Consider the following 144,179-nt stretch of genomic DNA (forward strand, 5'->3'; position numbering starts at 1 on the left):
GTTCTTTGGATAAATTTCGAGCAGTGGAATGGACTGCTGGATCATATGGTAGTTCTATTCTTAATTTTTTGAGGGATCTCCATACTGTTTTCCATAGTGGCTGCACAAGTTTACATTCCCACCAGCAGTGTATGAGGGTTCCCTTCTCTCCACAACCTCTTTAATACTTATTGCTTCCTTTCTTGTTAATTATAGCCATGCTGACTGGAGTGAGGTGATATCTCATTGTAATTTTGATTTGCATTTACCCAATAGTTAATGATGTTGAAAATCTTTTCATGTGCCTGTTGGCCAGCTGTATATCTTCTTTGGAGAAAGGTCTGTCCAGATCTTTTGCCCATTATTTAATTGGATTGTTAGTTCTTTTGTTGTTGAGATCTATGAGTTCTTTGTATATTTTGGATATTAATCCTTTATCAGATACACGGTTTGCAAATATCTTCTCCCAAATGTTAGGTTGCCTTTTTGTGTTGTAGTTTCCTTTGTTGTGCAGAAGATTTTTAGTTTTATGTAGTCCCATTTGTTTATTTTTTCTATTGTTTACCTTGCCCAGTCAGTCATGGTACTCGAAAATATGCTCCTAAGACCAATGTTGAAGAGCATACTGCCTGTGTTTTCTTTTGGAAGTTTAATGGTTCCAGGTCTTACATTCAAGTCTTTAATCCATCTTGAGTTAATTTTTGTACATGGTATAAGATAATAGTCTACTTTCATTTTTTTGCATGCGGCTGTCCAGTTTTCCCAGCACCATTTATTGAAGAGACTTTCCTTTTTCCATTGTATGTTCTTGGCTACCTTGTCGAAAATTAGCTGTCCATAAATGTGTGGGTTTAACTCTGGGCTATTGGTTCTGTTCTGCTGATCTGTGTGTCTGTTTTTGTGCTGGTACCATGCTGTTTTGGTTGCTATAACTTTATAGTATATTTTGAAATCAGGGAATGTGATGCCATCAGCTTTGTTCTTTTTTCTCAGGATTCCCTTGTCTATCCAGGGTCTTTTGTTGTTCCATATAAATTTTAGGATTCTTTGTTCTATTTCTGTGAAAATGTGGTTGAAACTTTGATAGTGTTCGCATTGAATCTATAGATTGCTTTAGGAAGTATGGACATTTTAACAATGTTAATTCTTCCAATACAAGTGCATGGAATATCACTCCGTTTCTGGTGTCTTCTCCAATTTCTTTCAATAATGCTTCATAGTTCTCAGTGTACAGATCTTTCACCTCCTTTGTTAAGTTTATTCCTAGATGTTTTATTGTTTTTGCTACAACTGTAAATGGGATTGTATTCTTTTTTTTTTAATTGCAGTAACATTGGGTTATAACATAATATAGTTTTCGGATGTACATCATAATATATTTTGAATTCTGTGTAGATTACATCGTGCTCACCACTCAAAAACTAATTATAGTCCATCCCCTCCCATGTGAGCTTAATCACCCCTTTTGCCCTCTCCCCTTCCCTTATGGTAACCATCAATCCAATCTCCAATGCTATGTGTTTTGGGATTGTATTCTTAATTTCTCCTTCTGTTATTCATTTTTAGTGTATAGAAATGCAATTAAACTTTTTGTACATTGATCTTGTTTCCCACAAATTTACTGCATTCATTTATTGCTTTTAAAAGTTTTTAGGGGAGGGTTTATGGTTTTCTATATATAAATAATATCATCTGTAAATAGTGACAGTTTCTCTTCTACCTTTCCAATTTGGATCCCTTTTATTTCTTTTCATTTCCTAATTTCTGTAGCTAAGACTTCCAAAGCTATGTTAAATAAGAGTGGCGAAAGTGCACATCTTTGTCTTGTTCCTGTTCTTAGAGGGACAGCTATCAGCTTTTCTCCATTGATAATGACATTAGCTGTGAGATTGTCACACATGCATTTATTTTGTTGTGATACTTTCCTTCTATGCCCATTTGATTCAGAGTTTTTTTCCATCATAAATGGATGCTGTATCTTGTCAAATTCTTTCTCTGTGTCTATTGAGATGATCATGTGATTTTTATTCTTCATTTTGTTACTGTGTTGTATCATGTTGTTTGATTTGTGGATGTTAAACCATACCTGCGTTCCTGCAATAAATCCCACTTGTAATGGTGTGTGATCTTTTTAATATATTGCTGTATTTGATTTGCTAGTATTTTGTTGAGGATTTTTGTATAAATAGTTCATCAGTGATAGTGGCCTGTAATTTTTTTCTTTTGTGTTGTCCTTGTTTGGTTTTGGTATCAGGGTAATATTAGCTTTGTAGAATGAGTTAGGAAGCCTTCCCTCCGCTTCAATTTTTTGGAAGCGTTTGAGAAGGAGAGGTATTAAGTCTTCTTTGAATGTGTGGTAGAATTCACCAAGGGAACCATCTGATCCTGGGCTTTTATTTTTTAGGAGATATTTTTACTACTGTTTTGATCTCCTTACCGGTGATTGGTCTATTCAAACTTTCAATTTCTTCTTCATTCAGTTTTGGAAGGTTGTATGATTCTAACAATTTGTGCATTTCTCCTAGATTATCCAATTGTTGGCATATAGTTTTTCATAGTATTCTCTTAGAATCTTTTGTATTTCTGAGGTGTCTGTTGTAATTTCTCCTCTTTCACTTCTGATTTTATTTATTTGAATCTTCTCTCTTTTTTTCCTGGTGAGTCTAGGTAAAAGTTTGTCAATTTTGTTAATGTTTCAAAGAACAAGCTCTTCATTTCCTTGATTTTTTCTTTTGCTTTTTTAGCTTCTGTTTCATTTATTTCTGCTCTAAATTTTATTATTTCCTTCCTTCTGCTTATTTTGGGCTTTGTTTGTTCTTTTTCCAGTTCCTTTAGGTGTACTGTTAGATTGTCATCTGGAATTTTTCTTGTTTGTTGAGGTAGGCCTGAATTGCTATAAAATTTCCCTCTCAGGAACAATTTTGCTGTATCCCATAGATTTTGGCATGTCATATATTCATTTTAATTTCTTTCCATGTACTTTTTATTTCTCCTTTGATTTCTTCATTGACCCAATCATTGTTCAGTAGCAATTTGTTTAATCTCCACATATTGGTGGCTTTTCTGATTTTCTTCCTGTAGTTGACTTCTAGTTGCACACAGTTGTCATCAGAAAAGATGCTTGGTATTATTTTGGTCTTCTTAAATTTATTGAGACTTGCTTTGTTGTTGAACAGGTGATCAATCCTGGAGAATGTTCCATGTTTACTCTGTGGATTTTGGATGGAATGTTCTGTATATATCTACTAAGTCCATCTGGTCTAATGTGTCATTTAAGGACAATATTTCCTTATTGATCTTTTGTCTGGATGATCCATCTATTGGTGTAAGTGGAGTGTTAAAGTCCCCTACTATTATTGTCTTACTGTCTATTTCTTCTTTTACATTTCTTAACAATTGCTTTATATGTTTAGGTGGTCCTATGTTGGGTGCATAGATATTTACAAGTGTTATATCCTCTTATAGGATTATTCTCTTTCTCATTATGTAGTGCCATTCTTTGTCTTTTGTTACAGTTTTTCTTTTAAAGTGTATTTTGCCTGATATAAGTATTGTTACCCCAGCTTTCTTTTCATTGCCATTTGCATGGAGTGTCTTTTTCCAGCCCTTCACTTTCAATTTTTGAGTGTCTTTAGGGCTGAAGTCTGTCTTGTATGCAGCATATATATGGTCTCATTTTTTTATCCAATAGACCAGCCTATCCCTTTTGATAGGATCATTTAGTCCATTGAAATTTAATGTAGCTGTCAATAAGAAACTACTTATTGTCCTTTTGTTACATTTTTTATGGGTGTCTTTATAGTTCTTCTCTGTTCCTTTCTTCTCTTGCTCTCTTCTCTTGATGAGGAAGAGTTTTGGTGGCTTTATTTATAACTTTGGGTTCCTTTCTCTTAATTATTTGTGTATTTATTATAGGTTTCTGGTTTGTGATTACCATGAAGTTCATATATAATAATCTACATATAAAGCAATATATATTGAGTTGATGGTCTGTTTTGTTTGACTTCTTTCTAAAAGCTCTACTCTTTTCCTCCCCTCCTCCCATATTTTACTTTTTTGATATCATATCTAACCTCTCTTTTTGTGCATGAGTATCCATTCCTCCCTCATCATTGAAAAAGTTTATTTTATTACTTTTGTCTTTTAACCTCCATATTATCTTCATAGGTGTTTGATTTGCTACCTTTACTGTATTTTTGTCTTTACCAGTGATTTTATTGACTTTTTGTAAAATAATTTTCTTATTTCCATTTTTGGTCTTTTCTTTTCCGTTTAAATAAGTCTTTTTAACATTTCTTGTAAAACTGGTTTCTTGGCAATAAACGTCTTTACTTTTTGTTTGTTGGAAAATTCTTTATCTCTCCTTCCATTCTGAGTGATAACCTTGCTGGGTAGGGTATTCTTGGGGGTAGGTTTTCTTCTTTCAGCAATTTAAATATATTGTACCACTCCATTCTAGCCTGTAAAGTTTCTGCTGAGAAGCCAGCCAATAGGCTTATGGGGTTTCGTTTTTATGTCACTTGTTGCCTTTGTCTTGTGGCTTTTAAGATTCTCTCTTTATCTTTAATTTTGGACATTTTGCTTATAACACATCTTGGTGTGGGCCTCTTTGGGTTTATCTTGCTTGGTGCTCTCTGGGATTCCTGTACTTGGATGTCTGTTTCCTTCCTCAGGTTAGGAAAGTTTTCAGCTGTTATTTCTTTGAATAGTTTCTCTGCCCCTTTGCCTTTCTCTTCTCCTTCTGGACACGTATAATACAAGTGTTAGTGTGCTTGATATTGCCCTGAGTTGCCTTAGACTGTTCTCATTTAATTCTTTTATCTGTTCACCTTGGATAATTTCCTCTAATCTTTCATCCAGCTCGCTGATCCATTCTTCTGTATCCTGTGTTCTGCTATTGAATCCCTCTAGTGAATTTTTCTTTTCCACTATTGTATTTGTTATTTTGGATTGGTTCTTTTTTTTATATTTTCCAATTCTTTGTGGATGATCTCACTGCATTCATCCATTCTTCTCCCAAGATTAGTGAGCATCATTATGACTTTCTGTTTTATCTCTTTGTCAGGGACATTGTTTATTTCTATTTCATTTAGTTCTTTTTTCTGGGGTTTTGTCCTGTTCCCTTGTTTGGAACACATTCCTTTTTCTCCTCTTTTGCCTCTTTCTTTGTGCTTATGTATATGTATCAGATGGATCAGCTATGTCTCCTGATCTCGGAGAAGTGGCCTTATGTGAGAGACACTTTTTGAGGCCCAACAGTGCCCTTCCCTCTCATAACCAGTTCCAAACACTTCAGGAGTCTCCCCTATGTAGACTACATATGTCCTTGTGTGTGGCAGGTCTGCTTTTACTGCAGGTGCCCAGGGCAACTATGTTGTCTCCCTTGCCCAGCTGGTTGTAATGTTCAGATGTGTGTGGCTGATATGCCCCTTCAGTCAGTTTATTGAGTTTGGGGAGCCCCAGCACAGTTGGTTGCAATGTCTAATAGCACATTCTTGTTGCAGTTTTTTTGTTAAGTAAGTATGCCCCCAGTGTGCCTGGTTGCTAGGCTCAGGGGCTTGCAGTTGCTGTGGACCTTGGGCCTGAAAGGCTCTTGTCAGTTCTTTCAGGATTGTAGCTGAGTGAGGTTGGACCCAGGCACAGGAGTATCGAATTGTTTCAGGCTTTGGAACATGGGCCTGATCGCCTATGTGACTGTTTGCAAAGCACAGGTCTTCTGCCACTGATAAGCCCCATGGCCCACAGGTGCACACACACTGTCAACACAGTCCTGGCCCATGCACATGTCCTTACCCCTTGGAGTGTCCATCCATGGATCTCAAGGTCCATCCATCTTGTCACAAATAGCAAGACTTTATCTTTTTTTATAGCTGAGTAGTAGTCCATTGTGTATATATGTACCACATCTTCTTCATCTCTTCATCCATTGATGGGCACTTAGGTTGTTTCTAAGTCTTAGCTATTGTGAATAATACTAGAATGAACATAGGAGTGCAAATATCTTTTCACATTCATGTTTTCATGTTTTTTGGATAAATACTCAGAAGTAGAATAGTGGAATCATATGGTAGTTCTATTTTTAATTTTTTGAGAAATCTTTATACTGTTTTCCATAGTGGCTGCACAAGTTTACATTCTCGCCAGTAGTGTATGGTATTTACCTTCTCTCTACATCCTCTCCAACACTCGTTTCCTGTTTGTTAATTACAGTCATTCTGGTGGGTGTGAGGTGATATCTTATTGAGGTTCTGATTTGCATTTCTCTAATAATTAATGATGTCTAAAATCTTTTCATGTGTCCATTGACCCTCTGTATATCTTTGGAAAAATGTTGGTTCAGACTTTTTTGTGTGTATGATATACTTTCCATCATATTTTCAGATTTGATTGTATCAATTATTCCTGATTGCCAAGTTTCTTTTGAAAAATATACTTGTAGGCTTATTGATGTTTCTTGGTATGTGTAGAATCACTGTTCTGTTGCTACTTTCAGAATTCTTTCTCCATTTTAAAAGTTTGACAACTGAATTATAAATATTTTTATGTAAACTTCTTTAGCTTTGATGCATGTAGGATCATTTTGTCTTCATAAATTTGATTTCCATTTGTATCCAATTTTGAAAAATATCTATTTTTTAATTAAGCTTCTCTTTTTCTTCCTACTGGGAATCCCATAATGCATATGCTGATTCTTTTGATGATGTCCCATATCATATAGGCTTTCTTTACTTTTTCTTTTTTAATTGTTCTTCTGACTGAATAATTTTCAATTACTGGTCTTCAAGGTTGCTGATTCTTTCTTCTGCTGGAGCAAGTGTGTTGTTAAAGCTCTTTGTTGAATCTTTTGTTTCATTCACTGTATTTTTCAGCTGCAGAATTTGTTTGGTTCTTTATTATGGTTTCAATCTCTTTTTTGAACTTCTCATTTTATTAAAGTTTTATTTTCCTGATTGTTTTTAGATGACTCCTGGTGTTCTCTTATAGCTCTTTGAACTTATTTAAAGTGAACATTTTGAATTATTTGTTGGGCTACTATTAGGCCTCCATTTCTTTACTTTTGGTATGGGATATTTATTTTATTCCTTTGATAGTGTCATGTTTTCATGGTTCTTTATTATCTTTATTGCCTTGTGTTTTTGTCTGTGCTTTTGAAAAAGAAATCACTTATTCCGATGTGTACATAATAGACATGTCAAGTAAAGCTCTTCAACAGTCAACCCAGCAGAGATTCTTGGTCAGTCAGCTGACATTGTTCATGAGTGGAGTGTCTGCAGACCTGCTTCAAGGACTATGGGAGGGGCCACTACCATGGGCTCTGGGTCAGCTATTGAGATCTATATGCAGATTTTTTAGAGCCATGTCTCTTTTCTTTGTTCTTAATGGCCCCCTGGAAATCTAGCCATGCCAATACCCTCAGAGTTTGAGGTGAGACTCAACAGGAGTGAGCCTCTCAGTTAGCTTCTTTAAAGACTGGGGAAATCAGATATTCATTTTGGTCTCTCTTGTCTCCCAGAGAATTTGATGGCCAAAAGGTCTCTCTCAGCACTGAGCTGTGCCACATTGATGGAGGGGTGATGTCAGTAAAGTGATACTGTTCTTCTTACCCTCTGCAATGTGTCTCATCACTGTCATATGAAGTTGGTTGTTGTAACTTCTTACCTGAACTGTGGAGAACTCATGAATTTATTTTCATTTGTAGATGGTAGAAAATAAGCATTTCTGGGGAAAGTGGGGCATGGAACCACCTATTCCACATTCTTGCTGATGTCACTTGCTTTTGAAGACGAATTTTGCTAAGTACAACATTCTAGGTTTGTGTTTCTTTTTTTAACAGTTTTTTGTTTGTTTGCTTTTTATTTTATTAAATTTTTTTGAGGAAGATTAGCCCTGAGCATTAATCTGCTGCCAATCCTCCGCTTTTTGCTGAGGAAGACTAGCCCTGAGCTAACATCTGTGCCCATCTTCCTCTACTTTTTTATATGTGGGAATGCCTGCCACAGCATGGCTTGCCAAGCAGTGCCATGTCCACACCTAGGATCCAAACCAGCAAACCCTGGGCCACTGAAGCAGAACATGTGAACTTAACCACTGTGCCACCAGGCCAGCCCCATTGTGTTTCTTTTTTTAATGATAAGATTTCACTCCATTGCTTCTTGCTTGCATAGTTTCAGAAGAGATGACTGATGTTATTCTAACCACTGCCTCTTTATAAGTAGGGTACTTTTTCCCACTGGCCTATTTCAAGATTCATTCTTTGTGTTTCATTATCTTCAATTTGAATATTTTATGATTAGGTGTTGATTTTTCGTTATATATTTTATTCAATGTTTTCTGAGCCTCTTGGATCTGGGGTTAGGTTTCTATCATTAATATAGGAAAATTCTCAGTCATTATTACTTTGAATAGTTTTTCTGTTTTTTTATTTCTAATTATTGTGTTCTTCTTTTGTATATGATATGTTATTTTCTAATTGTCCCACAGTTCTTAGATATTCTTGTCTGTCTTTTCCATTCTATTTTCTTTGAATATTAGTTTTTTATTTTTTTATTGACATTTCTTCAAACTGTCTGAGTCTTTCTTTGGAACTGTCTGTTCTGTTGATGGGCCTATCAAAGGCATTTTTTTCCTGTTATATTTTTGACTTGTACCTCTTCCTTTAGTACTTTCTTACAGTTCCCATCAATTTGCATAGATTATACATGTGGTCTCTCATGTTGTTCATTTTTCATTAGAGTTCTTAGCATAATAATCATGGTTACTGTGATGGTTAATTTTATGTGTTAACTTGACTGGGTTAAGGGAGGCCCAAATAACCAGTAAAACCTTATTTCTGAGTGGCTTTATAATGATATGCTGGAGGAGATTGACATTTGATTCAGTAGACCTGGTAAAGAACACCCACAATCAACAATGTGGAGAGAAATAGTTGAGGGCCAAATAGAACAAAGACAAAGAAAGGTCATATTCCTTCTCTGTTTTTGAGCTGAAACGTCTATACCTCTCTGGCCATGGACTTCAGAGTTTCTGGTTCTCTGACCTTCAGACTCTGGCTTTTACATCAGTCACATCCAGATTGCAGACCTTCAGACTAAGAGTGAACTATACTACTAAGTTTCCTGGTTTTCTAGCTTGCAGATGGCAGATTACAGTGCCTCTCAGCCTCCATGATCGTATATTTGTCAGTATTAGCTAAATTATTTGTATATAAATATAACTGTTATAATAATATAATATATACATATGTATTAAACATTATAAATGTATACATTTATAGTTACTATTTGTAATTTAAATTATTCATCATTATAAATTACATATGTATATATAAAATATCCTTTTGGTTCTGTTTTTCTGGAAAACCTAACAAACACAGTTATTTTAAATTGTAGATCTGATCATTCCAACAGTTTTACCATATCTGATTCTGATTCTGATGTTCTCTCTATCTCATTTTTTTTTTGTGTGTACCTTACAATTTTTTGTTTTAACTTGAACATAATTTTCAGTATAAACGTAACTGAGGTAAACAGAATGTTAGTATGATGGTTACTGATTTTTCTTGTGAGAGGTCATGCTGCTTTTACTGTTTGCTGAAGTGGTAGGTGTGAGAGATTGAACTTTTCTGTCTACAATATTTTATGTCTCCTCACTTGTCTTTGGGTTTCCTGAGAAAGTTCTTTATATGGTAAATTTTTTTTCTATTGCCTGCAAGCCTTGACAAGACTAATATACCTAAAAATGGCTACTTTATAGCTCTTCGTGCCAAAAGCACAAGAGGATATGGTGAAATCTTCACTGTGAGATGTGAGAAGACTCCTGGAAGTAAAACCCTAAAGTGTGGGGTTCCCCTAACACAGATCCTCACTGGAGATTTACTCTCTCAAACTCGTCTGTGAGCCTCCAGGAATTCATCAGTTTATATTCCTTCTCTACTACTTGTTCCCACAGATTTTTCTGATCTTTGGCTTTTGTTCTTGTAGGTTCATATTCTCTGTATCTACCTTTTTGTCCTTTGAAATTTGGGGCAGCTGTTTGTTTTATGACATTAGTTTTCACAAATGTGTAATAAGAGTTTTTTATTTTCACTTTATTCAACTTTTCTTTCTGTGGTGTGGACAAAAGAGATAAAATCCAAGCTTTTTATTTGCCAGACTGGAAATCAAACTCTCATTTTTTTGGGGGGGGGAAGACTAGCCCTGAGCTAACATCCATGCCCATCTTCCTCTACTTTATAGGTGGGATGCCTACCACAGCATGGCTTACCAAGCGGTGCCATATCCACACCTGGGCTCCAAACTGGTGAACCCCGGGCCACTGAAGCAGACGTGCGAACTTAGCCACTGCACCAGCAGGCCAGCACTTGTTGGAGTCTCCAGGACAATGTTCAATAGAATTGACGACAGAGAAAATCTTTGGGTTTTTCCTAATTTTAGAGGGAAAGCATTCATACTTTTATCATTAAATATGATATTATTTGTAAGATTTTCGTAAAGTCTCTCCAACAGGTTGTAGAATTTTCTTTATATCTCTATTCTATTGACTTTTATTTTAAAAATGGAAATCAGATATTGTCACTTTTTTCTGCACCATGCTGATAATCATATAAATGTTATTATTTATATAATATGTTGAATTACAAAGAATGATTTTGAATGTGAAGCCAAGCATATATTTCTATTCTAATTCCCAAGAAATATAATATTCCATGTATATACTATGTCATTTAATTTTCTAAATATTAAAAATAATTTTTACTTGTTTATTCATGAGCGATAGTAATTTTATAATTTCTTTCATTACAATGACTTTATTTTTGTGCACTCAGAGTGGTAATGGCTTTATATAGTAACATTTGAAGAACTTCATCCTCTTCAAATTTCAGGAAGACTTTCCTTAAATTTGCTATCATTTCTTCATTAAATGTTTTATAAAACATAGGCATCTGGAATTCTCTTTAAGGGTTTTAAGTCTACAAAATAAGTTTATTTTATAGTTTTGAGTAAATTTTTGTATTTGGTGCCTTTCAAAGAATTTTCCATTTTAACTCAGTATCCTTATTTACATAAAGTTATTAATATTTTCATTTATCCTTAAAATATCTTTAGAATATTTACCAAATTATCCTTCTTTATTCCTGATATTGTTAATTTGTGTCATCTCTCATTTTTCTATATTTGTGTAGAAATATAGCAATTTTAAAAATTTCATCGAAAATGTGTTCTTCTTTCCTTTTAACTTTTTGCGTTATTTAAAAACAAAGATTAATGCTATTAAGATGAAAGAAATGTAAGTGCTGAGGGGATCACCTGCTTCATCATCTTGTCAGTGACGTGTAATTCATATTTATTTATTTTTCTTCAACGTAGTCCCCATTTTGAGTACTTCTTCTTTTTAAATTATTTTAGAAATATCAAATGCTTGAGGTAGATGTTATTAAAATATTATAAATAAGGCAACTGAGGTTTAACCTTTTCTGAGGAAGATTAGCCCTGAGCTAACATCTGCCACAATCCTCCTCTTTTTGCTGAGGAAGATTGGCCCTGAGCTAACATCCATGACTGCCTCGCTCTATTTTTATATGTAAGATGGTTGCCACAGTATGGGTTGATAAGCAGTGCATAGTTCCATGCCCAGAATCCTAACTGGTGAACCCAGGGCCATCAAAGCAGAGCGTGAAAATTTAACTGCTACTACACTAGACCACCCCCTGAGGTTTAAACTATTTAAGAGGCTTACCATAGCTATATAGCTATGAAGCAAGTGAATGGCAGTCAGGATGGAAAGCATACCTGCCCCTGCTTCAGCTCTACTGTGCTGCTACATGGAAACTCAATCTAGAACTGAAAATTGATTGGGAGATATAGAACAATAAATTTTCATTATATGTTCAAACTCTCAATAGCTACATGTTCTTCACTGTCATGGCATAGGACCGCTATGTGGCCATCTCCCAGCCCCTCCACTAGACTGTAATCATAAGCCCTTGGCTTTGCATCCACATGACAATGGCCTCCATACTCAGTGGTGTTGTTTATTCAGGATTTGACGCTGACAACAAATTTTGACTGTCCTTCTGTCAGTCCAACGTGGTAAATCAGTTCTTCTGTGACATCCCTTCTCTGCTGAAGCTCTTCTGCTCTGATATCTTAAACAATCAAATTGCAATTTTTGTCTCCATAGTGATGACTGGTGGTAGCTATTTTCCCTTCATCACCATGTCTTACATTTGTGCATTTGTTAGTGTGCTCAGGTTTTCGATCAGAAAAGAGAAAGAAAGAGCTTTTTCCACTTGTATTCCTCACATCCTCATGGTGACAGTCTTTGTCAGCTCAGCCACTGCTGTGTATTTGCAGACCACCTCCAGCTCATCCACCATTCAGGAGATGATCATTTCTACCTTCTACTCTATAATCCCTCCTTTCTTGAATTTTATTATCTACAGTTTTAGAAATAAGAAATAATAACACAGGAAAGAAAATTATGAGAATATTTCATCCAGAAGAAGGATAATATTGTTATTTTTAAAAACTCCCACTTAGGTAAAATAATTTTAAAAATGCTTCAAAATAATTTTCTTGCCTATTTTGAACTTTTAAGCATCTGACATTATTTTGAAGTGAAAATCATATGTCAGCATAAACAAACCATAAACTTAATTTTGAAGGTTTTCCTTCCATGAAATACACATTTTCTGATGTTTGAAGCATAACTGGTAAAGACAAATATTTTACTAAATATATATCTATTATCCTTTAAGTTTAAAGAGTCCTCGAATAAATAAGTTATATACTATCTTTAATCTTTTTGTGCACTTATGAGAGGAAATCATTTTCAGTCATATTTAAAATAACCTAAAATGTGTATAATGACATCTGAAAGTCAATCATGAAAAAAATACTAAAATATTATTTTCTTAGTAAAAAAGATGAATAAATGGAACACAGGAAACTTTTAGGGTGCTAAAGCTATTCTATGTAATAAAGTAATGGTGGCTGTATGGCATAATGCATTTGCCAAAACCCACAAAACTGCACAACACAAAGGTCAAAACTAATGTAAACTATGAAGTTTTTATTAACATTTCAATATTTTTCAATTGTAACAAATGTATCACACTAATGGAAAATTATAGAAAATAATCATAGAGAAAACTGTGTGTGTTTGGCAAGGAGACATAGAATTTTCTGCTTAATTTTCTATAAATTAAAACTGTTATAAAAATGAAGTTTATTATTGTTTTTCCAAATTATCTATGGAAGATATGGCCAGTAAAAGAGATCAATCAGACCTTACCCTTTTTGTCATAATGTAAAAGAATAAATTTTAAATGAGTATCATTTTTACTCAAGCTAAAAAAATTATATTTAAAATGTAAATCATTAGTGAGTTTAACAAGTGATACCCTTATTGTTAGCAGTTACAATCTCCATGCCAAGACCAAATAAGGTATATTTTTATTTTTCATCATATAATGCTTTTGATGAATCATTTTAACATATCAAAAAGGTACAATGAGGGAAATATTTATTGGGAATTTTGTATAGTTTTGCATATATTTGGACCCTTAAAGCCTATGGTAATTCTTGAGGCAGACACTATATTTTCCATTCGATGACAAAAGAGTTTGCCATGTAGGTAATCTAATTTAGAAACCAATTTCTGAATGAAAGAAATTATCTTACCCTTACAATTTATAAAGTTAATTTTGAAATATTCATTCGAATAAAATGGCATAAAATTTTTTACACATATTAATATGTCATCATGATATACAGAGCAAAGAAGAAAATTAAAAGAAAATGTGCTTTCATACTTAAATATTTTAAGATGTAGCTTACAAAAACTTATAGAACATAGCAATAAAAATAAAAAATATGATAGATATAAGATTTATGAACTTGACCACATTGATAATTGTAGGATGGTATGCACTGAAACTGCAGATTAAAATTTTTTCAAATGTGCATTGTGCACACGCCTAAATATATCATATTTTGTGATTAAGAAGGTCTCCACAAAGTTTGAAAGACTGAAACGATAGAGAATACAAACTTTGACCTCAAGAATCAACAAATAGAGGGAGGTATAAAAATCTCTGTCTATAATTTCTTATCTATTTCTCCAGGCAGATCAATCAATTTTGCTTTATTTATTTTGAAGCCCTGCTATTTGGCGCATAAATATTTAGAATTTAATTTCATCTTAGTTATTTGATCCATTTACCACTATAATAAGGCTTTTTTTTGGTCTTATAACAGCCTTTTCTCTAAATTCTATTTTGTATGATACAACATTGCCGCTTTAGCTTTCTCCTTCTTAACATGAGCATGTATATCTTTATCTATCTTTTTGCTTTGAGCCTATTTGTTTCTTTATATTTTAATTTTATTTTCTGAAGGCATCATTGAGTTGGATCTTGCTTTGTAATACTATCAAAGAATCTCTGATTTTTGATTGTGGTGTTTGTATAGATAGAAAAATTGAGATTATTGATATTGTTAACTTTACTTATATCATAGAGCTACATGCTTTCTTTTGGTCTGGTGTGTTATTTGTTCCCTCTATCCTTGTGTCAGCCTTTATTTGGATTAAGTATTTTTTTCTGTTTGTTTGTGAGCTATAATTATGCAATTATTATGCTACTTGTCACTTTAACATTTATAGGACACGTTTGAATTCTCTCTGGCAAACTTCATTTGATAACACTATACATAGTAAAAGGAGCTTATAACAATATACTTCCATTTCTCACTTCCTGACCTTTGCCTATTTTAGTCATACTAATAGATGTATTATAAAGTCTACAATACATTGTTATTATTATTTCTAAATAGTTCATTACATTTTTAAAATCTCTTAAGCATAAAAATTAAATCATATATACTGTCAGATATATATATCATTTTTATTTTGATGATGCTCAGTTTTCCTTTGTGTAAATCCGTAATTTCAAACTGACAGATTTACTTTAACATTCGTTGTAGTATGTGTCCTTTACTTTGAGCTTTTTTTCCTGTGAAAGTCTTTGTTTTACCATCATTTTTTAAAGTAATTTAATTGGATATATAACTCTCTACTGGCATAATATCTTTATTCTTTCAGTAATTTCCTCCCTCTTGTGGATCTCAGGATTTTCTTCTTATCAATGGTTTGAGCATTAAAACTGATGTGCTTTGGTGTAGTTCTTTCCATACTTTTTATTCTTTGGCTTTGTTGAGCTTTTTGTGTCTGTGGCTTTAAAGTTTTTGATCAAACTTTTCAAATCAAAGTGGAAAAATGTTGGCCATTTTCATTTGAATCTTTTTTCTGCTCACACTTTTCTGTTTCAGATACAATTACCTATATAGATTACTGTTCAAATATATTCTCAGTTCACTACTTTTTTTAATTCCTTTTTGTTTCTGAGTTTCATTTTGGATAGTTTCCATTGCTGTGTCTTCAAAGTCAGTAATCTATTCTTCTGAATGTCTAATCCCCTACCATCTAGTCTGCATCTCACAAATTGTATTTTTATCACTCATACTACCGCTAAGGGCAATTTTCTCTTCCACTTCTCTACTTAACTCTTTGAATATATGTCAAACTGTTAGATTTAATTTTCTATTGTAGAAAAATATACATAATATCACATTTATTCATTTTATGATTTGTAAATGTATAATGTCATCTAATAATCACCACTATCTGTACCCAAAATTTTTCATTACCACCCAACTCTGTATCTGTTAAATAATAACTACCACTTTCACTATCCCCAGCCTCTGGTGGATTCTATTCTACTTTCTGTCTCTATGAATTTGCTTAAACTATGTACTTCATATAAGATGAATCATATAATACTTGTCCTTACTTCCTTATGCTCATTTCACTAAGCATAATGTTTTCAATATCTGTTCATGTGGTAACATAATCACAATTTCCTTCCTTCTTATGGCTGAAGAGTATTTTATTGATTACATTTCTTTTATTTACTCATCTGTCGATGGTCACTTGAGTTGCTTCCACATTTTTGCTATTGTGAATAATGCTGCTATAAATTTTGGGATACAGATATTTGTCCATGTTTGTGCTTTCAAATCTTTTAGATATATAGTTGTAGAAGTTATTTATACATCCTATACATTAATCCCTGAACAAACATATGATTTGCAAATATTTTCTTCCATTTAGTAAGCTGTCTTTGTATTCTTGATTGTGTACTTTGATGCACAAAAGTTCTTAAGTTTGATGGAATCCATTTGTTTTGTTTTTTTTTGTTGTTGTTGTTGTTGCTTGTGCTTTTGGGATCATATCCATGAAATGGTTGCCAAATGGAATGTTGAAAGTTTTTCTCCAATATTTTCTTTTAAGAGTTTTATATTTTTAGCTCTTAAATTCAGCACTTTGGCCCATTTGAGATTTTTGTTTTTGGTGTATCCTGTAAGGTAAGAGACCAACTTTATTTTTCGCATGGAGGCATCCAGTTTTCCCAGCCCTATTTATTGAAATGGGTGTGTTTTCACAATTGAGTAATCTTGGGACCCACAATGTGTGTGTTGTTCTCCTTGATGGAGTTCACAGCTTGCTCAGGCTCTGTTCACATTTTTTAAAATATATTTTACTCTCTTCTCCTCAGACTAAATAATTTTAATTATCCCATCTTGAGTTCTCTGTTTTTCTTTTGACTGCACAAATTGCTGTTGAATCCCTCTAGTGAAATTTTCATTTCAGTTATTGTATTTTTAGGCTAGACATTTTTTCTGATGTATTTTTACATTTTATCTTTTCTTGATATTCTAATTCTGTTTATAAATTATTTTTCTTTCTCTGTTTATGTCTTCCTTTAGCTTATTGAGCATCTTTACGAAGTTGTTTTAAAACCTTTATCTAGTAAATCCAACATTGGGTTTTCCTCAGATTTTCTGATTATTTATTTTGTTCCTTTGAATGAGTGATACTTTTCTGTTACTTTTCACATCTTGTATATTTTGTTGGTGATGGTTCTGAAAACTGGACATTTGAATGTTATAATGTGGCAACTATGGAAATCATATTACCTCCTTTCTCCATTGTTTGCCGTTATTATTTGTTCTTGTTGATGTTGGGTATCTCTGTGCTGGAGACCAACCTGAGGGGAAATTTTAAAGAACTTGAGTGCTGGAAAACATGGTAAGTGTATGTTTAGTTTAGAATCAAACTGTTAAAATATATTCCATAGTGGCTGTACCACTTTGCATTCCCACCCACAAAGAATAAGAGTTGCTGTTGCTCCACATCCTTGCAAGAAACTGGTGTTGTCAAAGTTGCATATTTGGGCCATTCTAATTAGGGTGTATTTGTGTCTTATCATTTTAGCTTGCATTTCCCTGATAATATATGATGTAGAACACCTTTTCATATGATTATTTGCAATTTATATATTTCTTTGATGAGGTGCTTATTAAGGTTTTTGGCCCATTTTTAAAATAGGTTGTTTATTTTCTTATTATTGATTTTTAAGACTTCTTTGTATATTTTTAATAACAGTTCTTTTTAAAATGTAACTTTTGCAAATATTATCTCCCAGTCTGTGTTGTCTTACTCTCTTCACATTACTTTTTGCAAAGCAGTTTTGTTTTTTAAATTTTTATTTATGTTTTAATTGCAGTAACATTGGATTATAACATTATATAGCTTTCAGATGAACATCATAATATATTTTGAATTCTGTGTAGATTGCATCATGTTCCCCACCCAAAAACTAATTATATTCCATCCACTCATATGTGAGCCTGATCACCCCTTTTGCCCTCCCCCTCCTCCCTTCCCCTATGGTAACCACCAATCCAATCTCTGTTGCCATGTGTTTGTTTATCATTGTTTTTATCTTCTACATATGAATGAGATCATATGGTATTTGACTTTCTCCCTCTGACTTATTTCACTCAGTATAATATCCTCAAGGTCCATCCATGTTGTCACAAACGGCCAGATTGCATAATTTCTTATGGCTGAGTAGTATTCCATCGTGTATAAATACCACATCTTCTTTATCCATTTGTCCCTTGATGGGCACCTAGGTTGCTTCCAAGTCTTGCCTATTGCGTATAATGCTACAATTAACATAGGGGTGAAAGTATCTTTATGCATCTGTGTTTTCAAGTTCTTTGGATAAATACTCAGCAGTGGAATAGCTGGATCATATGGTAGATCTACTCTTAATTTTTGCAGGAGATTCCATACTGCTTTCCGTAGTAGCTGCACCAGTTTTCACTCCCACCACCAGTGTACGAGGGTTCCCTTTTCACCACATCCAACACTTGTCTTTTCCTGTCTTGTTGATTATAGCCATTCTGATTGGAGTGAGGTGATATCTTATTGTAGTTTTGATTTGCATTTTCCTGATAGCTAACAATGTTGAACAACTTTTCATGTGCCTGTTGGCCATCTGTATATCATCTTTGGAGAAATCTCTGTTCAGATCTTTTACCCATTTTTACTGGGATTGTTGGGTTTTTTTTGTAGTTGAGATGTGTGAGTTCTTTGTATATTTTGGATATTAACCCCTTATCTGATATATGGTTTGAAAATATCTTCTCCCAACTCTTAGGTTGTCTTTTTGTTTTGTTGGTGGTTTGCTTTGCTGTGCAGAAGCTTTTTAGTTTGATGTAGTCCCATTTGTTCATGTTTTCTTTTGTTTCCCTTGCCTGGTCAGACATCGTACTTGAAAATATGCTTCTCAGACCAATGTCAAAGAGCATACTGCCTATGTTTTCTTCTAGAGGTTTCATGGTTTTGGGTCTTACATTCAAGTCTTTAATCCATTTTGAGTTGATTTTTGTGCATGGTGTAAGGGAATGGCCCACTTTCATTCTTTTGCATGTGGCTGTCCAGTTTTCCCACACCCTTTACTGAAGAGACTCTCCTTTCTCCATTATATGCTCTTGGCTCCCTTGTTGAATATTAGCTGTCCATAAATATGTTGGTTCATTTCTGGGCTCTTGATTTTTTTCTTTTGAGGAAGATTAACATCTGCTGCCAAACCTCTTTATGCAGAGGAAGTTTGGCCCAGAGCTAACATTTGTGCCCATCTTCCTCTACTTTATATGTGGGATGCCTAGCACAGCATGGTTTGATTAGCAGTGCCTAGCTCTGCACCAGGACTCCAAATGCGTGAACCCCAGGCCACCAAAGCACAGCAGGCAAACTTAACCACCACACCCCCAGGACAGCCCCTGTTGCATTCTTTATGTAGATAATCATGTCATCTTCAAGAAACTACGGGACTTTTTAAATTTTTCAAATATTGTACACCATATTTATTCTTTTACTGCATTGTTTAGCATCTCATTACAATTTTAGATAAAAATATCCACGTCAAATAAGTGTCTTGATTCTGATTTTAAATTATTTAAAACTTAGAAATGGTATACAATGTTTAGAGTACATATCATGTTTATATTATATATCATTTTTATATTACATGTTATTTTATATTACTATTATTTTTATATCATATATCTTGTATATATTTACATATATATATATACATGAATTTTTTAGTAGTTTAAGGAAGTTTACTTCTCTTACTTTGCTAAGAGTTGTTTTTTAATTTCATAAAGTAGAGTTGAAGTTTGGTGAACACATTTTTCTGCCCTGTATGCTTCTCTCAGATAATCTGGAAATATGATGTATTATATTAAAAGGAATTCTGAGGCTCTTTGAATTCAATGAAAAAATGGAATGGCCATATTAAAAAAATAAACCTTGAATGTCACCATACTCCACATGTGAAAATTATTTCATGATGGATTATATATCTAAATCTAAAAGCTAAAATGATGACTTCTAGAAAATAAATCACAAAATTGAAATAGGAAAATATTCCTTAGATATGACACCAAAAAAACTAATAATAAAAGAAAAAATAATAATAAATGAAATTAATAAAAGTTTAAAGTACTTCATGAAATAAATGAATAGGCCATTAGTAGTCTGAGAAAGTACTCACATATAAGTACATATATGTGACAAAGAACTCTCAATTATCCAAATTATATAAAGAATCCCTGAAAACTGACAATAAAAAGATAATTCAATTTAAAAATGAGCAAAGGTTTGAGCATTACAAAAGAAAACACATATATGGATGGCCAAGAAGTACATGAAGAGATGTTCAAGAGAATTAGCCATTCAAAAGTGAATATTACTCTTCCTCATGCCCTAGAATATCTAAAAGTAAAAATTATGGGAGAATTTAAATATTTACAAGGATATAGAACAAGTGAAACACTCATGTGGTTTATGCAACCCTCCTATTATCCACCAATTCCATTTATAGGTATTTACCCAAGACAAATATAAGCATATGTATACAAAAGGATTTATACAAGAGTGTTCATAAGCAGCCATATTCATAGGAATTCTAATCAAAATGTCCATAACATACATATATATGCACACATACATATACATGTACACCTATATAAATTATGTATATTCTTTATATTATATAAAATAGAAGTAGTAATTTACACAACACATAAATAATATTGCATTATATAGTAATGTAAGTATTATAATATGTAAAACTATATTTATTAATTTATCAGAGGAAAATGGGTGGAGGAATAGGTAGGGATATTAGACAATGTTCTGGGGCAATGGTAATAGTGTGTATTTTCTTATGGTGCTGGTTATACAGGTGTATACAGTTGTGGAAATTCAAGGAAAATCTGAGAAATAAACAGTTTTTAAAAGAATTTCTGACACTGAAATGACTTCTTAAAAACTTTAACTTGTTATGACAGGGATTTTGTTTATTTTATTATTGTATGGCTGAATACTACTTGTTATTTTTTATGGACTTTTGCACATATATTCATAATGATATGTATTTATAATATTCTTATAGTATTATTGGATAATTTTATACTAAGATTATTATAGATCTAATAAATGAATTAAATAGTATTCTTTGCTTCTCTTGCTACCCTTCAAAAAACATAAATTTATCTAGAGAATATTTATTTCATTTTTGTTAAAAACACATTGTAAATCATCTAGCCCTCATGTCTGCTAGAGTGATATAGTTTTAATTATCTCTTAATTTTTTAAAAAAGTGATTAGTTTGCAATGACACTAGAAAAATGGCAGACTAGGAAGTGCCAGGGTCTTGATTCCCCATGATTACATCAAAAACAACCAAAAAATTGGAGGTCTGGAAACTAGCCAAAGGTGTATAAGCAGCAAGCAAATATCCAATCTAGCCACATTCAAAATGGTCAGAAATTCCATGGCATTATTATTTATTCCTGGCCCACACCCTCTTCTAAGTGGCATGGCCTTGGTGTAGAAGAGGCAGCAGCCCCATTCCCAGTTCCCACTCTCAAACCAGAGAAAGCAATAAGACCTCATTCTCCACATTCTAACTTGTGTGGGTACTGCCTGAAGGACTGGTCTCTGTTTCATGTAACTCAGATCTCCGGCAGGAAGAAATAGCTCACCCTCCTTATAAAACTTGATGGTAGACCCATCTGCAAACATTTGGGGCAAAAGATTATGGGAGGAAACTTACAATAGACCAGCTAGGGCAGCAGTCCCGTTTCCAATTCCCTCCTGTGTTCTGGAAGCAGTGAAGACGACATTATTTCAATGTTCTAAACTGTCAGGGGCTACCTGAAGTGCTGGTCTGTTTTACCTAACTGGGATATCAGTTAGGAAAAAGCAGCAGGGACTACTCAAAATGTTGCACAGAGACTGAACCACAGATACCTGAAGCAAGTGATTATGAGAGGAGACATACAGCAGACTACCAAAGGCCTAAAGAAGAAAACTCTTTGGAAAATTAAGGCATTTAAAAGAAGTTGTGGGGGCCAGCCTGGTGGCACAACAGTTAAGTTCACACATTCCACTTCAGCAGCCTTGGGTTTGCTGGTTTAAATCTCGGGTACAGTCCTACACGCTGCTTGTCAAGCCATGCTGTGGCAGGCATCCCACATAAAACAGAGAAACATGGGCATGGATGTCAGCTCAGGCCAGTCTTCCTCAGCAAAAAAAAGGATTGGTGGCAGATGTTAGCTCAGGGCTAATCTTCCTCAAAAAAAAAATAAAAAAGAAGTTGTGCATATGGGAAAATCTAAAGAGCAACACACAAGTCCAGATAAGATGCATGCTGAAAAAAGATTGAGAGGACGTTAAGCTTTCTCTCAGGCTTATTCTAAGGACCAGAACCAAGGCTCAGCTAATTAGTGAAGGACTTCCCTGGCACAGAGCCATTCTTCAAATACTTGGAGGGATGGGTGTATTTTGAAGGCCCGATTTTTTATAAAAATAATCACAAAGCATGCAAAACAACAGAGAAACATGACTCATTCAAAAGAAAAAAATGTCCAAAAACCATCCCTGAAGAAACATAAGTATAAATCTATTAGATAAAGACTTTAAACAACTGTCTTACAAATGCTTAATAAGCTCAGAAAACAAAGAACTAAAGGAAATCAGAAGAACAGCAAATGAACAAAATGATCATATAAGAAAGATAAAAATTATAATAAATAATGAAACAATATCTGGAGCTGAAAAATACAAGGAGCAAATTGAAAAATTGAGTATAAGCTTTCAGTGGCTGACTTGAGCAGAAAGAAGAATCAGAGAACTGAAAGTTAGATTTGTGAAATTATGGAATCTGAGGAACAAAAAGAAAAAAAAGTTACCAGAGGCCAAAGGACTTATGGCAGACCATCAAAAGGACAAAAATATGCATTATGGAAACCTCAGAAGGTTAATAGAGAAAAGGGCAAACAGATTATCTGAACAAGCAATGGACAAAAACTTTCCAAATTTGAGAAAATACATGGATCTACAAATCCAAGAAGCTCAATGAACTTCAAGTAAGATAAACCCAAAGAGATCAACAAGACACATTATAATCAAACTACTGAAAGAAAATGATGACAAAATTTTGACATTAAAAAAAGTCACATACAAAAGATGCCATTAAGATTATGAATCGACTTTTGCACAAGAACTTTGGAGGCCATAAGGTAACAAGATGATATATGTAAATTGCTGAAAGAAAAAGTAAAACAAAAAAGCTGTTAACCATGAATTTTTTTTAAAGATTGGCACCTAAGCTAACAACAGTTGCCAATCATCATTTTTTTCTGCTTTTTCTCCCCAAATCCCCCCAGTATATAGTTATATATTTTAGTTGTGTGTCCTTGTAGTTGTGGCATGTGGGAGAACACCTCAATGTGGCCTGATGAGCGGTGCCAAGTCTGAGCACAGGATCCATAGCAGTGAAGCCCCAGGCTGGAAGTGGAGTGCATGAATTTAACCACTTGTCCACAGGGCTGGCCCTAACCATGAATTTTCTATTCAGCAAAACTGTCCTTTAAAAGTGAGGTGGAAATTAAGATATTTGTATATAATCAAAAGCTGACAGAATTCATTTCCACTAGACCTGTCCCACAAATAATGCTAACAGGAGACCTTCAGGTTGAAATAAGAGGATGCTAGATGGTAACCAGATAATGTACAAAAATATGAACCTCTCTGGTAAAGGTAAATACATGGTCAAATATAAAAAACAATATTATTGTGATTTTGGATTGCATTTCCACTTCAATTTTTTCTACATAATTTAAAAAATAGCTAAAATATAAATAAAATATAAATTTTATATTTAAAATATAGACAAAAATAATTTCAAATTTACAGTAAGTGCACAATAGCTACAGATATAATCAGTGACATTGATAACATAAAATAGTGACATTGATAACATTGATAATATATTATAAAGATATAGTAGTGATACTGATGACATGATCACATAGAGTTGTAAAGGAATAGAGTTTTAATATGCACTTGAACTTAAGTTAATATTAATTTGAAATAGATTGTTATAACTTTATGATTTCATACATAATCCATATGGTAACTTCAAAGGAAATATGTATAAAGTATACAAAAAAGGAAAAAAGAAGGAATCAAAATGGTTCACTACAAAAATATCAACTAAGCACAAAAAAAAAGGAATTGAAGTTGGAAACAGGGACAATAAGATAAAAGAAACAAGAAAATGACAAAAGTAACTCCTCTATAAATAATTATCTTAAATGTAAGTGGATTAAACTCCTGAATCAAATGGCAAAGAATGGGAGAAATAATTTTTTCAAAGCTTTTTTTTTTTTCCTTTTTCTCCCCAAAGCCCCCCAGTACATAGTTGTATATTCTTCCTTGTTGGTCCTGCTAGTTGTGGCATGTGGGACACTGCCTCAGCATGGTTTGATGAGCAGTGCCATGTCTACACCCAGGATTCAAACCAACAAAACACTGGGCAGCCTGCAGCAGAGCGCATGAACTTAACCACTCGGCCACAGGGCCAGCCCCGAGAAATAATTTTTAAAAATTATCCAACTATATGCTGTCTACTTTAGAGCTGAGGACAAAAACAAGTTGAATAAAAAAAGACTGAAAAGGAAAAAGATAGTGCATGCAAATAGAAACCAAAAGTGAGTAATGATGACTATACTATTATCAGTTAAAATAGCCTTTAAACAAAAAAGTTATAAAGATCAAAGAAGGACATTATATACTGATAAAAGAATCAATTCACCAAGAGATATAACAATTACTGCATATGCAGCAAACATCAGAACTCCAAAATATACAAAGCAAACATTGACAGAATTGAATGAAGACATAAGAAAGACTACAATAATGGTAGGAGACTTCTGAACCCCTCTTTTCTTTTTCTTAGGAAGATTAGCCCTGAGCTAACATCCATGCCCATTTTCCTCTACTTTATGTGTGGGACACGTGACACAACATGGCTTGATAAGTGGTGTGTAGGTCTGCACCCAGGATCCAAACCAGCGAACCCTGGACCTTGAAGCAGAGCACACGATCCTAACAACCGCACCACCAGGCCAGCCCCAATACCCCATTTTTAATAATGTTTAGAATAACCAGAAAGAATTTCAATGAGGAATTAGAGGACTTGGAAAACATTCTAAACCTTGTGGACCTACTAGAACACTCCACCCAACAAAAGACAAATACACAATTTTATCAAGTGCACATGAAATATCCTCCAGGATAGACTGCATATTAGGCCACAAAACAAGTCTTAATAAATTTAGAAAGATTGAAATTATTCAAAGTATCTTTTCTGGCCACTTTAAAATGAAATTGAAAATCAACAGCAGAAGGAAAACTGAAAAATTCATAAATATATGAAAATTAAACAGCACAGTGTAAACAACCAATGGATCAAAGACCAAATCATAAAGGATATTATAAAATATATTTAGACAAATAAAAATGTAAACACAGCAAACTAAAATATATAGAATGTAGTACAAGCAGTGCTAAGAGGGAAATTTATAGATATAATTATCTACATTAGAACTGTTAGAATTAAAAACTAGCACAAGAAAGAAAATAATAAAGATTAGAGGAGATATAAATAAAATAGATAATAGAAAAACAATAGAGAAAATCAACAAAATCAAGAATTGGTTCTTTTAAAAGATCAACAAAATTGACAATTCTCTACCAAATTAACCAAGACAAAAAGAGTAAAGATTAAAATTACTAATATCATAAATGAAAGTATGGACATTACTACCAATCAACAAAAATAAAAATTATTAGAAGAAATTACTATGAACAATTGTACACCAACAAATTGGATAATCTAAAGTCAAATGGAAAAATTCCTAGAAACCTAAATCTACCAAGATGGAATATTTAAGAAATAGAAAATCTGAACAGAACAATAACTGTTAAGGAGATTGAATCAGTCATTGAAAACCCCTCAACCAATATTCCCAGGGCAAATTGGCCTTACAGGTGAATTATGTCAAATATTTATGACAGAATTAACATCAATCATCCTAGAACTCTTCCGGCAAAATGAAGAGGGGGGGAAACTTCCAAATTTGTTTTGTGAGCTCAGCATATCACCCTGCTACCAAAGCAAGACAAAGATGCTGGAAAAACCCTACAAACTAATAACCCTTATGAATATTGATTCAAAATCTTCAACAAAATACTAAAAAATCATGTTCAGCATTAAAAGGGTGGATTACACAGCATGACTAAGTGGGATTTGTTAAGCAATGTAAGTACATAGTACAACTATTATACAGAATGATAACATCAAGTTGAGTAGTTTTTATTTTTATTTCTATATATTAGCAAAAAAAATTATTGCCCACAAGTTAGAAGAAAATATATGCCCTTTATATTTATTGAAAAAATATCACAAAAATACCCCCAAATTTGGTTGGGAATATAAAACTATTTTTGTCAAATCTCAATTATTTTACTCTCTAGATTAATTTTAGTCCCTGTCTTCAATCTCAAAATAATATTATTCCTAATGAGAATGTGATGTTAAATTGATCCATTGCCGAGACTACAGTACTAATGAAATCTTTGTGTACATTTTCACAGAGTGAATTCTATGAGTCACACTTCTCAGGGCCCCATCACTTCCTTGTTCCTCAGGCTGTAGATGACAAGGTTGAGCATTAGGTTTAAGATGGTGTTGAAGACAGCCCAAACTATCTTGTGTTGTCCTCTGTCAGGGACTGGAGGGATCTTGGGCATAAGTGTAAGCAAAGAGCACATAGTAGAAAGCCACCACAGTGAGGTGAGTTCTCTAACTTGAATAGGCTTTCTTTTTCCCTTCTGCTGAGTGCATGCAGTAGACAACAAGGAGAACCTAGCCATATGAATATGCTATACCAATGAAAGGCAACACAAGGAATCAAGAAATAGGGTGATGCTCACAAACACTGTGTACTCATAGACCAAGGTGTCAGTGCAGACCTGAGTCAACATGGCTGGGTCATTAGAGAAGAAATGGTTGATGGTCCACAACCAGCAACAAGGAGTATGAGGGCATATAAAATGTGGGCACAGGAGTGATAAAGCCCATTATCCAAGATCTTATTATTACCAGCACACACTTTTTTTCTTCTATGGATGGGACAGAGGGGAGGAAAGCAAGTAGTCACATAATGATCATATGTGATAGATGTCAAGAGCAGTGCTGCAGTAAATGCTAAAGTCAAGAAGATCTGAACCTCACTCCTGGTGACGCAGATAGAATTGTTTCCAAATGGATAATTAGAAGCCATTTTTGGGACATGGTAGAGATGAGGTTCAGTTCCGTGAAGGAGAGCTAAGTAGGAAATACATGGGTATGTGGGAATGGCTGTTCATGAAGATGAGGAGGATTATGGACTGGTTGCCAAACAGAGCCCTTAGGAAAATGAGAACAATGAGAATGAAGAACAAGCCAATTTCTGATGGTGAAAAAAATCTCCAATATGATAAAAATCAGTTAAGGTTTTGTTTTAATTCTCCATTAGAATTCACTGTTTTTCCTGAAGGAAGAGACACAAGCATGCATGGTAAATAAAGAAAACTCAACTGTTTAATTACTTATTTTTTATTTTTTTAGTCTAGCCATGATTTCTTCAGAAAATGCCCAGTTACTTAAATGAGTAATAAAAGTTTCTTATTTTGAAAAAAGAAATCTCATTCTGTTACCAAAAGTCACAAGGTAAGTTGGTAAGGATTGACATTCAAAATCTTTTGTAAAGGATTCATTAAACAATAAAAGGAAAATATCTATACCTACTTGGATAAGATATGGATGATTGTCTGCCCTTCATAAATTTACATATCAAAAAATATCAAAGATTTTAATTAAACATTTACATAATTCTTCTTGCTAGTATTGAGCACAAATGGAATATCAGTTCAAATCGATATAGGTTTGGATTATCATATGAATAAACTTAGTGATACACAGGAGGTGGTTTTTCTTCTATACAGTCATGTGCTGCATAATGATGTTTCAGTCAATGACACACTGCATATATGCCTGTGGTCCCACAAGATTAGTATCATATAGCCTAAGGTGTAGTAGGACATATCATCTAGGTTTCTGTAAATACACTTTATGATGTTCACACAATGAAAAAATTGCCTAATGATTCATTTCTAAGAACATATCTTTGTCATTAAGAAACACATGACTGTATTTAGGATTATACTCCTTGATTATCCTTTAAGATACATATAAATAACTGTAGCTTTTTTTCTAATGTTGAGAAGTTAGATTTGCTTCTTGATGTCACTCTGTCCAACATTGCTGAACCTTCCTGAAAGTCAGTTATCAGTAAGTAACATGGGCTCAGAAAAATACAAGTGTTTATTGCCTAATACCAACAAGTAAAACTTAATAGTTTGTTCCCTCCAATGCCCCAGTACATAGTTGTATTTCCTAGTTGTAAGTCATTCTAGTTCTTCTACTTGGGATGCCACACAGCATGGCTTGATGAGCTGTGTGTAGGTCCACGCCCAGGATCTGAACTGGCAAACCCCAGGCTGCTGAAGTAGAGTGTGTGAACTTAACCACTCAGCCATGGGGAGGGCCCCAAAACAATAGTTTTGATTTTTAAATTCCTCTATTATCATCATTTTCAACCTTCTAGCTCAATTGTTTGCTCTCTAGTATAAGGCAGACATTTCTCCAAATCTATAAGCCCTCATTGCATGCACTGCAGTCCCCATTACTCTGCTCAGAAATCCACAAACATTAGAGTGAAATTTGAAAATGTCTTAAGCCTCTTTCTCTTGCTCCTCTCTCTCTCTCATCAAGTAATGACTTATATTTAAAGCCTGTATTAGTAGAGTTAAAAATAGTCTGATCAAAAATATTTATCACCTCTCCCTCTGAAATACAACTGAAATAATGATAATGAAATAAAAAATGTTAGTTATTACAAGATTTTTAAAAATTACATAAAGTACTAAGTATCAGATGGAAGATTTCAGCACATTTTAGATGATGAGATTTAGATGGAGCAATGGTTATTCAATTAATGGAGAAAAGGTTTTATACCCTAAGAATCCATGGGGCTGGGAGGAAATTGTATTCCAAGGGAAAGTCTATTGGCAGACAAACTCTGATACCACCCATCAGTGGGCTGCCAACCATTCTGATCTACCCAATTGGAACATGAGGTTTTCAGTTTTAACATTAGGAAACTCCTGTACAAACTTGGTCCAGCTAGTTACTGGATGGGTCATATAAATTTCTTAAGCTGGAGATTACTAGATCTTTGAGGAAGTCACCATGAAAGAGGGCAAGATTAAAATATACATAGAGAAAAAACTGAGAAGAAAAAGAGAAAATCTACATAGAAAAATATTTTAAATAAAAATTAACATCTTCACAGATCTATAATATATTAAACCCACAAAGATAAGAAGAGTTCTTGAAAACTAACTAAATAAATATATATTATATATATTAGCCAGTATAAATGACTCATTCAAAATTTTGAAAGTCAAATATCAGAAAATCTTCCAGTAAGTATAACACACTTGATCTTGGACAAAAGTAAAATAAACAATAGACAGCATAAATACAGAAAAAAGGCGGAGACAGTAAGAAATAAGAGAACGGAAATTAGAAAATTGATGTAAGTAGTTATGTATGATTACGGTAGCTCCTAGAAGTGTATAGGAAAAAATAAAGGAGATAAAATTGTCAAAGTATATATCAGAACTGACCAATATGAGTCACCATTGTATCAGCATTGGACAGGTCCGGCAAAATAAATGAAAACCACGTGGATAACTTCTGATATAGTAATTGAGGAAAGCAAACTTTTTCTTAAAATCTCCTTTGGTTTTCACTATAAGCATAGCATAGAAAGTTGATATCAAATACATAATCTACATTAGTCTGGATTATTAATACTTTTGCCAAGATAGTGTTTGAAATACTTTTACTATCTCTGGCTATCGTTTATTTTGTAAGAGGATTTCCATGGGAAAATCTCTGACAGGTATTTAATATTAACCTAGTTTTATACATGATGAAAAAGAAGAGGATAAAGGGATTTGAAGAGGGTCATGAAATATTAGATGGCCCATCAGGCCTGGTGCTGGATCCCAATGTGTCATTTTTAGATGCACCACTTAGACTACGACTCCATTAAAATGAATTGTCTTCCTAGCAAGGATTTAATCATACCCACTAAACGTTTATTTTAATATTTAAAGAGAATAAAATTTTTTTGAGTGTGTAAAAAAACTTCTATTAGATTATTTTTACCCATTTCTTCTGCTTCTAGCCACTGAAATAACAATAACTAACCTGTGTCTGGTCTATTTACATAAACTCTCACCTGTACTAATTTCTTTCAATCCCCTTAAAAACTTAGACACTTGAGCATTAGCATTAATTTCACTATGCGTATGAGAAAACTGATAGCATCCATTGAAAGTTACACACTGGGTGAGGGAAATAAAGCCTTGCTCCTGGGCCATTTCTGTATGTGGAAGGGAAGACAGGTGTAAACTTTATTGACCATCTCCACTGGCACCTTGGACAGGTGTCAGGAATTGTGCAACTTGAGAGCAAGCCTCTAAGTTTGGTATCACCATCCACATTTGTAAAAGAACTGGCAGTCATTGAATTCAAGTGACTCTCTATATCGTGAGCTAAAAGGATATCCTTATCCATCACCTTATGAGAAGCAATGAATCAGAAATAAGGGTGGCTCACGGGTTTAGCCACCCAAAACTTCCTTTAAAGTAGCTATTTTAAACAGGAACTATCTCTTCCTACTAGGCCGAAGATGATGGAAAATGCATTTAAGTTATTTTATGCCCAAATAAAATTGTTTTAAAGTTTACTTACACATTTTACATCTTCTCCTTGGAGATTGGCTTCCTAAAGTCTCCTGAGTTTACTGTATTCTCACTGATTCCCTGCAAGAATCCAACGGTTCACATCCATCCTCTAGTAACTGGTAGAAGGGAGGCCTCACAATATCATTTACAGATAAATAATATCTCATGGACTCTAAATGAAGTGTAAGTCATATGTTGCTTTCAGTCAAAAAGTATTTCTAGAAAGATATGTTTACCAAAGAATGCCCACGTTATCTCCGTACATCAGATTGCAGATGTGCAAATTGTATTCTCCAGTTTTTCACAAGTTTGAAAGTGACTCAGATGTTACATTTATGTAACTTCTTTCCTTGCATAAATTCATTTTCTGTCCTTTTCTTCAGAAGTTTGTAATATATTGTAAATTTTGACTCAATTTTTGAGTTATATATTGTTGTTACAGATATTTAAAATGTACTCCCACTGTTATACAGATAAAAAACTAAGGCCAAAAGATTTACAGTTATTTATTCAAGACCATACAGTGAGCCATGTATAACTGGGTCTAGAATTCATGTTTTTTATTTACTATTCAGAGGTCTATCTCCAAGTGAAAACAATTTCAAAATTCTCCTTCCCTGCTTTTCTACAATGACTTTTCAAACCAGCAATAATTGTTACCAGAAATTAGCCTATTATAGCAAAGATAAATCATTTAAGTTTTAAGAAATCCTTCATGGAATCTAACCATCCAAAGCTCACTTATATATGCTAATTATCCTACTTCCCTTACAGTGTCTAATTCTGCATCCATGGATGCAATCCTGTATAAGGTCCCTCCTTCCACTAAAGCTTAACTCAACCACTCCCAAGATAGGAGAAGCAGAGGGAGCTTAATAGTTTAATAGTGTGTATTACTTGAATGATTTAAATATTTAGGCATATCACTTAACATTTAAACAAATTACATTTTTGCTAACTAGGGTAAAAAATGAAAATTTATATTTGTGCATGTGTTTCTATAAAACTTGATAAATTAGAAAAGTTATACACACATGTGCACACACATGCAGAACATGCACTAGGATGTAAGCTTCCTTTGCATTGTTTCAGGATGGGCTGATACTGCTACATTTCACAAGTAAATTTTGCAAAATTTGGTGCCAAACCTTAGATTTATCTCTATTACTGCCTCATTAATAATGTGACATTGATCTGGTGAAGTTAACTCTATGAGCTTGTAGTTTGCAAATTAAACAGGTATAAAAAGTTAAATGAGATGATATATAGTGAGTGCTTAGCACATCTGACATATGTTATCAGTTAATGCAGTGGTTCTTAACTGGGGGTGAATCTGCCCCCTCCTTGGGGGACACTGGGCAATATCTAGAGATGTTGCTGGTTGGCACTCCTGGGAAGTGCTACTGGCATCTAGTGGATGCAGTAAATATTCTACAAAGCACAGGACATTTACCCACAGGAAAAAGAACTATCTGGTCCAAAATGTTAATTTTGCTGATGTTAAGGTAATCTAAATTAATGGTAGCTTTGATCTTCTTCTTCCCAACTTTATCTTCATTTGCACACTCATCATCGACTAAGATTAAACAATGATAAAGTTTTTCCACTTTTTTTCTTTATACTCCCATTTGAATCTCACATGAGACAGCCAGGTTGCCTGTGATATTATCATTGTACCAATTTTAGTAAAGGCTTACTGAGTGCTTAAGATAAAGCCAAAGCCACCATGTAACCACTACCCCCTCACTGCTAAAGTGACACACAGGAAACAACACTCACCAGGATCTTTATCGAGGACTTGACTCCAGGAGTTATGTTGATTCCCTGGATAGTCTGTGCATCCCAGTCGACTTCAGTTCTCACGTAGGCGGACCCTGCATAAGCCCATTCCAACAGGTCTCAGTCTGACCCTCATCCCTCTTCCAATTCAGAAACCACGCCTATAAATTAGCTTGGAAAGCAAACAAAACAACCCCCAAACTGTTGTCTTTGTCCTCCAGGCACTCTGCCTAACACTGCTGTATAAGTAGCAGTCAACACTCCTCCTCTCATCTAATTCTGAACTCTACTTGTCTTCTAATTGACAACCGGAATGGCAGCATCATTTCCTTCCAGATACTCAACCACATTGACCAAAGGATAGTTTAAAATGGAGCTAAAATGTATATGATACTATGATTTGCCTAATGGGAACGTCTCTACTGCTTAAGGTATAAACTCCACATGAAAACACCACGTTACAAACATTCTCACCTTTGCTGTCACCTTCCACTCTAGCTCAGAGATTCTGCAGCATGCTCTAGCTACATTACACCACTAAGAAATCCCTTTCTTCTAGTTCTGGAGTTCCCTTTCCTGTATCATCCAACCTACTGAATCCTCTAATTTTAATTATCCTCTTAAATTACATCATAACTCAGGACAAATAAATTATTCTGCTACTTGTGTTTCTGTCTTAGTTCAACTATACTTTTATTTTAGCATCCATTACCCGTTATCATCATGTTTCAAGTGCCTCTATCTCATGAAAGTGGCAGCCTTGAGAGTAGTACTGTGTCTTGTTCCCCATAATACATGTAAGAAGTTCATATATAACATCAACCACTTCACTACTTTTCAACTTCCTTCTAGAATAGATTATTTGTTATCACAAAAGTTCTTCCCAGAATTGAAGATACCATGTTTTGGTCGTATATAAAACTGTATAGCTTAAAAAATTCACAAGTAGCCAACCAGTTATTTTATTTTCATTTTTTTAATCTATGCATATAGTAATTTTATACACATTAGGACCCAAATATAATTTTGTTTCTGAATTCTTCTAGTTAATGAGATGTGGACTTAGTCACTTATCTCAGTACTTAACAAAGAGCAATTCTTTATTAATTGTAATCAAAGTGCTCCTAAAGTATTTGCATATTCCTCCTTAAAAACACTTGTTAGAATCTGTAGCTCACTGTCTTTTTAACTTCTGGGTAGTGCCGTGTGCATCATCTGAGCAAACTCCCATGAGTACTTTGTGTAGAAGACTACAAACTCACCCTCAATACTGTACTTGATATTTCCGCTATATCTGTGGAGATGATACTGACCCTGATATCAGTTTCCCTACATTAAACCCAGCATATATGGGGTTAAAACCAAAGCACTCATTCCCTGCTTACTCCCTGGCTTCCTGGCTCCAGAATCCACTACCCTCCACGGAAACAGACACAGCCAAGGACAAGCTTCTGGATTCATTATCTCTTCCCTGCAAAGAGATATAGGCTGGTGGGAAAGCTGCTGACCAGCAAGGTCAGGGGCTTCTTCCTCTATGCAAGTGTCTCAAGGCCCAAGACAGGCTGGTGGGAAAGCTCTGACCAGCAAGGCCATATACTTTCCCTCCCCTACCTAAAATCCCAAATAAAAACCCTTCCTTTTAGCTTTTGGGGATTTGGGGATTTCAGCATTAGCTGCCCTCTCTCCTTACTCAGTGCTGTGCAATGATAAACTTCCTACTTTCTTCCACTATACCCGTGTCAGAAATTGGCTTTCTGTGCAATGAGTGAGCAAACTCACTTCAGGTTCACTATCAATTTGGTGACCCAGATGTGACCCTGTCTCAAGAGGACATCTCACCTGTGGCAAACCTGGCCTCTGGCTAAAGGAAGATGTCCTGCAGCTGCCTGAGCCACTTGTCTCAGGGACAGTCCCAAGCGACGTGCTGCTAACAAGACATCATTGGACCTTGGTGCTTTTGCTTTGGTGGTGGAGGAAACCAGGTTCAGGGTTTAGGAAAACATCTCTTGTAAGTAGCTGGTAGTTTTTGTTTTTGCCCTTGTCTTAACCTTTTCCAACAGGACTGGCCAGAAATAATGGGTAACTGGCAGCCAACCAGGCTCCAGGTGTTTTGAAGTTGCCACGCCCCAGCAAAATTTTGGCAAGTCCACTGGGAATGCACAAGCAAGGTCCCTTGTCCTTGCTCATTTGGGAAGATCTGCATAGCAGAACTTCATTTGTTGGGTGCCCCCCAAGTATAGGACATGGACTAAGCTTGGACTGGAAGTACTTTGGTTTTGGTTTTGGTTTTGGCCTTCATTCTGGCTTCCAGTTGTGGCCGAGGGTTTTTGGGAAAGTGCACTTCTTTGGTATTTGTTGCTGTTTGTCTATTCATCTTTCCTTTTAAAAGTGTTAACATGGAAGGTGCCACATCTACTCCACCTAAGAACCCCTTGGGAGAAACTTTGGCTGACTGGTCGACCTATAGCTATAAGGCAATGTCTAAAGAGGGATCATTTTCTTTTGTAACACCACATGGCCACAATATTCTTTAGACTCCAGAAAAAGAAAGGTCAAGCAATGGATCCTTAAGTTGGGAAAAATATTACAGAGTTCTCAAGATAAACAGCTCTTGTATTGGTACCTATGAAAATACCAAATTAAAATGAAACTATAACTAGTCTTAAGAACTTAATCAAACTGGGGGCACCAGTTTCTCATAGTCTTACAGATGCTAATGAAAATATTAAGTTTACAAAGAGAAATCAGAGAGGGAAGAGTCACAGGACTCATCCCAATGGGATAAAAGTCTTTAACTAGTTATTAAAAGAAAAAATGGGATAAATAGAACAGATATAAATAAGGTTAAAATGAAGCTTTTCATAAAATACTGCCTAAGGTTGGATGGGATAAAGGGACCCCGCTATTGGCTATCCAACATTAAAGGACATCAGACAAATACGTTCTATTTAGCCCAGTCTGAAAAATTTAAAAGGTCAGGAGGCAGAAATCAGAGTAAGAAACCTGACCAACAATTGTTTGGGGCAACCGTTAGGCTACTGAGATTAATAAGACTATAAAGATCAAAGTGTTTAAGCTAACATTATATGAAGAGGTTATGTCAGCTTTGCCTGGATATTTGCTTTGGGAATAAAAGTTATGTGTAACTGGGAAGGCTTCCCCTACCCAATATTGTAATACCAAAACTTGTTAATGGAATTCTAATGTAAGTTTTAATTAAAAGTATACGAGTTAGTAAAACTAAGATAAAGTTTTGTAAAATTTGATGTACTTAAAGGGGCCAATTTCAGTTCACCCAAACTGATGTATGCAATTGGGAAAGCCAGATACAAAAACGGGAAGCCTGTTTGAGGCTTCTAAATAAAATCAGAAATACTTACTGCCTCTTTAAGAGAAAATAATTAAATAATTAAACATACAAACAGCCAAACCCAAATCTGCTGCTTTTGTTTACACTCTTGCTGAGCTTTCCAGCAAGCTGAGCTTCACTTTAACTCCCCCACAATTCCTGATCTAAAATTGAACAAATAAAAATAAGTAAACTTTTGAGATAATTTAGAATTGTAATGGCCATTCTGGAAACCTTTTTCAGAAGAGGATTCAAAATCTCTCATAATGGAATGCAGTCTTTAATGAATATGCAAAAGCTTCTAAGAGACAAAGTTATTTAACATAATATAAAATGATCTTTGATGAATGAAAGCCTGTTTAAGTTTGCTGGTTTGATTTAAAATAGAGCAGCCCTCAAAGTTATTAGCATTGGCTATGATGCAGACATACAGCCTAGGTTTATTGGTCAAATGAGCTCATGTCATCTCTGCTACAAAATTTATCAGCAAAACTAATAATGCAGTATAATAGCTAATTTTGTTTAATGTCTCATGAGGTTTTTGTAGATGATCTAAATATAATTGTTAAGAACAGGTAAACTAAATAAATGTAAAAAGATAAAAGTTTTGGGAAAAACTTTTAAACAATAATTGTATGTATTATGATGTATGTACTTGAAAGAACTGAAGATGATAGCTAACTGCTGTAATGTCACGTGAAATTTTTAAGAGTAATTGTTAAAACTGGGTAAGAATTTTAGGTACAATTGTTATGTTTTATAGTCTGCATACTTAAAAACAGCTTCAAAAATCTTTTTGGAAAAAACTTTATAACTTTACTAAGTTAAGTTAAATAATAACAGTTTATTGGGTATCTAGGTCATTTCCAAATAAGATACAATACTAAAGGTTAAGTACTAAGTATGTATTTGTCTGCCTTTGGTGTATTATATCAAAGAAACTGAAAAGTGCTTAGGTTTATTGATAAACATGTTTTATGTATGCTGAGGAATTTTCTATAAGAAGACGTATATTCCTAAAAGGTCTGTATACAAGGAAAGTAAAATATATGCTTTCAGTAAAAATATATAAAGAATGGAAATATTTTTGTTTCTTGAGTTGAGAAAGGTAAATTTGCGCTAAAGTACTGGGACAAATTCTGAATGCAAAAAAAGTAACGAAACGTTTGTAAAAGTAAAGCCCTAAAGAGTTTCATGTATGGTCAAGTTGGCTAAGATTAAAGTAAATCCAATTATGCAAATATATTTATACGTCAAAAGTAAGCTGGTACAAGATTAAAAGTTGGTTTCCTCTTTCCTAAAAAGGTCCTTTCCTAAACTTTTAATATGCTTTTGATAAAAAGATTATCAAAAGGCTTTTTTTGACTATTTTAGCTGTTTCACCTTGACTGTTTCTGTAGTCACTTCAAGTAGATACCTGAAACATGGCTTTGCAGTGAGCTTTGTCTCCTATCTGAACAAATGTTTTAAAGCTTTTAATGTTTTTGACAAGCTCCCACACACAGACAAATATTCAAGTCCTGACTAACAGCTGTCTTTTGACCTAGAAGAGGAGAGAGAGTTTCTCTGGGGATTTTCAGAGGGCCCCTGGTAATTCTCAGAGAGATTTGCTCTCTTTCTATAACAAACATGCTAAACTAATTAGGCTCATTTTGTATGTTAAATTACATGAGAAGCATTGTCAAATAAGTAACAATAAACTTTCTTAAATGGCATTATGTGAATGAGTGTTATTGACATAAATATCTTAAAAATTACCTGATCTGTTTTTATTGTCAGCCATAATTCTGGTTATTATTCCAAAATGTTGTATATCACAGAGGTGGTCAAATGCCTTTGTCAATTACCATTTTTGAAGGTTTTGTTATTTACAGTCAGTTGCTGTTTTACTTTGATGTTTTTACAAATATGTTTCATCTTCAGTGAAATTCATAGAAAGGACTATGACACTCTAGAATACAGGTTTCCAATAAAATTTGAGATTATAAAACTAAACTGGGTAAAAATTACAGAACTCTACCAGAGAAACTGATGACTTTGCAAACTGCTAACAAGATGAAGATCAAGAGCCAATCATACAGGACTGAATAAACCAATAGGGATGATTATAATTTTTATGCCTTTTTCATTGAGACACTGCTTATTTTTGATGTTTTGTTTTTTCTGGTTTTAAGAAAACCTTTTTCTCTGTTCTCTTAAGGAACTATGATTTATAGCAAATGTAAACAAAATTGAAGCATTCATCTTTTCATCCCTATCTGAGCCCTCCAAAATGTAAAATCTCCTGATGAGTACGTATTCTTATTCTCATGGGAATATGACTGTTTGCATGAGTCCAAGAAGAATCTGTTCTTCTTATAACAGGACACAATTAGAAACACTGGTTATATTACCAAGGCTTTGACTAGAACATCATATTTGAAAAAAATATGGGCTTGGATATAACAAGACAGCTTTTGAGGAACAAAGGTTGACATTCTGGAATAAAGCCACTTTGAAATATTGGCCTGGTATCTTGCTTATAGGTTCAGTTACCTGGTAAGTTTGAGCAAAGAATGTCACTCCCTCTGGCAGACACAAGGAACCTCAATATTTTGGGGAACCTCACAAAGAGAGGTATTCACCCAAATCTGTAGATACTGCAGGCAGAATCTGAGGACAGGTCCTTTGCTTGGCTTTCCTTGAGAGGCCTTTAAAGTTCAACGTGAGATTCCCTATAAGGTTCCAGTAAAGAAGATTTAAAAGGGCCTATATAATCAATTATTATTCTTACTGCACTTATGTAAACAATTATACCAAATTTATTAAATCTAGACTTATTTTACAAACCAGTTAGCCTTAATTTGGCAGTATCTAGTGGAATTTAGGGTTATTTTAGAGAGAAAGATTGTGTTTCAATAGAAACTATAATACACATTTGTGGATATTGGATTTTTGTTGTGTCAGTTGTATTTAAGATTTTTGTTACATCAGCTAACTGGATTGGATATTGAATTCTTTTAGTCTCCTGAAATATCTGGCTACAAACCTCCAAATTAACATTTTCAGGATTTTTCTCCATCATTTTCATTTGGAGTCATTGACAACTATATCTGCCCTTTTTTCTAAAGCCTTGGAAACTGAGGCTGGAGGACTTAATATAAACTTAAGAGAGATTCATGTCTACTGCTGTCTCAAAAAGCTACCTGAGTGCTTGATGACGCCATCAGAGATATTTGAAACTGCAAAAGATGCTTCAACCTTGACTTCTAGGAATCTTGATTGGCTGCCCCTTGAGCTCAGGAACTGGTTTATACTTTGCTCCCAGCATTAACCTTATTTTTCTCTTTTTGTTTCTCTAGAAAAACTTCTTATTAAATATCTGGTTACTTACTTACATGATACAGGCCTAACTTTGGGAGCCCACCTGCATCACCACTTTATTAAAATACTAGTTCAATGAGATGAAACAACCTATGCCCCATTTCAGCAGGAAGTAGCTCGATGTGTCACCATCCCAAATCCCTCAAGATTGAAGGATGGACATAAAATAGGGGGGAATTGGTACCAACCCTGATAAAAGTTCCCCTACATTAAACCCAGCATATGGTTTAAAACCAAAACACACATTCCCTGCTTATTCTCTGTCTTCCTGGCTCCAGAATCCACTATCCTCCCTGGAGACAGACACAGCCAAGGACAAGCACCTGGCTTCACTATCTCTTCCCTGCCAAGGAGACATAGGCTGGTGGGAAAGCTGCTGACCAGCAAGGTCAGGTGCTCCCTCCTCTCTGCAAGTGTCTCAAGGCCCAACACAGGCTGGTGGGAAAGCTCTGACCAGCAGGGCCATATGCTCCCCCTCCTCTACCTAAAACCCCCCGAAAAGACCCTTCCTTTTAGCTTTTGGGGAGTTTGGATTTCAGTGTTAGCTGACCTCTCTCTTCGCTCAGCGCTGTGCAATAAAATTCCTACTTTCTTCCACCATACCCAGTGTCAGAGATTGGCTTGCTGTGCAACGGGTCAGTGAACTCACTTCAGGATCGGGATCAGAGACACATGTGCAACCATGACTTTAGTCTTCTCTACTTAGAGGTTAATTCTAACATGTGTTGTTTTGTTTGTGTTCATTTAGCAATGTCCCTGAAACTAGGACAATGTAGAGAGAGTAACCAAGAATGCAGGACAGGCTCAGGCCTGCCAGGAGAAAGAGCTCATAAAAACCTCCCAGGTAGTTTCAGAAACTTTGTCTCTGCCAGTTCATGGGAAGAAAAAAAACAATTATTATTATTTAATTGGACTCCAAAAATAATTTTATTGAAGTTTTCTATATTTTATATACTAAGACCCAGTAAGTACATAGTTATAATGTGCTTACACATACTAATTAATTTGATAGTTTTTACAAAATTGACCAACACATCTATTAAAATAAAATGGAATGTATTCAATTAGAGAGACACAGTTTTACATATATATGAAATTATATATACATATATATGTATATACCTAATTGTATTAAATGTATTGTTTTATATTATGCTATATGTATAATTTATTTGGCTGAAAGTTTACTCTTTTAATTGCTAATCTTCTACACAGCTTGGATGATATAGTTTTTAAAATTTTAGTAAAAGGATTACACATTTCTACATTCTTTTCCACTGTTGGAAATGCTAGATATTACCACAGGTGAAGTATTACTCATTGTAGTTTGTGATATTTTGAAAATGTGCATTAATACAATTCTTACTCCTGATAATACCTACTTCTTCTCAATGTTTACATGTCTCCAATAAGATAACTAATGACAAATATGGATCCAGCACAAAGAGATTTTAGAAGAAAATGTTTAAAATTTCCTAGTGAAGTAAATTATCCTAGTGACAAAGTGCATTGAATTTGCAATTCCAAGTTCTTGGGAAAAAACATTCTTATGTGGAAATTAAGCACTTGGTTTTCCACATTAAAAGCAAAGCCTTGAAACTGCAGACACAATGTTTATTTTATCTTCTTTAAGGACATGGAGATGTCTGTGATTAAAGAATTGTCAAGAATCTTTATTTGACCCTTGGAGGGAAGTTAAAAAGAATTTCCACTGGGAAGTAAGACATCTTAGACTCTGCTTCACAATATCTCTTGGTGGTCACAAATGTAGGTATGGAGGGTCTTCAGTAAGTACCATCCCCTGGATGGATTTGGGTATGAATAACTGAGGAAGGCTGTGGTCTGGATTCAGGGCAGAATCATTCTCAAAGGACAACAGTGGCCAGTGCATGGGGCAGCTACAGGAGAATGTACAGGCCAGGATGGCTGTGTGTCCTCAGTTATCACCACAGCCTTAAGCATGGCACAGGGCACGGCACAGGCCTGGGCTGCAGCTGGAGCAGCCAGTGGATGGAGGATGAGGCTGAGCTTGGAAGGCACTTGGTGCCAGTGAAGGGCTAGATGGAACCAAGCCAGCAAATGGGAGGGGGAAGGCAAGACCTTCCTCCATATTCCCCACAGTATGTGGCCTGTGCCTGGAGATCTAACTATGAGTTACATGAGAACAAAACAGGGATGCATCAAAGACAGACTCATGTTCACAGTTAGGATAAATATACCTAAGGAAGCTGGTGAGAACCAGGGGAAGGCCTTAGACCAGAAAACCTTTCTCCAAGAAGAGAAAATGCAGTTATAATCATGACATCCTTCACACAGTCCACGCCTGAATCCACACAGGAAGAAAGGGGAAAAAGAGAAGGCAGAAGAATCTTGATTCAGCAGAGTATAAACCTCGGACTGACCAATAGTAAATCTACTCATGCTCCAGTCCCTTAAGGGCAAATTTATTGTTTTAGTTTTTTCTTCAGTAAATAAAAAAATAGGTTCTCATAAGCTTAGGTGAATTTAATTATAGAAAAGTCAACTAGTATTTCAGTATATGAGAGCAGTGAAACACAAGAAATGAAATACAAGTAAAATCAGAATGAAGAAAATGCAAGATAAAACCTGGATAATCATAACACTCACTAAGCCTTTGACTGCCTCTGTAATTTCCAGATAGTAGAATCAAAATATAAAAATATTGCATCTCTTCACAGATGTGTAATTTTAGTCATTCTTTCATAATTTTCAAATTCCACGTTATATTTTCACAGGAAATCTGTACAAATCACATTAGTTTTTAAGTATTAAAATTATTTACTTATTCTGTTATATTATATATTGGAATTATTATATTAGAATTATATAATTATTATACATATTAAGTACTTAATTGTAAATAGAATTCAAATTACTTAGGAAGTTATATATATATATTCTAGAAAGAACTTGATTTGATCAATTTTTCACGATTTTCTAAACATATATGTAGGATGCTACATATAAGATTTTTACAAGTAGAAGAGGAAGCAAACATTAACAACTGCAAACATTTTCTTTAAGTGTATCATAGAACTTGGCACTATGGTGAATCACTCCTATAATAATTTAATAAATTATTAGGAGAAATTCTGATAGTATGTTACATTGTATTAGGACAATCAATGTTGGCTATCGAAATAAGCAACTTCAGTATGTTAAGATTGCAGAGTTGGACTGTCTTTGATGCTGCAGTCTGATGAGAGTGGGGTTACCTTCTTTCACCGCCATGCCCTTCTGGATCATGTGATGGCCAATATCTCCATGGCTGGAGAAGTCAGAGATGGATGGCTAGAAATGACACATTTTACTCACGCTCATTATCTTTTGCACAGAAATAATCATGTGGCTACGAGTGAAATTCCACAGGTTAGCAAATATGGAAGATCACATGGATATTTCTTAAGCACTGTCTTTGGTGCATATTCTTCATATAATAAAAACAAATAGACTAAATGAACAGAGTTGCTAATAGTAAAAAATGATGTTGTATGTAAGTAAAAGGAGGGGTGGCACTGAATCTAGGTGTTTCTTTTATTCAATTTTGTTCCTTTGTTTAGGTGTAGAATGACTTGTCTCCAGGTGAGAGTCAAATGCATCTGTAAATGTCAATAAAAATATAAAGTTGGGTTCACAGAGAGAGTGAAGAGTGTGAGAGAAGTCACAAATATCCACTTTTAGACTAAGTTATTTTTATTGATTGCAAACTTCTGCTGACTGATACCACTATCATCCACCCAGAAGGTTTTACACTACTGACCTAATACTCTTTGAACTTGCTTCTTCATAGTCACTAAATCTATTAGAACTTCCAGTAGAGGCAATAATCAGGGACAGCAGGGACTTAAGAATATTGACATTTCTGTCCTAGGTCCTGTTTGACCTGCGATGGTAAAGGCTTTGTGTCATGAACTTGAAAGTCTCAGACAAAGAATGCAGGGTTAGAGGCATGGCTTTCAAGTCTTTCCACTTGAGTTGCTGGCTGCTCTCCAGTCCAAATATCCTGGAGACTAATTAATATTTATTTCAGATCTTGCATTCCTAACATGTAGCTTGGAGAAGGAATGTGGAATTCTTTATTTCTTGCTTGCCTTAAATACCATGGCTTTTCAGTATCCCGTCATCTGCCTTTAGATGCTAAAATGGTATTAAACTAAGACAGAAACATGACAGATGTTGGTTTATGCAGAATTTTCAATCAAACAGTTACAAGGCCAACTGGTGGTCATTTTTCAATTCACATTATTCATTTAGCAACAATCCAATACCAGTAATGAGAGAGCTACTCAGGGCTCTGATACACTGAAGGAGGCATCAAGTCTCAGGGATTCTCTTCTTGTTAGCAGGTTCTAAAAGGATGATTTCTAAGACAGCAGAGTCGGGAAAGCAGGAGGCACCTGATTTCTCCTGTAATACCTCAAAAGTTGAGTTTTAGAGGCATAATATACCTCTAGATGATACCAACATGAGGCCTAAGATGGCAGGGCAAGCCTTCTAACCAGTCTGCCCTGTTTTCTGTCTCTTTGCACAAGAATCCAGAGTTCATGTTTCTGATCATTGCCTGGTGAATTATTATGGCTTCCAGACCTCTTCCTCAGTTGGTGTTCTAGCTTAGGAACTTATTATTTTGAATTGCATTGTCAATGCAATTAGCAAGCATGTTCATCTTATAGTATGGCTCTGTATTTAGATCTATCTGAGAATATATTGTTTATACTAATAGATAGAATGCAACTCTATATCCAATAGACTGATAGATGATTGTTGTCAGAAAGTCTAAAGTGCATCACACAATGTAAACATTTATACCCAATAACAGACAATGTCCACTGAGCCTTTATATTTACATTTTAGAATATAATGAAAACTTCCATAAAATTCTTCCCAGGGTTCCCATCACATCCTTATTTAGAATTTTTATTTAGACTATGCCTCACAGGGTTGAATATGGGTGTCAGAATGGTGAAGAAGACAGATACTACCTTATCTTTGTCTGAAGTATGGGAAGAGACTGGCCAAATATACATAAAAATAATGGTACTATACTATAGGCTGACCACGGTCAGGTGAGATGAACAGGTGGAGAATGCTTTCCTCTGGCCATCAGTGGAGGCCATTTGGATGATGGTGACCAGGCTGAGTGTGGAGGAGGCAAGGATGACTGAATGGAATAAGAGGAATAGTAGTGCTGATCAAAACCTGGCAGATCAAGATAGCCTCACAGGAGACATGAAAGACCTGGAAGTTTACAGTAGAAATGTTTTTTTCCTGGATCCATAGAGGGGGAGTCTCATGGTGAAAAGAGGATATAGCAAGACACTGAAAACACCACTGGTTCATAAGCTAACAGCCATATGCCTACAGAGGGGCCAGTTCATGAGGAATAGATAGTATAGAGGCTTGTAGAGGGCAAACTGTTGGTTGTAGGACATGAGGCCCAAGAGAATGCATTCAGTTCCACCCAGGGCCAACAGCAAGAAGATCTGGGTGCCTCAGTCCAAAAGAGAGATGACTGTCTTATGCAGAAGCTAGTCAGTTATCATCTTGAGGGCAAGAGAAAATGTGAAGACATCAATAAGAGAACTGCCAAAGAAAAAACACACAGGAATGTGAAGATGCGGGCGTATCCAGATCAGCAGAATTAGTATGCTCTTTCCAGTTAGTGTGGGGATATCATGGTGACAAGTGCAAGAGACAGAAGTGAGTTGAAGTGCAGTGCAGCAGAGCCAGCAGAATAAATTCAGTGATTGTGTGGTTCTCCAAATATGTCAACCTTTGAATCTCCATAGAGATAAAAGGTAAAGCAGATAATGTGGAAAGTATTTCACAATCAATAATGGGCTACATAGAAATTAACCCAGCAAAAACATTGTTAATATTACCTAAGGAATCTGGAAAAAACTGGTAAATTCAGTAGACCTAAATTGGTCTAATGGCATTTGTCTTGTTTGATTTGGTGCTACATGATGTGAAACATTAAGTTAGATGGATACTTTCATCTTTTAAATATATTTGGATCCAGGCTTTTTCAGTCTAAAATATGTTGAATTAAAAGGTTTTTTTATTAATGGTTTACCTGCACTTTTAGTGATGGCTCTCCAGGAGAATACAATTAATCAGATTGACTTCATTTGTCCCACCTCTGTAAGTACACCTTGGCTTCAGAACTCTGATCTCTAGAACAAAGCAAAGTTCTGTAAGCATGTCTGTTAGAAATGAAAAGCACTGTGCATGGAAATATCAAACACTACAGACATAAATACACACGGATTCTACGTTGGTTGGTAGAATCTAATTCTCCTAAATTGATTTGGTATATTTTTCCTCACTTCAGATAGCTAGAGTTTTCTAGATATAATGAGCGTTTCACACATAGTTTCCCCTCAAATATTATCATTCATTCTTTGGACCATTCACCCAACTTTCAAGGACAAAAATGGATATGGAGAATATTCATGTAGTTATTTAATCTTGGTGATGAAGAAAGTACTCACTGGATCCCAGTAGCAAATGTTCACTTTAGAAATCTTCTGCCTGATACAGTCTCACATAGCAATGTCATCATCATTTCAACACAGGAAAGGATTTGTTCAAATATGCAACAACACCTCATCCTCTAATAAGTTCCAAATTCTTCAGTCTCACAAGAACATTCCTTCAAGTAATAGTCTCAATCTTTCTCTTGAAAAGTATAGTAAAACAAAAAAAATCCTATCAAAGCATTAAATCCCTTATTATTAGGGCAAGGCATCATTTAGTTAAATTAGTGAGATTATTGTCTCTTACATAATGTTTACATTACTTTGTGGCTTAACGCAATAATCAGGTTTTCAGTTATTTGTATATCATAAAACTCACATTACAAAACTATGTTCTCATGTTTATATAGTGGGAACGATGATAGTTGTTAGTGGATACTGAATTACAAGTATATTTTCATGTCAAAGTTTCAACAATATGTGTTTCATAATTTAAGCGTATTTGCATTAAAACAGTTAACAAAATACACTGGGTGATCAAAACAGACAAAAGCAAATAAAAACACTATTGAACAGTAGAATAGATTATTAGATATCATCATCATTACTATAAACAGAAAAATAAAAATAGCAGTTTATTAATATTATGCAAAACAGCTAAGTATCTACTCAAAATAAAACAGTGAGATGTCCCTTTATTCATATCCAACAGCTTCTTCCTTAGTGAGTATTGCAATTTCTGCTTAATTGGAATTAAAATAAATAGTTCACATGACACAAACAGTACTTTTAAGTAAATAATTCATGTTACAAGTTTCGTGTTGTAGGACAAATGTCTGAATATTTTCATAAATATATCTTTGCTCACATTTTCCCACTTGGATCCCTGAGTTTTTCCTGCTTTATTTGCCAAAAAAAAAATTTATGCAAATCCTTCTAAAGCTGTAAGCACAAGTTCTAGTTCAACCACTTTCTTATGCCATGCTGGCCACTCAAGTCCCTGTAAAGTCATCCTTCTTTATATTCATAGCAATATGGTCTCTTATTATGATGGCCCTTAAAATATTTACTGCCTTATTGCATTTTATTCCTTGATTATTATTAACTGCTGATTTCTTTCTGTAGTACAAAATCTGTAAAAGTGAATTTTTGTAATATTTCTATTTATTCACTCATAGAAATCAGACATGGTTAAACATATTGATAATTGAATTTTTGTGCAGAGTGAATAGGAATTGGCGTTCACATTCAGTACCTAGGTTTTATGTCCTGAATTTATTAGCTGAATATCTTGGGATGAAATACTTAACTCACTTTGTCTCACTTTCATCATTTTCAAAGCTGAGATTATAATCTCTCTCAAAGTTCTTTTACACATGAAATGTGTTATATAGCAATATATACTTTTTAAATTGGATACAACTTCATCCATCAATGTTATTAAAATTCAATTTTTTCTTGTGATAAAACAGGCAAATTGATCAGTTCCAACTGTAACTGGGAAAATTAAATTGCTTTGAAAAAAACTGCGCATTAGGTTTCCCCACATTTTGCAAATTCTATAATTGAACTTCTTCCTCTGAATGGCCATTATGATGCTATCAAGAGTGGATGATTACTCTTTGCAAATAATTGTATGACCAATAGATTTGAATTATCTTTTCTTTCTAATACTTCTTACTTCTTGAGATCAAACCCATTCCATTTCATATTATTTGCTCTAATGAGCAATGTCTTTGTAGAGGTGGTGAATATTTTAATGTTCCCATCACTTTCATCATCATCATCTTTCTATGCCACTAGGAATATGTAGGGTTAGAATACATGTTCTTTATTGTTCAGGATGTTTGCATTATAAGCATAAAGTGTTAGCTACTATAAGTGTAAAGAGAAAATCATTAACAGAATATTGGGTTTTTGGTTAGAGAGATTTATGTTTGTAATCTCACTCTACCAGTTATAGGCTGATGATTTTAGGCAAGTTAATGTTCTGGAGGCTTGCTTTACTTATCCACAAAATGGGATTATGATCCTCACTTGGAAATAAAAAAAAAAACACATTTATATATGAAGTTTTTTTAGGAAAATGGATAGAACAAAGCTAATACTAATAAATATTGATATTCTTCCCAGCTGCCTTCTTTACCCATTCCAAACTTCTGGCTAGTTTTTTCAGTACTATTTTCTTTGTTTTTTACTTTTCTCTTCCCTCTCTCCCACTCTTTCCTTCCTTCTTTTCTTTCTTTCACTCTAACTTATTTCCTCTCTCTTTCCATTTCATTGTGCCTTCAACAGTGCTAGATTGAATTTAAATATTTACATATTTCTAGGAATATGCTTTTACATAAGCAAAGCAGCCTTTATAAACTTAAAATAAAGACACTCCTTATCCTGCCTTCTTCACATGGTGTGAGAAAATTTAAGATAAGAAAACTGTAAAAAGTTTCTTGCTGATTTATCTACTGAATACCAAGATACTTTCCCTGGTATATTGAAATGATTAACTATGAATGCAGATGGTAGTATTTTGGTATTAATGTAAGAAGATATAAAAAAGAGACTTTATGAAGTGCAGCTGAGGATTTCAAAAGAAAATGATTGAACTTAGAAAGATAAAAACTAAGCAAAATGCAAACTGTTAACAGAAAGAGTGCATAATAGGTTTCTTTCACAAGTATATATAAAATAAAACAATGTATATTTGATTTGACAGTAATTTGGCATTACCGTTCATACAATGATTGTTTTATGGGAATTTCTAGATAACAACTATCCACATTTATGATTAGCCTTTCACAGTCAAGATGCTATCACTGTGTTATTATTTGTTGGAAATTACTCATTTATGAAAAAATGTAAAAAGCAGAAAACAAATAAAAATTAGAAATAATGCTGAATTTATTTCTTCACTGAAATTGTGGTAATGCCGTTAAAGTAATTATTTTGTAGCCTTTTGTAGCTACAGTCAAGTTAGAAAGATGCTTTGTTCATGTATCAAAATAGAATTATCTGCAAGATATTAGTAGCAGAAGATTCACTCACACCTCAGTCTGTGATGAATGTCTAGAATTTACACATTGAGATGTTCCATAATCATAAATTTGAAATCATGTGTGCAGAAATATCATTTTTTCTAGTTACTTGTTTTCCTCGTGATTAATGGTTTGTTCACAAAGACTAGGAAACTAACTAAGTACAATCTTGGTCTGCGTCACTGGGTCACAAGTGGAATGTTTAAGATAAATACATAGTAATACCTTTAAATAAGGGATATTTTCTGCATGTATTTGCTTGGAAATGGCAGGAAATAAACACTAAACAAAATAATGTAAACTACAGGGTGTGTAAACATGCGAATTTAATTTTTTCTTGATCATTGAATCATTTTGAATCATCTCCAGTGGGATTTTCATCACAGAAAAAGGATTCAGGGTAAGGAAATACATGATTGGAGATAACTGTGAAATATTACTAAGTCTATCAACACTGTCAAATTCCACAGGAAAGAAGAACATCAGGAATTTAATATGATTTCAGTAAAGCATGAGAAAATGGAATATGTTTACAATTATCAACACAATGATTTACACAATTTTTAGATGTCAACTGAGCCATTTTCTGAGAAATGAGGTGAGATTATGCTATTTAGTCAATAAAATTGACTAGCATTCAATTTTATCTTGAAATTAGGTTGATGGACACTGTATATAAAAGTCATCTAAAATCACTTGGATCATTTCAAAGACACTGATAAAAAGTGAATGAAGGCAATTTGAAATATTGGGTCAACTATGAATCACTTAAAATAACAGATCTTCAGGGCTGGCACAGTGGTGCAGTGGTTAAGTTCACACATTCCACTTTGGCGGCCCTTGCTTCGCTGGTTTGGATGCTGGATGAGGACATGGCACTGCTTGGCAAGCCATGCTGTGGTAGGTGTCCCACATATAAAAAGTAGAGGAAGATGGGGACAGATGTTAGCTCATGGCCAGTCTTCCTCAGCAAAAAAGAGGAGGATTGGCAGCAGATGTTAGCTCAGGGCTAATCTTCCTCAAAAAGAAAGAAGAATGAAAGAAAGAGATGGGAGAGGCAACTCAAGATGGTGGCATAGGAAGACCCTGAACTCAACTCCTCACACAGAAAAAAAATTACATATAAAACAATTTCCTGTTAAAAAGACCTGAAAATTAGCTAAATAGCACCTCCACAACAAAGGATGAAAGGGCTACATTGAGATGAGTAGGTGAGGCAGAGATGTGGTCTTGCCAAAACCCCCATCCTCAGCACAGCAACCCATAATTGGGATATATCTCACATCTCCAAATCCTCTCCCTGAGGAGCAAGGGCTTTGTGCCCTACAGTGGGCCCCCCAAACCTTTGGACCTGCCCTAAAGTGATGAGCTCCCAAAACATCACATTTTGGAAAGCCAGTGGGGCTTATGTCCACGAGACCCTAAGGGCCATAGGGAACTGAGAATCCACTCTTAAAGGTCCATGCATAGACTCTGTCATCCAAGGACCCAGCACGAAAGCAGTAGTTTGAATAGTACCTAGACCATATGTGAAGGAGATTCATTTGTTTATCTTAAAGCATTTGCTAGAGGATCAGGGGCCACTTTGGACTCTCTCCAGGGACAGAAGCACTGGTGAACACCATTTTTTTACTCCTTCTAAATTTCTAGCACAGACACTGGTGAGTGACATTTTTACACTCTCACAGTACCTTATTAGTGCCAGTAAGCACATTCAGTCACAACAGTCTCTTGCTGCCATGATCAAGCTGGCAGGCACACTCCACACCCTTGCTCTCTACAGTCTTGTAAATTCATTGGATGCAACCTGCCCCCATACTCTCTCATGACTCCTCTAAAGCTGGCAGACATACTCCACTCTTGCGCTCTCCCATGGCCTTGATAAAGTGAGTGGGCACACACCACCCTCATGTTCTCCCATGGTCTTGCTAAAGCCAGCAGGTGCATGCAGTCCATACAGGGGATGCCTCTTGAGCTCCTGGCTCTGGTGGCTTGCCTTTCTGGGCCCACAGGACTGAAATAAATAGACAGACAGTTCTTGGAAGGCTACCATTCCCAGGGCACTTCATAGGCAGCAGACTGAAAAAAGTCCCCAGTCTTCCTGGGAAAAAGACCTATTTATTTGTTCTGGAGCATTGGCCTGAGAGGCAGGTTTCAGGTTTCAGACACATAGATGCTACAGAGGTGCTCTTGGGGGACACAATTTTTATGCTCTTTGTTCTTGCTATAGCTCATCACAGTTCCCATAATGGAGCATATACACTCATCTGGAACCCTGATTTTTTGAACTGTAACCAAAGGGACACTTCCAGATCAACTGCTCTGGACAACAGTAATGTTTTTTATTATGGTACCACATGACTGTATACATTTGCATACTTTAAAAGCTGCTGCCTGAAGGTCTGGCTTCATTTCCAGTAAGTTTCATTTTTCAAATCAAAATTCCATTCAAAGTACATTATAATTTATTAAAGATGACTTTAAGAAAAAATATAAACAGCTGTCAAAAATATTTTTTCTTTTCTAGATATCTGCGACAGTCATTTTTATAATTATTATTTCACACTAGTTCTTCAATACAAAAAAAAAGAAGAAAAAGCTGGCCTATTCAAGAAATCTAATTTGAAGGCCTCCCAACATTTTGAAAGCGTTACTGTGACTTTCAGAACACATACTTGCATCCTGCCAGACAACTGAGCATAAGCTTTCTGTCTGACCACGTCCTGGGCACTTTCTCACTTGCTGTCCACCAGGTTCTATGCTTGACACGTCCCCGCATCAGCTCATAGGCTTAACTGCTGCAGCACTGAACGCAACAGCAAGCCGTCATCCTGTAAATATTAGTGCAGATCATCAATACGGACGATAGCGCTAAAGTGACAGTAACGCCTCACACAGTGTACTGTCATTAAGTCCAAAAGTTTGGTCACTTTGCCAACCCAGAATCTGATCGGCACCATCACGAGGCAGAGAACACCATCAGTGGACGCTTTGGCAGAGAAAGCCATTAAATGACCTCTTAAGCGAACTTCCCTTCTACAGGGAGCAGGTGAACATCACCTTATCTACCCAGAAACTTAATGCCAATCACAACACGGTGGTTGCAACAGCAATAAACAGGAGCAGAAACACCCTAGCTTCTCTCTGAAATTACTTTAGGATTGTAGATCAAATTCTTCCCCAAATGATCCTGCTCTGCATGTCATAAAAAGTAAGATGCCTTTGTTCAGAACTCTTACAAAGAAATGCTGCCCTGCATTTCCTTTGATGCTTGCAAATTTCAGGCTCTACAGATAGGCGATTCCAGTACAAAGGAGAAAAGGAAAAAGAACTCAAGAGGCTCTTCGACAGTCCCCCAAACCCACCATCCTCCCACAGCAAACGGGTAAGTCCAGGCTGTTCCAGGAAAGGGAGATGGGGACAGACAGGAGGCGTCCACACCAGGCAAGACAAAAACAGGGGAGTTGAGAGGAGGCAGGTAGAGAACGGAGCGGCCGCCCCCCTCCATCCCACCGGGAACTCTGCCGGCTGTCCCTCCCCCTCCCTCTGACCCGGGACCGGCCGGCTGTTCCTCTCCCGAACCGAACCCCTGACAGCGGGTAGCTCAGACGCACGTGGTGTGCACAGCAAGCAGCCTCTCTGAGCCTGAGACAGCCGCCAGGATGGCCCGCGTTGCTGGGGAGCGGGGATAGAGGGGACGGAGGCACCGAGGAGCCCCGTCCAGCCGGCGAGCCCCACGCCCCAGCCCTCCAGGACAGCACCCCGCAGGGCTCAGCGGACAAGGCGGGCCAGGGCCGCGCCACCTCCCGGAAGGCTGTCTGGTACCCGAGCGCGGGCTCAGGGCACGTCTCCCCTCCGAGCCGCCCTCCCGCTCAGCTGCGGCCCTGGCCGCTGTCCTTGCATCGATGAGGTCTGGCCAGGGCAGCCCCCAGGTGCACTGGGCTAAAGGGGACCGGGTAGGAGGGGACAGCTGCGCGGCCCAGGGTTCCCCGCCGGTTGTCTCAGGCGAGCCGCACGTGGGTCAGAACCTGCCTGACCCCACTTTCCCCCAGCTCCACGCCAGGGCACGCCCCGCCTGAGGATGTCTGACGCCTCCCTATTGGCTGGGGCGAGCAGGGGGGCGGAGTGAGAGAGGAGGCAGGTCCAGCGGGAGGGATGTAGGGAGCCCAGGGGTGGGCCAGTGACGTGCTGGGCTAGCGAGGAGGCAGGGCAAGCAGGGACGCCGGGAGACAGAGAAGCCAGGGCTGCAGTGCGCCCCCACAGTGTGGGGAGGCCAGAGAGCATGAGTCTGAGTGACAGGCCTAAGAGGGAGGCGGGGCAAGTTGGGGCGTGGTGAGCAGGGAGGGGCGGGGCCACAGAGGAGGCGGGGCAGCGGAAAGCAGCCCTGCGTGGGGAAACAGCGGGAGCGGGAGTCCCCACGCAGTCCCCAAGAGAGTCAGGCAAGTGCGCTGGCTGAGCGTGTGAGGATTCCTGGCCAACAGGATCACCCCCATGGGGGCGGGGCCCACACCGGCCACCTGCCTGGTGAGAAAAGCCAGGAGCCATGCTCCTCCCGCCCACTGCCTGATGGGAAATGGAGTCTTTTTTTACTGGAAACCTATGAGCTGTGAGTCTGACCTTAGGCCTTTGGGAAATGTGGTCCACAGTTGCACCTTCAGATCAGATGCTGCAGCCGTCAGGCCAGAAAATCTGAAATAAACATTCTGGGTCATATGATAATTCTATGTTTAATTTTTTTTTCTACACAAAATTCACCTTGAGGTGGAAAGTGACTCCATGAACTTGAGTTTTGTCACAAAAATAACTGCATATTTTCCCTATTCTTCCAAAAGGAACCAAAACACACTTGTTTGGGTAGGTTTCCCAGGTTTTCCCTGTAAATCGAGATGAGGCAGTAGATATAGTCATGGGCAAAGACTGAAGAAAAGACACAAATCCATTTCTGTCATCCATGGCCTCTGACTCTGTCTTGACCCTGAAACAGAGGTTTTCGGCATATTGCTGCTTACGAAGACAGAGGCTCGACACAGGAATCTGAACAGCAACAACCAGAGAAGGCTTTGTGTGCTCACCCCTGAGAACTTCCTCAGGGGCCCATTCTGTTTTTGGATTTTTCCCAGGTAGGAGCCATCTTTCTTTGTCTCTTTGTATGCCTTGGAACTTTTGGCAGAAAACTTACCATTTGCAATATTATGACATGACAACTAGGGAAATCAGATTCTCCCACTCCCCAGCATTTCTGGGGGATGCTGACTGCAATAGATGGTGTTAGTTTCTTTAGGGGATATTCTGATCCAATCCTGAAAGTTCTGTATTCTTTGTCATGTGTGGCCACTGAACACTTTGATCTGTTAACCTAAGGATCAGCTAGAGATCCTGAGTTTAGTGGATCTTAGGGTGTCCTCCTGGGGAAAGAGGGCGAGGGAACTCTGTATGTGACAGGGAGAGCGACTGTCTGCTTTGGTGTAGAGAAAGAGCATGGCGCACTGCATCCAGTTCTCCTTTCATTCTGGCACACAGAAGACTAGATTTCCTAGCCCTCTTGGTTTTCAAATGGACGTATGGCTACTTCTGCCCAACAGCATCACTTTTCGGCCAAAGGAGAAATGAGGGTGTGTAAAGGCCCCAGGTGCTCTTTCTGTCCTTCAGCAGCAATGGAAGAAGGTGTGAGTTTCAGATAGTGTAGCAACAAGGTCATGGGGTCTCCATCAGCCTTGCCCAACAAGACTTGGGAAGCAGGGGTCCCTTCACCCCAGCAACCAATGTTTGATGTAAATCTGAGGAGAAATATATCTTTTGTCATGGATTTCTTAATTGTTGCATTTAATTTCTTACCAGAGTGTTACCTAAGGTTGTCCTGAAGATTATGATGACCTACCCTCTCAGATTGTCTAAAAGCTGATTCTCCCAGAGCAGAATTGGCCAAATCTCATGTTGCTATGGTCAGAAGTCATGTCTCCTGACGGCTGCTTGTCACAGATCGGGGCCCCACCAAGAGACTCTGAGTCTGATAGGGAGTATTGCATGTAGAAAGTGTATGGAAGTGTTCTGGAGAGATATCCCTATGGGAAGTTAGCAAAGCAGAGATGGTAGCAGGAGAAGCTGAAGCACAAGCCCGTTGCCAGTGGGTCTCAGCCAACCCTCAGGGATCTCTGGAGCTGGGACGGCCCTTTGGTGTTGTCCAAAATTGAGACAAGGGAACCAGGCTTCTTACTCCCTTATCTGCCAGACATGGGGCCCTGGCTGTCCCTGGAGAGGGCTGTATCCTCGGGTTAGGTGGTTCCCTATGCTGTGGGGATGTCCTGTGAGGGAAAGAGCTGTGAGCTGTCCTCAGCCAATATTCCCAGGAGCTGTGGGGTGGATGCCTTGGCCTTGAGCATGAGTCTGGGCTGAGTCTCAATGTTTCAACGGCACTGCTCCTTCACCATGCTCTTCCTTCCCAACCTAGCTAATAATCTCCCGATCTGAGGAAGTCCCCGGGAGGACTTACGTAGAGCTCTGCCTTTCCCTGTGATTGGATGAGAGAAAGGCATTGGGGAAGACCAGAGTCTCTCTCTCCAGGATTCAGACCCTCTTACCTGGGGGCTTCTGGTGAGCCCCGGAAGGATTCCGACCTCAGCTGACCGTGCTGAAGTGGTTCCTGTAATGGTGGCCGCAGATTTGCGTAGTCGGGCGCTTGTAGTTAGGGAGAATCTGATTCCCTCCAGAGAGCCAGAACAGGTGCTCTCCAAAGTCTTGGGGTCATGGGGACAGGCCTGGTAGACATCGAAACCCAGGGGCAGGTTGGCGAGTCGAGGGGCATTCTCGTTGGTCTCCTTAAGGGTGAAGGAGAGGCCAGCCCATGCTGGTAATTCTTCCAGACACACCTAAGCCCAGGGGCAGCATTCGGGAGAATGGTCGAGTCATGTCATTCAGGGACAAATCCTAAGCCAGGCCAAGGGAAAGGTCGGGTTCTGGACTCAGGTTACCCGTCCAGAGATGCTCCTGTCTTGGCAGATGGAGGTGGTGTGAACATGGTTCCCAGCGCTCTGGGACACCCTGGTATGGCTCTCTCACTGTGATGAGGCAAATCGTGTCCAAATCAGCAAGATGGGTTTGCAGGGCACTGTGAGTGGGAGGAGATGGCATTGAACTGGATGGTGTGGCTGTCAACTGGACAGATTTTTTCTTAGCTTCCACAAATGGAAGATGCATCCGTGCATGGACCACACAGCAAGATATTTTCGAGGTCCATGAGTGAGGAGTACAAACGCCGTCTCATCGACCACTTTGGAGAGACTGAGTTGAATTCCACCATGATCTTGTTTTCGCTTGCACTGGAAGCCAAGATGCAAGCATCCGTCCCCACCTTGGACCTGGAATAGTTTAAATGGCACCCGACTTACCAGTTCCTCAAACATTTTGAGCATTTCCTTCCAACACCATATTCACCTGAGGCATTTCAAGGGACTCACATTATTAGATTCTCTTCTCCTAAGTCAGCTCTTAGGAAGCCAGTTTTGGTAACTTCTGTGTGCCTTGAACAAGAAACATTTCATCCAGATTTGCTAATTTCTTTCCTCGTGAACTTCCACAATCTATGTCGAATTTGGAAACCCAAAGATGGGATAAATGTGCCTCCTGTGTCCACAGCTGTACTCCCGCAACAAACTAAATGTTTCTACGTACCGGGTCGGCTCTCAGGAGCACCCCAGTCCTGGAGGAGACACTCTTGGGACACCCATGACTTCATACTGGCCCTGGACTAGCCCTGGGACCTGCCACAACTCTTTCTCCTTGGAGGGACAGCACAGCCTTCCCCACCTTCCTCTGGCAAGTCTCTTTCCTGGGTGGCTGTGCCGCATCAGGGAGGGCCTGGGCTGCCGGGGACCCGGATTGATCCTCAGCTTCCGGCTGTGCTGAGATGGCCTCCCTGGCAGAGCCCAGCCTGCCATGTGTCTGAGTGACACTTGCAGCCACCAGGAAGGAGAGGATGAGTCAGAAGTGCCAAGCGATTCACCCAGCCCTTGTGTTTCAGGCTGTTTCCAAGGGACGAGATTGCAAAGGCTGGGTGGTCAGGCTTTCCCTCTTAGTTCTGGAGCTGGTGCTCTGGTTGAGCTCAGAGCAGTGTCTGTTTAGCACCCAGATGGGAAGCATTTCAACATTTCCCTCGGTAAGGCTGTGTCCACGCACATCCACAGATCATCAGGTTGCTCTCATTCCCTGCAGTACCCCTGACTCACACCCTTCTTAGGCCTCCTCTTTCACACCCCCCACAGGAAAGGCACACATCCCCATGACAGAACCACAGCACAAGACTGTGGAAAGAACACAGCCAGCCGAGGGGCTACACGCTTGCTGGGCTCAGGCACAGCAATGACTTTAGGAAAAGTCACTAAAAATACTCCAGATTGTGTAAATTTGGGACTGTCCGACACCACGGGCCTGAGAAGCACATAGGCCCAGAAGTCACCCTCGGCAGTAGGGAGACTGTGGGGTCATTCCTGGTCAGGATGATCATCTATCCTCCTGGGAAAGCAGAGCTCACCTGGGATCCATCAGGCCCAGTCTGGGAGGAGTGGCCATGATGGACCTGGCAGAAAGGCTGGGGGCATCTAGGGAATTTCTGCCCTAAGATACAATTGTATGCAGGAGTGCAGAGACACTGAAAATCCTAGCTCACAGGGAGCACTGGGTTTATGGAGGGAGACCTGGCTGAGGCCCTAAAAGCTGCATCCCACAGCTTTCCCCTTAGATAGACAACAAGCAGGAAATGGTATTCAGGGTTAGGGACCAGAAGCCCAGGAAGATCCAGCCTAGGTCAACGGTGAACAGGGAGCCCCTCAGTGGGCCCGAGAAGGCGGAGTCCTGCCTGCCCATGGTCCATCTGCACAGGACCTTCCTCTGGCCTTGTCCTCTTCACAGGCACATTTTGAGCTTTTGACAGTATTTTCCCCAGTTTGAGCTGAAGACATTCCAGAGACTGAATCAGAAAACAAGATCCTAATCTGTGTGCCAGAGAAACCAGGAAAATGTTCCCTCTTCTGGCAGAGTGTAGAAAGGCAGCCACTGTCCTGGGCAGGACATGTGCTAGGGACAGGCATGTGCTAGTTTGAAAGACACGCCCAGCTCAGTGGTTGTCGTTCTGCCTGAGAAAATGCCTCCAACCTCTTAGTCCCAAGAGGTAGGAGGGGCTGTCTCTGCTCCTGGACAGGGTGAGCCCAACTGCAATGATCCTGTCCTTGGAGGAAGGGGGACTTGGGCATGTCCTTCAGTAGCCAGGGAGGGGACTGGCACTTCTTCCTTCTCCACATAAACTGAGCTGATGACTCTGTGAGGTTTCTAAATTCGAGAAGGAATGTGAGTTTCTGGATCTGGTTTCCATGAGCACAGGGAGTGAAAGACGCACACCTCCACTCCCAGGATTAGAAAGAAGCAACAATTTAATGTTATACTCAAATGCAGCATTTACCATTGACAACAAAACATGGCCCCTCCAAATAGGGAGATAGGTGCTGGGGAAAAGGGGGGAGGGAGAAGAGGGGTTGGTGCCTTCCATCGTGGCCTCCAGGGGACCCCAGGAAACGGATCACAAAGTTCTCATCAGAATCTGAGGAGATGACCCTGTGCACCCTGAGTGTCCCCACTGTGTCCCCATTGTAGCTCAGCTGGTCTCAGGAGGGTCATGGACCACCACCACTGGGCCCTTGGTTGGGGGTCTGGTGTCTGGAGAAAGAGAGGCATTTCCTGAGGGGCCTGCCCTGGACCCACAGCACACACCCCCTCCCTGCCCCCACTGTGCTCTGTGCTCCAGCCCTGTGCTGAGTCGTCAGACAGCCAACAGGACCCCATCTGTCCCTGACACAGGGGCTGATATTTAACATCACCCATTTCACAGAGGAGGAAACCAGTCAGAGAAACATGAGTGCAATTGCCCAGGACAGGACTGCTCACCAGTGGAGTTGGGACCCAGGGCCAGCTGTCTGCCTCCCCAGGCCCATGCTCAGCCTGAATGTTTCCTGAGCCTGTGGATTCAGCCACTGCCAGTGCAGACACACACTCTTCCCTGAGCTGTTCTTCTTGTCTTTGAAGAAGAGTCAAATCTTTCTGGCCCAGTGGTATCTGGGCTCCAGCTGGCAGGACAGGCTGTAGCTACAAGACAGAGTAGAGCTGGAAGCTCTCAGGAGCCACACATCACATGTGCATCCTGGAACCTGCCAGCAGCTGGAGTCCAAGGGTCCCAGGGTTCGCCATGCAACCAGATCTGGGGCTGACCAGGGAGCCAGGGCCATGGGCTCTGGAGCTGGTCAGCAGAGAGAGTCTGCCCTGCCCTCTCCCAACTCCTGACCTCCCTCACCTCTCCTCCTCACTCAGGGGCTCCATGGCCTGGAACCAGGCCCCAAAGTGCTTGTCAGGCTGCACTGTGTACAGATTTGCAGCCTCCTGGAGCAGCTCGATCTCCTCCATCAGTTTGAATTGCTAGGACAAAGCAAGCACAGGATGCACACAGGACCTGAGTCGGGGACCCTGCAGGGCTCTTGGAGGGGGTGACTAGGGGGACAAAGAGCCAGTCTGGGGCCTTTGCCCGCTTGGGAACCCTGCCTCCCTGCAATTCAAGTCAGGACTTGCCTGCTCTCACACTTGGCCCGAAATAGCTCCTCATCCAGGAAGGTGTCTTTGATGCCAGCCCTACCCCTACCCACCAATGCCATAGGATCCCCAGCTCTGTATATCAAACTCTACAAATAAATGTCTGACCCTGCGGATTGGGCCAGAGGGGGTCCTGCCCACGGGGGGGTGTCTCTGATTTACACACCCCCAGCCTCCCCACTGTGAGGCTGCAGCCGCTTACCTCATTCCATTTCTGACAGTTCAGCACATCCCCTGGAAAGCAGACAGCCACAGTCCATCAGAAACAGCCCCCTTAAACCAGCACTAGCCCCTGTCCACACCTCTTCCAATGTTGCACTGCTGCCAGTGGGCAGGCCCTTCCAGAGACAGGACTTGGACCTGGACCAGTCTCTGGGCTCCAGAGCAGGGGCACAGAACAACTGAGGCAAGAGACCTTGTAACCCAACCCTCTCTGATGAGACATGGGGAGACTGAGGCCTCAGGCAGGAAGGGACAGCTTAGCCACTGATGTGTTTCCTGACTGGGAGGGGCCCAACTTCTCTTCCCTAATTGGCAGAGCCAGAGGGAGAGGCTGAGTCCAGCTCAGACACCACCTCCTGCGGCCACTCAGTCAGGCAGCTCTGAGCCTCAACAGCCCAGGGAACCTGGACGGTGGCTTCTGCAGAGCCTGCATCACTCACTGGGGAGATGGGCCTGACGCCCCGACTCCCACACAAGGTTGGAGGCTCTGCTGAGAGGACCTTTGCCAAATGCAGAGAGCTCAGGGCTCAGGGAAGGACTCTTTACTCCCAACCCTCAGGAGACTGAGCCCCCGGACCCACGTCCAGGCTCACTCATCTCCACATAATCCTGCATCATAGCGTCCAGCAGCTCCAGGGAACTGAAGAATGTCACCAGGGAGGGGACAACACCCTGTGCAGCCATCGGGGTGGGCATGGTGATGAGCTCCAGCTCTCAGGTGCCCCCATGAACCCTCCTCCGAAACCCCACACCCCAGCCCCCTGCCCACCCCACACTCCCACACAGAGCAGCCTAGGATCCTCGGGACACCCCAACACACACAATTCCCTCCTCCCCTCCCCTCCAGGAGCACCAAACTCCACCAGTCTAGTCCCAGGGCTGGCTGTTGGCCCATCCGAGGGGGTGTGGTCCCTGCCCCTCCCCACCCCAAATCTGTCCTGTTGCCAGTGCTTCCAGGCCTCCTCCTGCTCACTGCTATTGCAGGAAGATCATGCTCCGTGGCCACAGCAGATGCACTGGAGGAGGAAGACCCCTCTCCTGAGGGAGGTCTCCAGCTGGAGGGGGAGCCCCCTCTCCTCTGACTCCTGGGACCCTCCCCCACAGGCACCCTCACCTACTGCCCCTGCCTCTCCTGGACTCCCTGGCGGGCCCTCTCTGCAGTCACTAACATGGAGGTCGCCTCCTGTTGGGGCAGAGGACATGGTCAGTGTGCCCATACTCCCCTCCACATGTCCCCCAAGGTCCCTGACCTCAGACCTTGGCCATCAGCTCCAGTGCCCTGCTGCCTCTGCTGCTCCCTCCTCCAGGGTGCTCTGATTCTAGACCAGTTCCAGCTCCAGGACTCACTCCTGTGTGACCTTGGGCCTGCCCAGGCCTCCCTGGACATCTTTCCTCATCTGAAAAGTGTGAGGAGAATGTCACCTGCTTCCAGGAGTCTCCTGAGGAATCAGGGTCATCTGTGTGTCATCTCTGCTCTCCCCTCACCTCTTAAGGAGGAGCCAGCACAAATCTCCTCACATTCCTGTCCTCCCTTGGACAGTATCTCCCCGCTGGGAGGCCCACACCACTGATCATTTCCCTCCACTTCCCAGAGGAGGAGACCCAGGCCCCCAGAGGGGCAGTGACTGGCTCAAGGACCCACTGAGGAGAGGCTGCCCCCATCCCAGCCAGAGGCCCTGTCCCCGCTGCCTTCACCCCACCCCCGACTCCAAATCTGATGAAGACCCTGACCTCTGGACTCCCAGGGTTTGTCCAGACCCCAGCTGAACAGACAGGGAGGGAGAGGCCAGGGTGTCTTGAGGGACCTGGCCGAGTGGCTCCGGCCTGCCCCACCCTCACAGGGCTCTCTGACCCCCAGCCTGGGCTGAGCCTTGCCATAGCCTCACCTCCTAGGATCCCCTCAGGATGTTCCCCTCCCCTCTCCTTCTGGCCTCCTTCCAGATCTCCAGCCTCCAGGTTACCTGCAGGAGCAGCTCCCTGCTCACATGCTTCTCTGCACCACTTCTTCCAGGTTCGAGAACTCTCCTTGTGGGGTTGGGAAAGAAAGAAAGAAAGCAAGAAAAACTGTGGGATGGTTGAAGGGTAATCCCTTTTATTTGAGAACCCAGCATATCCAAACTGCCTGGGGCCTGGATGAGGAATTCACTGGGGATCTCTGAGCTCTAAGGTCCCCATGGGACTGTGGAGGGGCCTCTCCTCTTGTCCCCTGAGGCCTGCATTCCCATATGTCCCAAACAGATCTCTTTGGAACAATGTTGGTTTCAGCTGCATAGAGACTTCTGTTTCTGCAAAGGAAACACTTGAAAATCTCTACCTGGGCTCAAGCCAGGATGTGGTCTTGAAGGAAATGAATCTTTGGGGCAGAACTGATGGCCTAAGGGCCCTGAGAGACTCAGAGACCCAGCACCCAGGTCAGTCCCTGTGCCCAGTGTTCACTGGCTCCCAGGTGGTCTCAGCTGAGTTTGGGGGACATGCCAGCCCAAAGCAGGCTTCCTGGTTCACCTCGCCCTCATGGTGCCTGGCTGGACAGCAGCCTAGCCACCTGGAAACTTGTCCCCAGGTCTCTTGGAGATGGGTAATGGCAGGGCTCTGCAGGGCAGAAAGGATGGTGTGGAGGGAAGAGAAGTTTCCCAGGTCTCGGCACTCCTGGGAAAGGGAAGAGATAGAGCCATGAGGGGGAGCTGGAGCTCTGCTACCTCTGGCTTCTGTCCCCTCACGGACTTCTCCAGGCCTGGAGGAGACAGATGCCCAGGGAAGCCAGGGCAGGCACATGTGGCACCCGATGAATAACACTGCCAGGCACAAGGATTTGCAGCTCAACACAAGGAAGGAAGTGAGCTTGTCCACACTGGGACCTCAAGTCAAAGTCAGTGTGGCCCTTGGAGGAGAGCCAAGGGACAGTCCAGGGACTCAGACCCCAGGCTTCAATCCTGAGAGCTGAGAAACAAGAGGCAATTCCCACACCTCCAGACATGGCCTGCCATGACTTACCTCAGCCACCCAGACCCAGAGCTCCACCAGCCTGGCCCTGTCCTGCGCTGTCATGCTCGGGTCCCCAAGGCAAGTGACGAGGATGCAATTGGCCATGGTGTTGTCATGCATCACAGTGTCACGGACGGTGGGTGCGAGGTACTCGAGTTCCCTGTTGTCGCACTCAGACCAGATGGAACCGAGGCAGTGGGCGGGCACCAACGTTTTAAACAGCTCCTGAAGAAGATTCAGAGTATCACCCAGCCCTGCTGCACCCCAGCTTGGCGTCCACAGTCCCCCTAGGCCCAGGCAGGGTGAGATCAGAGCTGGAGCTCAGGAAGCAGAACATGTGGCCTGAGGCTTATGGGAGTCCCTGGGTTTGGCTGTGTCCACTGAATGCACCCAGTCCAGGATGACCCCAGACACAGTACTGTGGGGAAGGGAGGGGACGTTTGCTCCCAGCCTTGTCTCACTTCCTCTAAGCTCCAGAACGCAGCCCACACATGACCACCAGAAGGGCCATCATCCACCCATCTCAGCCCCCTCGGGTCCCACTCCCCATTCCCATGCACATTCCCCCGAGGCAGGGACAACCAGCAGCTTTGTTAGACTGTCTCTACAGGAGTCAATACACATCACCTGCCTAAGTGCTGAGGTTGTCCAGGCCACCTGCGCAGATGGGGGATCCACCCAAGGACCTGGCAGCACCTCACTGAGTTCCCATCCCCCACCAAAGGGCGAGACTCTTCCCACCTTCCACTCTCTCCCACCTCATTCATTGGCACAGCCACCCTGTGCAGCAGGTGCTCTGAGTGCCCATCTCTACTGTTCCCTGTTCGCTAGGGGACAGCGAAGGCTTGGGGGGAAAGAAAGCTGCCGAGGTCACATTGTTGGTAAGGGAGGGAGCAGTGATTTGGACCCAGATCATCAGAATCGTGAGCAGGGAATGGCAGGTATGGGGTGGCTCATGGCACCAGGAAGGCAGGGACCACCCTCCCTGTGAGCCCCACTGCTCACTGCAGCCATCCTTGTCAGCTGCTCTGCCACAAGCTGAGGAAGGTGGTCCAAGAGGTTCGGCTTCTCTTCCCACAGCTGGTCCTTGGTGGTCATGGCCCAGGGGCAGGTGGGCTCTGGGGCTGGATCTGGTGGGCTTGTGACTGGTGCAGATGGAACTGGAAGTCTCAGTAGAGCGCAGCGTCCAGTGGGCTCCAGTGCAGGAGCTGGTGCTGGGGCTGCCTTTAATGGTGGCCCTTGCTCTCGTCCTGGAGCAGCCAATTCAGGGGATGCTGGCTCCAGCTCTACCACGGGTGGTGAGACTGGAGATGCAGCTGGCTTTAGCCCGGGGACCGGCACTGGCTCTGGCTCTGGAAGTGACAGGAGCTTTGGAGCTGGCTATGGAGCAGGATAAAGAGTAAGTTTCACCCACACACTTGAAAGCTCCTGTGCCTTTCCCAAAACAGGAAAGACTCTACTGCCTTTAAGAGAACTCCAGCCCATGAACCTCAGCACAGACAGTTTTCCCAGAAAGCAGCCCCCTCACCTTTCTGTTCTGCCTCAATGACCTTGAGATGCTCCAGGTGGTCTGGCAGAAGGAAAGCATGGCCCTCCAGGTCTGAGCCACCAAATATGATGTGAACAGTGGCCAGCTTCACCGTCAAACAGGGAAACTGCAGGGTCTCCCTGCAATCCTGCCCTTGGTCCAGCCAGCTTCCCAACATCAAATAGATAGCACTGGGGGAAGGCAGATGGGCCATAGGGTCAGAGGCCTGACCTTTCCTTCCACATTGCTGTCCTAAGGCACTCTCATTTGGACTGGGACCCTTGTGCCTGCTCCATCCCTTCCAGGGGAAAGCCCCATCCCAGCCTTGAACCCTGCCTGGCTGTTCTGGCAGTGGCAGGCCTTCTCCTGCAGCAGGCTTAACACAGAGTCTGTGGCAGTCTCTTGTTCCCACTGATACTCTTCTCCCAAAGAGCCCAACGTCCACCCCAGCTCTCCATGCATGTGGGTTAATGGAATGAAGACTCAGGCAGATTTGTGAGCAGCTTGCTCACGCACCTCCTGCTCTGGACCTGATTGTGGTGGTCACAAGGGGTGGATTTGGAGAAAGGGTGGCCAAAGGAGCTGGGACTCTGGTGGTGATGGGTCTCTAGGGGACAACTCAGCCCAGACTCCCTTCTGGTTCTCAGGAGGCCTGAGACCCATACAAAGCTCTCTTATACTCCTGTCCTCTTTGAGAAGAAGCTACCAGAACCTAACCCTCCCAGGGGAATCAAAATATAATTGAGACACAGTGTTCTTCCAGGCCTGGCAGAGCCATGGCCCCCATGTTCTTCCCCTACCCTCTCTGCTAGAGACAGGAAACCCTCCTTCTGGACCCATAGACCACTCACTTATTTAGGTGGGTCTGTGGTCCATCCCACTCACAATGGGGGAAGATGCCTCCAGATGCCCAAGAGCATATGAGGACGTCACACAGGATGTATGGTGGAAGGGACCTATTAATGATGTCAAGAGTGACTCTCTCTGACTAGAATTGAGGCCCAGACAGGGTGTCTGCTTCATTCACTGAGTTACGCTTAGTGTCTCCAGAAGTTTAATATGGAGTATGTGTTTAATGCACATTGTTGAGTGAACTCCAACTGTAACCATCCCAGGTATCTGAGTGGTCCTGGGGCCCCTTTGCTGCCTCAGAAATCCCTCATTGGCTACGTGAAGGGCAAGGACCAGGACCAGCTGGATGGAATCTCAAACTCCTTGACAGTGTGCTCTCCAGGTACTTTTCCAAACTCAGAAAGGCCACAAGTCAGTGATGAAAGAGGAAGAGTAAGTTTTATGGGAGACAGAGAAGTTAATCACCATGAGCAACCACAGCCTGTCCCACAGCCCTCTCTGTAAAGCCAGGCACCAGGAACCACTTGCCATGGCTGATTTCATTCATTCCTGGGAGAACCGTATGATGTTCATTGTCTCCCACCCCACTTTTCACAAGACCAAACTGAGGCTCAGAGAGATGTGCTGACATTCCCAAAACTTACAGCTGGCAATGGGCAGAGTCACCACAGTGCTGAGGATGAGGCGGGCACTCACTTAGTAAACAGCTGGTCCAGGACCTGGTGGAATGTGCTGAAGGCCGAGTAGTTGCACACGAAGGTGGTGATGTTGCAGATGATTCTACCCAGGAAGGCTGGGACCATGGACTCTGACAGCTTCTCTATCACAGCTACCTGGAGAGCATGTATCCTGCAGGCCTCGTTTGGATAAAAAGTGGACTCATCTTCAAGCTGACTGGGACCAGAAGGGACATACTGTCAGTGGCACCATCTCAGGGTCCTGGATTAGGAGACCCTTCTGTGCCCAGTCACCTCAGACCAGCCCTGGTCATTGTTGGTGGCCTGTTGCATCTGCTCTCTGTCCAGGGAGATGGAGAAACTGAAGCCATCTGCCATCTCTTTGGCCATCTCCTGTGTGCAGCTCTGCAAAGACATTGCCCCAGGGACAGGACAGAAGGTCTCGGGGGAATGCCTAGACTTGGCTATAGGGAAATTCCCACCACAAATCAGGTACAGAGTGCCTCCCATCACAAATCCATTGTGAAAGTAAACTTCATTCCCTATTTCCTGAGTCTAGTTTCCCCAAGAACACCAGGAGCCATTCCCTATTCCTGTAATGCAGCATCAGCCCCTACTCCCACTGCCAGAAAATTAGCACCCAGTTTCAAACACCACCAGATCCTGAAGTCAGTTCCTGCTGAGGCCTCCCATCCATTCTGTAATTCCACGGTAACTCCTGAGCTCACCTTTCCCCTGAGACCCAGCTCCCAGCCTGCCCTTGGCTTCTTAGAGGATTTCCTTAGTGGGATTTCTTAGGATTTTCTTAGTGGGATTTCCCAGAAGCACTCCCAGCCTGGGCAAGAAAGGTTCTGAAATGTTCTCTATGTATTTTCCAGGACATGGGATATTGGTAGAAGTCATTTTGGTGTATATATGCAACAGTTTTGATGTAAATAATATCTTTTTCAGACAGAGATCAAAGAGTGGGGCTACTGGGTGTAACAAGGAAATGGATACACTGATCCAATGTTTTCATGGTGTGAAGACTTAGAGAGGAAATATCATGGTTAAGAGCAGAGAATATGAAGCCAACATCTTATGTTCCGATTCCAGCTCAATCACTTCGTAGATATTGGTAGTTGGCAGGATACTTATCTCGTCGGGGCCTCAGTTTCTTTATCTGTTGTTGGCAAGAATGATAAGTGTACCTAATTTGTAAGGACGTGGAGAGAATTAAAGGACTTGATGTTTGAAAAATGCTTGGAACACGTAGCACATTACAAGCACTGTACCTATATATTATAAATGAAAATTAATTCTTCTGACAGTGTAAGATCCAGAGGGGAGAATAGTGCCTGGGTGGACGTAGAAAGCAGTCCATGATATAGGATGAATCAATGAATGAACAGCACTGTTGAAGGCATTACCAATGACACATACATCTTCCTATGGACATTCCCAAGCATAGTCACACCCAAGCATCACTCCTCTGTCCTGCATCGTCTTCTTTGATTCTTTTTTTTTTTTTTTGAGGAAGATTAGCCCTCAGCTAACTACTGCCAGTCCTCCTCTTTTTGCTGAGGAAGACTGGCCCTGAGCTAACATCTGTGCCCATCTTCTTCTCCTTTATATGTGGGACCCCTACCACAGCATGGCGTGCCAAGCGGTGCCATGTCCGCACCCGAAATCTGAACCAGTGAACACCGGGACACTGAGAAGTGGAACGTGTGAACTTAACCGCTGCTCCATCGGGCTGGCCCCTTCTTTGATTCTATCCAGGAGTCATGGAGGCTTCTTGAACCCTAGTACCCACACCCACTAAAGGTTCTCTTCTCTCTGTCAGCAAACCCAAGTGCTTGTCCTAATGGCTGCAGCTCACAGGGTCTGCAGTCTGATCCTGATTTTAGATTTACAGTGGTGCCAAAATATCCTGGGTTTTTTTCCTCCTCACCAAAGACCCACAGTACCTAGGTGTATACTCTAGTTTTGAGCACCTCTGGTCGTGCTGTGTGGGACACCGCCTCAGCATGGCCTGATGAGCAGTGCCATGTCCATGCCTGGGATCTGAAGCAGTGAAACCCCGGACCGCCGAAGTGGAGCACATGAACTTAACCACTGTGCCACAGGGCCAGCCCCCAAAATATCCTGTTTTGTCATAAAATCATAATACCATCAGCAGCTAAGGCATGGGAAATAATCAGATCTTCTCAGGTTGAAGTTTTACAAGGCAGCTATGATGAGCAGTAAGAATATTTGGATGGTTCCAAGGGAATTACTGAGGTCACCGACCATGGATTCCAGGAATGGTAGGATAGGGGAAGAGAAATTAAGCTGAGGGCATGGTGATGTGGCATCACTTCCGATCTTGAGGAACGGGTATCTATGGTATGAGAGTGTGGGTAAAATCTAGTCATCAGAGATTTTTGGCGGGTTAATATGTTTCTGAATTATTCATTATTGAACATGATCCTTTGGGTTGATGGAAACACCTGGGACAGGGGAGTCAGCCCCTCAGAGTTGGACGGATGATAATGCCACTACTGATTCAAGCTCTAAAGGAGCTACCAACATCAAGTCGCCAATGAGAGACACTATTTGCAAAACATATCCCTAGTAAAGCACATATATTTATAATATAGCAAGAGCTCTTACAACCCAACAGAAAGAAGCCAAACGACACTACCCTGCTTACCAGGAGACCGCAGAGCAGGCGTGTGATGAGCACCAGGAGCCCTGCCAAGTAGATGAGGATGATGGCCCAGAAGGGGAAGTCTAGGGAGATAAGCGCTGGGCTGACCCAGCTCCTGTCATTTCCCCAAGGCTTCTGCTGTCCCCACACTGTCTCACGGTCCTTGACATGTGTTGGCCAGCATTCATCATCATCCAAGACCCAGTGTGCACGGTTCTCTTTGAGGCACAGCATCAAGATATTCCCTCCCCACCCTGGACTAGGGCTTCCTTGACGCTTACCAGAGTTATCAGTCAAGGCATTGTTTCTGTTGGGAGAGTACCCTGGAAGTCAATAAAATGGAATACATGTGAACGTGCTTTACTTTTTTAAATAAAAGTTTGCAAAAACACAGGAAAGTAGAACAGTATTGGAAACATCGATTGACTAGATTTAACAATGTAAACTTCATCCAATTAAAACAGTATTCCATCCAATGTGTAAATTACCCACACTTGCCACCTTTGCTTTCTCCCATATTTTCCTTTAAAAATGTTTTTTATTTAATTATTTTATTGAGGTCATATTAGCTTATAACATCGTGTAATTTCAGGTGTACATTGTTATATATCAGTTTCTGTATAGATACCATAATACTCACCACTAATAGTCTAGTTTTTTTCCATCACCATAGATATGTACTCCTTTGCCCCTTTTTGCCTCTTCCAAGTCCTTCCCCTCTGGTAACCACCAATCTGTTTTCCTTTTCTATGTGTTTATATTCCACATATTGGTGAAATCATAACGTGTATGTCTTTCTCTGGCTTATTTCAATTAGCATAATACACTCAAGCTCCATCCATGTTGTCGCAAAAGCACAATTTTGTCTCTTTTTATGGCTGAGTTGTACACCATAGTGTGGGCATCTATCTATCTATCTATCTATCTATCTATCTATCTATCTATGTATCTACAACATCGTCTTTATCCATTCATCTGTTAATGGGCATTTGGGTTGCTTCCACATGTTGGCAATTGTGAATAATTAATAAATCTCTGAATTGTTATTTTATGTTCCTTGGATAAATATTCAGTAGTGGGATAGCTCTATGTGGTATTTCTATTTTTAACTTTTGGGGAAATCTCCTACTGTTTTCCATAGTGGCTGCATCAGTTTCCATTCCCAGCAGCAGTGTCTGAGGGTTCTCTTTTCTCCCCATCCTCTCCAACATTTGCTATTTTTGTCTTGTTAATTGTGGCCATTCTGACAGGTGTAAGATGATATCTCGTAGTTTTGATTTGCAATTCCCTAATAATTCGTGACACTGAACATCTTTTCATGTGCCTATTGGCCATCTATATATCTTCTTTGGAAAAATGTGTGTTCATATCCTCTGCCAGCCTTTGTTTTTATCATTTTCTTTTATTTTGGTCACATTGGTTTATAACATTATGTAAATTTCAGGTGCACCACTTTAGGTGTTTCCATTTCTGTGTAGATTCATCATGTTCAGCACCCAAAGACTAATTACAATCCATTACCACACACATGTGCCTAATCACTCCTTTCCTCCTCCTGCCTCCCCCCTTCGCCTCTGGTAACTACCAATCCAATCTCTGCCTCTATGCGTTTGTTTGTCATTGGTTTTACATTCCACTTATGAGTAAAATCATACTGTATTTGACTTTCTCCCTCTGAAATATTTCACTTAGTGTAATACCCTTAAGTTCCAACCATGATGTCACAAATGGCAGGGTTTCACCATTTCTTGTGGCCAACTAGTATTCCATTGTGTATATATATATATATATATATATATATATATATATATATTCTATATCTTCTTTATCCATTCGTCTCTTGATGTCATCTCAGTTGCTTCCAAGTCTTGGCTATTGTGAATAGCGCTGTGATGAACATGGAGATGTATGTACCTTTCTGCATTTGTCTTTTCATGCTTTTTGGATAAATACCGAGCAATGGAATAGCTGAATCATATGGTAGATCTGTTCATAATTTTTTGAGGAATCTCCATACTGTTTTCCATAGTGACTGCACTAGTTTGCACTCCCACCAGCAGTGTATGATGGTTCCCTTCTCTCCACATCTTCTCCAACACTTATCGTTTCCTGTCTTCTTAAGTATAGCCATTGGGATGGGAGTGAGGTGATATCTCTTTGTAGTTTTGATTTACATTTCCTTGATGGTTGATGATGTTGAACACCTTTTCATGTGCAGGTTGGACATATTTATATTTTCTTTGGAGAATTGCCTGTTCAGATCTTTTGCCCATTTTTTAAATTAGGTTGTTAGTTTTTTGTTGTTGAGATATATGAGTTCTGTGTATATTTTGGATATTAACCCCTTATCAGATATATGATTTGCAAATATCTTCTTCCAATTGTTAGAATGTCTTTTCGTCTTGTTGATGGTTTCCTTTGCTGTGCAGAAGATTTTTAGTTTCATATAGTCCCGTTTGTTTATTTTTTCTATTGTTTCCCTTGCCCTGTCAGACATGGTACTTCAAAATATGCTGCTAAGACTGATGTCAAAGAGTGGACTGCCTATGTTTTCTTCTAGAAGTTTAATGGTTCTGGGACTTACCTCCAAGTCTTTACTTGACTTTGAGTTAATTTTTCTATGTGGTGTAAGATAATGACCTACATTCATTCATTTGCATGTGGCTGTCCAATTTTCCAAACACCACTTATTGAAGAGACTTTCCTTTCTCCATTGTATGTTGTTGGCACCCTTCTTGAAAATTAGCTGTCCACAGATGTGTGGATTTATTTCTTGGCTCTCGATCCTCTTCCATTGAACTGTATATCTGTTTTTGTGCCAGTACCATGCCATTTAGCTTACTATAGCTTTGTAGTATATTTTGACATCACGGAGTCTGATACGTCTATTTTTGTTCTCTTTTTTTCAGGATTCCTGTGGCTATTCGGGGTCTTTTGTTGTTCCATATAAGCATTAGGATTCTCCATTCTATTTATCTGAAAAATGTTGTTAGAACTTTGATAGAGATTTCAGTGAATCTGTAGATTGCTTGAGGAAGTATGAACATTTTAACTATGTTGATTCTTCCAATCCAAGAGCACGGAATATCTTTCCACTTCTTGTGTCATCTTCAATTTCTTTCAACAATGTTTTATATTTTTCATCATACTGACCTTCCTCCTCTTTTATTAAGTTTAATCCTAGATATTTTATTCTTTGTGATGCAACTGTAAATGGGATTGCATTCTTAATTTCTCTTTTGGCTACTTCGTTGTTAGTGTATACAAAGTCAACTAATTTTTGGATGTTGATTTTGCATCCTGCAACTTGGCCATATTCATTTATTATTTCTAAAAGTTTTTGGGTGGATTCCTTAGGGTTTTCTACATATGAAATCATGTCATCTTCAAATAGTGACAGTTTCACTTCTTCCTTTCCAATTCGGATCCTTTTTATTCCTTTATCTTGCTTGATTACTCAGGTTAAGACTACCAATACTATGGTAATAAGAGTGGTGAACGTGGGTATTCTTGTCTGGTTCCTGTTCTTAGAGGGACAGCATGCAATTTTTCTCCATCGAGAATTATATTAGCTGTGAGTTTGTCATATATGGCCTTTATTATTTTGAGGTACTTTCCTTTTCTACCCATTTTTCTTCAGAGTTTTTATCAGAAATGGATGCTATATCATGCCAAATGCTGTTTCTGCATATATTGAGATGATCGTGTGCTTTTTATTCTTCACTTTATTAATGTGGTGTATCACGTTGATTGATTTGCAGATGTTGAACTATCCCTGCATCCCTGGAGTGAATCCCACTTGGCCATGGTGTATGATCTTTTTAATGTATTGTTGTATTTCATTTGCTAGTATTTTGTTGCAGAGTTTTGCATCGATGTTCATCAGTGATACCGGCCTATAATTTTCCTTTTCTGTGATATCCTTGTCTGGTTTTGGTATCAGGGTTCTATTGGTTTTGTAGAATGAGTTAGGTAGCTTCTCCACCTCTTCAAGGTTTTGTAAAATTTCGAGAAGGATAGGTATTAAGTCTTTGAATGTTTGGTAGAATTCACCAGGGAAGCCGTCTGGTCTTGGGCTTTTATTTTTTGGGAAGTTTTTCATTACTGTTTCGTTCTACATACTGTTGATTGCTCTATTAAAATTCTCTAGTTCTTCTTGATTCAGTTTGAAGGTGGTATGTTTCTAAGGATTTATCCAGTTCTTCTATATTATCCAATTTGTTGGCATATAGCTTTTCATGATATTCTCTTGTAATATTTTGCATGTGTGAGGTGTCCATTGCAATTTCTCCTTTTTCATTTCTGATGTTATTTGAGCCTGCTCTCTTTTTTCTTTGTGAGTCTAAGTAAAGGTTTGCCAATTTTGTTTATCCTTTCAAAGAATCAGCTCTTGGATCCATTGATTTTTTTCTGTTGTATTTTAGTCTCTATTTCATTTACTTTTGCTCTTATTTTTATTTCCCTCCTTCTACTGATATTGGGCTTTATTTGTTTTTCTTGTTTGTTGACATAGACCTGAATTGCTATAAACTTCCTTCTTAGAATTGCTTTTGCTGTATCCCATAGATTTTGGCATGTCATATTTTCATTTTTATTTGTTTCCAGGCAATTTTTTATTTCTCCTTTGATTTTTTCATTGACCCGATTGTCGTACAGTTGCATTTTGTTTAATCTCCACATATTTGTGGCTTTTCTGATTTTCTTCCTGTAGTTGATTTTTAGTTTCATACCTTTGTGGTCAGAGAAGATGCCTGGTATTGTTTCAATCTTATTAAATTTAATAAGACTTCTTTTGTGGCCTAATATGTGAGCAATCCTGGAGAATGTTCCATGTGCATTTGAAAAGAATCTGTATTCTATGGTTTCTGGATGGAATTTTCTCTATATATCTACTGAGTCCATCTGATCTAAAGTGTCATTTAAGGCTGATATTTCCTTTTTGATTTTCCATTTGCATGATCTATCCATTGGTGTAAGTGGAGTGTTAAAGTCCCTTATTATTATTGTGTTAGTCTCTATTTCTCCTCTTATGTCTGTTAATAATTGCTTTATATATAAGGGTGCTCCTATGTGAGGTGCAAAGATATTTACAAGTGCTATATCCTCTTGTTGGATTGTTCCCTTTATCATTATGTAGTGCCCTTTTTGTCTCTTGTTACAGTTTTTGTTTTAAAGTGTATTTTGTCTGATATAAGTATTGCCACCCTAGCTTTCTTTTCTTTGTCATTTGCATGGAGTATTTTTTCCCATCCCTTAACTTTCAGGTTGTGAGTGTCTTTAGGTCTGAAGTGTGTCTCTTGTATACAACATATGCATGAGTCTTGTTTTTTTTTAATCCAATCTTCCACCCTATGCCTTTTGATGGGAGCATTTAGTCCATTGACGTTTAAAGTAGCTATTGGTAAATATGTATTTACTCCTATTTTGTTATTTTTTCTGGGTGTTTTAATAGTTCTTCTCTATTCCTTCCTTCTTCTCTTGCTCTATTCTCTTGTGTTTGGGGACTTTCTTTAATATCATGTTTGGGTTCCTTTCTCTGAATTATTTATATATTTATTACAGGTTTCTGGTTTGTGAATACTATGAGGTTCGTATGTAATAATCTACATATATAGCAATCTACATTGAGTTGCTGATCTCTCTAGTTTGACTTCTTGTTAAAAACTTGACTCTTTTACACCCCTCCTCCCACATTTTGTGCTTTTGATATCAAATCTAACCTCTAATTTTGTGTGTGAGTATCCATTATCCTATTATCATTGAAATAGGTAATTTTAGTTCTTTTGTATTTTGACTTCCATATTATCTTCATGTGTGGTTGCTCTGCTACATTTACTGTATTTTTACCTTTAACAGTGATTTTATTGTCTTTTTATTTTACTGTAATTTCTTATCCCTTCTTTTTATCTTCTCTTTCCCACTTAAATAAGTTCCTTTAGCATTTCCTGTAAAACTGGCTTCTTGGGGATAAACTCCTTTAATTTTTGCTCGTCTGGGGAACTCTTTCTCTCTCCTTCCATTCTGAGTGAAAACCTTGCTGTGTAGAGTATTTTTGGCTGTAGGTTTTTTCCTTTCAGCACTTGAAATATATCCTGCCACTCTCTTCTAACCTGCAAGGTTTCAGCTGAGAAGTCAGCTGACAGCCTTATGGGCTTTCCTTTGTATGTCACTTGTTGCCTTTCTCTTGTGGCTTTTAGGATTCTCTCTTTATCTTTAATTTTTGACGTTTCAATTACAATGTGTCTTGGTGTGGGCCTCTTTGGGATTATCTTGTTTGGTGATCTCTGTGCTTGCTGTGCTTGGATGTCTCTTTCCTTAGGTTAGGAAAGTTTTCAGCTATCATTTCTTTGAATAGATTCTCTCACCCCTTTGTCTTTCTCTTCTCCTTCTGGGACACCTATAATATGAATGATAATGGGCTTAATGATGTCTCAGAATTAACTTAGATTGTTGGTTCTTTTTAGTTCCTTTTTCTTTTATCTGTTCAGCTTGGGTGATTTCCCCTACTCTTTTGTCCAGCTGGCTGATCCATTCTTCTGTATCATCTACTCTGCTATTGAGTTCCTCTAGTGAATTTTTCATTTCTACTACTGTATTCTTCCTTTCATTTTTTTTTATATTTTCCAATTCTTGGTTGACGTTCTCACTGGGTTCATCAAATCTTATCCCAACATCAGTGAGCATCGTTATGACTTTTTCTTTGAAGTCTTTGTCACGTAGATTGCTTATTTCCACTTCATTTAGTTCTTTTTCTGGGGTTTTTCCTGTTCCCTTGCTTGGAATGTATTCCTTTGCCTCCTCATTTTGCCACTTTCTCTGTCCTTATATCTATGTATTAGGTGGGTCAGCTATGTCTCCTGATCATGGAGAAGTGGCTTTATGTAGGACATGCCTTTTGAGGCTCAGCAGTGTGCTTCCCTCTCATCACTAGTTCCAAATGTTCAAGGAGTGACTCCTGTGTGGGCCACATGTGTCCTTCCCTTGTTGCAAGGTTGCTTTTACTGCAGGTTCCCAAGGAGTCCATGCTGTCCCCCTGGTTGGCTGGTTGTAATTCTCAGCTCTGTGTGCTGCTGTTCTGGACACTTCAGTCACTTTGTTGCATTTGGGGACAGGCAGCACCACTGGCTGTAATATCTAAGAGCACATTCCTGTTGCAGTTTTTCTGTTAAGTGAACAGGACTCCAGTGTGACTGGTTGCTAGGCTCAAGGGGTTACAATTGCTGTAGGATTCCAGCCTGCAAGACTGTTGTCAGCTCTCTCAGGTTTGCAGCTGAGTGGGGCTGGCCCCAGGAACCAGAGCACCCAATTGTTTCAGGCTTGGGAAGGAGGGGCTGATCCCATATGTGACTTTTTGCAAAGCACAGGTCTTCTGTTGCTGATAAGCCCCATGGCCCACAGGTCCACACACACTGTCAGTACAGTCCTGGCCTGTGAACACATCCCTGCTCCCTGGAGCAGACCCAGTCACCACACTGCAGAGGCTCCACACATGCTGTGCCCAATGCCCAACCCACTCCAATGATCCTCACACGTCCTGCCCTGCAGAGGCAGAGCCACTTTCCTGCCTGCAGCAGATCCTGGCACACAGCCTATGCAAGTCAAAGGTTGCTTGAGGGCTTGCTGTTGGTTGGGGCCAGTCCCTAGGGTGGGCTGTCTGCCCTGTCTGAGTTGGATTAAATACTTGCTGTAATGGGTGGGGCAGACTCCAAGGCTAACAGGCCAGAGGAAGAACTCCAATGGCATCAGCCAACATCTGTGTCTGCACTCCTGTACTAGGTCATGATAACGGATCCCACCAATTTCTCAGTCCTTGGAGAGCTCTCACATCTCAGAGAGATGCACCCAGAGCTTATCAAGTGAGTCTTTCTTCATCAAAGGACTTTGCACCTTTCTTTCTGTTGATTTTAGGTTGCTTTCTGAAACCTGTGAATGTGTGTGTGGGCCCTTTAAGAGGGCTTTTTCAGCTTATGTCCAATAGCTTTCCTAGGGGTGTTCCCAATTCCATTTACTAGCCAGCAAAGCCAGATATTCTGAGACTCACTTCAGTTATACGGAGTCTGATGGGTGCTTATCACAGTAATGCTTCCCAGTTCAGATCCCCCACTCCTCCAGGGAAGGCTGTGTAACTTAGGGTTTTTCTCACCCAGATGTGAAGCTCCATGGTTCATGAAGGTGACATTTTTATATCCAGAAGGAGTTCCTCCCTCTTCTACCTTGGTCAGAACTCTCCCCTGTTTTGGGGATCCTTTTTATCCAGTTTCCACTTCTCTCTCAGGCGTAATTGTTCAAAAAATGGTTGTAGCTTGGTTGTTTTCATGGTAGGAGGTGAGTTCAGAGTCTTCCTATGCTGCTATCTTGACACCAACTCCTCACTAAAATATTAAAGGCAAGTAGACATCCTGATGTTTCACCCCATTTCAGTTTGCATGTCTGAAAAATTTGGACACTTTGCTACATAGTCCAAGGCCATTATCACACTACAGGAGTGTAACAAATTAAATTAAATTTATACCTCTGGGCACAGAGGACTGAAATTCTGCCAAGCCATCTTATGATGGGGGGGGAGCAGAGCACACGTCATTAGTTGGCAAGCCCATGGGACCTGTGTAAATTTGTAAGTTCCCATTCAAATGATTTCTTCTCTGCATAGAAACACATTCGTTGCCTTCTCCTTTACCAAGTTGTTTTATATTCATATGCCAGGATTCACCTACAATGGAATTTCCTTTAGGAAACCTTCTCTATTACAGCTCCCAAGTATGGACTGGTTCACATCATATCATTTATAATTTCAGTCACCTATTCTTGTTATTGCCAGCTACACCATCAACTCCACAGGTTAGGGACACAGAGCACTCACTGGGCACTGGGGAGGGTTACAAATCTCACTGCATGTGCAACCTCTCTCCAGGCAACTTCTTAGTGATGCGTTGTCCAATATGGAGTATCAAGTGCCTTTTTAAATAAAAATTAATTTTAATTAAACAAAATTAAAAGTCAGTTACCTTAGTAACATTAAAAACAGTATTGATATAAACCAGTCACAATGCCACCCTTCAATTACTCGGTATCCACATGTGGCTTTGTACTGGATAGCACAGATATAGAACATTTCCATCATTACAGAAAGTTCTAGTGCATCCTTCTGATCTATAGCAGGACTTGGCAGAATACAGCCTATGAGCCATCAAGCCCTTACCTATTTTCATACAGCCCATGGATAAGAAAACAGGCCCATCTTGTCACATCTGCCAAGGCTCGTTCACACACAGCTGAAGGTCCTCAATGATCATCTGACCAAGTGTATTCAATGCAGAGATAATGTAGCAGGTGTCCTGACAGGGGAAGTGACTATCCTGAGGCCACAGAGCCATCTGAGAGAAGGCAAGTGCCTGCTATATCCCACTGGGAGTCCTTTTCTCTCCCTCAATGGTGGGCAAAGCCTGGGGGACTATGTCATCTTCTGCCTGTCTGAGAAAGTCAAATGCTGTCCCATCCCCAGGCATCCAGATTCCCAGCAAGGACCCCAGGTGTGGAAGTTGGAAACCACACTCCACCCCAATGTGGAGGGAGTCTTACCATCCATGAGGACACTGTTCTTGTCCAGGGAAAGGCTCAGCAGCTGGGTACCATTCTGGGCAAGATACAAGAATTCCTCACAGATCACAACTCTATCCATTCTGTGTCCCAATGGTGAGACGTTACACAGGGAGGCCGCCCTATTGTGGTTACTGCAGGGGACAGAGCTGGAAGGGCACAAGGGGTGAACAAGATTGTCTGGAGTTCTACCCTGATTGTAGATGCCCTGCTTCTAGGGCCTGTTTAAGAGAACTTTCAGCAAGGATGTTAACATTTGTGTCCGCACTATCCAATAGAATCATTATTAGCCCCATGTGGTTTTTGAGCACTTAAAATGTGGCTAATGTGTGTGAGCGAAGAACTAAATTTCTCATGTCATGTAATTTAACGTAATTAATTTATAAATAGCCACAGGGAGAACATTTCTGAAATGTTGGAGTAAGGACTTCTGAAAATCCATGCAAACAATGAGGACACTGGTGAAAATGGTAAAAATCAACTTTTTCAGAAGTCTAGAAGTTAACCAAATGCTTGCAACAATCTGAGGAGTGTCTAGTTAAGAAAGACAGTGGAATCTTGGTAAAGGGAATAATCTCAGTGGCATTAAAATTTGTGCTGTTCCCATCCTACTCTGATCATAGCCTTAGTAACTTGGAAAACCATCAGTCTCAGAACCATGGTAGATGTAAAAACCAGCAGCCTAGAAGGCATAATGAGTTTGGAGTTCACAAAGACCCATCCCCATTGAATTTCACCATCTGACCTACCTGTCAGCTCCTTGTAAATGTCCAATTTTAGGGGCTTCTCTTGAGTTGACTCAGAGCTTGCTCAGTGAGGAGAACCTCCCCTAGCATGCTTACCAGAACAATCAGTGGTAATTATTTGCTATTGTAGCTACCTGAGCGAGCTATACTAGTTGAGGCAAGTGAGAGGTGAGCAAAAAACTGAAAAGAAAAATTAGGAGAATGACATGTGTATGAGGGCTCTGAAAAGCTCCAATGTATTGGTGAGGATCTAGAAGGCCACAAGTGTGCAGGGCTCTGTGCATGCCCAGGAAAGACTAGAGAAAGTCTCAGTCTCTCACCTCTAGCTGAAAGTGTGGCTTCCTATCTGGAAAATTGATTCATGTAACTGGCCATATTAATAGAATAAAGGAAAAATGCCACTTGACCATGATACAGACATACAAAAGAGAATTTCACAAAATGCAACATCCTTAATAATTAAAAAAGAAAAACAAATAACACTCAACACATTAGGAACAGAAAGGAACTTTATCAATCTAATAAGTAAAATCCTTGAAAACCGACAGGTAATATCACAGTCGGTGGTGAAAGACTGATAATTTCCCCCTAAGACCAGGGATGAAACAATGTTCTTGGCCCTCGTTTCATGTGTTATTCACCTTGAACTAGAGGTTCTAATGAGGGCACTTAGGCAAGACAAATTTTAAAAAGGCATCTAAATTCGAAAGGAATATGTAAAATTATTTCCTTTTGCAGATGACTTGATAATTTATAGAGAAAACCCTAAGAAATGCAAACACATAGTATATGAATCAGATCTAAAATAACAAGAGAGAGTCTCCCTTTGGAGGTTTGAGGAAGGTGTCCCCCAACCAGAACTTGGGCTGATTGTTAAAGAGGAAATAAAATAGAACAGTATAAGTAATGATCATTGTAATTCTAAGCTCTGCATGAACACTTACCACTGACAAAAAGGCTGTCACTGATCAGGTGGTAGAGGTCCCTTGGGGTGACATGGTGGGTCAGCTGTTTCAGCTCCCAGGAATGCTGCTCTTGGTCACACGTGGCCTCTGTCATGAGCCATGGAGTGAGCGTGGTAGGTGCAGACAGAATCTACACCAGTGGCTGCCCCAACCTCCTGAGGCCCAGGGAGAGGGGGACTGTACAGAGATGTCCTGAAACCTCTGATAATGGGGGCCAGAGTGAAGGAGGAGCAAATTGGCAGTCAGTGTGAAGATTGAAAATTGGGGTGGTCACCAAAAGTGGTCATGACTGGCAAATTCTATGAAAAGAAAATTACCTGAGGTAAATCAGTCCAAAATCCATGTACAAGGGGACCAGGCTACTCTTCTTGAACAAGGATCAAAGCTGTGGAGAAAGGAGGAGGAGGAGGATGAGCAGGAGAGACAGTACTTGGGGAGTGGCTGGCCGGGGCTCATCTTACCAGGAGCTGCAGGCACCAGGGTCTCATCAGGTGCTGCAGGACTCTCCCAGTGGAGTTGAACGTGCCTGAGCCCTTGCTCATGTCTGTTGAATACTGGAGGTTGGAGATGCTGAAGTTGAGGGTGAGGGTCTTCAGGTCGTGCCTCAGCTGCAGTAAGTGGGGGGGAGATATGGCCATCACTGAGAGCTGGCCTGCGGCCAGATCAGAGGCCCACATTCATTATAATCATTTATCCTCTCTCCCAGTGGTACCACCACCCACTGATGTGGTCATCCATGTTGAAGCCAGCATTTCTGCTCAGATCCTTCTCCCTCACTTCCTAGTAACACCAATTCCACTTGCAGAATGGTCCTCATTACATTTCTTCTCTCCATCCATGTCCCAGCCCTGTCTTGTCTTTTCTCACCAGAAACAACACCTTAACAGACTCATTGGATGCTCTGTCTAAAGGATGTTCTCTGCCTTGAACATTAGAAAAAATTTTTGAAATGAAAATCTCACTAGGAGCACTCCTGCTCTAGTAACACCCATGCTCTCTAAGGTCTTCAGAATTAAGTTCACGTTTCTTGACCTGGAACTCAAGGCCCTTCCAAATCTGGCTCCTGCTGACTCTTCAGCCTCATTGATTCATTCACTCTGAGTTTGGCTTTGTGCTTCAGGCAAACCAAATTCCTATCAATTCTTCCATACACTATGCTGTTTTTGGATACTGGGCCTTTCCTCATGGAATTCCCTCTGCCAGGAACACTTGCCATACCTTATTTTCCTCGGTAACTCTTACTCATTATTAAAGATCCAAATTAGGCAAAACTTTCTGCAGAAAGTCCATCCCCTTCAAATGTTGCCAGGTGCCTCTCCTCAAAGCATCCCCCCTTATGTTATATTTGTTTCTTAATTTGACAAGACTAGGGGCTCAAGACTGGCATCAGATTGAATTATTGGTATAATATTTGTGATCAGTAGGACGGCCCTAAAACCAGAATTCCATACCTTGGCTTCCCAGCTCCCAAGTAATAATTGACTGGTGGATGTGTGGGGCTAGAGGGCTTCTCTTAGGAAGGAAGAGGGGCCCCATATACTTGTGGTGGCTTGTGGTGGGTCTGGTCATGAGGAAGTAGGCAGGAACATGGTGCCAGGCTCAGAAGCTGTGGAAACAACTGTCATCAAGGGTGGGGGGCCAGGGCTCCACACAGAGTGAAGAAGCCCCCCAGGCTCCTCTGTGTTCCACTAGTGGCTGTTCCAGGACAATCATTCACAGGTGAGCCATAAACATGAGTGACAGAAGGAGTGATTGTCTGAGTAGAGGGAAGAGCAAGACTGTGAATGAGATGAACCTAAGAGAGTGAGTGTGGTTGAAGAGAGAGATGGAAAAAAGAGATAGGTAGAGGCACAGACAGAAAGGATACTTGGATGGACAGAGGAAGAGTGGACAAATGGAGGGTCAAAGGGAAAGCAGGAAGAATAAAGACAAGGAAGAGAAGTTGGAGCTATGGGAGGAAAGAGTATGGAAGGAGAGGAGAAGGATAAACAGGTGAACACGCAGAAGGACAGTTGGATACATTGATATCTGGACAGATGGTTGGATGGCTAGATGGAAGGAAGGAAGGAAAGAATGGATGGAGGGAGCGAGAAAGGGAGGAAGGAAGGAAGGGAGGAAGGAAGGAGTCTGAGAGGAGGGAGAACTGGGAAAATAACATGCCCAAGTTCAGAGGGTGCTTTAACTGTTGGTTAAGCCTGAGAATACATGACCCCTAACTCCCAGGCTTGTGTCCCCCTGTCCCAATGCTGCCTGTTATTACTCATAGAGATAAGCTTATGGATATAGAAGAAACTTTGACCCCTACCCTCACAACACACAAAACTCAATTCCTGGACACTTTCACCTAAAGGTGAAAGGTAAAATAATAAAGCATCGAGAAGACAACATAAGAAAACATCTTCAGGATGACAGGGTAACAAAAACTTCTTAAAGAAGACCCCCACACACATACACACACAAACACTCTCTCTCTAAAAAAAAAAAAGATTGGTAAACTGGAATTCATTAAAATTTAGAATTGCAGTTCGTGAAAAGACACATTACAAGAGGCAATTGGCAAGTTGCAGGATGGGAAGAGATGTTTCCAATTCTAGTAGTCAAAACAGGATTCACATGCAGAATACATACAAACTTCATCATTACAATAAGAAAAAAGGGAAACAACCCAATTTGTTAAAAATGGGCAAAAGACTTGAATAGGCACATCACAACACAGCGTGTCCCAATGTCTAACAAGCATATGTAAGTCTAACAAGCCTATGTAAAGGTGCTCAACACTAGTTATCAGGGAAAGGGCAATACAACCACACTGAGATCTCATACACAACCACAGAAGGGTTAAAACCAGGTATTAAAAGTTGAACTATGGCAGCAAGAGGAGGTGAGGCTGCAGAGCAAGTGGAATTCTCACACATTGCTGGTAAGACTATGAATTTGTACAACCACTTTGGAAAACTGTTTGGCAGGATCTATCTAGTGAAGCAGAAATATACATACAAGGTGACCAGCAATTGTACTCTTAGATATGCAGTCAACTAAAATGCAAACATGTGAACCAAGAGAAAGGAGCAAGAATGATTAGAGCATCATTCTCCTTATTCCTCCATAGTAGAAAGCACTCAAATATCGATCTACAATAGAATGGATAAATCAATTCTGGTATCTACTTCATGGTGGTTTTAAAAATTGGCCACAAATTCTTGGAGACACATGCCATAAATATGTGAGGTTTAGGTTCCTTCCTCTTGAATCTAAGCAGGTGTTTATCTACTTCAATCAACAGAATAGAAGTGTTGTTCTGTGGAAGTGGAGTTATGTGACTCCCAAGGATGTGCCACTCTCAGGAAGCTTGCTCAGGGAACCCAGCCAACAAGCTGTGAAGAGCTAAGACCTCACGGAGAATCTCCTCATGGAGAATCTGCAACCAGGGCACAGCCACCTTCATAGCAACTGCTATGCTGGCGATCAGGTGATAAGACTTAATTCCCAAACAGAAGATGAACCATATGCACTGAGAAAATAGACCACCAACACAAGCCCTGACACACACCATGTCCATTTATACTTGGTATCTCAAGACCAGGGGCCAGGATGAGGAGGCAGGAGTTCATCCCCAAATTCTTGTGATTTTATCCAACACCAGACAGACTATGCTCACCAAGCATTTCCTAAACCTCCTCCCTTCCTCAAAGGAATCTCTGCTTGTAGATACCTACATTAAGTTTCCTCTGGTCATATATGATCACCAACCCCAGTACAGCCTTTGTATCAGCAATATCTGAACACTATTTGATCAAGTCACTTGGGACCCAAAAGTAGCAAAGAAGGAGAACAACTTTCAAGTAGAAGTTTCCATCTCCATTGAAATTGCACTTGAGATGTACCATTGGAAAAATAAAACAGCCACTTTTCAAAACAAGAAATGTAGGTGCCCTTGTGAACGATCCCAGAGGATTTTGGTCTTCAAGACATCCCAGCCAAGGTACCTTCATGTGAGTGAAAGAGCCTCTAAATGATTCTAGACCCTAACCATAAGAGAACAGGGAAATGTCTCCCTCATAAATTTCTAACCCACGGAATCTGACTAATAAAATGTTTACTGTTTCACTCCACTAATTTGGAGTTCCATGTTACACAGTTATCAATAACCAAAACTAATGTGTTATGCAATAATAAATAATCATATCTACAGAGCTATATAAAAGCCAACAAATTACCTGCAACAACATGGATTAATCTCAGACAGGATGTTTAATAAAAGGAGCCTGGTAGAAAGGAGTACATAGAGTATAATTCTATTTACATGAATTCAAAAACTGGAAAAACTAAGCTACAGAGATAGAAGTCAGAGTAGTGGTTACCTTGGGTGGGAGTAATTTCTGCAAAGGGGCATGATAGAGGCTTCTGGAGAGCCAGAATAGTGAATGTCTTGATCTAGGGGGTGGCTATTATAGTGTATTTACATTGTTAAAGAAAGTCATTGAGCTAGATACTAAAGATTTGTGTGCTTTTCCCAGTAAGTATGCTATAATTCAAAACTATGTTTTGTCAGTAAAACGTGGTTAACCCAATATATGCGAGATTATGAAGGACAAATAAAAGATGACTGCAAGTTTTCAGGCACGATGGACTAGGTAGTGCCATTAAATGAAGAGCTGAACCATGGAGCAAATCAAAACAGGAGCAGAGGCAGAGATCATGTCCTTTTCATTATGTATTCAGGTGTCTACCATATCCTGAATACACAGTCAGTCCACCTTCCAAGATACTCCTCTCCTTTTCATAACACACTATGGCCCACCCCTTCTTGGTGTCTTCTGTTGCCTCCTTTCTCCCAGCTGCCTCTTAACATTGGGATTCCTCAGGCTTCCATCCCAAGTCCTCCTTTAATGCATGCATGCATGTACACACACACGTTTCTCCTGTATTTTTGATCTCAGTTGATGGCATAATCATCTACTCATTTTTTTAAGCTAGAAGCCTTAGAGTCAACCAAAATTAGGATTGTAGTAACCCAATCAAAAGAAACCTAACAGGATAAACATAACTTCCCAGGGTTAGCCCCAAAACTAATGCATAAAAACAGGATGAATGTATAGTTAGACAGATCTAATGGTTTTCTTTTTTCTTTAACTCAATGTATGATGTAGTCATCACTGTATGATGTGGTCATCAAAAGGATAGAGTTCATAATCATATACAGTATGTACAAGAAGAAAGGGAATATTCTTACCTATACTGATAGCAGAAAAGTGCTCTAATATGAGACATGGGAATCTATCTTTTGCTAATCAAGCCATGCCTAGAGTAGTGCATTCCCTTCCAAATCCTACTGTTTAAAAATTAATTGAAACAAAAGAAACTACCAATGTGGTGACCTGACATGAAACCATGTTTTTTAAGGGATGGCTGATGAACTGGAGATGCTTCAACTCAAAAAGTCTGAGAATACTTGACCATCTTCCCATTTTTCTAAGGATGTTCCATGGAACTGGGATCCAGACTCTACTTGTGTCTCCAAAAGACAGGATGGGTAGGAGAAGTAAGAAAGTACACTTCCACTCAATGCAAGAAAGAACTTACTAACTAAGAAACAATAGTGTGTGAAAAACAGGATAGGCTGGAGGAAAGGGATGGAACCTACTTAGGCTAATGGAGAAAAGAGGCTGTGAGAAAATAGAGAATCTCATCTATGAGATCTTTTAAGCAAATGTAACAGTAACGACTAAACAAAAAATCAGAGCAGAGCCACAATTCATAAATAAAAAGAAAATCTGCAAAACCACCAAAGAAAACCTCCAAAGTGAAATGGCAGTCAGACGTACAAGGGAATGAAAACAGTGGAAACATAGAACAGCTGGAAAACAAGAGATAAAATGAAAGCATTAAGCTTTCAAATATCAATAATAACTCTAAATGTCAATGGATGGAATTCTCCGATCAAAAGACACAGAGCAGCTTAGTGGATTAAAAAAGAAGACCCAACAATATGCTGACTCCAGGAAACACATCTCAGCTCTAAAGACAAACACAGGCTTAGCGAAAAGGAATGGAAGACAATACTCCAAGCAAACAGCAAATAAAAGGAAGCAAGTGTTGCCATACTTATATCAGACAAAGCAGACTTCAAGATAAAAAAGACAAGGAGAGACAAAGAGGGGCAGGAGACAATGATAAAAGGGATTTTCTGCTAAGAGGACATAACACATTAATATATATGCACTTAACACCGAGATGCCAAAGTACATAAAGCAATGATGAACAGACCTTAAGGGAGAAATTCACAGCAACACGATCATAGTGGGGGCCATCAACACCCCACTTACATCAATAGATAGACCATCCAGACAGAAGGTCGACAAGGAAATAGTGGATTTCAATGAAACACTTGAGCAGATAGGCTTAATAGATATATAGAGAGAGAACATCCCATCCTCAAACAGCAGAATACACATTCATCTCAAGTACACATGGAACATTATCAAAGATAGAGTATATGCTTGGACAAAGGGCAAGCCTCAGTAAATTTAAGGAGATTGAAATCATGCTAACCATCTTTTCCAATCACAGTACTATGAAGCTGGACATCAACCATACGAACAAAAGTGAGAAAGTCAGAAATATCTGGAGACTAAACAATATGCTATTTAACAACTATTGGATCACTGAATAAGTCAAAGGGGAAATTACAAAATGATTAGAGGCAAACAAAAATGAAAATACAACATACTAACTCTTATGGGATGCAATAAATGCAGTCATAAGAGGGAAATTCATACCAGTACAGGCCCACCACAACAAACAAGAAAAATCTCAAATAAGTAATCTAAAATGCGCCTAACAGAGCTAGAAAAAGAAGAATAGATGAAGGTCAAAGTCAGAAAAAGTAGGGAAATAATAAAAATCAGAGCAGAAAAAATGAAATAGAGACCAAAAAAAAGGATAGAAATGATGACTGAAACTGAGATGGTTCTTTGAGAAGATAAACAAAATTGACAAACTCTTAGCCAGACACACCAAACAAAAAGAGAGAAGGCCAAATAAATAAAATATGAAATTAAAGAGGGGAAACTACAACAGATATTGTAGAAATACAAAGGATTATAAGAGGATACTATGAAAAAGTATATGCCCACAAGTTCGATAATGTAAAAGAAATGGATGAATTCCTACACTCATACACACTCCCAAAACTGAATCAAGAAGAAATAGGGTATCTGAGTAAACCGATCACAAGTACAGAGGTTGAAGCAGTAATTGAAAACTTCCCACAAAACAGGAGTCCAGGGCCAGATGACTTCTCTGGAGAATTCTACCAAACATTCAAAGAAGGTTCGTATCTCTCCCTCTCAAACTATTGAAAAAAATTGAAGAAGATGGAATGCTTCCTAACACATTCTACGAGGCCAAAATCGCCCTGATACCAAAAGCAGACAATGGCAACACAAAGAAGGAGAACTACAGGCCAATATTGCTGATGAACATAAATGCAAAAATCCTCAACAAAATATTGGCAAACCCAATACAGCAATAAATAACAAGGATCGTACACCATGATCAAGTGGGATTTATTCCAGGGCTGCTAGGATGGTTCAACATCTCCAAATCAATCAATGTAATACACCACATTAACAAAATGAGGAATAAGAATCACATGATCATTGCAATAAATTCACAGAAAGCATTTGACAAGATCCAACATCCATTTATGATTAAAAAACTATCAATAAAATGAGTATAGGAGGAAAGTACAACATAATAAAGGCCATATATGATAAACCCACAGCCAACATAATCCTTAATGGTGAAAAACTGAAAGCCATCGCTCTGAGAACAGGAACAAGACAAGGTGCCACTCTTGCCACTCTTATTCAACATACTACCGGAAGTATTGGCCAGAGCAATTAGGCAAGAAAAATAAATAAAAAGAATCCAGATTGGAAAGGAAAAAGTGAAACTTTTGTTATTTGCAGATTATATTATCCTATATATAGAAAACCCTAAAATATCCACCAGAAAACTATTATAAATAACTACAGCAAAGTTGCAAGGTACAAAATCAATTTTAAAAAATCAGTTGCATTCCTATACATTAACAGTGAACTAGCAGAAAGAGAAATCAAGAATACAATCCCATTGAAAATTACAACAAAAAGAATAAAAGACCTATGAATAAACTTAATCAAAGAGGTAAAAGACCTGTACAGTGAAAACTATAAGACATTATTGGAAGAAATTATAGAAGATATAAAGAAATGGAAAGATATGCCATGTTCATGGGTCAAAAGAATAAACATAGTTAAATGTCCATACTACCTAAAGCAACCTACAGATTCAATGCAATCCCAATCAAAATCCCATTGACATTCTTCACAGAAATAGTACAAAAAAATCCAAAAATTTATAGGGAACAACAGAAGACTCCAAATAGCCAAAGCAATCCTGAGAAAAAAGAAAATAGCTGGAGGCATCACAACCCCTGACTTCAAAACATACTACAAAGCTGTAGTATTCAAAACAAACAAACAGATCAATGGATAAGAATGGGAAACCCAGAAATAAAATCGCACATCTATGGACAATTAATCTTTGACAAATGAGCCAAGAACATACAATGGAGATAATAAAGTCTCTTCAATAAATGGTTTTGGGAAAACTGGACAGCTACATGCAAAAGAATGAAAGTAGACCATTATCTTGCACCATACACAAAAATTAATTCTAAATGTATTAAAGGTTTGAATGTAAGACCTGAAACCATAAAACTCCTAGAATAAAATATAGGCAAAACAGTCTTTGACATTTGTCTCAGACTCATCTTTTCAAATACCATGTCTACTCAGCCAAGGGAAACAAAAGAAGAGGTTAACAAATGGGACTACATCAGACTAAAAAGCTTCTTCAAAGCAAAGAAAATCAGGAACAAAATGGAAAGACAACCCATCAACTGAGAGAAAATATTTGCAAATAATTTATCAGACAAGGGGTTGATCTCCAAAATATATAAAGAAGTCATGCAACTCAACAAAAAAAACCCCCAAACAACCCAATCAAAAAATGGAGAGAGGATATGAACAGACATTTTTTCAAGGAAGATAGATAGATGGCCAACAGACACATGAAATGATGCTCAACATCACTAATTATTAGGGAAATGCAAATCAAAACTACAATGAGATATCACATTCCACTGATCAGAGTGGCTAAAATTACCAAGGTAAAAAACAGCAAATGTTGTAGAGCATGTGGAGAAAGGGGAACGTTGCATACACTGCTGGTGGGAATGCAAACTGGTGCAGCTACTATGGAAAACAGTATGGAGATTTCTCAAAAAATTAAAAATAGAAATAGCATATGATCCATCTATCCTACTACTGGGTATTTATCCAAAGAACTGGAAATCAAAGATCCAAAGAGACTTATACACTACTATATTCATTGAAGCATTATTCACAATAGCTAAGGTGTGAAAGCAACACAACTTCCCATCTATAGATGAATGGATAAAGAAAATGTGGTATATATATACACTGGTATACTACTCAGCCATAAAAAAGACAAAATCATCCTATTTGCAACAACATTGATGGAATTTGAGGGTATGATGTTAAGGGAAATAAGCCAGACAGAGAAAGACAAACACTGCATGATTTCACGAGTATGTAGAAGATAAGAAATACATGGATAAAGAGAATAGATTAGTGGTTACCAGAGTAGAAGGGGGTTGGGGGGTGGACGAAAGGGATAAAGGGACACATATGTGTGGTGATGGAGAAAAACTGGACTACTGGGCGTGAGTATGATGGAGAGTATTCAGGAATTGATAAACAACAAGGTACACCTGAAGTTGCACAGTTACAAATCACTATAATCCCAATAAAATTACCTGGAAAAAAAAATTGGCTACACTGTTTCTGTCATAAATTACCTTTCTCCAACATGTGACTGGTACGTGCTAAAGTCTTATTTAATCTTTCAAATAAATGTTTACACTCAAAAATTTACCTCCCAGAAGACAACAAACTGAGTTTTACCTGCTAAGCACAACTGATTTATTATTCACCTCTACGTCTCCCTAACAAATGATCTTTTCACTTCTTAATCTTTAAGTTGGTGTTTGATTTCATTTTTTCTAATGCGTGAACATAATTGTTTTTACCATTATTATACGACCATACCCAATGGTAGTTTTTCAAATCATAATTCATTTGGTCTGATTGTCATCAAAAGTTAATCACCCATAAGCTATACCAGGCACTGGGGTTTTAGTGAAAGAAAGCAATATTGCTTTTTTTGGTGTCTGATTCCAGTGAGGAAACATCTCATTACATAAAAATACAAACAAATAGAGAGTCCAGAAAGTAATTTGTCTTAAAATAAATTAGAAGAGAGAAATCTGTAATACTTATCTCTTTCTCCAAATATTAGATGGAAAGATAAGACGTGGTATTAAAAATCAGAAGGTGTCTTAACACTTGAGACACCTTATCTTTTTTCATACTAAACTACCTACTTGTTTGGTATCTCCAAAATAACTTAGTAAAGTTTGCACTAGCTGGTTTGTGTTGATTGAACTAGATAAATAGACTCTTCCCTTTATGTGATGAAATTATAATTTTGAAATTTTCTTTTTTAATTTGTTTTTTCTTAATGTACAAGTCTTATAAGGAATTTATAAGACAAGACAATTTTCTTATAAGGAAATTTTAATTATGGAGTTTAAACCACAGTCATGTACTGGAAGTAAACAAACATAGATAAGACCACTTGATTCTTAGTTAGAAATGAAGACCGCTACTGCAAATTTTAGAAAAGTTATTTCTGAATAAACCCAGGTGTTCTTTAAAACAAACGAACACATAAATATGGCTGACACATTTTTGAAAAGTTTTTACTATAAAATTTTTGGAGTGAGTCTAATCTCAAACCACCTCAGATGTAAGATATGACAAATCCCTATTGGAAAATTTACAAGTGAAAAATATTATGGAATTACAAATAAAACATTAACTAGAAATGAAAGACTCATAAGATAGGTGGGTTACTTACTTTATATTATGCTGCCAATTGTTTTAAAAAAAGAAAATATGCATCTCTTAAAAATTGAAAATAATTGTTTTAGTTGCGGGATTACAAATTATAATTTACTTTCAAAATCATATTACGCCTTAAAAATGTTATCCAAGTGTTATTTATAAAACCTTTGGGAAACGTTGAAGTAAACTTAGTTATATCATTGAATTCTAAATCTACTTCCTAAAGTTAAACATTCATATTTGCATGTACTTAAATTATTACAGATACTCATATATTTATATTTATATTTATAGCTCTATCTACCTATCTATCTCTCATCACCTCTCTATAACTATACTACTCTAAGTAAAATGGTACATGTGTGTTTATTGTTTGGTATAAAAATGCGAAAGGGATTGAAAAAAATAAGGATGCTAGAACAAAAAGTAAGATTAATTGATTTATTTTGTATTCCTCAATTTGCTCAGTGCCACAACACAAAACTGCTAGTCATAGTGTGGTTAGACAGCATTTGATTCATAAGAAGTAACATCATTTTTTACATTGGCAAGGGAGCAGACTAATATTCAAGTGAGAGTAAATTATATTTCTTATAAATTATGAGTAAAAAAGCTATATAAACGTTAAGGTAAAAACTATTTTCTATACATATTGAGAAATTTTAGCAAAGGCTGATAGCTAGATTATTAATATAGGTGACAAATAAATATGGGTGAGCAATATTTAATAAATACAGTGATATTTAATATTACTACATTTGTGACAAATTTGTTTTAAATATCAGTCACTGATTATTTACTAAGGAACTATTTATTGCATATTAATCTATTTACATACAATATATTTAACTGCTTTAATGCTCAATCTTGACAGAATGATCAAGCCACTATTTATAAGAATAACCCATAATCCAGCACTTTATTTTTAGTTTGGGTATATACCTTTATGTATAAATCCTTCGTCTTTAAATACTAGAGGCTATGTGTCCTCTTTATTAATATCCTGTAAGTGATGAATGTATTGAGTTATCTAAAGCTGATGCCAATAAACACAGGTACTGTGAATCCTTTATTTTGGATCTATAATAGAACAATTTAATTTCAATTATCCTTTGGACATCAAATGATAGTTGGCAGAAATCAAAGAACACAATTTTTATTTTTTTGAGGAAGATTAGTCCTGAGCCAACATCTGCTGCCAATCCTCCTCTTTTTGCTGAGGAAGACTGGCCCTGAACTTACACCCTTGCACATCTTCCTCTACTTTTATATGTGGGGCGCATACCACTACACGGCTTGCAAAGCGACGTTGGGTCTGCACCCAGGATTCAAACCAGTGAACCCCGAGCCGTCAAAACAGAACGTGTGAACTTAACTACTGTGCCACTGGGCCAGCCCCACAAAGAATACAAATTTAAAGCTGTTATCTTTTTTAACTCATTATTTAGCCTTGTTCAGTATACCTGATATATTTGACCATCACACATGTGTCTTATTTGAAATGGTTAATATGTTAGCTAATGTGGGGTTTTATTAATAATTCAAGTATATCAGGAATGGCAAACTAGCAGACATTGAGCAATATTCAGAAAGTTCGGTTAGTGAGACTGAACCATCTTTACATACAATTGGAAAAGAAGGAATCCAGTCCTATAGATATACCTCTAAAGTCGTCCACTTTAACTGTGTATACGATAGTGAAACATTCTCTTTATATATTTCAACTAATCTCTATGTTATTTTTTATTTAATATTGATATTCTTAGTCTCTTCTGTAACATCTGCACAGATAGTGCTGCACATTTTCCTAATGAATGGTAAATAAAGATTATTTTAAAATACTGATTCTTGAATCAATGAAAACAGCATAAATAAATAATTGTCAACCATTTGTTATATTTAAACACTGGAAATGAGCTTACTCACTGCCTGATATTAATATTATTACCTTTGATATTACAGCAATGTTTATAAAACAAATTATAAAAAAAAACTTTTGTGATTGCTATTTTCTTCAAAGAACTATTTGTTTACTTGGTCAATTAATGAAATTATTAATTGCTCAACAAAAATATGTTGGGCTATTGCATTAACATCCTTCCATAGTTTCAATTCAAATGTCATGTCCATCTCTAAAGAATTTTGTTTTTAAGTAAATCAAAGTTTGCAAGGAAATGATCATTTAAGGGAGAATGAGGAGAAGGGAAACATTAACCATGATAGTAAGTACAAATTAGTCACTCTTGAAAATTGTGTGCTCTTAACCTGGAGAGGAGAACAAATGTTTCGCTTGTTAGCTTCTCTAAATTAAGGGCTTCAAGATGATTTAACCAAATTTACCTATACAGACAGTGTTTGTGAGTGTCTTTAGATGAACCAAAGACCATTCTTATGTTGTGTAAACATGTCAGTCACGTTCTGCCTTATCTAAAAGTGTAGACATACCCCTGCCACCACCAATAAGGTCTCTGGGGACAGAGTTTTTACCATCTACTGATGGCCAGTTTCCCAAGGGTAAATAAACATGTAGTAATTTCCAGAACACATGTAAATAGGACCCAGTTAAAATACAAGATGTTAGATCCCTAACACTTGATAGTGGCGACTGAGAATGTAAAGCCATGTGATAGGAACCATCACTAATGTTTTGTTAAATTAGACTATTTAACTAATAGCACAGGTACAAATACCTGTCCTGGGCCACTTCCCAAGAATCTCTCCCCAGTTCTCTGCACACAAGTTTAGGATCCTTACATCCTGCTGGTGGAGTGGCCCATTTATCACTCCGCAATGTCCTTGTTCCCATCGAATTTTTCTCCCGTCAGCCAGCGTTGTCTGAAATTGGTGTACTACTCGAGTTTTCTTTTTAGCATTACTTATACAACGTATACATTATCCTTTCAACTTGTACGGATACTTTAAGATCAACCTAAGAGCGCATATTTTGATTTTATTTTTATTCTAAGAAACTTTGCCTTCTAATGGAGTATTTATTCCATTTACATGTCACAAAATCACTGATATTGGACATCTAGGCACCATTATCACTGTTTGCCACTGTTTGCTCTTTATTCTGCCTGTTCTGTGCTTCCTTGTTGCCTTCTTTGGGTTTATTCATCCATAATGATTCTCTTCCTCCCCCCTCCCTCATGAGCATCTGATTAATATTCTTTCACTGTTTATGCAGCCTTTATAGCATGCTCTCTTGTTTTATAAAGTCCATATCATTTTCCTTGGACCCCTTCATGGACAATGTGTGGACCTTAGAAGCCCCTTTATTTTTCCTGCCATTGGTGTTATTATTGATGTCTTTTTAAATTTCATATGAGCATAAACCCCCAAAGCATTACCATATTGCTTTATACTTTCAATAGGTATTTAGATGTGCCCTCATATTTATCTTTTCCTTCAGTCTGTGCTCTACTGGCAACACTGAGCTGCCACCTGTGGTCAACATCTGCCTTTTGTTGTTGGTACTCAGGTGACAAATTCTCTTAGTTATCTGCGTGGAGACAGTAGTCCAGGTTGGCAGTTCCCAGTGTCAGCACTTTTGTGTACATTTTCTTCTGCGCTTCATTCTACTTGGTAAGAAGTTGGGGGTCGTCAACTTCTGTTCTTTGACACGAATTGTCTCTGCTCTCATCATGCTTTAAGATTTATCTTTGTGTTTCAAAGCACTGAGGTAGTTGATGGGCCTTTCTTTGGATCCATCCTGTGTCATGTTCTTAATGCTTCTGAAATCATTCACTTGGTGTTTTTTTTTCTTGTTTGAGAACATTCAAGGCTTCTTCTGACATGTGGCCTGTTTCCTCTCTCTCCTTTTTCTGGGGATCCAGTTACACCACCCCTGATATTCCCTCATGCCCTATGTGTGGGAGGCTCTTTCCATCACCACCCATCCTTGGGTTTCTCATGCATCAGTCTCAGTATTTCCTTCTGCTCTGTTTTCCTGTTCACTAATTATCTCTTCAGATGCACAGAATTTGTTTTACAATCCACCTATCATGTTCCTATTTCCAGTTAATATATTTTGTTCTAAATTCTCTTAGAATTTTTCATAGTTTCCAAATTATTTTTCATAGTTTCCAAAATTGTCTGACAAAATTCTCAAAAAAGTTAATTCCTTGAACAAATAAGTTGTAATTATTTTAAAACCAGTGTCTTATAACGACTTGTAAATGTAATATCTAGATCTACTCTAGCTTTTTTTTCTTGTCTTTGTTTTTGTACAATTCTTTTTCTTTGTTCACCTGGTTATTTTTGATGAGTGCAGGGCACTGTGGTGAAAACGTAAGGAAAAATGTGAGGCTCCAGGAAAGTCTCGTCTTCCCCCAGGGTTTCCTTGCCTGTGGTAGGCAAATATTAAACCAACAAGGTATTCTGATGGTGTGACTTAATGGTCCCACCCCTATTGGAACTGGCTTATTTCTGGGACAATTACTTGTAGGATGTCAGGGTCCCCATGAAAGCTTCAGGTGCTCTCAAGACCTTCCCTCTGATGGACGCCCCCTGCCAAACTCACAAGAAGGCTTCTCAGATGGTCCTTTCAGAACTAGCTGCTACCAAAAGGCAAATGTGGATCCATCTCCAGGCCCATGGCTTGGCTGCTCTCCTCCCTAGGTGCTGACCTAGAGGCTCTTGCTGCCAAAGTAGCTCTGAAAACCATCAAATATTTCTTTTTTCAAATTATGTTCAGACTTTCTACCATAAGTAGAATAACCTGGGTGAGTCAGAAAAAGAAAATAAAATGTGAAGCTCTTCCAACCTGGATACCTAGGGGCACAAAGTGGTAGTGATCCCTTTTCTTGTGTAAAAGATGAGCCCATTGGCATCTCCCCAGCATCTGCTAGCCACAGAGAGAGCTGTAGGAAGCACGGCATGATGCACCTGCCTTGTGGAAAGGAGGAAGTGTGTCCTTCCTCTGCATCTGTGATTCATGCCCAAATCCCATTATGCTTCATCTTTAATGGGTTGATTGTGGACTCCCTTTTCATTCATTAACCAGAGGATACAGAAGGAGGTTAATAAAACCAGGGTCAACACCTGCAGAGATGGCCACTGGTGGTGAAATGGAGCTGCAAGACTGGAAATTTCTCGTGCATTTCAGTTTTCCAGGTTTTTGCTGCAGTGACGGTCCCCACTGCACATCTGTGGACAAGAACTGGACCTTTATTATCCTGATGCTGATGAACGTGTGAAAAGAAAACATGTGATTCACAGAGCAGCTACCCTCAGGCTGCAAGGCTGACCCAGGACGGGCTGGAGGAGACGCAAGCCAGTTCTATCCAGTTCTCAGGAGGCCACTTTCCACAAGCTCACACCTGATCAGCAAGTTTCCAGTTTCAAATTTTTGCTTTAGACCTTGTCCAATTGTAATATAGATTGAAGAATTGCCATAAGCTTTGCACAAGCTTTGTAAATGAACTTTGACATCCTTCAAAAATGTGCATTTGTATATTGAATTCTTTATTCTTTCAAGTATAAATTACCTCTGTAGTTGCAAAAACTTATTAAACAACTTGACTTCTTTTAGTTTCATCTAATTTATTTAGCCATATATGTGCATTTCTGCAAGACTAGATAAGTAAAAAATGAAAAATTTGGAAGGCCTCAATTCACAAAAACTAGATTTTACAAAATAATACAATTTGAGTTCCTCCTGAGTACTATCAGCTTAATTTGAAACTATGTTAATTTCTCTAGAAATGAAATAATTAAGAGTTAATAGGTAATTAATTTGAAGTTATATTCATTGGTGTTTAATGATAGTGATAAAAGATCTATTAATACTCAGTATTTACAGTTTCATTTGAGAATATTAAAAAGATAATCTCGTGTATTATAGTTGGGGCAAATTTAGTAAAAAGTAAAAATTAAATAAAAGTGTTGGCATCTTTAGGAAGTAAAGCTTCATATATAGATTCTCAATTAGTTTTTACTGGACATGAAATGAAACACTTGTTTTCAACTTTAACTTCTTTTTAATAAATCATCATCAGCACCTGGGCAAGTTTCCCAACCACTTACCTGAACACAGGTGGTTCTGGGCACGGGAGGTCCTGTTCACCGTCCTGTAGGTCTGGGCCAGTGGTGGGACTCACTGGGGCTGCTGATGGAGTCTATGGCTGCTTCATGCTCTAAAATACTTGAATTGAAGTAAAAAATCATCAATTATAAAAGCTTTTCAGACTGTTCCTAATTGATAAAAGTAAGATCAGGAAAATCAATATTTCAATTAAGAAAATTTGAATATGTATTTATCTAAACATAAGTCTATGTCTATGTGTATTTATGAATGTTTATTAAATGTAGAAAATTCTGGGAGACACGGAAAAATGTGTCTAGTGGGTAATGGGAGGATTATGTTGATTTTTAAAAATTTTTCCAGTTTTCTTGCAATAAGCATATGCTATTTTTTATTTAAAAAATCTGCAACTTCTAAAAATAGTTTATTGTTCATTCTGAGCCTGAGGTCATGGTCAGTGTGAAGGTCCTGGGACTGAACCAGAAATGGGGATAACGTAGGATCAAGGCATCTCCAGAGAAAGTACTCTGGTGGAGGGGCCATCTGATGCTTTCAGAGGGTTCTGGAAAGTTCTAAGAAGGCAGTAGGATTTCCGTGTAAAGCAGACAACTCCACAATCCAGGTGTTAATGTGAGGCCACCGAGGCCCAGGGAGTCCTCCAAAATCCTTCCCTTGCTGTCCTCGGGGCCACCCTCCCTGGCCCTCCTCTGCTCTGGGCCCCACCGTGACTCAGTTTCCCTCCCTGGTGTCAGTACAGAGACTCAAAACACCAGGAACAGCTGCCCACAGCTGCTGCAGAGCCTTGGCCACCACGGGCTCTGCAAGACTTCTACCCAGCATCTTGCTGCCCCACAGACCATTGCACTCATGTGAGCTGACACCAGGTTCCCTCCTTGGGGCCCTCCGACAACCCCCATTGTGTACCTGCAGCCCAGGGTCACGGGGTCAAGGTTGAAAGGCCTGACTACTACAGATGCATTACCCAGCATATCCTGAGGCTGACGGACTTGCTGGACAGTGAGTGTCCTCTGCAGACAATGTGTCCACTCTGTTCGACAGAGAGAGATGAGCCTGCATTTGAGGCCCTACCCAGCTGAGGCCACTTGATCACTGGGAGGGGCAGAGAGGGTGTGCCAGAGGCGAGAAGCAGAGGTTCAGAGAGCTTCCTCCACCACAATTCTTCTTGTTTCCTAAGAAAAGCTGATGGAGAGCACACATGTGGTGTGATGCCCCCAGGTTAGCTGCGTTTGAAAAAATGCAAGACAGAGCCCTGGGCTCTGTTGTTTCCTCAGTGAAGACTCTTGACACAGTCTCCTTCTGGTGTTGAGTGTGTGACATCAGCCTGGGTCTGCCCGGCACATTCCCAGCCTCCAGTCTGCCATCCCCACTCCCTGCTGAGGACCCACTCAGTCTTCTTCTCAAGGGCCATGAAACTTGCTCAGACATGTTCCAGACATCACAGCTGGTGCCTGTTTAAGGATGTTCTACCTGCACGAGGAGGGGTCACAGTCGATGAGGTGCATATCTGGCTGCATTTTCAAGTTGTATTTGTTAAGGATCATTTCTTAAATTTCATGTGTAGATACAGCTGGAGGTCACTGTGGTCTAAGACTGCCCTGATCCCTGTGCATCCTGCCTTTCTGAGGTTTTACAAATGTGGAGGACATCACAGACTTCCTCGGGAGTTCACAGGCTGGCCCGTATTTTGGTGGATAATGAAAAAGGCCACTTCAGATTTTGACCAATATCACCAGTTGTCTTCCAAAACAGTTTAAAACAATCCATAGTCCAGTCAAAAAATATGAGCACATGCATTTCCTATACATTTGTGATGTTTTAATATGAAATGAGAAACTATATCTCTTTTATCATTGTTTATAAATTGATTAGTGAGGCTGAGCCCCTTCACACGTTAATTGGACATTTCTATTCCCTTTACTCTGAGTTACACAAAAATATACTTTATTCAATTTCCTCTTGGAATGCTTGTGTGTTTCTTATTGAAATACAAAGATTTTTTGAACATCTAAATATTAATCCTTTGTGCCACTTCTTAGTGAAAGTGTGTCTATTTTATTTTTCTTTAAAAACAATTTAAGGGGCAACCCGGTGGCATAGTGGTTGAGTTCACATGCTCAGCTTTGGCAGCTCAGGGTTCATGGGTTTGAATCCCAGGTGCAGACCTACACACCTACACACCAGTCATCAAGCCATGTTGTGGCAGCGGCACACATGAAAAACAGAGGAAGATTGGCCCGGGTGTTAGCCCAGGGCCAATCTTCCTCAACAGCAACAACAACAGAAAGAATTTAACTTTCAATTTCCTGGGTAACGTTCCCATGTCCCTTCAGTCAGTTTCTTGGTCCTAATTCCTAATCAAACACTTGTTCCATTTGCTAGGTCTGTTTGTCCCTTCTCTTTGCTTCTCTTTTTCCTCTTGAGGTGACTTGACCAAGGTCTTGTTTCTCCTTGGTGTTGTTCCATGTGTTTCTGTTTCTCTTGTGGTTGAAATGTGTACATTCCAGGCTTTTTCTTCCTCTGGTTATTCTAAGTGTCTAAAACCAGGTATATTGTAAACAAATATCTTTCACAACCAAGATTGGGTAATTGCCACTATATCCCCTGAGCTACAGAATCACTTCTGCATGATTTGACTCCACATTATTTACCATTTTGAAATAATCTGGGGATTCTAGTCCCGATTGTTTTCTTTTATATCCAAAGTATTATGCTATAAAGAATTTAAGAAAAATGCGCATTTTAGGGTTTTATTACCATGTCCTCCCATTCTTTCATTCTTCTTTATTTTCCTGTGCTTCAGCATTTTGCCTTTCTTGCAATACATTCTGCTATGATCAACCTCTGAAAGGCCTCTATCCTCCTTTCTCTTTGCATGATGGTTAGGTTTGGAATCAGCCTTAAAATCCTAGGAGGTGATGTTGTGTATTCCTCTGATGAGCTTGGAGATTTAGCAATTGAACCTGCAGTCTTGACCATGGTCAGATCGATAGTTATGACTTTCCCTGAATTAATCAAACATCTACTCACTTCTCCATGTGCATCAGGCACAGTGCTCCAAGGGTCATGGAAACCAGATCAATATTTCACAGTTCAAGTCCCCCTGACTTCACAGTGTCAAATCTTTACCACAGATGACTCGTAAAACAAATCTGCTTACAGGGGTTTTCAGGTCTAAAAATTAATACCGCATTTCACAAGGAGAAAGGATGGGGGAGTTTAAAAGGCTATTTAAAATTCATTAGCTAAGTTTCCTTGTTGACAAAGTGCAGGTGGCAGAGAGAAGACAAGGTGGTGGTGGACACCATGCCTGAGAAAAAGTGTCTCACCTAAATTTTCTTAGAAAACCCTGGATCTCTGCAGGCCACTCTGTGAAGGTCCTTCCTCTGCAAATCGGGACCTACAACAGAATATACTAGGCCTGCTTTAGGGCCTGACAAGGCACCCAGATGCTTGTGAACTGTGAGGCTGTGTGGAGCACATTTGTCAAACTACACTCTTTCAGGAGCCATTTATTCCCACACAGCAGGCACGGTGGACACTCACTGATGTGTGTGTTAGATCCGCTTTGCCACCCCCTTGTGTCTCAGCTTTGTTTCCTCTCACCCAAGATCCAGATGTCCTCCAACAGGAAGGCAGTCTCTGGTGATCTGAAATCCAGTGCCTGCTCTGCCCTTAGCAGCAGCTGCAGGTCTCAGAGAAGCTTCAGAGCTGCTTCCATTGACCTGATGTTTAACTTTGGTTCATCAACAGCAGACCCTGAGCTCTGATCCTTCTTTCTGTCTCAGGGCAACTGTAAAAGTCACACAATGAGCTCATGTGTGGGCTCACCCACATCCCAGATTTTGTTGGGGCACTTGGTAGGAGATGGTAGCCTCCATTTATAAACCATGACCATCTCCTCCCTCTTCGTGGAAGCAGAGGCTCCCATCCATGGGGTACCAGGAGGCTCTGTGGGATGTTACACTCAGCCTGAGGCCAGGCCAGGTACATGTCACACTGACAGCAGGTCTAAAATGACAAGTGATGTGTCTGTTCAGAGAACAGACAGTGACAGTCATCTCTGGATTCTGCATCACATCCAACTGTCATGGCAACATCAAAGTTCTCCCAACCCCTTTTGTTACAAGAAATGGTGGTATGGCTGCCACTTTTCCTAACTGAGATTCAATCCTATATGGGGAAAATTATGGAGGCCCTGTGGACTGACCATAACTCCTTTCTGCCTGACAGAGGAGAGCAGTTAATCTCCAGCAGCCGCAGGAGTCAGGAGGCAGCCACTTGGCCACAGTTGCTCCATAAATTTGCAACCTGTCCATGAACTGATGTGCAGCACCCCATGTAGGTGAAGCAGATTTTCAGTAAATCCAGATCAGGGGTGTAATGTAAGGTCTGATGAATCCTTAAAGGGACATCTGGAGAGTCTCTGACTTGGAGGAGGTGTCTCTGAGAAGATTTACACCCTGGATGGGGCTGATCTCCACAAGTGCATGAAAAATAGCTCAGGATCCTAGCAGAGTTGCATTAAAATTCTGTAATTATAGCAACCCTCTCAAATACACCCTATCTGCATGTTGTAGAGTTGTATTTCCTGGAGATTCCTGAAAATGCCATCAGTTGCAACCCCCACCAGTTAATCCTTGTATCTGATACACTGCATAGAAAAGCAGGCCAACCCAACAGCAGCCTGGGACAAGGCTAGTTCTCTGAATTTGCAGTTTTCACCAAATGCTGCTTGACAACAGAAGGAAATAAGAGTTAGAGGCAGCAAGTCTGTGGCCTGACCAGAGATGCCCCTTCAGAAAGAAGGAAAGACAGCTTCCCAGCACCCAGCCTCCTTCCCAGTGGGTATGTCCCAATCCTACACTCAGAAGAGAAACTTATGAAGGGTCAATTCTTTGTCAAGATGACTAGACTTATGTCGATTAAAAACTACTAGTTTGAACAGTATGCAATCTATCTGCTTACCTTTCTCTTCTGGTAAACTCAACTTGCTTTTGAGTTTAAAGAGCACAAATGCTCACGGAAATAGACAGAGCTTAGCACTAATGAAAAATGAATTCATAGAAAATCATCCATAACAAGCAGACAATGTAGGCCTACTGTTAAGTGAGCTGAAAGAAAGCTTTAGGATTACAGAGGGGAAGGGAAGTTGTATTTCAACAGTTTCCAGGAGTTCCTACTCACCAGAGATACGGCTTTAAATTCACTTTGGGTTGAATGACTTCTTTGAGGAATGTCAGTTGCATGGGCTCCTGAGTTTCATAAACATTTAGGAGGAGGTATTATTGATCATGGTCCTGTTTCTGTGGCATAAAGGCCAGGTGAGGCAGGGAAGTGTGGTGGTGTATCCAATAACTGACCTCTAACAAACGTGGTGATGACTTTGTGCTTTGGGGTCCCTTGGAAGTCTGAGGTTGGCCTGTAGGTCATGGAGTGACCAGGGAGTCTACAAAGGCTGCATGTGTGTGAGGACATGAGTCCCAGGCTGTGAGAGACAAAAGGACCCAACACCCAACACCCTTGTGCAGGTTGGCTTCTCTTACGAGTCTCTCTGTGGGACTGTCCAGAACACATTCTCAGGGTCATGGGGTAAGTCTGTCTAGTGGGTTTCAGAGTGGCTGAGTACCCTCAGTGTGCTCTTTGGCTTCAAGTGGCATTCCCTCCCCTTGTGCGTTTGTGCACAAGTTTGCCTTTTTATAAGGACATCTGTCATGTTAGATGAGACTGGATGATCTCATCTTAACTAATTACATCTGCAATGACCTTGCATCCCAATAAGGTCACATTCTGAGGTCCTTGGGGCTATGACTTCCACACATGAAACTGAGGGGCACAAGTCAGCCCATAGGGTTCACCCACACAATGCTGTGTTGAGGTGTGTGGCCTTTGCGGAGCTGATGTGTGAAAGAGACAGTTCACTGTATCACTTTAGTTTCACTGAATTTCTGGGTAAACAGTGATATTTTCTGCTAATAAGTATAGTTTTGCTTCTTCCTTTGCAATGTTTATTATCATTTTAAATGTTTTTTCTAATGTCATTGGCTAGATCTCCCACAAGCTATTTCATAACAGGGATAATAATGGACATTCTTATTTTGTTGCCAAGTTTGGTGGTGACACAACTGATGTCTCAACATCAGCTTTTCATTCCTGTGTATGTTTCAAATAATTCTAAGAAGGTATCCATTTCAGTTCATTCTCACTTAAACAACTTTGTTTAAATAAAAATGGAAAGCTGATTTTTTTTTCCTGAGGAAGATTCCCCCTGACTTAACATCTGTACCAATCTTCCTCTAGTTTGTATGTGGGTCACTGCCACAGCATGGCTGCTGACAAGTGGTATAGGTTCAGGCTGGGAAACGAAAACCAGCCACTGAAGCAGTGTGCTGAAGTTAACCACTAGGAAATGGGGCCAGCTCCAATAGCTGATATTTAAAATTGTTTTTCTCTCTGTTTAGAAAACTTTGCAAGTCCCTCTTTTAAACTACAAGGCCTTCTACCAGTTACTCTCCATCAAGCCAGACTATTTTTCCCATTATTGTCTTTCTGTGTTTATTTATTTATTGACAGCCTCTTGAATTCACTAGAGTGCAGGAGGACAGGAACTTTGCTTCTTGTTCTGTCTATTTATTGCCATCTGGGGATGCAAACCATCATTAAATATGTTTAAGGGCTGAGTGGATGACATGAGGAGTGAGGAGACCTTATAGAGTGAAAGGAGCATCAGCCACCGTGACACATGGCTGAAGCATCTGCAGTGAAGCCAAATCTCAGTGCTTACTGCAGTACTGGTTCAATCATTTAAATGTTGTAGCTTAGGCCATTTGAAGTGAGAAGAGAAATTCGACTAAGACTGCACAGTTATTTAATAATCAGCACACCAAGAGTAGCCTAAGGGTCATCTGCACATCCGAATAGTCCAGCATGTGGAGGCTCTCCTCACATTAATTGGAAGCACACAGGAGATGCTCCCTTGCTGTTAATCAGCCTGGGAAACCAGGTCTTATCAAGCACAGGAGAGGCGAGAAGCAATGCTACTGCTTAGAATAAGGTTGAACTGCAGCTCAGGCAATGACATGCATCCCAAAGAGAATAATTATAAATTCTGGAAAATATTTTTAAGAGAACAATTTGCAGGCAGATGAGGACAAAAGCAGGCAGAAGCTAGAGTGTCACCCTGCGGAAGAAGAAGGCCACGTGGGGCAGGTGTCCCTTTAGGTGGCTTCCTCTTAGATTCCTCCAAAGTTTTAAGGTGTGGAGTAGCCAGAACATGAGCAAAACCCAGTTTTCTCACCTGGAGATGTCTGAGAATGAAGTTTTGACTTGCTAGAGTGGCTGGAACCTGAGGGGGAAAAGGAAAACCATATTTGGGGGCTTCAAATTTTCTATAGGCTTCCCACAAATCCTTAGCTGACCTCTGAACTTTAAACACATGAGGCTGAGTCTGAAACCTGGGTGCAAAGCAAGATCTGGAGGCCTAGGCCATCTGAGCTGAGATTTCAGCTGGTGCCCACCACAGAAGGGTGGAAATTGGAGTTTGAATCCTGCCAAGTTAGAATGGTGAGTAACAACCCAGCTTTGGATGAAACACTGATGGAACTGAGGAGCATGAAGCTAAAATTCAAGAAAAAAATGATCCTTATCTTTTTTAAGTCCAAGGTGATCAGCCAGAAACTTAAGTGCCAGCTATAATAAAACAATGCCTCATCGCTCTTCTGAGGGAGATAACAAAATTCAGTTTCTTCATCAAACCATCCACAATGGTTAGCTTACAGTAAAAACAATTGTTAGACATAAATAGACACAGGGAAAAAATGGCCCATGTCAAGAGAAAAAATGGTCAAGTAAAACAAGCCATGAGATGTCTCTGATCTGCAGTTAGCATGTACTAAGGCTAAGCGGCTATTCGAAGTATTTTAAAGGACTTAACAGACAAGATGTCATGATGAATGCTCAGATGAGGAATCTCAGCACAGAAATAAAAAAATTAATAAACAACCCAATGGAGATTTTAGAAAAAAGTTGCATATAACAAATTAAAAAAAAAATTACAAACTCAAAAACCACTTGGAGGTGACAGGTGAAATTGACAGTAAATTGAAGCAGATCAAGAGAAATTATACAACCTGAAGAAGACAGAACAAGGAAGAATCACAAGCAGAGCATGAGTGACCTGTAGGACACTATCATGTGGTTGCCATGCATATTCTTGGAGTTCCAGAAGAGAAGAGAGATTTGGGCAAATAATTTTTTTTAAATAATGTTTGAACATTTTCCAGTTTCAGTGAAAAATATCAACTTATAGATTCCAGAAACTCCTCAGCAAAACCCATGCAGGTTTAATAAATAGAACAGCATGCCTGGCACATGGTAGTCAAGTAGTGGAAAATCAGATAAAAAGGGGGCATATGAAAGCTGATGGAATAAAAAGACCATCACAAACAAGAACCATGATGACAGCAGATGGCAAAGGAGCACACGTTCAAGTGATGAAAGAAAATAAAAGCAAAATTGAAAATGTGAAATTCTGTATCCAGTAAAAATTCTGTGTGCATTCTAGAAGAAGGCTTAAGGGAAATGAATCCCAGTGGAAACTGGGATCTGCAAGTAGGAAAGAGAAGCACCCAAATGTTAAATATAGAAAACATATAAATAAACATTCTCTTAATTTCTTTAAAGTCAAATTTCTGTTTATGCAAATGTAATCATATCACACGATTTATAACATATGCATATATAGAACAGATGACAACTATAGCACAGAACAAATAGAATTCACCATTGCAAAATTCTTAAGTTTACATTGAATAGTATATTAATAACTCTAGGTAGCAAACACAATTTAAAAGGTTGTAGGTAATAAGTTTTGGAGGAACTGAAACAGAATTTTTAAAAAATACCCAAAATGCTAAGAAAGAGAAGTGGAAAAAAAATTAGATGTGTTGAATTGTAACACATAACAAACTAGTCCAGTCATATCAATAATTCATTTAAAGTAAATGGTATAATCTCTTTAATTAAGAGCTATACTGTGAGAAGGAACAGAAAAGAAAGACACAACTATATCCTACCCATTTTAAATACTAAGACAAAGGTTGAAAAAGAGAGAATGGGACAGATACACCGGGCACACAGTAGGCACAAGAAAGCTGGTCAGCAGTGTCGATATCAGACAAAACAGACTTCAACACAAGAGTATTACTGGAGACAGAGACATATCTAATGATGATGAACCATCAATTCACCAGGAAAACATACAAATCTTAAACGTGTGTGTGCACCTACTAATAGAGCTTCAACATATGTGATGCAAAAACTGTCATGACAAAGGTTGAAATAGACAAATACATGTCACAGAGGGCAATGCCAACAGCCCTGTCTCAGTAATTAATGGAACACACAGACAAAATTCAGTGAGGGCACAAAATACATGAACAAGACTATCAATCACCTTGACCTAATTGAAATATTTAGAACATCTCATGCAAAACTGTAGAATACTCATTCTATTAAAGTAAAAATGGAATGTTCCCCAAATAGACCATGTGCTGGGCAATAAAATGTCTCAGTAAATTTGAAAAGGCTGGAGAAGTACATTGTATGCTCTCTGACTATAAAGGAATTCCTATGAGTCAATAACCATGAAACATGTAGGAAAGTACCCAATACTATAAAGTTAAAACATGCAAACGCACATACACATACTCACACACTCACACGCACACCCACGAGCATGCACATAGATGTGAACACACGCAAACACATTCCATCCATATGAAATCTCAAAGCAGGCAAATGAATCTACAGTGATACATTGAGAACAAGGGTTAACACTGAGAGTTGTGTTTTCTGGGAAAAGCCAAAACAAAACTTTTTAGGGTAGTGAGACATTATGTATCTTGATTGTGGTGCTGATTAAATGAGTGTATACGTTTTCCCAAACTCATCAAATATATCAAGTTGTGTAATTTGTTGTATGTAGATTTTAATTCAATAAAAATATGAAGGAAACAAACTGAAATAAAAGATGGTTAACTACCATCTCTGCTCCTTTCTCTGTCGGTAATAGAAATAGCCCTTTGTGAATCACAGCTGCAACTGTTTGCCACCAGAAAACAAACTCCATCATACTTCCAGGCAATGGCAGGGGCCAGTCTTGGCTATTGGAGTCACATGTCACTTTCAGTTTTGGGGACAGTAACCAAGGAGTATAGAAAAGAGAAAATACTTTGGCTAAAAAATTCCCTTATCTTCTTTTTCAGTTTTGATTTTTCAATAGAGTTTTAGTATAAAATGAATGAAAATAGTACCTCCACAAAATCTGCTCCAAGTGATTAAACACCTTCTCGCATGTTTCCTGGCTGGGCTTCAGGTTGACTTTCCTTTGCTCTAACCGTCTTCAGAACAAGATCCACATCCTCATGGATCATCCCTTCTTTAAGTTCTAACCCCTCAGATTTCAGCCCAGTGCAAGATTGCTTTCACTTCCTAGATGCTGCTGTCTCTCCAGAATCAAGATAATGTCAGTCCCTAAACTGAGGAACTATAACAAGGATATTGATGCCACATTGTTATGTTTGAGGAAGCTACTTATTCAACCCTGAGATTCCTCAATGTTGATGGAACATTTACCACACTCTGAGTAAGTCAAGGGATGAGGGAACAAAAATGATCATTCTGTGCCCCACACATAACAGAATTTGCCACAAAAGGCAGGTTCATTAAAGCTTATTTTATTGAATGCTTACATCATTATTAATGCTTGAGGAATTTATACCATTCATAAGATTTACTTAATAAACTTACCATAGGAGGGCTCCTGATCAAATAACAACTACACAAATGTTAGCAACACTAATTGATGTTGGAAAACCAACACCTGTTAGTAAGAGAGATTTCTGAGGTCCTGGGTTCAACCCAGTATTCTCGTATATTCTAAAATTTTCCTAGTACTCAAAAATCTCCAAAATTTCTGTTCGAATGGAGAGAGCCAGTGATGTCAGATTTTGCCTAAAGTGAGTTCCCTAGATCTCAAGTACTGAGATGGGAACGGGTCAATCCCAGGATCTCATTCAGTATGTTCCAAGGGTGAGTTACACAGAGTGAAGTCAGTAATTGTAAGTTGATATGGTTCTTCAGCTGGCCCAGCAATTGGTGATCCATCTCAGAATGACCCAGAGTCAATGAAGTGTAGGATTCCCAAAAATGCCCTGCACTGATCATTCCGGTATTGGAAAAGCCAAGTGCTTGGGGACAAAAGAATCATCATATGGCTGACACACGGGCTTGAAGACACTCCTACCAGCCAGGTAACTGTCACTGATGCTTTTCATTGATGAATCCACCTTAAAGAAAGCCATTTTACAGTGATCCTCCAAGAAAGTAAAATACTAACAGGAAAGGGAGTAAATATGTAAGTGCTGTATTCTAGAGAGAAAAGTTTGTTGGCTTTATTTGCTGTTATTATTTTTGTTGAGTGTTGGGAATTTATACAGGGGTAAAATGATCATGCTAATGATATTCTTTGTTACTATTCAACCATGAAAAGTACAAAATAAGTTCCAGGGCCAGCCCCCGTGGCCTAGTGGTTAAGTTCAGTGTGATCCACTTTGGTGGCCTGGATTTGGTTCCCAGGTGTGGACCTACACTGCTCTGTTAGCAGCCATGCTATGCTGGCAACATGTGTACTAAAAGATGGAGGGAGATTGGCATGGGTGTTAGCTCAGGGCAAATCTTCCTCAGGAAAATAAAATAAAATAAAATAAGTTACAAATTTCTATAGCTACACACATGTTAACTTGTTCCAGGGTATGGAATGGATTAGAGGATGTACATTTGCATCTTCCAAAGAAAGGCAGGTAAGTCTATAAAAATGTAAGGGCATTTAAATTTCTGACAATGAAAGTAGACCCTTTAGATGGGTCTTTGTTTTCATTGCAAATCTCCTTTGCAAACCAGCCCCGACATTAATTTAAACAGATCTAAGCTTTGAAGGCAGCTTTGTTGAAATGACTTTGAGACAGATGCTACTTTCACCAGTGGAAGCAAGGACAATACAAATAGGCTCCAGCAGACTTCCTTTGTCCACACAAACCGAATCTTCTTTCTCTATTCATGATTGACAGTCTTAGACAAAAAGGGTAGAGCGGAAATTAAAACACATTTTGATAGCAAATGAGCTCCAGTATGAAGAGTGTTGGTGTATATCTGACCCACAGTCTGCAAGTTTCCGGCAGGATGCCGTGCAGCATCATGTGGACTCAGAGCTCCCTCTCACCTGCCGATGGTCACACAGCCACTTTTCTCTCTTTAATCAGAGGAGTCTGGAAGGACAACGTAATCCATTGTCAGTGAAATAATCTCACTCCATTCTAGGGGAAATCAGGAGTCCTGCCTAGGAATCACCTTGCCATGATATGTGGAGCTAACATAACACTTTTTTTAATATTATATTTTTAAGAGAGAATTTCAAACAATCTGTTTCATTCTCTGAACAAAAGAAAAGAAAAAGAATGGAAGAAAAGACTATTTTCAAGGAAATAAAGAAATGGCCATGTGCATTCTGTGCATGATATGCCATGAAGAACCACTAGCAAAGGTGCAACGTGAACAGACGCCCTGAGGCAGAGGTCGCACAGGCTCGGGGAGGGGCTTAAAATAAAACGAACCCAAACAGAAGCCTGAGTGATGGACTTGACACTGCCACCTCCATACCCCACACACCACTCTAAACACTAGCAGACAATAAAAGAGAATTAGGTGAAAGTAACAGATAACTCAACAGCAGTGGATCTCTGCATAACTAGCCTCAACACCAACGGAGGGGCAGAACGCAGGGAGGTAAAGAACATCTTCCAGGGAGACACCAGGTGAAGCATCCGGGGACCAGCTCCCAACAGTCTCACACAATAGTGTCTCTAAGTACTGATCAAAAAGAACCATATGCATTGAAAGACAAGCTTATAGAACCATAGAAAGAGATGAAACGGGAGCCCACAGACCTCAGGAAAGAGTGGGAGACAAACAGAAGCTGCAGAGGAAAACGCTGCATTTATTGATTATGATTTAATGATTATAAAAAAGATTGTTGATGTTTCTGAAAAACATGGAGTAGAAAACAATATTTAACGATTTCATTGAATAAATGTTTTGTGAACTAAATTATGTCTCCAAGTCAAAAGGGCATACCTCTTCCCAGGAAACAAGCCATACAACACTTTCAACCCAACAACAACCTGGATGTGTGGCTGAATTAAGTGGGGAAATAATTGTAAAATAAATTTAGAACTCAACATGCAAATGGGAATCCCTGGCAAGTCTAGACATCCCTGCAGCATCCATGACAGAAGAAATGAGAGCATTTTAGACACACTCAAGTTTCCCTAAATTATAGAGGAATTAGATTCAAGCTATACAAACCTGAGAATCTTTGCTAAAATTACTCTAAAAAATTATGTAATAAATAAAATAATAACTAAAGAATAGTGAAATCATGTAAAATAATTGCAAACAAACGTGCACCCATCACTGTGAAGTAATTTAAAGTACACTAAGACTAATCTGTATGAATAATCAGTGCAGGATAAAAATGAAAATGAGAAGCATCTTGAAATGCAAAAATAAAAATGCCAAATGCACAAATCAGAAAAGGAAATAAAGGTTTTGTGGGGGTTGCTTTTTAATGTCCTCACCTGTTACAGAAAATAATCAATAGGCACTTTCAAAATGAGAATCATTTGAAGAAAACAGCTCTAATCACTTAATATTTTGCAGTATATTTTCTTAACTATAGTGAGACCTTTCAAGAAATAATACCTATTAGGGTATTAGGGTAGATGGTTTTTATCAGAATGTCACCAATTTTCTTTTTCAGAATTATTTCATTTTATTTTTTCTGTTAATTCAATTTGAATTTGCAAATTGTATTGAAAAACAAGCCTTAAAATCACATCTCAAAGGTATCTCTGAGTGTTCACCAATCTTTCTATTTAAGCTTGTCAATATCTCTCTGTACCCCCTCCCTCTCCCCTACCTCTTTCTCCATAGACACAGGAAGAAGCCCTGCAGACCTCAGGTCAACTTGTCCAACAACAGAATCAAGAGCTAAATAAAAAGGAGTTTTAAATCACTAATTTTTGGACTGGTTTGCCATCTGGAATAAACTAACTAATGGATCATGTAACTATGCTTTTCCTCAATTCCTCATCTATGAAGCATGGGGTGAAATAGGCTCCCTTAGAGTTGTTAGCATTAAATAAAATGTGCACCCACTTAACATGGTGCCTACTACAGGTGGGGGCTCATTACAGATTAGTTAGGATTAAGGAAAAGAAAACCAACTGCTTTACTTATTTATTTATTTCACTATGTTATTGAGAACACGTTGGTTTATAACATTGTGTAATTTCAGGAGTATATTATTATATGTCAGTTTCTTTATAGACTGACTTGTGTTCATCACCAATAGCCTAGTTTTTATCTTTCACCATACATATGTTCCCTTTTATCCCCTTCACCCTCCCTTCACCCCCTTCTCCTCTGGTAACCACGAATCTGTTCTCCTTTTCTATGTGTTTGTTTATTGTCCACATATGAGCGAAATCATAGAGTATTTGTCTTTCTCTGTCTGACTTATTTTTCTTAGCATAATGTCCTCAAAGTCTATCCATGCTGTCACAAGTGGCGCGGTTTTGTCTTTTTATGGTTGAGTAGTATTCTATTGTGTGTGTGTGTATATATAGATATACGCACACATACGTATACATATATATGTGTGTGTTTACATATATGTACACACACACATCTTCTTTATCCATTCATCCATTGATGGGTACTTGAATTGCTTCCATGTTTTGGCTATTGTGAATAATGCTGTGGATGTGTAAATCTCTTTGAATTGTTGATTTCATGTTCTTTGGATAAATACCCAGTAGTGGGATAGCCAGATAATATGATATTTCTATTTTTAATTTTTTGAGAAATCTCCATACTGTTTTCCATAGTGGGTTCACCAGTTTGCATTCCCACCAGCAGTGTATGAGGGTTCCCTTTTCTTCACATCCTCTCCAACATTTGTTATTTCTTGTTTTGTTTTGTTCATTATGGCCACTCTGATGGGTGTGAGGTGATATCTCATGGTAGTTTTGATTTGCCTTAATAAATGCAGAGAAAGAATTTGACAAGGTCCAACATAAATTTATTATGAAAACTCTCAATAAAATGGGTATAGAAGGAAAGTACATAACAAAGGTCATATATAACAAACCCACAACCAATATCACACTCAACAGTGAAAAACTGAAGGCCATTCCTCTAAGAACAGGAACAAGACAAGGCTGGCCACTCTCACCAATCTTATTCAACATAGTACTGAAAGTTTCAGCCAGAGCAATTAGGCAAGAAATAAAAAGAATCTGAATTGGAAATTAACAAGTAAAACCCTCGCAGTTTGCAGATGGCATGATTCTACAAATAGAATACCCTAAAGAATCCACCAAAAGATGGTTAGAAATAATCAACAATTACAGGAATGTTGCAGGGTGCAAAATCAACTTACAAAAATCAGTTGCATTTCTACACTCTAATAATGAACCAGCAGAAAGAGAAGTCAAGAATATAATCCCATTCACAATTGCAACAAAAAGAATTAAATATCTAGGAATAAATTTAACCAAGGAGATGAAAATCTATACAATGAATATTTTAAGACATTATTGAAAGAAATCAAAGAAGACACAAAGAAATGGAAAGGTATTCTATGTTCATGGCTTTATAGAATATACATAGATAAAATGTCCACATTCCCTAAAGCAATCTACAGATTCAATGCAATCCCAATAAGAATCACAATGACATTCTTCCCATAAATAGAACAAAGAATCCTAAAATATATATGGTACAACAAAAGATACTGAAAAGTCAAAGCACTCCTGAGAAAAAGAACAAAGCTGGAGGCATCACAATCCTTGACATCAAAATATACTACAAAGACCAACTTCTTTGTGTTATGACCTCAAAAACATGAGGACTCAACACTCGTGTCCATGAGAAAAATGTTCTAACATCAGAAAGATTTATGCAAATCTCCAGTCTTGAACCTATAACTTCCTCACCTAGAACTAGTTTGTAAGTGAGCCCAGAACAAGAGAGAGAGAGGAATGAAGAGACTCCCAGGGAACAGGGGCAGTGGAGGGTCACAGAGCTTCCTCACCCACCTCTGTTCCCCATCCTGGCCAACCCCCTTCCCAAACTATAAACAAAGTCAATCATTGTTATTTTCCTTTGATATTTTTCACACAATCCTCATCTACAAATGGACTTTTGACTGAGGCTTCCCTAAGATCCTAGGCTGGCATTATTTTATTTTTTAATTCAATTTTATCTTCCCTTGATTACATTTTATTTAACATCATTAGTTAACATATTTTAACTTTCATCAATTTTGTTAAGCAAACATATTCATGGAAGAAGGCAGGTTGACAGCCAAATGTTCATCTTTAGTTTCTACACATGTAAAGATTCATGCTATCAGTCAGAGCCAGCGGTTCTGAACAGGAAGGTGCCAGTTCTCCAGAAGGAAGAAAGGAAGTTTCAGGGACAAGGCAGTAAACACTTGGAGGAATGAACATCCATGACTGTTTCTATCCTCGTAGCCTGTTCAAAGAGAGAGAAAGGAAGAGAGAGGGTTTGGCTACAAGAGTTGTTTTCAGACTCTTGGCTGTGAAGGACTATTTTTAATTGATCATGTAACAGGAAGGGGGAAAAAAGCTGTAACAAGTAAGAAATTGTAACATTGGAAAAAATTAAATCCTTCCAGTGGCATGTTCTTCAAATGCCAACTAATTACAGATGTTAGGGAAAAGTTGAGGAAGCAAAATCGCACATCTTCTGATAAATAGAGCAGAATCTGGCTGCATTAAACATGTTTGCACACATCCGCCCACCTCTTCAGCTGTAGAGCAGGGACATCTGTCAGCCAGCATTGCTGCCCGTGAGCTTCCCCAGGCTGTGAATTCAGCCTATCATTATTTTATATATTTTATATATGTAGGTTATTTGACTTGCCCCCTGAAAATTTTTGGTGGAAGCACCTTATGTGTCTGCTGTTGGGAGAGGTGTATGCCTGCTCCCATAACGAGTTCCTTTTGAGGCTTGTTTTATTTTGTTGAGATGAAGTGTCTCCATGGGAGCCATTTCTGAGATTGACAGAAGCAGGTGCCTTCCTGTGTACCATGGGAGTAGTACTTGTTCCTGACACGAATGGCATTGGTACTCATGCTGAGAGTGATGGGAGTGAGTTCATTCCTGACATTGGCAAGGGGAGCCATTCCTGAGAGCGAATCTGCTCTTCTGCAGAAAACTTGGATAATATTGGCATTTAGTGAGTATCTAATTATTGGTTATTCCCTGTTAATGTAATTAATAATTATTCTCTGGAAACAATTCTCTGCTTCCTCATCAGTAGGGATTAATTTATGATCCGGCCTTTCTGAATTGAAAGACAGCATGTTTTGCTTTTAAGAAATGAAATCTCCTTTATATTTTCAAAGTAATAAAATATTTTTCACCTGTGCCTGAAAAGCTAGATCCAAGGGCACAAAATTGAGATTGATCTAAATCACCAAATTCAGATCTGTGAGGAAATGCAGGTTCTAACTCCCAGCTGAGCCATAGCCTTTCACAGGTTAACGCCCTCCTCTCAAAATGAAAGCAATCTTCCTGCTTTTTAGAACCAGCCTTCTCCAATAACGCAGAATTAAATTTGTGTGGTTGTAGGCTTTTGTGTTTAAAACATTCTTCACTATACCCATGGATATACCTATCAGTTCAATTCAAGCTACATATTTCCAGCATAAAGATCCATTCCTTCCATCAAAAACACCTGGTGTGAAGGAAGTCAGTCCTTTCATGTTTTTCTGTTTATTTGAATTAACTTGTTTCTGATGTCTTATGTAGAACAAATTCAAACTTCAGAACTTTGTCGCAATTGTACACAGAACGCCCCTTTGCCCATCACTTAGACTCACAAATTGTTAATATTTTACCACATTTTCTTGATTTCTCATTCCCTCACCTCCTAATCTATCTACACATTTTGAAAGATTTTTGCTGAGTAATTTGAGCATTATTTGTAGACATTAAGACAATTCCCCTAAATGCTCCAGCACATATCTCCTAGTAACCAGGACGTCCTCCTATGTGTCCCAGCTCCTCTGGGCACCTTCTCTTCTCCAGGATCCATCCCAGACCTGGTGTCAAGTTCAGCCTCCCGTCCCTGTGGTCCTCAACCTGATGAGTCCTGCCGTGTCCTCTTTCATTACATTGACATTTCTGAAAAGTCGAGGATGGTTGTTTTGTGTAATTCCCCTCAATTTCGAGTGATTGTGTGCTTCTTCCTGGTGAGAGTCCAAGTAAACAGTTGGGGCAGGAACACTGCAGAAGCAGTCTTGAGTTCTCCTCAGGCACCAGGGAACAACAGGATGGGATTCCCTCAGAGGTGGTGCTGATGTTGCACATTTGGTTAGAGTGGTGTCTTCCAGGTTTTATCTGCTTCCAAGTGCCTTTGACTCTGAAATTAGTAGGCAATAATAAATATACATTGATTATATGCTTATAATAAATATGCATGGTAAATATCACCTGTGGGATGGTATTTGGAGAGTGTGTGTTTATCTTATTCAACAATTGTTCACGCAGTGGTGGGTGAGTTAGGGCATGCAGGGGGCTTGCGCAGTGATGTGTGGGAACAAATAGTGCTTACTTCATCAGGGGAGGAGCTGTTGTGCTCAGATCTGAAGCAGAGGCCTGTGGGCAGGGATGTCTACTCATGGAAGGAAGACCCGCCTCATCACATGACACAGGTGAAAGCTATCATTTCAAAAATTGGGCATTTTTCCTTTTATAAAATTAGGACTGAATTTGCCTATTTAACTATTTGGCCCATGTGGATCCAAGTTTATTTCCTCCTACACATTCCAGTTATTAAATTCTATGTAAGCAAATCCTTTTCATGATACTTCAGTTGATGACAGGTGAAGCCATTCATATAAAAGAAGAATCAATTCAAACCAACAAATAAAAACTCTTCTGAAGTTCAGCATAGTTCTTTAAATCACCATATGTCTCTGAGGAATATGACTTCAATCAATATAGGCAATGAAAGCATTTAGCTACCAGGAAGGATAATAGATTACAAAGTCTCTGTCTGAGAACTCTCATGCTTGTGGCTAAAAGGCCAGGAGGGCTTTATGTGTCATGGTAAGTGGTTTACTCTTGTAGAAATAAGGCAGAGAGGAATTCCACTTGCCTCTGCTTGCAGAGAGGAGGGAAGGGCTTTGCTCCCATCCTGACAGCAGCCACGGTGGATAAACTAGAGTCACCCGAGTCCACTCAAGACCCAAGGTGACAAGGAAAGCAGATGGCCAGAGATCTGAGAAAGGTTGGCCCTCCAGGAGGGTGAAGGCACACGCACATCTTGGAAGTGGTGAGAAGATGAGCTGAAATGTTTGACCCCTGGCCACAGACCACATGGGCCCAGGAGAGGCTTTACAAACCCTGGGGGCCACACATGGCGGGGTGTGCAGCCACTTTGGGCTCTTCTACCAAGACTCAAAGGAGCCTGTACCACCTTGGGGCACGTGGGGCTGGAGGCACCTCCACTGGCAAGAGGCCTAATGCCCCACCCCACCCCCTCTCCTGTAGGGACATCTGCTAGAGAAAGAGAGAAAGAAAGCTGTTACCTGACACCAATGGGTCAGTTCCCTAAGGATATTAATTCCAAATGCATGTGTGTAACGACAGAGCTTCTGACAGCATGGAGCAAAAACAAGGACTGATGGAGAGAGAGGCGAATCAGTTACAGTTGGAGCTCTTAGCGCCCTATTGCCAATCAATGCACCAACTGGATAGAAAACCATCAGGGATGGAGAATAAGTGAGGAACACCATCAGCCAACTGGACCTCCTCATCTGAAGGACTTTTCCAGAACAACCCACCAACAACAGCACTTCCTCTAAGTGCACTGGATCTACTCCCAGGATACACCACCTTCAATGCCATAAAACAAAACTCAGCAAATTTTACAAAGTTGAAATCATACCAAGTATGTTCTCTAATCAGGACGGAATTAAACCAGAAACTGGTAACAGAAAGATATCTGTAAAATCCTCAAATGTTTCAAAATTAAATGACCCTGTTCTCAATAATCCATGAGTCAAAGAGGAAGTGAGAGGGAATAGAGAGCATCTCAGAGGAGGAAACCTGAGGACACAGGTGCCTCGCTGCTCAGAGGACCATGTCTGCACCCACTGCTTACAGTGGAAAACTTGCAAAATCAGTTCTTGAAGATTCCACTCTCTGCACTAGTAGAAGAGAAGAAATTAAACCCAAAGTACCAGAAAGAAGAAGTTAACAGAGAGAAGAACAGAAATCAATTAAATTGACACAGAAAGGTACTAGAGAAAATTAGTGAAACAGAAAGCTGATTTTTTTATAAAGATCCATGGAGCTGAAAAATGTCTAGCCAGACTGATAATGAAAATATACGAGAGAAGGGACAAATTAACAATATCAAGATTGAAAGAAGAGGTTTTACTAGATGTCTTAACAGGGGTTTTCAGATGAAATAGGGCACACCCAGGTAAATTTTAACTTCAAATTACAATACATATGGGACAAACTCACACTGACAAAGTACTTGATTTTGTATCTGAAGTTCGATCATTATTATTATTATTATTATTATACTAAGTCTTGCAACTGTACATACTATGGACATTTAAAGGACAGTAAGTTTATATTATGAAAACTTTATGCTAATACATGTGGTGATTTAGACAAAACATACAAATTCCCTGAAAGACAAAACTTTCCAAAGTCCACTTACAAAGAAACATCTCTCATATCTGTTAGAGGAACTGAGTTTGTGCTTAAAATCCTTTCAACTAAGATGCTCATGGTCAATCTGGTTTCACTGGAAAATTCTAATAAATAATCATAGAAGAAAGAAAATCAGTGCTTGAGAAATTCTTCCAGAAAACAGAAGAGACAGGAATGCTTCCCAATAACTTATGGGGCCAGAATTACCCTGATTAAAAAAAAAAAAAACAGACAAACACATTATAAGAAAATTACAGACATATGTCCTCATAAAGACAATTGCAAAATCTTTAATGAAATATTATTAAACAAAACCTGATAATATATAAGAAACCTATGACCAAATGAGGTTCATACTGAGAATGTAAGGTTGTTTTTTAATTCATCATATTAATAGATTAAAGAAGAAAAATAACGTGGCTATTTTGAAATGTAAAGAAAAAGCATTTGAAAAAATTCGATATCCGTTTATGACAAAAACATGCAAACTAGAAAGAAAAGGGAAGTTTCTTAACCTGAGGAAGGGCATCCATGAAGTCCCACAGCTGACCTCATGTGCTGTGGTGTAAAACCAGGACCACAAAGGACGTCTGTCTCACTCTTCCTACCAAGCATTGTACCATGAGGTTCTAGCCAGTACAACACGGCAAGAAAAAGGAATAGCAGGCATTCGGATTGGAAGGGGAAAATCAAAATTATCTATACTTGCAGACAACATGATTGTCTAGGTTGGAAATACTAAATTAGCAGTAGAACCAACAAGTGATTCTGGCGAGTTTTCAGGATACAAAGTGGAGATAGAAAAATTAACTGTAATTCTATATGGTATCAACGAACAATGTGAAATTGAAATTTAAGCATATGATTTTCAATAGTACCAAAAATACCTTGAAATACTTAGGTATAAATGTTAATAAAAGTATGTATAAGATCTGTATGCCAAAAACTGCAAAATACTGCTAAGGGATAACAAACAAAACCTAAATAAAGGGAAAAAATATTTTGTTCATGGATTGAAAGTTGCCATACATTGAAAACATCAATTCTCTCCAAATTGATGTATGGAGTCAGCACAATCACCATAAACATAAGAGTAGGATTTTCTTGTAGAAATTGACAAGTTCACCTAAATTTATACAACAAAGCAAAGAACCTAGAAAAGCCAAAATGATTTTCAAAAAGGAGAAGGAAGTAAGAGTGACCCTACCTGATTTCAAAACTTAGGATAAAGCTACAAGAATCTGTATGTGTGGTATCGGCAAGTGGGTAGACACACAGGGCAAAAGAGAATTGAAGGTCCACACACAGACCCCCCACAGAGAGTGGCGGCTGACTTCCGACAGCGACAGAGAGACGATTCGGGGAGAAATGGCGACACTTTCAGATATAGAAATCTACGCGCAGAGCGTCTGTCCAGATCTCCTAGGGTTGCGACTCCCAGTTAAGACGTCGGTGACATGCAGCAGTGTTCCCTCCCGCAATGAGAAGGGAGAAGGTAGGGGCACACAGAAAGAGGATAAACAGAGAGGAGGAGAAGAAATGGTGATGTCAGCTCTCACAGCCTGAGGCGGCTGCTTGTCCTCATTCGTGTCTGAGGTCCGTCAACCACCTGCAGGTCCTTGAGTATCAGGGGGCACTGGTTTCTAAGCATGTTTGATTTTTTAAAGGAGGTGATAACATACTAAGTAGATGCTAGCTCAGTTTATCCTTTTTGAGTTATTTTCAGGGTAGAAACAGGTCGACCATTATTAATGCATGCAAATCACATCATCTTTTTCTTTCTTCTTCTTCTTTTGTTTGCTTTTCCCTAGTTCTCAACCAAAATTCCTAACATCTCAAGAGGGTTGACTGGATATTTGCCACTCTTACATTATAGATTAAAAATACAAAAGTAAGATAAAAGGTCTGTTCGGTTATATGTGCTGCCTGGTGTCTTTAAAGTCTCTAATTCATCTGAAAATTATTTTAAAAGTAAACAGGGGAAAGAAACATAAAATAGCTCGTTATTTTCTCTATCCAGTCTACTCATGATTCTCTTTTTTATATTATTGACTAAAAGCAGGAAATACTATTCATTAACAAATACTTTAATTGCACAATTGCAGTTGAGGAGAAAGAGTGATTTTGCAGCAATGGTTACCGCCCTCAGATACTACTCTGGTGGTGTGTGGTTGGCTCTCTCCAAATGTTGCCACATAAAACACATACATGCATCTCCCACGGTGCCTGACATCATTGGTTCCCAGACAGCAAACCTCTGTGTTCTTGAGAGAGTATGTGGTATTTGCTTTGAGCCCTGACAACTGGCTCCTTTTCTTTAATTTTTGAACGGGTGACACAACCACACAGTTTAAAAACAATGAAATAGTAAAAATATCAAGAGTCACCTGTGGTGGGGCAGCAACTCGCATAGCCTTGTTGCTCCCGAGTGGGGGTGCCAAGGCAGGGACAGACGGGGGACACCTGCACGGGGTTATTGGTGCTGAGGGAAATGCCCACCATCTAGTGGAGAAGACTCGGGATAGAGAGGGCAGAGGTTGGAGTGTCCAGAGGTGGTGCTGTGGGAAGGACACGGTATTCTTTATGGAAAGGATAACCAGAATCCAATTATAAGGAAACATCTGGCACAAAGGAGGAACATTCTATGAAAAACTGGAAGAGTATTTTGTTCTACAAAAGTGGAAATGTCACGAAAGAAACAGACTGAGGACCTCTTCCAGACTGAAAAATGAAGGGAGATGGAAGCTCAGGGCAGCACGAGATCCTGGGCTTGATCCTCCAAGGGAGAAAAACACGATGCGAAGGGCACTTGGTGTCGATAGTGGATTAGAGAAAGGAAGTGTGTGAATGTTGAGTTTTCTGAGGTTGGTACTGTGTGTGGCTCCAGAAAACAATGTCTCTCTTCTTAGGAAATACGCTCTGAAGTTTTAGGGGTGAGGAGAAGTGTTATCTGCACCTTATGTTAAAGTGGTTGTCTACCTAAATGCCAAACCATCTCTCCTCACCTCATTTGCTGACAAAGAATTTGGGTGAGGTGCCCTGGCATTCTTTCTACTCTCTTTAAATCTTCTCTAAGCTTGAGATTGCTTCCAGACAAAAAGGTAAGAAGTAACAAGTGCAATAATGGTTTTGGGGGTGTTCCGGTTCACTTATTTAGACTCAGATGTGGCGTCAAATTTGCATGTTCATTTTGGCGCCTAGTTTTGTCAATGGTGATTCAAACTGTGGTCAATGGTGTTTTTGAGAACTGGGTTGTTTCTTTGAATCATACAAAAAGTTGAAATTCAGCCCGTGGGTAGCCAGTACTCCTGGAAATTTCAGGGGAACCTCAGATCACTGGACAGCGTGGACTCCTCCTTGTCTCTTCACCATTACTTAGCCCACAGTGTGGCTGCAGTAGGTTGGCACAGCCCAGGAGCAGCAAAGGCTGGTGGGGCGAGCCAACCACATCCCCTGAGCCACTCTCAACTGGTGACCTCAGGTCAGATGAAGGTGACAACACCTCAGCATTCTAAACTCTAGCTTCAAAATGAAACAGCACAATGGAAAGACAATTCAACCCCATGTGAGTCCTTTCAGGGAGCAGACCCACTGTGTGTTCATTAGGTAAATGTCAGGCCCCACATGACCATGAGCCTCTTCTTGTCCTACTAGTTTTCCCAGGGGAGCAATGCTGCATCCCCACAGTGTGTTTCCTTTCCCACATCCAGCATCTGCGATTCCCCTCCTTTGGGTCCTAAGAGATCCGTCTGTCCCTCTCTGTGCAGTTATTGAAAGCTCAGTATCTTAGTAGTGGTCTTATTTTTATTTCATTTATTTTGCTTTATGATGATGGTCATGTCCAAACATTCTGGGGGACCAGGGCGTTTTATTCCAACCATGGAATTTGTCTGCCTCTCTGGAGGTCCACTCTTTCCCTGCTTCTCCTGAGTCAGGTGTGGCAAGTTACTGCTTCCTGATCATTACGTAGGAAGAGGAACTTCCAAGTATGCCCAGCGTGCATGAGGAAGGTTCCCAGGGAATACAGCTTTAGAGGAACGTCGAGATATTTGCAGCATTTTGCTCTTAAATTTCACCTCAACTGTTATACAGAACACAAGTAATGGGGCCACAACTTGGACCCACGTGCACTGCCTGAAAATCTCATTTGACAGCTGTCCTTGGGAGAGATTCCCCCAAATGAAGCTGTCTGCCTTTCAGGTAGATAGACATGGGTGTACATTTAGATAGATACAAACGTAGGTACAGGAGTAGGTTTACATTTAGATTTGCATTTGGACATGGGCATGGTTATGTATTTTCAGGTTTGGATTTAAGGTGAGTATAATATATAATGAACCTGTAACTTGCCTGATGATGAGACAGGAGGGTTAGGACGCCCTGGGAACCTGACAATGGGATTCGAAAGTTAGGATGCTGTGCTGTGGGCACCCTAACCTTATCTGTAGCCCTAGTCCTAGCCTTAGCCCTAACTCTAAGCCTAACCCTGTTGATGAGAGAGGTGGGTTAGGATGCCATGGGCCACTGGTGATGAGATGGGAGGGTAAGGACACATTAGGAATTTAACAGATACAATTATCAAATAAAATCTTGTTCCGGAGACAGATTAAGCTTCTCAAATCCTTCATTTAGTTTTGCCTGGGTAAAGGCATTTTCTGTTGTAATTCAACCTAAAGTAGAAGAAGAAATTTGAAATCACTGTGGAGATATTCACCCTCTTTATATGGTAGAGAATTTCTCATTGCATAAATGTAAATTTGCTTCAGATTTTGAACCCTTTGAGATGTTAAAAATAGAAAAATAATTCATAATTTAAATTTGTCTAAATTTAAATCTTTTTTTTAAAGGTTGGCACCTGAGATAACATCCATTGTCAATCTTCTTTTCATTTTTTTCCTCCCCAAGCCCCCCAGTACATACTTGTATATCGTAGTTGTGGTCCTGCTGGTTGTGCTATGTGGGATGTCACCCCTGCATGGCCTGAGGAGTGGGGCCCTGTCCACGCCCAGGATTGGAACTGGTGAAACCTTGGGCCACCGAAGTGGAGTGAATGAACTTAACCATTCAGCCACGGGGCTGGCCCCTAAATTTAAATCTTTCTGTTTAAATTTCCACATTCTTTTAATTATCATATTAATCCAAACATTTCTTCTTTTCATATCTATACTCTTCAATTTTCTCTTGTTTCCTTCCAACATAAAACATGAGTTTGTGCTTGTGTACCTATATGTGTGTGTATATTTATTTGAAATAAAAATGTATACACACATATACATACATGTGAGTTTTACTTTTGATCATTTTCTTTGGACTCAACAGTATATGGCCACACATTTTACTTATTTGTTGCAACATTTCTCTGATGTTACATTTGCTTTCCCAAATTATTTTCAGAAACAAGGAAGCTGGATCTGAGGGAGATTAAATTAGTAACAATTTCATTAAAAAGTCATTAAAATTTATTGTGCACTTTCTTGAATTATACACAAAATGACTACCATTTTGTACTTTTATGTATGTACCGATGCATTTGTGGGGAATGTGTGAGAGTTTACAAATTCGGTGTAGTCGAATCTATCAGTATGCTCTCCATTGCTTTTTGTCTTTTATTATTCTTACCAAAAACCTGAGCAGTCACTTTAATATTCTTCACTTGTGAATCTTTGTTACAAACAAAAATAAAATTGGAAATTTTCCTGCATCCAGTGGTAATATATCACCTTTTATACTTTTCCAATTTGTTTTCACATCTCCATTACTCATTTTATCTTTTGACCTTTTGTGACTAGATCTAGTGCTTTTTTTTTTTTTTTTTTGAGGAAGATTAGCCCTGAGCTAACTACTGCCAGTCCTCCTCTTTTTTGCTGAGGAAGCCTGGCCCTGAGCTAACATTATGCCCATGTTCCTTTACTTTATACATGGGACGCCTACCACAGCATGGCGTGCCAAGCAGTGCCATGTCCGCACCCAGGATCTGGGCCGGCAAACCCCAGGCCGCCGAGACGTGGAACGTGCAAACTTAACCGCTGCGCCACCGGTCGGCCCCATAGATCTAGTTCTAAAAGTCGCATTATGTGGGCCATCATTTGGGAGGTATTGCTCTTTACCATTTGACTAAACATCACCTTTGTATTTTTAAGCATATTTGAATTCATGTATCTTTATACAACATGAAATTCTACCTTAGATACTGCTGCTTCTCCTATTTTAAAGTCCTTCTGTTACATTCTTTTCTGTCCAAGTCTTTGGGAATTTCATCTTGGATTAGTGACTTAGGCACTAATTAGTGATTAGTATCATTAAACTATTACTCTTTTATGTAGTTTTATAAATTAATTGTACATTTTCCTTCAAGTTTTTTACATATAGTTGTTTAGAAAACAGTATTCTTAACCTAACTTTATTTTCACTGCCCTTGTTTGTTCCATAAATTCTTAGCTTTTTAAAAAATTTATCTTTCTATATTGTGCACAAATACATATGAATACACTTTCTACAGATGGTGAAAAGAGCCCTACTAACATCATTGATGCTTTTTATGATTTAGTGCAGACCTTTTTTCTACCTTGTGCGTACTTTTTCTTCTTTCTTAATAATGCTTTACGGACATGCCTCCAATCAACTAATATAATAATGACTCAGTTCAAAGGCTGTGTAAGATTCCTGGTGTGGCTGTACTACACATTTGGTGGTCTTTCATATTCTTTCTCAAAAAATTGCTATTACTGCCACAAAAATATTTGGGGGTTGTTAGGTTAAAACTGTGCATGTCTATCTGTGGCAATTTTGTTCCCAGGGCACACTGAACAATATCTTGAGATATTTTTGGCTGTCACATTGAGGAGGGGTGGGTAGAGTCCAAGGATGCTGCTGAACACCCTGCAATGCACAGGACAGAGCCCTTCGCAGAGAATGATCTGCACAGAATGTCAATAATGCTAAGAGTAAGAAACCCTGAGTTAAAGAATATCCATATTTTTAATATTTATAGCTGTCTTCAGATGATTTCCCCAACATTGTAAGACTTCACGTTTCTTTCAGCAAAATTAGAGAGTACCTCTTTTGCTACCTGTTTAAAAGTTCTAACTCCAATCAACATGAGAGATCTTCCCCCAGGCTGATGAGTGTGGAAGAGATCTTTTCTTGTATTTTTCAATTATTTCATTGTTTGAACAAAGATTCATATATTTGATCACCAAGACATTTGCCTATTATTACTATGTGTCCATATATTTTAAGCTTATTTTTACACAGCTACATTTCAAATATATTTTACAAATTATTTCTACTCATACGACTTTTGGGTGGATATGTTTTACCACAAAATAATTTTAAGTTTTACATTTTTCAATATATCTATGTTCTTATTTCTGATTTTCTAACCTTAATTTCGACAGTTTTGTCCACTATTAGATTTGATATGTAGATTTTGTATGTTCATCTAAAATGTACTGTTTACACTGGAGATTTTAATCTCTCTGGTCTTTAAAGATGTGTGATATAAAGAACCACTAAACTTTCTTCCAGATTGCCATTTATGCTAGATTTTATTCAACGATCCAGTTTTTTCCAACTAAGTTGAAATACAGCCTTTCCATATAGTAAATGTCCATATCTACTGAAACTTAACTCCTGATTCACTCAACAAATAATAATTAAATATACGCTATACGCCAGAAAGTTCTAGATAGATTTAATGCTATATTCTCTTATGTCCAGGTCTTTGCTAATTCAATTATGATTCCATGTTGATGTTATTCATTTACTGTTATTGTATATCATATTTTAGTTATTTTTTGATGTCCCATTCAAATTTGTTTCACACCATTGTATGAAATCAGCCTACTTAACTGGTTTCATGCTCTTTTCCATTCTTTTTATCTCATAACTTCTCACTTGCTTAAATTTGATTCTATATAACTGCACGTATATTCACATACTTTTGGAAAAACAAAGGTGAACAATGCGGGTAAGTCCCTGTTCCATTGCTAATTTCATTATATGGCAAAGTACAGAGTACAATAAAAAATGTGTGTATGACATAGTATCTCTATAGAAGAAGTCATATGAATAAAGTGATCTGGGGTAGGAGTACAGTCTGGGAAGGAGTTTGCATGTTGGATAAAGACCAGAACCAACACTAGGGTGTGCCCATTGGACTTGTCAAAGAAGAGATCAAACCCAAAGTCTAAGAATAACAAAGGAAAAATAGGAGGGCTTGCCTCCTATGTTATCATACTATATTAAAAAAAAACTGTCAAATAAATATGGAACAGACCCAGGAAACACAATTCTTCTACTCTTTGATATTTACAAAGCCCAACTTTTGGGGCCGGCCCAGTGCTGCAGTGGTTAAGTTCACATGTTGCACTTTGGTAACCTGAGATTCACTGGTTTGGATCCCGTGTGTGGACCTACACACCACTTGTCAAGCCATGCTGTGGCAGGCATCCCACATAAAATAGAGGAAGATGGGCACGGATGTCAGCTCAGGGCCAATCTTCCTCAGCAAAAAGAGGAGGATGGGTGGCTGATGTTAACTCAGGGCTAATCTTCCTCAAAAATAAATAAATAAATATTTTTTTAAAAGCCCAACTTTTGTTGTACTTTTTATATTTCCTTTTGTGAAATCTTCATGTTTTCCCTTTGTTCCTTTTGTGCTTGAAGAGTTCAATCATAATGTGTTTCACAATGTAAAGATGTCAGTACTTTTGCCTTTTGAACACTGTTTTTGTTCTCTTATTTTCTGCTGGACATCAGGGGATATAATGAGAATTGGAATGCCAGCAGAACAGGGATACCTTTACTTTCTCATGGTCTCTCAGGGATCATCTGAGATATTAGATCTTTTTCTCCTCATGTTCACTTCATTTCTCTCTTCTCTGTCTTTATTGAACAGATGGTTTATGTTTCTGTAAAGTAAGGTGGAAAATGAGTATGCCAATAGGGATCCCCAAGTCGATCTGTCCATAGGAAGCTTACCAACTTGAATTTCTGGTACCATTTTTACATTCTTTAGGGGAAAGATAACATGATTGGGGCACCTTGAGGTGTATCCACTACTGGCTGAATTAGTGTGACTGAGGGCAAGAAAGGCAAGGTAGTAAGTGACCCAGGAGGCCACGGTGTTTGTGGTGTGTGCATGTATGTGCACATGTCATGTGTGTGTGCTCTTTGTTGAGTGAGAGCAGTCCTCAGAGCAGGGTTTCTGGGCTCAGGTATCCCAAGGTGACTCATAATTTAGAGGCCAGAATCAATCAACAGAAGTAACTAAAGGGGGTTGTCAATTTCAATTCAAGGGACACCATTATAACAAAATGAACAAAGACCTACAAACAGTTCATGGGTGGGGGATCCCTGTGTCCTGTAGTTTCAGCTGAAATAGGGCATTCTCTTCATTCCTCAAGCTTCTCTGACACTGTCTCTCATCACTCCCTTCCTTGTTCATTGTCCTTGACACACTGGTTTCCTTTTGAGATTTGACTGTCTGAAACAATCACCTTCCTTTGGACCTTTGCAATGGCTGTTCCCCCTGCAGGGCACACACTTCCCTGGATAACATCAATCTCCCAGCTATCTTCCTTGACTTCTCTGTTCAAATGTCACTTTCTCTGCAAGTCTTGCCTGAACTTCCAGTAAAAAATAACACCCCAACCTCTCTCTCCTTTAAACCTGCTTGATTATTCTTCATAGCTCCTGTCACTGTATGACATGATTGTTAAAATATTTTATTTGCTTATATTTTTTTATCCATCATTGGATTGTAGGGACTTTTTGTTTTTCATAACCCTATGTTCATTGCCTATACAGTTCCTGGTAGATTGTCAACACTCACTGTGAATTCTTCAAATAAATAAAATGTATTCTTAATAAAACATAGTATGCATTATGCTTGAGGAACAGTCTGAGAGTGGAAAAGAAATTTCTAATGAGAAATGGTGCTAGGTGTTTCCAAAAGGTGACCCGTCCATACACATATATTAAAATGAATTTCTTGACTCTAAAATATAAACAGTAGCATTTATGCTAGCTTACCAATGCTCACTTGTGTGAAAATTACTCATTTTTTTCTCCGTACTGGTAGTCACCTCCAACATATGGAATCAAGGAAACTTACAGGAGTTTCAGAATTTCTTCTTCTGGGATTTTCAGAGAAACCAAAATTTCAATACCTCATATTTGGGCTTTCCTTCTCCACGTACCTGATCAATGTGTTTGGAAATCTGCTCATCATCTGAGCCATTTGCCTACACCTCATCCAGGTCATCTCATCACATCTTCACACATCTGTGTACTTCTTCCTCTCCAACCTCTCCATTGTAGACATTTGTTTCACCTCCATCACCATCACAAAGATGCTTGTAACTATAGAGACAGAAAACAAAGTCATGACCTATCCAGGCTGCACCACTCAGATGTATTTTTCTTACTCGTTGAAGGATTGAACCACCTCATTTTGACTGTGATAGCCTATGACCAATTTTTTACCATTTGTTATCCACTGCACTACATGGTCCTCATGAAACAACAACTGTGTGGACTTTCTGGTGTCCTGGATCATGAGTAGTTTTCATTCCTTGTTACAATGCTTAATGGTGTTGCGACTATCCTTGTGTATAGACATGGAATTCCTTCCCCTTTTGCATGAAATCAGACAGGTGGTCTAACTTGCCTGTTCTGACATCTTTCTTAATAACGTGAACTGGGCTGCTGGATGGTGGTCTCCTCGCTAGTATAATTTATTCTTGCTCTAAACAGTTTCTTCAGTATGTGGAATCTCATGAGCTCAGGGGAAGCATAAAGCATTTTCCACATGTGCATTTCACTTCTCAGTTGCCTCCTTATTTTATTGTACTAACCTAGGATTGTACCTTAGCTCTCCTGCTACCCACAGCTCAAACTCAAATGCAATAGCTTCTGTGATGTGCACTGTGATCACACCCTTGTTGAACCCTTTCATCTACACTTTGAGGAATAAAAACATAAAAAGGGCTCTGAAAAGATTCTTTGAGAAGGAAATTATAAAATAACCTATTGTCCTTGGACAGATGCACGTGATAGCAAGGCTTAAAACATCAGAGCCAGATATTGTGACTCTTTGATCAGATCGTGACAGGAGAATTTATTCCTTCTATTTAGCTGTTCTTCTTGAAAATGTAGACTTTAATATGTAGTGTGTTATAATAGGTCATTGGATGTCATTCCAACAACAGGGTACTGTTCTCTTATTTAACTTGGTGTCCACATTGGCTAACATAGTCACATAAAACTGATAATTAAATACGTCTCCAATTGTAGTCTTTGCAGAAACATACATTTCAATAAATAATTTAAATTAATAAGATGAGAGAGTCAGAGATGATGTTAATTATGATAAGGCAAAATTTTAAGTTATAAATGTATGACTATGCAAACTACATTTTGTGGCTTACATTTGCTAATTAATGTAGCTAAGATTGATGTCCATGTGTAAAGTAGTTTATCATTGAAGTGGAGGATTGTTTGGTGTAATTATATTTTCTATTGAATTACCTTCTTACTTATGCTTGAGAACCTCCATTACTGCCTACAGATATGATTACTTCCATTGCTCTAAATGAATATCTCCCCGTTTTCTAAATTTTGTCAAAATTACTAAAAGTGTACTGAATGGACAATATCAATATCATCCATTATATGTTCTCTATATAATATAATATATGCTAATTATTATATATTGTATATAAATGTTCAAAGGGTGACTCACTAGAGAGCTTGAATTCTTGTCCAGTCCTATGAATCAGAGTCACACAAGTTTTGCACAAACACGCACATCATTTCAAATTCTTTGGTTCTCTGTTAGGAACCTCAATGGAGTCAATTTTTAATAGAGTTAGATGAAGTAATCTTGAATAACAGAGTAATCATGAATGATATCTTCAAATATAAGAACAAATGCCTAGAATGAGAAGTGACAGATTATTATAATTTCCTTTGGTTCTGTTCACTGTGGCTATTGTATCAGCTGTTGCTGCATAACAAGTCATTCTAAAAGCAAAAGGATTAATATAATGCACTTATTATCAAGTTGGGTTATATTGAGGAGAGTTGTTCTGAGCTCTGGTCACCCACTAATGGACCTATTGTCAGCTGTCAGTCTCTATACTGTGGTTGGGTGAATACATAATGTGTGCAATTGTAGTGCTCGTCTGTCGTGAACAATTTTAGTTAAGTTTACTCCTTTTATATGTGAAGATCAGTCTTTAGCTTATGGAAAAAATGGGTTTATCAAACGTTAATTACTTATTTTAATTCCACTGTTCTCATATTCATATATGACACTTTGACTTCGTCCAAGTTAGAAGACATATTTTCCACCACTTTAGGTGTGATTCAGCTACATGTGCTCTAAATCCTTTTTTGAGCCATGCACCACCAAAAATTTTTAATTCTTAACTAATGCACTGAAGTTTAATTACATAAAATAAACTTCACATATTCAAATCATACACTTTTTAAAAAATCAAAGGACCATACAAGAATTAAGAGTATATACTACATGGTTCCATTTATGTATAATTTAAAAAGGTGTACAACATGTTTTTTTTTTTTAAAGATTGACACCTGACCTAACATCTGTTACCAATCTTCTTTTTTTTCCTTCTTCTTCTCCCTAAAGCCCCTCAGTACATAGCTGTGTATTCTAGTTCTGTGTGCCTCTGGGTTGTGGTATGTGGGACACCACCTCAGCATGGCTTGAGGGGGTGGTAATATTTTCCGTGCCCAGGATCTGAACTGGGGAAACTCCAGGCCACCAAAGTGGAGCACACAAACTTAAGGACTGGGCCATGGGGTCTGCCTCCAAAATGTGTATATGTTTTAACTGTTTTGTCAGGTCATCATTACAAAATTTACTCACCTGAGCCTCAATTTCCTTATCTCTGAAATTAATGTGAGATCATTTACTCTAACTTCAGATGAGTGTTATGAAGAATAAATAAAAGATGTAGAAATACTCTGTTGAGTGTAAGGAAAATGTTCAACTTTAGGAGAATGTGTATGTATATGCATGAATATATTTTTACACATTTAAATAGAAATACACACTTGTATATGTACACACACCTAAACTCACTTAAATCCCATCTATTATGTTGAAAGAAAATCTTAGAGAAAGTTGGAGGGGATAGAAATGAAAAGAAAGAACATTTGCATTAACATAGAACAGAAATAATGAAGAAATTTTGACACAAATATTTAAAGTAGAATGGGTGACTTTAACTTTAATAAGGAATTACTTTTTCTATATTAAATTCTCAAAGGCCTCAATATCAGAACCACATTTACATTTTTATAATGGGAAACTCTACCAGATTACAGGGCCAAATATGTCTTAAATTGACTTTAAATTTCTTCTTTTACATAAGGCGGATTTTCAACACAAACGTCCTTTACACAAGGAAAGGTCTCTGAATGAATTTAAATCAGTTCCTACAGACAATATTTCACGGGAAAATGTCTGTATTAGATTCCTATTGTGCAGTACCAAATTACCACTCTAGTGGCTTCAAACGAACAAATTTCTATTTAAAAATTCTAGATGGTCAGATGACTAAAATGGGCCTCCTTGTGCTAAAATCAAGATGTCTTCATGACTGTGATCCTTCTCGATTCTACAGGACAGAATGCATTCCCTTTCTTATTTGATTTCCTCTTTCACCAGTAGCCACCTGCATTCCTTGGCTCATGGCACTTCCTCGATCTTCAAATCCAGCTACATAACATTTTCAAATGTCTACCAGACTCCAATGTTTCTTTCTCTCTTTCCACATTTAGAGGACCCTGTGATTACATTAGTCAAACCCAGATGATCCAGGCTAATCGTCTTATATCAAGATCAACATTAGCATAGATTCTGGGAAGATGGTGGCATAGGAGGACTCTGAACTCACTTTGTCCCATGGACACAAAAAATCTATAACTACTATAGAAAAATTTCCTCTGAGAGAGATCCTCAAACTGGATAAAAAGAACCCTCACAACAAGGGACAACACTGACATGGTGGAAGATGCAGACATATCCCTTACTGAGGAAAAAAAGTACATCCTACCTGTAGCACTTCTTGGTTAGGAGCAATCTCAAAGGTACACATCTTTTCCCAGAGGAGTGGGATATCTGAGCTGGGGATCTATGCCACAATAGGAATTGCAGTGTTAAGATTCAGCACAACCATGACAAGATTCTATAATAGCTGGCTTTACTGGCTTTGAAAACCAATGGGGAATACCCCCCAGAAAAACTATCAAACTTCACAGAAAGAAAAACCTGCTCTTAAAGGTCACATGCACAAATTCACCTACTTTTGGAACCAACACAAAATTTAAGAAAAGTGAATAGTCTTTTGGTGAAAGAGATTCCCTTTATAAGTTCTGAGTTTATATCAGAGACACAAGAGGCTGTGGGCCCCATTCACCCCAGGGACCAAGAAAGTGGTGGCAGCCATTATTGTGACCTAGTTCACTTATACTGACACAGACGCTGGCAGATGCCATTGAATTCCTTCCTCTAGCTGGTGAGTTCATGGGTTTGCCTCACCCATTAGAGCACTGATTCAAGACAGCAGAGCTAGGCCAGGCACCCCACCCAAGTGTCTGGCCATGCCCACCAGCAGGCCACAGCAAACTTGTGGGCCCACACAGGTGGGGTGTGGGGGGCCTCTGCAGCAAGGTGGGTGGGTATTTACATGGAGTGGCCTGTGTTGGCAGGGTGTGTAGGCTCATAGGCAGTGGGGCATTTTGGCCACAGAAGACTTGAGCTGTTGGCCATGTCAAACAGCCACACAGGGCATCTGACCTGCCTTTCAATGCCTGAAAAGATTGCATGCTGCCACACCTGGGGTTGGCCCCATCCATCTGCTCCCCTGAGAGAACTAACAATAGCTGTGCTCTGTAGGGAGCCACAATGGAGGCCTGCAGTAATTGTGAATCCTCAAGCCTAGCAGCCAGTCACACTAGGCGCCTGACTCAATTAACAGCAAAACAGCAGTAGTTGTGTGCTATTAGACCTTGCAGTCAGCCATGTTGGGTCTTGCCCCACTTAATAAAATGAGCATAGCAGCTGCATATGGCTGAGCTTTATAACAAGCTGGCATGGGGGCAAGCGCACCTAGCCTACCCTTGTGCCCACAGCAAGAGCAACCCCATGGCAACAGAAGGGCATGAATATCTCACAGAGGGAAGACTCCTGGAATATTTGACAAAGGTGAAGAGAGGGAATAATATTGCCACACCCCATAAGGCCTCTGTTACAGAAAGCCACATTTCTAAGATCAGGAGAAATAGCTGGCCTACCTAATACATAGATATAAGCAGAAAGAAGTTGGCAAAAAGAGGAGACAAAGGAATATATTTCAAATAAGGGAACAAAACATATCCTCAGAAAAAGAAGTAAACAAACAGAGAAAGCAATCTACCTGAGAAAGAGTACAGAATAACAGTCATAAGGGTGCTCACTGATCTTGGGAGAAAAATAGAGGAAGAGAGTGGCAACTTCAAAAAGAAATGGAAAATATAAAAAAGAACGAATCACAACTGAAGAGAACAATAATAGAAATGAAAAATTCACTGGAGGTATGCAACAGCAGAGTAGATGCCACAGAAGAATGGATGAGTGATCTGGATGAAAGAGTAGAGGGAATCACTCAAGATGAACATAAAAAAGAACTAAAAAGAATGAGGACAGTCTAAGGAACATTTTGGACAACATCAAGTACAATAAAATCCTTATTATAGGTGACCCAGAAGGAGAAGAGAGAAACAAAGGGGCAGAGACCCTATTTGAAGAAATGATAGATGAAAACTTCCCTAGCTGGAGGACAGAAACACACATCCAGATACAGGAAGCACAGAGAACACCAAACAAAATGAACCTAAAGAAGCCCACACCCAGATACATTATAATTAAAATATCAAGAATTAAAAATAAAGAGAGAATCCTAAAAGCTACAGGAGAAAGGCAACATGTTCATACAAAGGAAACTCCATAAGGCTATCAATTGACATCTCTGCAGAAACCTTACAGGCTAGAAGGGAGTGGTATGATATATTCAAACTGACACAAGGAAAAAAACTATCGCCAAGAAATTTCTGCCCAGTAAAGATATCATTCAGAATGCAAGGAGAGATAAAGAGTTTTCCAGGAAAGCAAAAGCTACAGGAATTTATCACCACTAAAATAGGCTTACAGGAAATGTTAAATGCTCTTATTTAAGTGGAAAGAAAAAACGATACACAGGGATAAGAAAAATATCGAATAAAAAATCACTAGTTAAGGCAAACATACAGTAAATGTAGTGGACCAACCAACTAGAAAGCTAGTATGAATGTCAAATTAGAAAAGTATTAAAAATATCTATCTCCATAAAAAGAGGTTAAGGGATACATATATACAAAAATGAGGTTAAATATGATATCAAAAACACAACACGTTGGGGAAGAAGAGTAACAGTGTAGGGCTTTTAGTAAGAGGTCAAACTTAAGAGATCATCAACTTAATATAGATTGTTACATGGGTTATTATATATGAACCTCACAGTAATAAGAAGCCAGAAACCTGTAATAAATACACAAAAAATAAAGAGAAAAGAACCCAAAGATATTTCTAAAGAAAGCCATCAAATCACAAGGGAAGTGAGCAAGAGAAGAAAAAAGGAAAAGTGAAGAACTACTACAACACCAATGAAAAAGGAACAAAATGACAATAAGTACATAGTTACAAATAACTACTTTAAACGGCAATAGACTAAATGCTGCAATCAAAAGACATAGCATAGGTGAATGGATAAAAACACATAAGAATCATATATATATATATATATATATATATATATATATATATATATATATATTCATACTGCATACAAGAAATATCCTTTAGACCTAAAGACCCTCACAAACTGAAAGTGAGGGGTTGGAAAAAGATACTCGGTGCAAATTGAATAAAAAAAAGTGAGGTAGCAATATTTCTTTCATAAAATATAGGCTTTAAAACAAAAATTATAACAAGAGACAAAGAAGGACACTACATAATAACAAAAGGAAGAATCCAACAAGACAACATAACACCTGTAAATATCTATTTACCCAACATAGGAGAACCTAAATATGTAAAACAATTATTAACAGACATAAAATGCGAAAGTGTAACACAATAATAATAGGAGAATTTAAATCTCCACTTACATCAATGGATAAATCATCCTAACAGAAGATCAATAAGGAAACATTGGCCTTAAATGACGCATTAGATCAGATGTACTTAGTAGATGTATACAGAACATTCCATCCAAAAATTAGAGAATGCACATTGTTTTCAAATCACTTGCGACATTCTCCTGGTTCAATCACATATTAGACCCCAAAACATGTCTCAAAAAACTTAAAAAGTTTATATAAATACAAGTACATTTTCTGACCACAATATATAACTAGAAATCAACCACAAGAAGAAAACAGGAAAAGCCACAAGTATGTGGAGATTAAACAAAATGCTATGGAACACCTATTGAGTCAATGATGAAATCAAAACAATTAAAAAAAATACCTGAAGACAAATTAAAATGAAAATATGATGTGCCAAAATTTATGGGGTACAACAAAATTAATACTAACAGGGAAGTTTATAGTAGTGAAAGCCAACCTCAAAAAACAAGAAAAAACTCTAATCAACAATCTAAAATACACCTGAATGAACAAGAAAAAAAACCAAATACATTCCAAAATCAATAGAAGGAATTAAGTAATAGAAATAGGAAGAGAAATAAATGAAATAGAGATTTAAAAGGTAATAGAAAAAATTAATGAAACTATGAGCTGATTCTTTGAAATGACTAACAAAATAGACAAACCTGTAGATAGACTCATCAAGAAAAAAAAAGGAGAAGGCCAAAATAAATAGAATCAGAAATGGAAAGGGAGAAATTAGAACCCACAGAAATACAAAGGATCATAAGAGAATAATATGAAAAGCTATTTGTCAACAAATTGGATAAGCTAGAAGAAATGGATAAATTCTTGGAATCACACAACCTTCCACAACTGAATCAATAAGAAATAGAGAATCTTAACAAATTTATAACTAATAAAGAGATCAAAAAAGTAATAAAAAAGCTCCAAATAAACTAAAGTCCAAGACCACACGGGTTTCCCAGTGAATTCTACCAAAAATTCAACAACGACTTAACACCTTTCCTCCTCAAACTCTTCCAAACAACTGAAGAGGACAGAAGCTTCCTAACTCATTCTAGAAGGCCAAAGTTACTCTGTGATCAAAACCAGATAAGGACAACACAAAAAAGAAAATGACAGGCCAATATTACTGATGAACATAGATTCAAAAATCTACAACAAAATAGTAGCAAATAAATACAACAGTACTATAAAGAGACCATACAGCATCTCGAAGTGGGACTTATTCCAAGTATGAAACTATGGTTCAATATCACAAATCTATCAATGTGATGCACTACATTATCAAAATGAAGAATAAACATCACTCAAACATTTAATTAGATGTCGAGACAGCATTAACAAGATACAACATCCATTAATGATAAACACTGAATAAAATGAGTATAGACAGAAAGTAAATCAACATAATAAAGGCCATATATGACAAACTCAAGTTAACATCATACTCAATGGTGAAAAACTGAAAGCTATCCTTCTAAGAATAGGAACAAGACAGGGATGCCCACTTCTGCCACTTAGCCAGAGCAATCAAGGAAGAAATAAAAGAGATCCAATTGGAAAAGTAGTGAAATTTTCACTATTTGTGGATGACAATTATAAATATAGAAAACCCTAAAGAATCCACCAAAAAAGTAGTAGAAATAATAAATAAATACAGTAGCATTGTAGGGTACAAAATCAACATACAAAGGTGCACTGAATTTCTATACACTAGAAATGAAATATCAGAAAGAGAAATAAAGAATATAGTTCCATTTACAATTGCAACAAAATGAATAAAATAGCTAGAGATAAATTTAACTAAACAGGAGAAATACCTTTACATTGAAAACTAGAAAACATGGTTGAAAGAAATCAAAGAAGACACAAGAAAATGGAAAGATATTTTGTGCTCATGGGTTGGAAGAATTACTATAGTTGAATTTTCATGCCTCATAAAGCAATCTACAGATTCAATGCAATCCTTACCAAAGTCCCAATGATATTTTTTGAAGAAATAAAACAAAGACACCTAAAATTTATAGGGAACAACAAAAGAACCCAGATAGCCAAAGCAATCCTGAGGAAAAATAACAAAGTTGGAGGTATCACACTCTCTGACTTCAAAATATACTACAAAACTATAGTAATCAAAACAGCATGGTACTTGCACAAAAACAGACACACAAATGGCTGAAACAGAATTGAGGGCCCACAGAAATGAAATAAACCCACACATCTATGGACAGCTAATTTTTGACAAAGGGTCCACAAACAAAGGATGGAGAAAGGAAAGTCTCTTCAATAAATGGAATTGGGAAACTGGGCAGACACAGGCAAAATAATGAAAGTAGACCACTATCTTACATCATACACAAAAATTAACTCAAAATGGATTACAGATTTGAATGTGAGACCTGAAACCATAAAACATCTAGAAGAAATATAGGCACTATGGTCTTTGACATTGGTCTTAGTAGTATCTTTTTGAATCTCGTGTCTACTCAGGCAAGGGAAACAAAAGAAAAATAAAAAAACAGGCCTATAGCAAACTAAAAATCTTCTGCAAGGCAGAAAAACAATCGACAAAACAAAATGACAACTTACGAATTGGGAGAATATATTTTCAAACCATATATCTGATAAGGGGTTGATATATAACATATGTAAATAACTCATACGACTCAACAACAATAAAAAGATAACCCAATTAAAAATGTACAAAGTATCTGAACAGACATGATTCCAAAGAAGATATACAGATGGCCAACAGGCAAACGAAAAGATGTTCAATATCATTAATTATTAGGGAAATGCAAATCAAACCTACAATGAGATACAACCTCATGTCCATCAGAATTGCTCTAATTAGCAAGAGAAGAAATAATGTATTGGAGAGGATGTGGAGAAAGGGGAATACTCATACACTACTGATGGCATGTAAACTGTTGCAGCTACTATGGAAAACAATATGGAGATTCCTCAAAATATTGAGTCTTACTACCGTAGGATCCAGCTATTCTATTTCTGGGTATTTATCCAAGAACACAAAACATTAAGTCAAAAAGATATTTGATATATGTTCATTGAAGCATTATTCACAATAGCCAAGACTTGAAAACAACCTAAGTAACCAACAACGAATGCATATATAAAGAAGATATGGTGATACACATAATTGAAAACTACTCATCCATACGATGATGAAATCTTACCATCTATGACAACATGGATGGACATTGAGGACATTATGCTAAGCAAAATATGTCAGATGGAGAAATTCAAATACTGTATGATTTTACTCATTAGTGGAGGATAAAATAAAGTTATAAGAAGCAAACACATTGACACAGACAATAGATTGGTGGTTACCAGAGCAGAAGTGGGGAGGGTAGAGGGATAAAGGGATAATAGGATACCAGTGGATAGTGATGGATGGTAATTAGTCTTTGGGTGGTGAACATGATGCAACCTACACAGAAATCGAAATATAATGATGTGCACCTGAAATGTATAACGTTGTAAACCAATGTTGCCTCAATAAAAAAAAAGTGCAGTTTGTTGTATGTCACTATACTCCAATAAATTATACAAAAGTAAAATGTGTCATGATCCATGTCTCAAGGTAGGATCTAGAACATAGGGAGCTGAGAAACATTTTATCACGAGTTGGAGATATGTCTTCTAATGGGGTAGAAAGCAAAGGTGCCATATAGGACTAAAAAATAGTGGGATTAAGTTAAGCCCATTCACATTTGATAAACTCAATTTTCTAAACTAGAAGCTATACCTACATATATAGAGTAAACTGCCATTATTTGTTTGAAGATAGGGGTTCATTACAACCTCACTCAACATCTTAGATGACCCTTAGAAACACAACGTAGAGACTCACAGCTGACTGCAGTATCATGCGTGTCCAAGCAGAGATCAGGGCAGCTCTCCATTATATAAACCCATTTGATAATAAAACATAATAAACCATTTGATTTATGATTGTTATTCAGCAATGGTTAATTGATATAATAATAAAACCAAACAACACTGAAGGCAATTACAATAATCTGCTTCTTTCAAATTTTGGCATAAATTCTTATAATTGAAGACAGCATTTATGATAATTTTCTTACTCAAGTCTATTTCAGATAAGTGAATCAACAAGTGATTATACTGAGTTTCTGTTCCAGGGGACTGGGAGAGGTTGGAAGGACATGGATATTTGTGCACAGAAACTAGTGACACTGAACTGCATCTCAGGGCAGGAATTCAAATGTTTTTTGTCATACTTTGATCACAAAGAAGAGATTTCTGAACATGAAAGAAATACAGAATGGAAGAGCTTAATATTCACTGTCCATTTAATGGTTATCATAAAATTTAGAAAAGAGGAGTTCTTTAGAGCAATAGAGGGAGTCATAATTGTAGGCAGCACTAAAATTTTCAAGAAGAAGCAGAAAAATAATCCATTAAAAAGATGAAATACAATGAGAAATTATTCACCCAGTGTATAACCCCCCTCACATGTGGATGCCAATCTTCCACACTTCAAGACTTTTTTATGCTGTGCATAAAAAAGGAAATATTTTGGGAGGCTGGCCCTGTTGCCCAGTGGTTAAGTTCGCGCGCTCCGCTGCAGGTGGCCCATTGTTTCATTGGTTCGAATCCTGGGTGCGATCATGGCACTGCTCATCAAGCCACGCTGAGACAGCATCCCACATGCTGCAGCTAGAAGGACCCACAACGAAGAATATACAACTGTGTACTGGAGGGCTTTGGGGAGAAAAAGGAAAAATAAAATATCTTTTAAAAAAAGGAAACATTTTGTATAGTATTAAAATGAGTGATTAGCAGTTTTTCTACCTCATATTTAGTCACCTCTTACTCTGAGTCCATACTGGTTTAACATATTTATTAAAAAACCTTGCCTTTCCATGTAAACTCCACTGTGGTACATATATTTGATAATTATCATTTTCCAGTGACTATGGTAGGTATTCTGCAAACTGAGCTGAATAAGACAATAAAACTAGGAAACCGGATATATATGATACATAGTAGCATGCTTGTGGTGTGTCTGACATTAAGATTTTTATTTTACTAAATGTGCATGATATGAGCTTTTGATTTCTGAAGCATTCATTTTAAAGACATCTATATCAAATAAACATTTTGCCAGCTTTATGACAGAGTTATGATATAAGTAGCCATGTCACCTTGACCCACAAATTTCCCCCTTTAGAAAGCCCTTGGTGACCTAGATAATTTACCACATGACTGACCATGCTTTTTCCCCTTCCCCTCCATCGTTCTCACTCTGATGTTTTAAATTCACGAATAAAGACTGCATCTGAGAAACCATAGCCATCCTGACCTTGGATCCCATTAAAGGCAGAGTCCTCAGTCCATGCTTTCTCTCTTTCCCTCCTCAAAACCTCTCTGTGTGGCCCTCGAGTGTACTGTGTACTGCCCAAGATTTGTGAGTAATAAACATTATTTTTCCAAAGTTTCCTGATGGTTGTTGAAATTGCATTAAGAAGGACAAGATCCAGTCCAGCCACAGTGTTGGCTTTGATTGGAGTAACAGGTAGTATGAGCCTACGTGAGTGTCCCGGGCATCCCTAGCCTATAGTTCACTATAAAGAGGCTGAGACTTAAGCAGAGTCATAATAAACTCTTCATAAGCAGGAATAATAGGTAAGGTATTGATATAGAAATAATGAGGGACACAAAAGCAAAAACTGTGGTTTCAGATTTTCCCCTGGAATGAAATTATATAAATGAGCATAAGAGCAAAGTGTAGCTTTTTCTATATGAGTAATACAACTCAGGACTATTCTACCCATAAAACAAGAACAAATTACTTAAAATGATATTTGCCATTTGAGAAGAAATTATTCTTATCACACCCAGGTTGTCCATGAAATAAATGGCAATTTCCAAATATTACTCATCAAGTTTGGGAAAAATTTTGTGAAAGTGGGAAAAAGGAAAAATGGAAAATTGTCTATACAACAGACAGAGCAGAAAGCCTAATAAAGTGGTCACCTATATTGTATAAAGAAGTTGAATTCATACATATGGAAATCACAGGAAATAAAAAAGGAACATGTTTTACAGACACAATCTAAGAAAAGAATAGCAATTACTGGCTCCAAGGCTTTGAGCTCTGCAATTATGGGCTCTTCCTCAGCTCAAAGAAAATTGTTTCTTGTATACCTCCTATCACAGAAAACTTTTCAGGGCCCCCTTTATGTCTGTATTTCTTAGACTGTAGAGGAAGGGGAGGGGTTCAGCACTGGTATGACCATGGCGTACATTGCCAAGGTGCTTGCACCTGAGTGTGAGCTGTGCGTAGCAGCAAAGCTAAGGTAAATTCCTGGGCCTGTACAATAAAGTGAGGAGACAATAGAGTGTGAGATGCACAGAGGAGAATGCTTTATGCTTCCCCTGAACTGATGAGATTCCACATATGGAGGAAATTATTTTAGAGTAAGAGTAAGAGAAACTAGTAAGGGAACCACCACCCAGCAGCACTGATGCAAAATATATGAATGTGTCATAGATGAGGTCATCAGAACAGGCAAGCTGGAATAACTGACTGGTTTCACAGAAAAAGTGGGAGATTTCTTCCTGTGCACAGAATGACAGCCACAGCACATTAAACGTTGTAACAAGGAATACAGGACACTAATGATCCAAGACCCCAGAAACAGCAGCCTCAGAGCCAAGGTTTCATGATGACTCTGTAGTCCAGGGGCTTTTAGATGGCTGCAAAGTGGTTGTAGGCCATTATGCTGAGAAAAATTAATCCAACACCATATTGTGCATGTAAAAATACGTCTGGCTGATGTAGCCTTCACAGGACATAACATTGTTTTGATTCTGTATATTCATTAGCATCTTTCGGGTGGTGGTGGAGGTGAAACAGATGCCTACAAGGGACAGGTTAGAGAAAAAGAAGTACATGGATGTGTGAATAGGGGAGTCTGAACTGTTGGCCAAGATGATGAGCAGGTTTCCAAACACAGTGATCAGATACATGGAAAGGAAAAGCCCAAATATGAGGGACTGCAGTTGTGGTTTCTCTGAAATTCCCAGAAAAAGAAATCCTGAAATCCATGTATCATTGCCTCTCTCCATGTGGTTGGATTGACTGCCAGAAAAGAGGGAAAAGGCATCACTAATTTTCACACAAATGGTGTTACTCTCATAGTTGGAATGCTACATTTTAAAAATTTTTCAGTCAATAAATTAATTTTGGTATTTTGTGTATGAATCTGTCCCCTTTAAGAGATTCTGTGTTTCATCTCTGAATAGGCATTTGTGTCCCATTCTTAGTATTTTCCCCAAGATGTGAATCATTCTACTGTTTTATTGAGACTATCTTTCATGCATTTATGGGGTATGTATTGAGAGTTATCCATGTTTCAAGCCCTGTGTAGGCAATGAAGATAGTGTACTGAATATCAAAAGCCACTGCAATCCAATGATGGTGAAAGAATATAAACAAATAAAAATATTATGTAGTATGTCAGATGATCACAAGCATTATAAAGGAGGTATAAAGAAGAGAGTGGATAGGAGTTTTATTTTTTCTTGATGTTTAGGCAAGACCAGTACAAAAGTTGACCTTTCAATCAAGACCTCAAGGAAGAGAGGGCAGGAGTCACAAGCATACTTGGAAATATGTGGCTGGCAGAGGAAATGGCCACTGCAAAGGCCCTGAGGATTATACCACTTTCAGCAATTCAAGTCCAAAAAAGGAAGCAACTGTGATAAAGGAAATAAGCATGAAATAGAGTAATCACAGATGGTATCAGACGATTTCAAGGAAAGAGTTAATCTCGCTGCTGGTTAAAGTTCAAGACAAAGGAATCACTGTCCATACTATATACTTTTGTACTTTATAAATATGGTGGCAAAGGCACCTTGTAAATTGAAATACATTCCCCCTTAATACCCTCTATTGTTTGAGTTATGGCCTCTGTATTGTAAGAGTCACCATGGAATATATGGGACTATGTATTCCTGCTTTGAGGATGGATCTCACTCTACAAGGCACAAACACACATACACACAAACACCAGACCTTTGCTTGTCGGGCTGTGTTCTTACCATGCCTTGAGCCCTAATGATTAATTGAAGAGTATGTATAAATTAAACTGGCCAGATCAATTATCACTCCCCTAAAGAATGTAGAAGTGGTACCTGAAATTCCAGTTAGTCGCTTCCTGTGGACAAATAAAATTGACAATCCAGATTAGTAAACTCAATTTCTACCCTGTATTTAAAGAAACTTAAGCATTTTTTTCAGTAAACTAAAAGAGAGAGAGAGACAAGAGAGAATGAGAGAGAAATGAAATGGACATGCATGGAGAAAAGACCAAACAGTTCAGGTGGTCTCTGAGAGACCATAAAGAAGAAAAATCATCCTTGGTTCTAATGACATTCCAACTCTTGTTATATCTCCTTGATGCTTAACAAAAAAAAATAAAATAAAAATAAGGGAGCAAAAATAAATTTGGCCAGAAGACAAAAGTAGTGATATCTTTATGATGTCAACCACCTTACAGACTAAACACTCCAAGAGAAAAATGTACTAAGGAAATAAACCAACACTTCACCAAAGAAAATATTCAAAGAATATCAAAGGCTGAGCTTATTATATATGAAGCAGTAGAAGAGTTGTTTTTTCTGTGCCTATTCCACATTTATTTGACCAATTAGATTTTCTAGGATCTTATAGGGGATGAGAAAAATCCCTTTCACTCTTCTAATGTGATATCTTTTATTTGTTTTTCCTGGGCTTTGAGTTTTCATCTCCATTTTCACAAATACAATGGGCACTCTCCAGTCCTGATTCTGGCCTTTGAATAACATGCTAAGGCCTCTTCATACCATACTCTATAAAATTTTGCTCATTCCATGGCAATGTATCCTCTGACTCCAAATAACAATCTTCATAAGTTTTATGCCTGAAGATATTACATCACCCACATATTTGTCACTGTACTGTCACTTCATAATTATAATGTCAGTACCAAAAGAGCAGGACCTTCAACTTCATTGTTCACTGTAGCTTTTCAAGTGATATGTGAATATATGTAAACTTACATAGAAATAAATTTAAGATGAGGATTTATGAAATAAAATGATTAGCAGAGATAAAACCAGTAAAATAGAGTGATTTCATGCAAGTGTATTATTCAAAATTGAATGGAGCATTGAACACTAACTGAAGTATGTTGTAAAACAACAGTAATTGAACAATATTAACATGAATCAATAATTAATTTAGCAAAGATCTTGACAGAATAAAATGTAACACAAAATGTACCTAGAGCTTTCTGCCACGTGCAGATACTGTGTTATAATTTATTGAATAAATCAGGAATTAGATCTCAGTACATATGGGCATTTAATATATGACAAAGTGTATTTCAGTTAAGGT

At 38.9% G+C, this 144,179-nt stretch overlaps 1 protein-coding gene and 1 long non-coding RNA gene across 3 annotated transcripts; both read right to left on the minus strand.

Moving 5' to 3' along the window:
* Nucleotides 1-62,343: 62,343 nt before the first annotated feature.
* Nucleotides 62,344-65,708, minus strand: LOC138923039 (ral guanine nucleotide dissociation stimulator-like). The gene is made up of 4 exons (XM_070259550.1): nucleotides 65,602-65,708; nucleotides 64,076-64,244; nucleotides 63,531-63,905; nucleotides 62,344-62,750 (listed from the first exon to the last, which is right to left on the minus strand). The coding sequence occupies exons 1-4, from the start codon at nucleotides 65,706-65,708 to the stop codon at nucleotides 62,454-62,456; spliced, it is 948 nt and encodes a 315-aa protein (XP_070115651.1). The 3' UTR covers nucleotides 62,344-62,453.
* Nucleotides 65,709-67,761: 2,053 nt separating this feature from the next.
* LOC138923043 (uncharacterized) lies at nucleotides 67,762-96,858 on the minus strand. 2 transcript variants are annotated; one of them, XR_011436146.1, is made up of 6 exons: nucleotides 96,625-96,858; nucleotides 80,023-80,169; nucleotides 79,879-79,946; nucleotides 79,541-79,762; nucleotides 77,833-77,999; nucleotides 76,324-76,625 (listed from the first exon to the last, which is right to left on the minus strand). It is a non-coding gene; the product is annotated as an uncharacterized lncRNA (long non-coding RNA). The 2 variants fall into 2 exon arrangements; XR_011436147.1 differs by lacking the exons at nucleotides 76,324-76,625; nucleotides 77,833-77,999 and adding an exon at nucleotides 67,762-68,576.
* Between the last annotated feature and the right edge of the window lie 47,321 nt (nucleotides 96,859-144,179).

The sequence above is a fragment of the Equus caballus genome, unplaced genomic scaffold (genome assembly GCF_041296265.1).
Source record: "Equus caballus isolate H_3958 breed thoroughbred unplaced genomic scaffold, TB-T2T haplotype2-0000440, whole genome shotgun sequence".
NCBI classification, from domain to species: Eukaryota; Metazoa; Chordata; class Mammalia; order Perissodactyla; family Equidae; genus Equus; species Equus caballus.

What these genes read in the sequence shown, in the direction of transcription:
- LOC138923039 (XM_070259550.1), bottom strand. Translation starts at nt 65,708, where the DNA reads ATGGTCCCAGCCTTCCTGGGTAGAATCATCTGCAACATCACCACCTTC. An exon ending in CTGGACCAGCTGTTTACTAA is followed by an intron (nt 64,245 to 65,601) that starts GTGAGTGCCCGC and finishes GCCTTCCCCCAG; the next exon opens with TGCTATCTATTTGATGTTGG. An exon ending in AGCTGACAAGGATGGCTGCA is followed by an intron (nt 62,751 to 63,530) that starts GTGAGCAGTGGG and finishes AATCTTCTTCAG; the next exon opens with GAGCTGTTTAAAACGTTGGT.